This window comes from Culicoides brevitarsis, chromosome 1 (genome assembly GCF_036172545.1).
Source record: "Culicoides brevitarsis isolate CSIRO-B50_1 chromosome 1, AGI_CSIRO_Cbre_v1, whole genome shotgun sequence".
NCBI classification, from domain to species: domain Eukaryota; kingdom Metazoa; phylum Arthropoda; class Insecta; order Diptera; family Ceratopogonidae; genus Culicoides; species Culicoides brevitarsis.
In genome coordinates this window covers 41428362-41550257 of record NC_087085.1, presented here as the reverse complement: position 1 = coordinate 41550257, position 121896 = coordinate 41428362, and the positions used below count along the sequence as shown (strand labels likewise).

Below are 121896 nucleotides of genomic sequence, written 5' to 3'. Positions count from 1 at the left end.
ATAATAATTAAAATAAAATAATTCTATGAATTTTATTATTTTTTTTTAATTAAGAAAAAAAAAAAAAAAAAAAATATTTTTTAAAATAATTTTTCCTATTAATTTTTTTAATATTATTTTTTTAATTTAAAATAAATATTCAAATTACTTTTGACAAAAAATTCAATTTAAAATTAAAATAAAATGCAACAAACTCAATAAAACGAACCATCTTTGGATTATTTCTCTTTCCAACTCCTTTTGAATGGCTTCTTTTAAAACTTTTGCGTACCAATTACTGAAAACTAAAACTAAAATGACATTTCCAACATATTTTGCCATCGAACTAAACGACATTTTATTAACAAACAAGCAAGCCATAACCGGATTACAATATTATTGTCTTACAACGCCCTAATTTTAAGAATATAAAACGACAAATTTTCTGTAATAATGTCACTTTGTTGTATTTACATGCCTATGAATATGACGACGACGATGTCTTTCGAGTGTATTTTCGCACATACCAGCTTCTTGACACAAACCATCCATCTGCGAGTGTTATCTCTCCGCGCGCTGTACGGCACACGACACTCATACGGAGCTTTTCGAGGGAGAATCTCCTCAACCATGGAATATTTTTCGCATGCGATGGTGCCGCAACTCGCATACAGCTGTGAGTTCATTGATCTCACGAGTAATGCATAAAAAAGGATTCGCCGTACGTTCGTGCAAACTGCATTTATTTTGTTAAATTGTTGAAACGATTTCTTGCGAAAAAAAATTTTTACGGGGAAAATACTTTCACGTGCAGGTTTTTTTTTGCAAATAGAACAAAAAATTGACAACAATGGATTTTCAATAAAAAAATTTATTTGAATTTAACATGTGATTGCCATGCAGCAGCCATTCGTGCCGAGCTCTCTGTTGATGGAGAATTAATTGAAATTGTGGATGACAGTTGAAAATGCCAGCGCGCAACTAAGCAGAAAAAAACCGGATATTAAAATATGCAACTCATTCGCACATTCACACACACACAGAACCGGGCGATTAGTAACTGTTTGAACATTTTAAGATATCCGTCGATCATCAATGTAAAACGTGTTGCGGTGACTTGTTGAAAAAAAATTTTTTTTTGATAAAATTCTTGATTTCATCAACAAGAACGACAAGCAATTTCCAACATGCCACAAAAACCGATGTTGTGTGTGTGTTAAACTGTTTCAATCCAACAACAACAAAAAAAAATGTAGATCGTAACTGTCGCATCAAGAGACATTTTTTAGTCCATACATTTCATTCCATTGAATTGTTTTTTTTTTATTTAGGCTTTTTCGAATTAAATTAAAAATTTTGATAATAAAAATGTTTTTAAAAATTAATTTTATTATTAAAAATATTTTATTTTATTTTATTTAAAAAAAAATTAATATTTAACTAGAATTTTTAATATTTAACCAAAAAAAAAAAAATAATTTATAAAAATTTTTAATAATTTTAATAAAAATATTAAAAGTATTAATTTAAAAATTATAAAATTTTTAAAATTCATACTTTTTTTAGTTAAAAAAAATTAAAAAAAAATTTTTGAAAATTTTTTATTTTTATTTAAATTTATTTATATAATTTATTTGTTTGATCCTAAAAAAATAATAATGAAATTAAAATAAATTATATAAAAAATTAAAAATCAAAGTATTTTAAAATTTTATTAAAAACAAAATAAAAAGATTTCAAAAATAATTTCAAATATTTTATTATAATAATTTATATTTTTTTATTGTTAATTTAAATTATTTTATTAATTAAAAAATTTAAATTAATTATTTAAAAATTAAATAAAATAAAATATAAAAATTGAGAAAAAATTTAAAGTTTTTTACGGTTTTTGAGCTTAAAAATTTTTTTAAAAACTATTTCATTTTTAAAAAAGTAAATAATTTTAAAAATAAGAAAATTAATTAATTTATTTTTTTATTATAAATTAATTTATTTCATATAAAAATGAGATTTTTTTTTTCCAATTTATATTTTTAAATTTTTTTTCAATTGAAATTTAGCATAAAAAAACAAAAAATTAAAATTTGGAGAAATTTTTAAATAAAAATTTTCTTTAATTTATTTTTTTTTATTTTATTGAAATTTATTTTTTCAAAATTTTTAAAAAATTTTATGTATCTTAATAAAATTTATTTTAATTATTTTTTAAAATGTATTATTTTTTTTGTTTAATTTATTTATTTAATGAAAAAATTAAAACTTTAAATTTAATAAAAATTTACTATTTAAATTAAAAAAAATAATTATTTTTGTACAAATCTAATTTATTTTTTTTGTTTAAATTTAATTTTAATCATAAATATAAACTAAAAAAAAATATAATATTTTTTTTAAATTTTTTGGTAAAATAAATAATAATTTAATTATATTTTTTTTTCGAAAATTAAAAATTATTAAATTTTTGATTAATTTTTAAAAGTTTAATTTTATAAAAAAATAATATTATAAAATTATATAAAAAAATTAAATAAAATTAAAATAAAAATCAAATTAATTAAAATTAAAAAAAAAAATAAATAAATAAATTTTTTACCATAAGATATTTTAAAATTTTTAATTTTTTTTAAAGAATTTTTTAATTTTTTTTTCAACCAAATTTTTTTTTCCTCAAACTGGGCATCACACAAAACTTTTTTTTATTTCAATTCGGACCTACCTTACATTTATATCAAAATCACAGTCACCGTTCTATCCGACTGACTCCCCAAACGAATGTTCCTTATACCTCTTCTCTCTTTATACACGTGGCATTGCGCTTGTGAAAATTGTGTCATACTGCCACATATTTATTTCCTTGCTTGTTTGGCAACACATTTCCCAAACTCTCAATATTGTGCATGACGGCATGGAATCGCATGGCGAGTGAAAAGTATTTAATTGAAGAGTTTTTATAATAACAATATGTTACGTTTTTTTCGTGTCGTACAATTGTCGGGACGAAAAAAAATTTTTTTTTTTTTTTTCAGTAGAGAACTGCTTTGTTACTTGTGTGACAATATGACATGAAGATGAGATTATTTATGGTTAGCTGTAAATTAAAATATATGCAAAAGAATGCAGGAAGAGATTTTTTTTCGCGTGTATGTTTTATGCAAATATTTGCACCGCACATGCTAAAAAAAAATTTTTTTTTATGGAAATGAATTTTTTTCCGGTTTTTAAGCCAATTTTAGAATTTTAATGACTATTTTTATGGAAATTAGACGAAGCCGTTATTTTTTTTAAAAAAATTTCTCTGTATGTGAAAGTGAGTTCCGTGAGTGCCTGAGTGACGACAAAAAAAAATGTGAGATGAGAAAAGTTCATCTTTCGCAATGGAAATGATAACTTTTTGGAAAGTCTATTTAATTTCATTTTACGTTCGTGTCATTCACGTCGTCGTCGTTGCGAAAGAATTTTCCCACAGAAGCTCCGTATAGGGGACACTCCCTGTTATACGGGACACTGCATGTACGTGCCGGCGCCGTTTGTGCATCGACAGAGTGCCAAATTCCTTGACTGCGCGTTGAAATGCTGCAGACCTGCGCAGTTGCGCGCAGCCACCGATCTCCCTTACAACTGTACTCCAGTTGCCTTTGAGCCCGCGGATTGATGAAATCGCTCGACCATTTGTTACGATAAAAACGAGTTGTTGTCATATTTCAACAAAAATACAAAAAAGCTAAAATAAAATTAAAAAATTAATCAGAGAAATCGGAAAGAGATAAATTTTGAAAAAAATTCCGCAGAGAGAAAGATTTCACTTGAAGAAGAATTGCAGGAAACACGCGAGTTTTTGTAACACGGGATTTGTTGTGTGTGTGCATTTTCAACAAAGTACGGAAACACGAAAAAAGAATTTGTTCTCGCAGCCGACAAGGCAAGGCAGGCAAATTTTTCACATCTCCGTGCTCCCCAATATTCTGCAGATACGCCAAATCCGAGCAGAATTAAGGAATAAATTCGATATTTTTTACGAAAATTCATTTTGTGGAGAAAAAGTGACGAAAAAAAATTTTTTTAAAAAAATAAATTAAATAAAAAAAGGAGGAAAATATCATGCCAGATATAAAATAAAGTCAAAAAGTATGGAAAATAGTACTTACTTGTGTGTGGTGTGTGTATATCATGTGCACAATAATATGTGAGAAAAATTGGGAGATATAAGCACAAGTATCCCGAGCATAGATATCTAACGCTGTACGTCGCAACTCGCAGCGCAAGGGAGTTTTATATGTATATTACACACGAAAAGTGGTAGTGCAGTACACACAAATACATTTATATACCTATATATACATTTTGGTAGTCACACAGCAGCAGGAGCAGCAGAAAACAAGGCATTTGAATGGGAAAAGGGAAAAAAGTGATTAGTGTATGCCGATATTTAACACAATAAAGTTGCTCCACAGTTGTTTCTACATTTCTCTATAAACAACAATTTCTAATTATAATTATCATCATCATTTCTACACACACATACATAAATATTATTATTAAAAAAAATGTAAATATATAAAAAAAAAATAAAACACACAAAAAACTGTACATTTATTATTACATGAAACTAATAAAAATTCCATACGCAAAAAATAATAATAAATAATAAAAAACAACAAAAATAATAATAATAATAAATAACTATTTGCTGGCTACAACTCCTTCATATATATATATAACATATATATTATTACATTACAAATTCGCTACAAAAACAAAAACACATCTTTATTACATATTCAAAACTGAACACGAATCAATCAAATAAAAAAAAACAGATAAAACAATAAAATGAATAATTAAAAAAAATATTCAGAACAAGAAACATAACAAAATACACTAATAAATAAAAAATGGCATCTAAAAGAATTTTACGGTATGTAAATAAATAAGTTTTGTGCAAAAAAAAAATATTAAAAATAAAAAATAAAAAAAAAAATATTTTTTATTAAATTGGAAAAATTTAAACAAAAAAAAAATAATTTGTGTAAAAACTTACAAAATAATAATAAAATAAAATATATTATTAATATTAATAATAAATAAAAAAAAATTGAATGTGATAATCTTACTCATATAAAATTAAAAAAAAATATTTCATAAATAAAAAATAACCTTAACCCCCAAATTAATTAAAATAATTATTAAAACATAGTTAAACTAAATATTCCCAAAAAATATAAATAATAAATAAAACGTTATAAAATAACCTTTTGTGAAGTGTTTCAATCCATATTGGAAGATAAAATAAATTTACAATTAATAAAAATAATAAAAAAAAATTAGTCAATAATTTGTGAAAAAAAAAAAAATTAAATTGTGAAGGACTGAAACATTAAATATATAAAGGATTTTCCAGATATTCAACAAAATTTGGAAATGTAAGTATATTCATAAATTTATTAAATATTTAAATAATAATAATAATAAAAAGATGATTGCCCTCCCGTTTTTGGCACCGTTACGTTTCATATTTGAAAAAAGTCGTAAAATTATTACAAATTATAGATTTTATCAAAAATAATTTTAAAAATAGCGCCCCAGCGTCAAACAGGCGTTTATATTTAATATTATCATAATATATATATTATGACTGCAAATGTGTCTGACGACGTTTTACTCGATTTTTTCATCTACTTTCTGAATTTTGTGTCACATGCAAGAATTTTTGTGACGATGACGACGACGATGTCGACAAATAAATGAATGAAAACGTTCTTATTTGTGATTATAAATACAATTCATGTTATATATATATGTATAAAAATATACGCACAAGCTGTCGTCCCTTTTTATATACTTTTTTTTGCTCTGCTTTGCCTGGGAATTTCAGGCTGTTCAGCTGTCTGTGAGCGAATCGTGTGTATCAAAGTATCGGAGAAATAATGAAGTAGAAGAAAATATTTCTAATAGAAAAATATCTTGCTACAAAAGTTTATGTCTCTGTCTAGAATTTAATTCAATAAACTCTTGTGCTCGTTTATCTTTTTTTCTATTTTTTTTCTTTGTTTTATTTACTCAACATGACATATCGAGACATATTTTCGATCAATTTCAAGTTAGGGTATTTTGGCATAAGATTATTTCTCTTTCAACCGCATTTCAAAGAAATGGATTTATGTTGCTTTGATATTATTATGGAAATCTTGAGATCTGATAGCTTAAAATAAATAAAAAAATAATATATTTTAAAATAAATTCTAAAGAAAAAATATTTAAATAAAATTTGAAAAAAATAATATACTCGTTAAAATAATTTCAAAATATTTTTTCATAATCTTATTTTTAATATTTTGAAATTATTTATTTTAACGAGTATTTTTTTTTACTCGAATTTAATTGATATTGAATTTTGATGAAAAAAAAAATAATGATTAATTTCTTAAAAAAATATTTATTTAATTTTTTTTTTAATAATTTTAATACCTATTTTTTTAATAATATTATTTTTTTTAATAATAATAATAACAAATAATTCCAAAATATTATTTAAAAAACTAATAATATAAAAAAAATAAATTTTTAAATTTTATTATTTTAATAAAGGAATAATAAATTTCTAAAAAAATTATTAAATTTAACAATATTTTTTGAATAATAATATATTTTTTTATTATTTAAAATTATTTTTTTTTTATAAATAATTTTTTAAATAAATTCGTTAAAATATTTTTTTACAAAAATATAAATATTAGAAAATTAAAAATTTAAACAAAAAATTAAAAATTATTTAATTTTAAAACATTATTTTAAAGAATTAATTTTTTTATTGGATAATTAATTAATTTAATTTAGTTTTAAAAAAAATAACTTTTGGTATAAAATATGAATTATATCTAAAAAAAAGTTTTTTGACCAAAAAGCATAAATCTAAAACTCATGAAAAATCAAGAAAATAAAAAAATTAATTATAAAATTAAATTAAATTAAATAATTAAAATTTAAAATAAATTTCTAAATAAAAAATAAAAATATTAGAAAAAAATTTTTTTTTTCATATATCAATTAAAATATTTTTTAATAAATAAAGAGGATAAAAAAATCAAAACATTTCTAAAAATAAATATTAATATTTTTTTTTCATATTTCTATAAAAAAATTAACTTTGGAAAATTTATTAATTTTTTTCCATTCTAAACAGAAATCTGGATCTCAAGTACCATCGATTCAATTTATTGCTATGATGAGAGAAAAAAATCTAGATCAAATATTATTAGCTTGTTTAACTTTTCAATGAAGAGGAATGAATGAAGAACACTTCTTCGACGAAGATGAGAGACGAGAGAAGTTTAACTCGTTCATGCATAAAAAATGAACTTGAACAGTTTACCCGCAATCTGTAAACAAAATCTTATTATAATATAATACAATATTTAATCATTAATCTAACTAGGTGATGACATTGATGATGATAATGATGCATAAAGGTATACCATTCGACGACGAGCGACGAAGACCGAAGTCCCACACACAAAGAAAGAGGAAAAATTGATACTTCCTGTGTGTGTCGCCTGCTGTGCCTTTTAATATGGGTCGCACGACGACATCATTCACAAGTGTCTACTTATCTCCGCTCTTTTCTCTTTCTGTCTCTTCGCCGATGCTGTTGATGATGATGACGATGAACGACGACAATTTCGACGACAAAAGAAAATATTAACCCCTTGAATGTGATTTGATATTTTATGTGAAAACCCTTTACGATCTGAATGATGTCATCGTAAGTGACGCTTTTTTTGCCTCTCGTTCTACCGCTCGCCATTATTTTCTCATCAAACTCTTAAAAATTGTCAAGAGACTTCTCTTTCGCTAAAATTGCGATTTGTTTTTTCATATTTTTTTTTTGTTTATTTTTTCTCATATGCGAGTTTATCGGTAGAAAATATTGGTTTGCCTCTATGATACTTTATAATATTTATTTTTATTCCAATTTTTTTTGACCAATAAAAATTTTTTGACTTTTGCCACAGATATGAGTCGACCATTTCGGTCAAATTATAACTGAGTCGAAAGAGAAAAAAAATTGCGCGATGCCAAAATAGACAAAAATTTCGCTGATACTATTGAATTTCAATATGTTAAATTTTATGTCGCATTGTGGCAAAGTCGTATGCCATTTTATTTATAATGTTTGTCTTTTTTTTCGTCCTGTAATGCATCCACAAACAAAAGTACACATACAGAGAACGCATCGATAAACAACATTCATTGCATTTCATTTGTGTGAATACCGCAGCGCGCATCACAGACTGACACAACAACAACAACAACGAGAAATATTTTGTGATATTATCAGGAGAATTGCCGCTCACAATGGCACATGCAGATGAGATATTAAATGATTAAAATGAATGAAATAGCATGTCCTGCTGTTTGTTCGTTTAATGTTTGATGAATGCGAGCGAGCGGGATCAATAAAATTGCCGAATTGGGACTGTTTAAGGGGATGTAATATGTCTTTCTGTCGGGAATGACGTGGGCGTTGATAATAGTCAAAAGTGCGGTTTTATTGACTTGTTTTGTTTTTTTTTAAGAATTGAAGATTTTTTTAAAGAAAAATTTTTGATTTTTTTAAATATTTTTTTTTAAATTTGTTTTTAAAATTTTTAATTTTTAAAAAATTTGAATATAAGAAATTTATTCAATTATATTTATAAAAAAAATTATTGAAAAATTTTTTTTTTATTTTGATTTTTTTTCTTCTATTTCCTTTATTTTCATTACAAATTTTTTTTATTTAAATTTAATTTTTTTATACTTTTATTATTTTTTTATTTCTTGTTAAATTATTTTTTTTTTTAATTTTAACACATAGATTAATTTAATATTTTAATATGATTTAAGGCAAAATATAATTTTTAAATGTCTGAATTTATTTACTTTTTTTTTGTAATTTTGAAAATTTAATTTCTTATTTCTTATTAAAAATTTTTATTTTTTTGTATTTAAATTTAAAATTATTTTTCTTTAAAAATTTTAAATTTAAGCTAAAAAGTAAAATTATTTTATTTAATTTTTAAAATTTATTTTTTTAAAAAAAAAAATGTTTTAATATTTTTATTTTCACAAATTTTAAATTTAACAAAATTTTATTTAATAAAATTAAAAATAATTTCATGAAATTTTTAATTAAAAATAAAATTTTATTTAATTTTAAAAATTAAAAAATATTTTTATTTATAATTATTTAAATAAAAATAATAAAAAATTAAAAATAAAAAAAAAAAAAAAAAAATATTTGCTTGAATTTTTATTTAATAATTTAATAAATTTAAAAAATATATTTTTTATTTATTTTAAAAATATGAAAATTATTTATTTAAAATTTCATGATAATTTTTAAAATATTACAATAAAAATACAAATTTTATTAAAATAATTTTAATGAATAAATAAAATTAAAAAAATAAATAAATTTTTTAAAACATTTTTTAAAAGTTTATTTAAATTATTTTTTTATTTAAAAAAAAAATTATATTTGTGGAAAATTACTGACACGCCTCTGCACAATTTTTTCAGACACTCAAAAAGAACACTTAAACTCTACGAATAAAAAAATATCACATTTCTCCCAAAAAATTTATTAAATTTTTTCGTTTTGTAACGAATTCCATCGTAATCGTTTATTACCTCGTCGTTGTCTCGCATTTCATCACCTCCAACACAGAGAGAGCGAGAGAAAAATTCTGTGCGATGATGAAAATTTCACAAAATAAAAAAACAAAACAGGAACAAAAAAATGTATATAGATCTGTAACACTAATACCCAAGTCATGTCAGCTTACTCTTGCAAAAGTGTCAATCAAAAAAAAAAAAAAAGAAGCGATTTTTATCATTCTCCATGCTGTTTTTGCCGCTACCGTTACTATTCCTCCGTTGGCAGAATGCTGTCACAATACTTCCGCTTCTCACATTTCAATGCCGATCTATCCGATGTTTTATTAGTTGTGTTGGAGGAAGTCGGAATGCAATTCACTTTTTTTTTGTTCGTCTGTGTACCGAGAAAGCGACTGCGGAGTGTGAAAAAGGTAATAAAATTTACCAATTTCCTTATTTTATTTTTTTCTCGCCCCGTTCAGTGTGTCTGTCTACTCGAAAGTCGTTACGACGAAGGGACAACGAATTAATTTGATACACAAACAAACGGCACGAGAGACGAAACGAAGCGAGAAATAAAAATAAGAGAACATAAAGGTCCATCAGCGAAGTAAAAAAAAAAATAAAAGTTGAATGAATGAAAAAAAAAGTGTCGTGACTTTTATTGTTTGTCGAAAAATGATTGTTTGTGCGACTTTTCTTTTATTACTGGCACGACTTTTGATGGCCAAAGCACTCGAAGTAATAAAAGAAATAAATCAAGTTCAAGTTGCATGGAGAAAAATTTGCCTTCGCCGAAGAAGAAGAGATTATTATTGCGACGAGATGAAGATAAAAAAAAGAAAAATAAGAATTCAAAAGTAATTGTAATTTATTCGATTTGATCATAAAAATTTATTCATTCGAGCACCAATTCCGGTGCTTCGAATATTTTTTTTTCTGCAAATTCATCCAGCATTCATAACGTCAATGTCCTCATCCTCTGCGAGGAAAAAAAAAAGTAAAGAGGAAATCAAAAGAAAACAGGAAAAGAGATGATTTGGAAATAAAAATATATAAAAAACGGCATCATCATGAAAGGAACAGCACATCTGAATGACTCGCGCGCGCACAGTCAGTTTGTTCCCTCTTTGTCTGTGTGTGTTTATTTTATTTTTCTTTTTTTTTTCGTTGTACTGATAGAAAGCAGACAGGTATTGATTGTCTTCTTCTTCTTTCATTTGCCACTTTTTGTTGTTGTTGTTGTTGTTATTTTTCGGCAGGAAAGAAAAACGTGAAAATAAATGCCGTACAAAAGTTCTCATTTATAATCCTCAATAAAGGCAGGTACTAAACTAACTTGTCATAAACGTAAAAAAAAAGAGACGAAAAAAGAAGAAGAAAAAAAAATACGAAATGAATATAAGAAGAAAATAAATAATTCAATTTATCTGCTGCTTAGATCAATGATGATATTATATATCATTATAGATTTTTTCTCACGTTTTCTCTTCTGTGACTTCGTTTTTTGAAGGTGTTATCATGAAATGGTGAAAGGTGTTGGGAAAGGAAGAGCTTTAGCGTATTTTTTGATTTTTTTAAATTTTTTGGGACTTTTTTGTGTTATTGATTATTTTATTTACTTAATTTTGATTTTGATTTTTAATTTAATTAATAATTTTTTTTAAATTAATTTTTAATAATTTTATTTATAAAATTTATAATTAATTTAATTTTAATTTAAATTTTAATTTTATTTTTTTATTTCATTTATTTACATAAATATTTTTAATTTTATAGCAAAATTTTATTTTTTTTTTTAATTTTATTATTTATCCATAAAAAAATACAATTCAAACCTCAAAATATTTTTTAAATAATAATAATGTAATTTATCTTCAATAATTATTTTTATTATTTAATTTAATTTGAATGGTTTAATTTTTTTTTATTTTTATTAATTTATTTTTAAATTAATATTTTCAAATTTTATATAAAAATAAAAATTTAAAGCAATATAAAATATTTAAAATAAAATTTTATATTTCCTAATTTTTTTTATTTATTTTAAATCCAATTTTATTTTATTTTTTTAATAATATCAGAAATAATATTAATATGTCTTTTTTTAAAAATTCTAATTTTTAATAATTTTTGAATTAAATATTATTTTTTTTTATTTTACAAAAAAAATAATTAAATTAAATTAATTTTTTTTTTAAATTATTTATTTTTTTTAAATTAAATTATTTTATTATAATTTTTGTAATTAATTTAATTTTATTATTTTTTTTATTTTTTTTAATTATTAATATTTTTTTTATTTTTTAATTGTATTTTTTTGTAATAAATGTTTTAATTAACTTTTATTTTAATTAATTTTTTAAAATTTATATTATTATTTTTTTAATTTGATCATTATTATTTTTTTATTATATTTATTTATAATTTTTATTTTATTTATTTTTTAAATTATATTTTTCGCTACAAAAAAAAATTATAAGACAGACACAAAATAAAAAATTTTTCAAAATTTCTTTTAAAATGCTCTTACCAAAAATGACGAATGTGAAAAATTTTGCTTTGATCTTCATTTTTTTTTTTTTTTTTTTTTTGATAAACTCTCGCGCCTAATCCACAGAGATAAAAGTGAATTTTCGCGCAAATTTTCCTCACGAATAATTATCATCATCGCAAATTGCGTCATTGTTTTTTTTTCTCGGCGCTGAACAACACAAAGATGAAGAAGAGCCGAATATTGAATTTCACATGTAGAGCAAACTCATCAAATATCATAAAATATTCAAGTAGTTATCGAATTGCAAAGTTTTAGTCGTTTGAAAATTAATTCCATTGTTTTGCGAGGTGCGATAAGTTTTCAATGAAATTCGATTTGAATGTAGAATTTTTATTTTTTCAATTGATTCGTTCGAGCGAAAATGATTTCTTCCATAAAGTTTTCAATTTAGAAATATTTTATGGATTATCGAGAGATATTTCGGTGAAATTAACACGAATTGACCGAGGCATGATGTAACAACATTCGAAATAATCATAAATAATTTATGTTTAATCCAATAAATTTATTAACCTCAAACATATTTGGACAGTGGTTTCCCATCTAAATTCCCATAAATTAACCTCTGCAACTATTTATTTGTGCCTGTAAGTGAATTGATCCGTGTCATTTATCACATTTTTCTGATATTTCGTTGAAATTTGCGCATTGCCTGCAAAAACAGAAATAAAATAATAAATTATCATCCGGTAATGGTGCCTCTTCGACGAAAGAAGGAAATTAGTAATTATTTTATTTGATCCATTTTTCATTTGAACACCCTTAATTAAGTTAATACGCTGCCTCATTGCAGTCTCTTGTCGTTCTTCCTTCTGAAAATACCATCTCGCGTACAAAAGCCATAAATAAATTTCAATATTAACATCATTTCGTCGGAGCCGTGCGAAAATGAGCCGGACAAGAGTGTGTGTCAACGAAATTTATCGCAATAAAATTTAATAAGTGTATTTGACACATTCCATGTCGTCCACGTGATGTAATGAAGATTGATTAAATCATTTATTTTACATGTTTTTGCCAAACCCGAGAGACTCGGAGGAATTATTATGGATGGATCAACTTTTTGGCGCGAAAAAATTGGCGCGCAAAAAATGGCGGGAAAAAAACTGTTGCACTTGAACATTATTTTTTTTTTCGAAAATAATTAATGTCCTTCCGATACTACGAGAAAAAAACTCATAATTTTTCGATGGTAGCAGGTGTTGTTGTTCATTTTAATGCCAACGAAAATTTTTGATGATTTATTATTGACTTTCATTCCAAGTAATTTTACTTTATTTTTTGGCGAAACGACGAGAAAAAAAAAGTTTCAATAATCTCGGGAATTAGGGAACGCGTTCTGTCCCAAAGATGGGGAGAAATAAATCTTGCCAACAAATAAATAACAAATTTATTATTAATCCACAACAAAACGAACGCAACTTCTTTAATTCCATTTACTTTTTTTTTTGCTTTCTTTGCTGAACGAAGCACAACTGCTGTAACTATAAAACTACCGAAAAACCGTAAAATTGTAAATAAAACTACATTCGTTTTTATGGGTACCATCATGACAGAAACCATCTTTGCGTCTTTTTACAATGCCTATTAATTAAAAGTCCCACAATTTTCTTCAAACGCCAGCAACAGAAAAGCAACAAAAGCGAGCGAAACATTACAAACGAGCCCAAATTAACTCTTGGTAAAGCAATTCTGCTTCTGGCATACGTGAAAATGTGATTTCTCTGTACTTGTGTGCTGCTGATATGGGGAAAAATAAAGTAAATAATTAACTAAGTCGTCGTCGTTCGTCTCATGTTTTTGGTTTCTTTCACATGAATTTTATGGCAGAGATAAGGCAAATGTGTGCGTCGAAGCCATAAAACTCATTCATGAAAGTAAAATTTTAATAGTCTGTGCCCAGAAAGTTTCAGTGACGAGATAGCGAGTCTCACGTACTTTTGGTTAACCAATGAGACCAGATTTTTATTGCTCTTTGATCGGTTTTCTATTTATCGTTATCTAGTTGGAACGTTTTGTGATTTAAAATTTATTTTATTTTGAAAAAAAAAAATTTTTTTAATAGTTTTAGCGAAAAATGGTAAAATTTAGATAATTTTTTAAATATATTTAAAATTATTTTTAAATTTTAATTTTTTTTTAAATTTTTTTTTTTTTTTTATTTAATTTTTTTTTACACAATTTTAAAATAATTTCTTGATTTAAAAAAAATCTAAATTTAAAAATAAATAATTTTATTTCGATTTCAATTATTATTGATTAATAAAAAAAATTAATATTCAATACTTTTATTTATAAAGAATAAAAAAAATAATTTAGAATTTTTTGTTTTTGTTTTTAAGAAAATTTAAATTTTAGTTCAAAAAATATTTAATTATGTTTAAAAATTTAAAATAATAATTTTTAATGGAAAAATCCGCCAACCATTAAGAAAATATAGAAAAAAAAAAAAATGAATTTCTTTTATTATAAATTTTAATTAAAATTTTTAATTTTTTTGTTTCTTTTATTTTTATTAATTTCATTAAATTAAAATTTTGTTACTAATTTTTGAATTTATTCGTAATATAGTAATATTTAATTCAAAAAATATTTTTTTTACATTATCATTGTAAAAGAAATATTTATTTATTTAATTTCAACTTGTTTATTATTAATTTTAATTTAATTCAAATAAAATTATTAAAATAAAAAAATATTTTAAAACAAAATATTATTATAAACAAAAAATATTAAATTATTATTTTTTTAAATTATTTTAAATTAATTTGATTTAAATTTTAATGAATTAATTTTTATAATTTAATTTTAAAAAATTATTTTTTTTTTGTATTATAATTTTTATAATTTTTTTTATACTTTATAAGAAAAAAATAAACTAAATCATATTTTTTTTAATATTTATTTCATTTGAAACATGTCATGTAAAAAATTATCGCTAACCTTATCATCGAAATATCGTAAAATAAAATTTACAACCGTCAGACATTCGTGAAATTTAATTTATTGTTATTTCAACGTAATTTATTGTTATTTTTGTCAAGTGTCTGTCGTTCTGTCTGACGAACGTCGTCAACCTCGTCGCCATTTAATTTGTTTATTTTTTGCATTGGAAAAACCTCATTTTCGTTGATGACGTTTCTAAGAATTTTTTGCACAAAAAACCCCATTTTTCCCGCAACGCAAACAAATTTTCGCACGCTGCAGCTGCCTCGAGTGCACTGCAAACAATTTTACATTAAAATGACGTTAAAATTACTCCAACGAACCACTGTTGAAATGTTTATATGAAAAATAACCTTATCTGTTCCTGACATTCAACTTTAGTAGTCATATTATATATTTAATCAGCGCATAATTATACAAAACAATTTTCATTGCTGCACACGGAGTGACTGAATGAGTGCAACACACCATGAACGCTTACTAATAATATTGACATAAATTACAGGGATTTAAATTGTGTTTAATTAATTTGAATAAAATGATTTTTGTTCGAGTTGAATGCGCGAATGTACAAACGATGCAGATAAAAAAGGCGATTCAAGAGCGCTTGTGACGTGGGAATAACGTGTGAAATGATATTTTTGACATCTGTGCCTCCGTTTCGTCGATCATAATGCAATAAATTAAGGGTACCCGCAAAAGCCATTAGCTTGGCAGGACGATGCAAAAAACAACAACTTTTGTGCAGTTTTGTTTAATTGTTACAGAACGTGCGATTGTGGTTGTACGATTAGAGTAATTAACAAGTAAATGCGCATGTTTTATACTACAATTACGGCAAATTATCTCTCGCTCACGACTGACACATAAATTTGCAAGTGATACTATCGGAACATTTTTTTATTATTTTTTAAATTTAATGGGCAGTCATTATTTGATAAAATCTCAAAAATTAACATATTTTTAAAAAATTATTTAAAAAATCAAAAATTTTAAAAAAATAATTATTAAATTTTATTAAAATATTTTATTTAATTAATTATTTTATTTTTTCAATAATTTTAATTTTTTAAAAATATTTTTATTTTATTTTTTAATTATTATTTATTTAATAATAAATTAGTTTTTTTTAATTTAATTTTTTTTTATTAATTAATTTATTTTTTTTTTTTCATTGATTAATTTATGTTTTTTAATTAATTTGATTGAAAAAAAAATAATTTTTATTTAAATTAATTTTTTTTAATATTTTATATTTTTAAAATAATTCTTATTTAATTAAAAATTTAAAAAAATATATTTTTTAAAATTTTAATATTTTTTTTTTAATTATTGAAATTAATTAAATTATTAAAATAATTCATAAATGTAATTTAATAAAATGAAAATTATTATAAAAAAATAAAAAATTATTCAAAATAATTAATTATTTTTTTTCTCTTGTATTTTCAGCATCTTGACGATCAGATAACTCAGACGACGACATGTTTTAATGGCATACACGTTGTTGTCAATAGGAACAGGAGCCACATATGGGCTCGTTATCGTTGGTGATGCGGGCTAGCAGTTAATTTAACTCACAAATTGAACTCAAAACTCATAAACTTACAGAAAAAAAGTGTTGTAGTGTTTTTTATAAATAAAAATCTAAAGAATTGATAATTTAATAAGAAAAAAAAATATTAATTAGTGTAATTTTTAACAAAAAAAAATAAATAAATAATTAAATAGAGCTAAATTTTAGCTCTTTTTAACAAGCCAGAAAAAAGTCATAAACGTGAATCATTCCAACATCAAAAGGGTCACGCCGTGGAAACTTGAAGCAATTTGCAGATAATAATAAATAATAACAAGAAAAAAAGAGAAGCGAAGAAGAGAAAAAGTGCGAAAAGCCGTTACAAACATTTCTTCGAAAATCATCAATTTTTGATCAAGGGGCGCCCTATCAAGGTGCCAAGGGTGCCGCCTTCGTTGTATCGAAGGAGGCTCCGTAGAGGCGCTAGGCTGCCATTTGCAGGCGATGCACCGATTTGCAGATCGACCGTAAGTACAATTTATTTTTTTTATTTTATTTTAATGAAAAATCGCACAAAAGAGACCATTTTTCGCTCGAAACCTTTTTTTTCGTGATATTTTTTATCAATTTAAAACACAAAAAAATGAAACATTTATTTTTACAACAAAAACCGTTTTAAAAATAATTAAAATCGATTTGTTGTATCTTTAATCCATATCTCTCCATAGGCAACGTGCACGAGAATCCCCTGGGCGAATCCTTTAAAAAAAAAAAAGAATTTTCTTCCGTCATATAAACGAAACTTTTACCAACAAACAACCGAATGTTGTAGTACACACAAATTCAATTACAGATTTATGAAATTATTTTAGGAACAATTTCCTCTTTCGGCATGTGAAATGTACGTTCGCCAAGCTCTTTATTTAATAACGTCAATATCCTTCTGCTGCCCGCATGTTATAATAAAGATATGTGAGTTGAACATATTTAAGTGCACTGACCAGACAACGTCCTGCTACGATTCACTCTGATAGTTTTTATTCTGTTTATAGTTGCGGGACAAAAAGAAGGAGTTGCAGGATTTTTTTTATTTAAAGGGGAAATTAATGGAGAAAAAATATATCCAACTGTTCAAAAAATTTATATAAAAAGGACTTTTTTTGTATGTTATTTATTGTGCTTTAAATGAAGTCTTTAGTTTTGTCTCGTTTTGTTTTAAAAATTGACTGATGATGGCGCTTTGTTCGTTTTCGAAATTACTTTTCAAATTTTCGAAAATTCGAAAGTACAAAGAATCGAAGATAGTTTTAATTTTTCGAAGTTCGAAAAATTAATTTTTATTCGAAAATTTTTTAAAATATTTTTTCGAAATTATAATTGAAAAGTTTTAAAATTTTTAAAAATTGTAAAAAATAAAAATTAATTCTAATTTGAAAATTATTTATAAGAATTTTCGAAAATTATAAAAAAAATTGAAAATAAAAATTAATTCTAATTCGAAAGTTATTTATAAGAATTTTCGAAATTATTGTTAAATAATTTACAAATTTTCGAAAATTATAAAAAAAAAATTCGAAAATAAAAATTTTTTTCTTATTCGAAAAATTTTTAAAAGACTTTTCAAAATTATTGCTGAACAGAAAATTGTAATAAAATAAAAATTTTCGAAAATTGTCATAAAATAAAAATTTTTGAAAATTGTAATAAAATAAAATTATTTGAAAATTGTAATAAAATAAAAATTTTCGAAAATATTAATAAAAATAAAAATTGTCGAAAATTTATATTCGAAAAACTTATAAAATCCTTTTTAAAATTATTTAAATAATTTTTTCTAATTTCGAAAATTCAAATTTTCGAATACAGAATTTCTACTTTAATATTTTCTCTCAATTCACATTTATTTATTTATTTTTCCGAATAAAATGATTTGACCTAAAAAAAAAATAAACAATACCCAACTCCATAAAATTATGACGGAACAAAATTAATCATTCATCATCTTTTATTGGCCAACAATTCCAACAATGACGTCATCAATTCCATGAAAGCCGAATGATTTCATCTTTTTTTTGTGTTGTTTCTCTCATTTCGAACTAAATATAAAGAAAACATATTTATTTGTTCTTTTCTTATATTTCTTTCGTATTTTTTTTAACATATTACAAAGTACCAAGTCAATAGTCATCATACAATTGCTCTTATTACAACGAAAAAAAAATCTGTTGTATTTGTAATAAAATAACAAACACTCGCCAGCCATCGCTTCCATTTACCGAAAAAAAAAACAAGTGTATTTGTTCTTCTTTGCTTTCCACGGTCTTTCTGTGTCGTCGCAGGAAATTGGAAAAGAAAGAAGAAAACGTTATTTGTATATTATTATTACTTTACATTTTATTTGTTGGTTCCTTTCATAACCTCCAATTCTTTGTTCTCTGTCGTCGACGTCGTCGTCGTTGTCGGCGCTTCTTGACGAAAAATGCGCACACACACACATTTATTTGAGTTGGCAGCAAAAGCATAAACATTCTTCTTTTATGTCACTTTTTTGCTCTCATCTCGAGCATATGAGCGTGTAACAACAAATAAAATGCCTCTATACTTCATTTAATGCAAAGACATTTATATTGTTTGACAAAAATCTGTGCCAAATTGGTTATAGTAGTACAATATCTTTGCCTGTTGGCGCCGCAATGGCTCCCTCTTCCTTTTGTGTGTCGTCGCATGTGTGTGTGTCTTTTGCCATATTTATGTGGCATTTTAGTCGCATGCCGTATTTTCTCATTTCTAAAAGCAAATTCATTTTAATATCTGACGCATACGTTAAAATTATTAATTTTTCACATTTATCAGGAATTTCAAGTAGACGAGGAAATTGCTTTAATTCGAAAGCATTTTGTGGCAACTTTAACAAAAAAAATATATAGACCATCAACGCACAACGGGACATCAAATTCAAAAGGATACAACACGAACCATACATCATTTTTTCTGACAGCTCCGCTATATACTCGTAACATTATTACTAACACATAACGTTACATTGTAATATATATAATATCAATTTTAATACACAATCATCATCATCATCGTCGTCGTCATATCAAATACATAGCGACACTCTTTTTTTTCTGCACCCCATTTAGTCACACATGCATCGCCATATCTCGCATATTATTACTACTACAGAAAATCATAAAAAAGGAGGAAAAAGACGAGCTGCAGCAAAATTCGTTTGCGTGTGTGAATCATAACAATAAAAAACTGGGGTATCTCTTTGCTGTATTTATATAAAAATATTATTAACAAGAGCCGATGGAGTGTTAGAAGCCATACAAGCTTCATTTTGGCGAATAAAATTCAAGTCGCAGGCTTCGTCGGTTGGTCTGATAATAATAATAATAATAAAATGAAAGGGGTGTAATATGTTCTTTTTTATATTTATTATTTACATTTTATTTACCTTCAACATTATTCTGATATGTGCAAATTTTTTATGTATTTTTCTTTCTGCCTTTTATTCTCAGAAGCACAATAAAAAATGTCTAATGAGCACTTTTAACGCACAATCTAACTCGAGGCTGCTCTACTGTTCCTGATGCGGTGCGTTACTTTGTGATATTGTAACATTTTATTATTGCAAATATGGAGATGCGATGGGCAGTGACGTAGATTTTAAAGGGGGACAAGTTTAAAAAAAAATTATTTAAAAAAAATAGTTTTGAATATAGTTTAAATATTAAAAGAGATTTAATTTAATATTATTTATAAATTTTTAAAATTAACTTAATTTAATTAATTTGAAAAAAAATTGTTTCTGAAGTGTTAAATAATTTCAAGTTCAAAACTAAATTAAAATTAAAATTGAATGTGAAACTAAATATGAAGAATTTGAATCGAAGAATTTGAAGTGAAAAATCTTAATTCAACATGCTACTGCTTTATATCTTCATGAAAAAAAATAAAAACAAATACTGTAAGTTCATTAAAAGACTTTTAGTCGATAGAATGACATCTTTTTCAAATATAAGGACTTACGAAAAATTGATTTAACGAACTATCAACCAAACAAAATGATACTCAATGGATTTCATAAAATACTGAACAGAAAATAATATGCCGATCAAAGACTTGAATGAAGATCATTGGAGATACGTTGCAATTATATAACAAACATCCGTATTTATCTGTACTTGAAATATGGGAAGCCGAAGACGAATTATCAGTAGAAAGTCAAAAAGAAGTCTGAATATTTTAAAATGAAATATAATAAGCCGTAAATGCTTAAATGGTCTAAAATCCTTAAGTAAAGTTGAAAAAGATACAATTAAAAAAATTTCTTTGTAATAACTGTAGAAGTAAACTGAACAAGAAATAACCGTTCAAAAAATTTGAACTCATCCGAGTAACATTTTAAGAATTTTTTTTAATGTAAAAGTCACAAATTCGATGATTGCTCCTCACTTTGAGAGAGACATCAGATATTAAAAGACGTAAGTCCTCCGTTCGACAAACTATCAATCCATATTTATATTACTTCTCCTTCACAATTTTTATTTTTTGAAGATTCTATACGATTTTTTATTGTTCTCGTAAATATATTAAAATAAACAAAATTAAATATTAATTTTTAAAAAATTTTAAAATAGTTATTAAAAATGAATTTAAATAATTTTTAATTTATTAAAAACGAAAAATATTTTGTGAAATAAGTTCTTATAAAATCTCATTATTAAAATTTTTTTAATCTCTCGTCTCGAATTCTCTTATCATTAAAGACTCCCTCTCAGTATGTGACGCCGCTGTCTTTTCTATAAACTAAACATAAATAAATTTAAATAAAAACGACGACGAGCAACGAGAGATCATTAGTGAGATTTTTCATTTGTTTTATGTTTTTCTAAATGAAATGAATGAACAGCTCTGATGCTTGTTTAGACGAAAAAAAAAAGTTATTGCCTCGTTGATAACAATAATGGCACTCATGACGACGTCGTCGACAACCATTCCAAATGATCATTCAGTGCGCGCGTGTGATTGGAATGCTGTTTGAATATTCTGCATAACTCGACATCATCATCAGCTTTCGTTGTTGTTGTTTTTTTTTTTGTTGTTGTTGTCGTTCTAATATAATAACAAATATATCGTGTTGATTGTTTGTGCGGTGTACTGCCTGTTTATGAAGTCCGCAGGGATGTTTCATCAATTGTCTGGGAATTTATTGTGTGTTATATATTAATATATTTACTTTCGTGACACTTTATAGATTTTATGGGATTTTCAAATGTCTGGGTATTTTTGCGTACTAACCTAACAACATTTTTTTTCTTCTTCTATTTTTTTTTTGCGACTATTGGTCTAGAAAAATGTCGCACACAAACATAACATGAAATCAATTGAACCGTAAACTAATTTCAGATTCAAACAAACAAAAATTATTTTATTGGCAGTTTTTTTAAAAGGCAGAAAAAAGAAAAAAAACGAGCAAAGAAGAGATTTGGCAAACACACATTGAAACATTTTATCTCGGCTTTCCAGCAGCGTCTCTTTCTAATTTTATTTTTTCTTAGAAATTATCTTGTTTGTGTGTTTGTAATTTTTTTTCTTTAAAGAAAAGCAAGTTACATCACTTGCGCAAATAATAAAATCATAGTGACATGACGACGTTATCAGTGCTTATTTGACTGTGATGAAAAAAAAACTTTTTTTCTCCATGTTTACCGAAAAAAAAATTTTTAATGTTTGCCTTTTTCGTCGTTGTCGACAAGTTTTATGTTTATCTTTCTCATGTAAATATATTAAAATATAATTTCTGCTCGTTGCAAGTCGCCCGCCAGCGAAGGGAAACGACCGGTCTTTTGATGTTTCGTTGTCAGAGCAAAAAAAAAAGGAAAATTTTTATTATCCAACTTTTCAATTCTAGGTCGTTTTTTGCACATTAACTTGCCTTTTTATGTTCTTAATTTGTCTGTTTTTCGCATCTCCGGCTATTATCGTTATTCTTCTTGCCATATCGTATGATTATTTATTTGACAAAACTTTTGTTATTATTACTGTTTTAAGCAGCAGTTTTTCTCGCATTTATCTCTCGTTCGAGTTTGTGTGCGTCACCGCATTGAATAAACAACATATAACAAGACATCGTTTCCTTTAAAAAAAATTGTGAGAGAACCTATTTTTGCTTGAGGCTGAAACAAAAAGGGAAAATGTTTTGTTTTAAAAAAATGATTTTTTTAGATTTCTTTTATTTTTTAAAATTATTGAAAAATTTTAACGGAAATTTTTTTGAATTAAAATTCACTATTTTTTTTTATTAAATTTGTAAAAAAATAATTAAAATTAATTTATAAAAAAATTATAATAAAAAATAATTATTTAAAAAAAATTTATTCCCTAATTTTTTTTAAAAAAATTTAATTTAAAAAAAAAATAAAGAAATAAAAAAAATAAAAAAAAAATAATCAACAAAAAAATTTAAATTAAAATATTTGACAATTTTTTTAAAAACATTTTTTTTAAATTAAATTAAAATCAATAAAATACATATGTATTTAAATAATTTTAAAAATAATTTAAATAAATTTTTTAAAATTGATAAAAATTAAATTTATATAAATAAATATTTTTATCTTCTGACTTAAATTAAAATTAATTAATTTTTTTTTTAAATAAAATTAATTTTACAAATAAAAATTAAAAAAAAATAAGAATTAGTTTAAAAAAAATTATTATTTTGAAAAAAAATTAAAAAAAATTAATTTAATTTTTAAAAAATTTTTTTTTTGAAAATTAAAAAAATTAAAAATTTGATAATAAATTAAATTAAATAAAATAATTTAGTTAAAAATAAATTTAAATTTTTTATATTTTAATTATTAATTAAAATTCAAATAATTGAAAAATTTTTTAAAAATAAAATTATTTTTTTACAAAGAAAAATTTAAAAAACATTAAAAATAAAAAAAAATAAAACATTTTCTCTCATCGCATCCGCCTAAATGAATAAAAATATGTCGCCATTAGCGCACAAAGTTCTGGATAAATTAAAAATTCTTTGTTCTAATGTCTCTTTAATTATTCACAGTTTTCATTTTTCGCCTATATATTTTGTGCAATTTTGTGACATATCAGGTCATCAACCCCTTTTTGCTTGACTGTAAAAATTTATCGAATTAGCAATGAATATCAGCACCGATGAAAATGATGATCGAATTATGTTAAATAAGTCACGTTGAATAATTTGATTCGATTTATTGAATTGCAAAAAGTCATTCGACTGAGGATAATGTTTGTCGTCCTGCCCGAGATGCACACATTTATTCATGAGGAGACTGAAAAAAAAAGAAAAAAACTTTTTAAAAAAAGTTACTTTTAGTCAATAAATATCAAAAATGGAGCCGAGCGACAGTCATCTGCCAAAAACAAACACATTCACAATTAATAACGTTAAACGAGGAAAATTTCGAGCGAGTGTCATGCAGTACTATAAAAACAAATTGCCATGTTCAAGTGTGTTTACTTGAAGCGGCAACATTATTACCTGTGTGTGTGTGTGTGTGTTGCGGAAATAATTTTAAAAAAATGCCATAATTTTGTTTCAATCGGCAGTGTTCAATCTCCTCTTTTCGCTCTCGCCAAAACACGCAGCGAGGATGATTTTTCATATTTTTTTGTGTTTTTTCGTCTGTGTGCGAGTAAAATTACCAAAGCAAGAGGCATGCTTCAGCCACAATGTTTTATTTTGGAGCCAGAAACAACAACAACACTTCGCCAACACACACACACACATGACACAAATTCGCTAGCAGGCACAATGACTGCTGATATTTTGATTTTAACGCAAGCGCAAACTTACGCAGCATCATCAACAATGCATAAAGATTCCTCTCGCGCGGTACGCTGTGTAAGTGCCATGTCGAATATGGTACTCCGAGGAGTAAAGTGCGTGAACACACACACCGAGACACGCATCACAGAACACTTGAACTCGCCTCTGCTTATGTTTCATGGCCTGGCACGTAACAAACATGCTTTTGTTGAATGGGGAGTACAGCGTCGTCGAACAACAACAACAACAACCGACACTTTGAATTTAAATGGTGCGTTAAAGAAAGGTAAAAAAAATGTTGTTCTTGTTATTTTTTTTCGAGGTATGATGTTGTTGCTGCTACTCGCCCTTTTCCAGAGGGAATCAGATGCGAAGCGGAATTTAAACAAGCTTCTATAATGAATCACATTTTTTTTTTGAATCAGATTCCATGGAAAATTGTCTTTGGAGGCAGGCAGGTACGCGGCATGATATATTGAATGCTCGCCATTATTTTTCATGATTTTAGGCTTTAACCTGACAGCGAATTTTTTCGCGTGATGATGATGATGATCGTCATTTTGTTGAACATTCAATCACCATAAAAATTGACACAGATATGATTTTTTGTCGCGTTTTATGATAGGAATAGAAATTTGTTGTTCGTGGATTTAAAATTTTGTTTTCTTTAAATATGAAATTTTATTTTTAGAATTTAAAGTTATTTTGGTTATTTATTTTTTTTTTTTTGTAATTTTTAAAAATAAAATTTTAATTCAAATTAATTATTTTTTTTTTTAAATTTACAAAAACTAATAATTTAGCAATAAGATAAATATTTAAAATTATGAATTAAAAAAAAATCAAATTTAAAAAAAATAGTTAAAAATTTTTAATTTAATTAAAAATTTCTCAAATTTTTATTTCTATTTTTTTAATTTAAAATTATTTTTTTTATATTTTTTATTTTTTTATTTTTAATATTATTATAATATATTTTTTTTAATTTTTTTTATAAAAATTTATTTTTTTTTTAAATTTTTAATTTAAAAATATTTTAAATTTAATCAAATTTTTTAATTTTTTTAAAATTAAAATTAATCTTAAATTTTTTTAAAAAAAAAATATTTTCTTTTAAAATTTTTAATTTAATTTGAAAATTTTTTAATTTTAAATTTAAAAATTAATTTTTTTGAATTTTATTTAACAACTTAATTTTTTTAATTTAAAATTTTTAAATTTAATTTAATTTATTTCTCAAAATTATAAAAAAATATATGATAAAATTTTTAAACATATTTTGAATAAAAATTTCTTCTAAACTTTTTTAAAATAAAACTTTAATTATTTTAATTTTTTTTTAATTTTCAAAAAATGTATAATTCTTACAGTCAAAATCTCTTATATTTTTTTTAAAAGTTTTTTTAAGAAATTTAATTCTATATTAAAAATATTTTCCATAAATTAATTTAAAAATTATTTTTTTAATAAAAAAAAAAGATTGACACGTGTCATATTTTTTTTTTATTAAAAATCCTTTTAAAAGTAATACAAAGTAAAAATTTTCCATAAATCCTTGGATTTTCTGCATGAAATGACTCTCATCCGTAATTTGCTATTACAAAAAATGAGCCAGTTCCACGAATTTCGTTTCTCAAAAAACACCTTTGCGTGTCTACAAAAAATTTCTGTGAGACAAACACAAGAACGAAAACAACATCATGATTATAATAATAATAATAAACAGCAGAATGAGTCTTCATCTACATATTCCAGGTTAAAATTGTCTTCATTTTTTTTTCTCTTTTTCTAACGGAGAAAAATTTCTTTTTTCTTCGCCCATTCTCGTCTCTTTCGTTTTCTTGTTCAAACAACAATAACAACAAACAACGCCGCTGCGTTACGTTCCCACTTTTTTTAAGCTTTTCTTTATTTTTTATTGCTTTTGACTCGAGCACAGCCTCCTTTTGGCGTAGCTACAGATTCCGGAGAAAAACAGGATGTGATCTCATACATTCATAATCAAGGTGCGTTTTGCGCTCATGCAAGAGAGCAAAAAAAAATATGTGTAAGAAACTCTAAAAGGAAATTAAATTCATTCATTAAATATAAAGTTGTCACATCTCTTGAGTGAACGCGTTGTGCCCATCCAGATGAAAGTTCTGCGTGTCGTCGTCGTCTTACACACAAAGCAGCATTGTTATACTTAATTTACTCTATTTACCGATGAAAACGTGCATTTCTCCAGAAAATTAGAATATAAAAATGCGGAGCGAAAAAGAAGGAGCAAGACGACAACGACAAGGGAAGAATTGTAAATAAAAGTTAAATAAGAATGGAAAAGTAAGTAAATGAAAGGAATATATTTAGGAAGCATGCCAGCAGTTTGAATGAATTTACACACACACATACAAAGAAAGAAAGAAAGGAAAAAAATGAAGGAAAACGAGGAAGAAAAAATTGTGAATCCGAGTGGAAATTCTGCAAGAAAAATTTACATAACCTACTTTGGTTCGTTTTTTTTTCGTAATCTGTCAGTCAGTGATGGATGTAAATTTTTTGAAATTCATTTAAAATTTGCTTGGTTTGAATTAATTGGAAAAGACTGAAATATTTTCATAAAAAAAATTAATTTAATGGAAAAAAATATTCGACATTAAATTTTTGACTAAATTTAATTATTTTTTAAAAATATTAATTAATTTTTTTCTAAAAAAAATAAAAAATAAAAAAAATTATATGGTTATATTTTTAAAAATATTTTGATTTAAAATTTCACCTGAAAATTAAATTTTAATTTAAATAAATTTAAAAATTAATATTTTTAATTTTCTAAAATCTTTAGTTAAATTTAAAAATAATAAAGTTCTTTTTAAATAATTTACTTATTTAAAATTATTAATTTATATTAAAATTATTAACTTTTTTAAAATTAATAAAAAATTAAAAAATTAAAATTAAATAAAAAAAATTACTTATAAAAAAAAATTTTTAAATAAAAGAAAAAAATAAATAAAATAAAGAAAAATAAAATTTTTGTCGAATAATTTTTTAAATTTTCGTTAATTTCCATTGAACTTCAGAATTGTTAAAAAAAAATATTAAATATGCTAAAATTCTTACAAATACTTTTTTTCAATTTATAATTATATTTTTTTTTTATTTATTTAATTTTTTTTTATTTTTTATTTTTTTTTTAATTTTTTAAATTTATTTTTTTATTTATTTAATTTTTTTTATGAATTTAAAGAAAATTTCTCCAATATGACAAATTTTTCTTTTACGAGTTAATAAGTTGTTGCCGAATAACTTTTAAGCTCGTTAAACTGCTCATTTTCCATCAAAACATCAAAATCCTTTTAAACATCAATTCCGAAAGAGAAACAAACATTTGTTTCATTTTTTGTTTATTCTCTCCGTGTACTCACGAAACCCATTTAGATTTTATTTTTTCCGATATATCTGTTTGTTATCGCAAATTTTATAGACTCTCTGTGTCTTATCATAATAAAATCAAATGACTTTTCAAAAAGTTTCTCTTTTTTCTCGTCATATCTTTACGACTTTCGATAATGTCTTTCATTCATTCATACTTTTATTGTTATTCTATCTATCTTCTATATCATTCTCTCTGTGTTTATTTGTTTGCTTTTTCTTTACAAAAAAAAAAAAAAATCCCTGAAAAGCGTTTTCATGTAGAAACGACAACTCTAACACGTCTAAATGTGTTTTTTCTCCCGCTTCGCAATTCCATGCATGATTATAATTATTACTGATTTTTAACATTTAACATGAACGTTACGAGCGCGGTGCTATTGTTTGCGTGATTCGCGTGTTTCATCTTTTTTTTCCTTTTTCTTTGTGGCAAAACGCGTGAATAGCTTTTTCATGTTGATTGTTATCGTGGTTAGTAGGTGATTTGCCGTTATCTCCGAGGAACATCTTTAAGATGATGATGATGTTGTTCAGGAAAATCAGGAGTTTGTGGATTTTTTTTATTTTTGTGAAAAATTTGATTTTTGCTATGAGAGAAAAATATTTAAGATTTCAGATATTTTTTTATTTTTTATTAAAGCTAAAAAAGTAAGCTAAAATATAAATTATAAATTATTTTTTAATAAAGATAAAACTTTTTGAAAAAAAAAATAAAAAATTAAAATTTAATTAAATTTTAATTAATTTTAATTTAATTCATTAATTTTTATTTAATATTTTTTATAAAAAAATAGAGATAAAAAATATTAAAATTTTTAAAAATATTAAAAAAATTATTTTAAATAAATAAAATAAATAAATACAATTTTTTTATTTAAAAAAAATCAAATTGTGATTTAATTCGAGGATTAAATTAAAAAATTAATTAAAAAAAAACTGAATTAAATTAAATAAAAAAAAAATAAAATAATAAAAATAAAAAATTTAAATTTTGAAGAATAAATTTTAATAAAAAAATTTTTTTTTTAATTATTTGAACTTCTTTTTTTGAAAAAAATGTAAAAAATTTTTTAATTTTTTTTAAGAAAAAAAATATTTTAAAAATATTAAAACTTTAAATTTCATGCTTTAAAAAAATTTTTAAAATAATTTTTCGAATGTTTTTTAACGATATAAATTATTTTTATTTTAAATATTAAAAATTGATTGAATTTGAACTGAATTTTTAAATTTTTTATATATAAAATTTATTTTTATAAAATAAAAAAAAAATATTTTAACCAACTTACCTTTAAATTGTTTCCCCATAAAAAGGTTTAAAACCTCTAAATTAGTTGCCTTTTTCTGAAGAACCGATCCTAAAACTGTCGCAACATGTCATCGCAGCCAACCAAAAATCCTTAATAAACTGTCAATCTGTCCTCTAACACCGCCTTTATGTCATTCAAATTTGTCCCAGTTTATCAATTGCACGTACGACGTGATGTTCTCTCTTTTATTTCCATTTATTATTATGATTATTATTAGGAATCTTGCATTACTTGTCATGTTCATACATGCCTTCTTCCTCTTATTTTTTCCTCATTTTCGTCTCAAAAATTGCCCTGCACGGTAAAAAAAATATAAAAAAAAATAATAAATGTTGTCAGGATAAACATCACGATGTAATGTAATGTGTTTGAGATAAAAAAAAATGAAAAAAAAAATAAGAAAACGAGTCATAAAAGGTGAGGTGAGTGAATGCGATAAGACAATATAAAAATAATAATGATCTTGAAGCTAGATGATGATAAAATGATGTAAATGTGTGTCTTCTTTTTTTTTTGCAGTAAAGTGATAAGTCTTGCGGCGACAAGTTTCAGTAGTTGTTGCGATGAAACATGAAAGAATAATAAAAATAGGTCGAATTATCGAATTACTTCTTTTCTCGTCGTCGGTCGAAGCAAGAAGAAAAAGTGGCAATAAAGTTGATCTGAACAAGAGATACGATTCGACCGACGGCAATATTTAATAATTATAACCAAGATAAAACTGTCTGAGCTCCATTTTAAAAGTTTCTCCTCGTCCGCCATTGGTTCAGGACTTTTGAACATAAGTCGATATTTTATTATCGCAAGACACCATCGATGGCGTAAATCCCTGAAATTATTGCATCCGAGCAAAATTTATCTCTCTAATGGACATTTTCACTTAACATTTTCTTTCCTCGAGAAATGGAGACGCCTTGTAATTAATTGTGACATTCAACCCAGCATCACAATTTTAATGCCGCACGACATCCAGACACTTTTCCACAGAAATTTATCTCGGCAGATCGCATTCAATTCAACCTTGCGTGAAATGTGCCGCCGTCGTTCGTCGTAATGCAGTGCTAAATTATCTTTTTCTAAGTGTGACAAATAAATATTCTCGACTTGCCTTATAATAATTAAGCAGCATGGCACGACAACAACAAGCAACGTGCGAAATATTCTTTGAAAATAAAATTATGTCTGTTATGCAAATTTTCGATGCAGTTGTTCGGTTCTATTGGATACGAAATTGTTTGAAATTATGAAAAAATATATTTTTGAAGGAAATAATTTTGTCATGATTTTTTTTTGGTAGTTTCGATAAAATTTTGTCTAATTAAGATGCAACTTTGTTAAAACTATGTAGTTGTTGAGGCATCAGGATCGAACGAATGTAGAAAAAGATTATTTTTTGATGTTAAATGAAATTGCTTTCACTGTGTTTTTACTCCGAAAAGCGAAAAAGAGTTAAATTCACATATCAAGTAATTTAATATCAGATTAAAGAAAATTAAAAAAATAAAAGATTCAAAAAAATTTAATAAAATTGAATTTAATTTTGATAAAAAATTAAATAATTAATTTAATTTAATTTAATAAAATATAATTACTTAAAAAAATAATAAATAAATGATAATAATATAAAATAAATAAATATTTAAAAAAAATAAACAAAAATAATAATAATAATAAAATAAATAAAAATAAAAAAATTTTAAATTTTTATTATATTTTAATTTTTAATAAAAAAAATTATATTTATATTTTACAAATTTATATATTTTTTTTTTGATTTTATTTTATTTCTAAATATTTATTATATTTGAAAAAATTTTTATTGCAAATTTAATTTAAAAATTATTTTTAAATTTATTTAAAAAATTTTTTTGAATCAAATTTTTTATTGTAAAAATACATTTAACAAATTATTTTTTTAATTTTAATTAATTAATTTTAATTTATTATTTAATTTTTTTAAATATATATTTTTTTAAAAATAAAAATTAAAAAAAAAAAATAAAATTTTTTTTTTTAATTTTTTAAAACAAATTTTTAGAGAAAAATAAATTATTTTATTATTTAATTTCAAATAAAAATTTAAAAAATCCCATTTTCCATCTCCCGGGCACCATCATAAACAACATCATCATTGTTGATAAAATTGTTGGCAACAAATTCAACTGCACACGAGACGAGTTGACATCATATTCTTCGCTTCCATTCCGAGAAAAAAGCTGCAGTGCATTTTAAATGTGTGTGAAATTTACAGAGAAATTTACAAAACTTCAGCATAAATAATAATAATAATAATCATCATGTATGTTTTCCGCTTTATTCAGTCTCTGTCTCTCTCTCGTACGAGCGAATTGAGTCACACATGTGGATGTAAATAAAGATTGCTGCCGAGTAACACGTATTTACCGCAAGAGTATACAATTTATCTTCTTAAATGATATATGAGACTTCAGATGTAAAACATTTTTGCCTTTTTAATTGAATTTATGTCTTCTCCTCCTTCGCGTTCTCTCTCATTTTCTCAATGGGAACGCTCTCTTCGTCATGTTACGAAAAAAAAAATTTTTTTTTTTTGAACATTTCCCACTTCAAGTAAAATGAGTTAAAATAATATATCATACATGTTTTTCTTCGAAGAGAAGATTTATATTTGGCAAAAGCTGCTGCAGTGAAAGAAAATAATACAATTTGTACTTGTCTATGCGGTTTCATGATAAATTCGTATCTCTAATTACAGGCATGGCTGAGTGATGCTTTCAGATAATTTTTGCAACAAAAAACATTTTTTTTTTGTTTTAGTTTTTCGAGAAAATTTCGTTAAAATACCGAACATGGAGCAAAAGTTTAAATTTTAGAATAACATGAGTTGTTTTAAAAGTTTATCGTGTCGTTTTATGAAATTTGTGGAATTAGTCGGAGCGACAATGGAGACGCCTTGTTAGTTTTTCGCAACAAAACTAGAACAACATTTGATATTTTTATTTATTTTGCAGCGATAAAATCTCTAGACGACTAATTTAATAACTTAAACAAGCGATTTATTTGTCTTTTCTGCTGCTATTTGCTCAGTAGATTGCTCATGTGTTACATTTTTCATGCCAATAATAATTTTCTCTCTAAAAAGCGAAGACTTGATAACGTCACGTAAAATACAAAAAAGGTCTTGAAAAATTGTAAAATTTAAGCGAACTTTATTTCTTTTGTGTTGGAGGAGACATGAAAAGGTGAAACATTTTGCGGTACGACGTTTAAATAAATAATAATGTGTTGTGTCTATTCATTTGTATTGACAAAACAATGCAAGTAATGATATCTTTTGGAAACATTTATGTGCGCTTTTGTTGTCGTCGCTCGTTTCGTGTGCAATATGTGCAGGGAGAAAGGTGTGCATCTGTGCATTAAAAGCATTATTACTGTCAAAATACGTTGTTTCAGCATCGACGACGACGATTGCATGGGCTTTTGTTCAACGAACAGACACTTTGTTCCCCATGGAATTGTCTCTGTTAGTTTTTTTTAACGCATTTTATAAAAAAAAATATGAAAAAAAGTGCAAAATTGGTCACGTGGTTAATTTTTTTTTAAATGTGCATTGGGTTGAAACATTTTGTATGAAAAAAATTAATATGTTCATTGTGCTATTAACTAAATTTCTTTAAAATAAATTTAAAAAATGTTAAAAATTTTCATTAAAAGTTAAATTTAAAAAAAATTAAATTAAGAATATTTAAAAATGTCAATTAGGTCAAAAATTTGAAATTTGCATTGGGCAAAAAATATTAATTTAAATTTGGATCAAAATCTTAGATTCGTAAGACTTTAAAATTTCTTTTGGGTCAAAATAAAAAAAATAGTAAGAAATTTTTTTTTGTTAATTTATATAGTTTATAATTTATAATTTATATATAGTTTAAAAATAGAAAATGTGCATTGGGACATAAATTTGAAATATATTTTAATAAAAAAAATAGTTAAAATTTAGTTTAAAAAAATTAAAAGTCTAAAGTTTTAAAAATTTTTATTAGGTCGAATTAAAAAAATGAATGTAAATTAAAATTGAAAATTTGCATTGGGAAAAAATTAAAATTGTAACTGGGTCAAAAATTTAAAAATTATTATAAATAATAATTCACAGAAAATAATTCGAATTAAAAAAAATGTCATTCAATCAAAAAGATCGTAAATGAGGTTGAGAAATTTTAAAATATGCATTGGGTTAAAAATTTCGAATGTGCATAAGGAAAAAAATTTTAAATGCAAATTGATCAAAAATTTGAAATGTAGAAAATTGGGAAAGTCATTTAAAATTGTGCATTGGGTCCATTTTTTTTTTCAAATATAAATAAAATATAAAAATTTAACTTTAAATTTAATTTAAAAAATAAAATTCGGTCTCAAGATAATTTTGAAATTTTTTGGGTCAAATTTATAAAAATTTCATTGAGCATAAAATTAAATTGTGCATTGGGTCAAAATTTTCGAAAATTTTATTGAGTTTATAGAATTGTACATTGGCCAAAAAAAATCAAAATGGATCTAAATAAAAAACGTTAACGAAAACTTTCAACCAACTTTACGAAGCAAATTAGAGTTTAGAACTTTAGCAAAAAATCCAATCGAAAGAAAAAAAAAGTTTTTTCTTTCTTAACGTTGTTGTCATTTGCTGTTGTAGTAGTATCATATCAGTTCTTGTCGCATTTATTGACACTTGAAAAGAAAAAAATTCCTATTTTTTCAAATGCAACAAAGAAATCGACAAGAACGAAGAAAGAAAAAAAGAAAAAAAAACGGAATTGAAGCATCAAAATAATCTTATTTCGTGTATGACTTCAATTTCTCTACAATTTTTATGCATTCGCATATAAAATAAAGTTTCGTGCCATCATAACAAAAGTTTTTTTTCTCTGTCTCTCTATCGCAGACATTTTTCGTATATATTGGAAATATTGTCGAGGGAATCACACACAACCCTTTTTCTCCTATATCTGAGTATAATAATAATCATTATTGATCATTGTTATGCACAAGTTGGATTGTCTTGTGTGTGTGAGGCAGGTACGATAGCAATTTACGATGAAGGAGACACCTGCATGAATTTAAACAAGTACGATTCACCATATTGTGTGTGATTTTTTTTCGAACAATGCAATGGAAAAATGGGGCTTCGAGACGGAATAATATCATAAAATATCGAATAGAAATCAGTGAAGTCGAAACGAAACGTATAGATAACTAACTATGCACTCGTAATATTTGCCATTTTATGATATGAAACGTGAACGAAAAAAAAATTGACTTACTTCAACTTTTTCGGAGCGATCATGCAGAAAAACTAATATCGGAATAATTGAACGACTTACAAGACGACGAAAAAAAAAATGATAAATTTCGTACAAATTGTAGGTCAAACGAATGAAAGACGAGCAAAAAAAAACCGCACCCTTGACTAATGACCCTAAAGATCCTCCTCATTTCTCGTTCTTTGTCTTCTTTTGTCAACAAGAAATAAAATTGACATCACTCAAAAAAAAGGCGGCAAAGAGGAAACCCCAAATAAAATGGGACGACGACGCAAATGATTGAAAAATGTCACCAAGCACGTCGCAAATTCCCGTAAATGGACCAAAAATTAGTCGAATTCTGAGTGGATATCGATGTTTTACTCAAAAAAAAAATAAGGAAAAAGTACTTCAGCTTAAATGGCGTCCATTTCGGGATAAGAAGAACACAAAAAAAAATTTTTTTTGAGAGATTTCCCCATACACACATGTCATGCATCAATTTTATTTCAATCAATTTGATTGAGGAGCTTATCCGGTTTCGCATGTCCTTTTTTATTCTCATCTCTCGGCATTTTCTCTCGGTCCGTCTTTTTTATGATGGATTTGAATAAAATGTTTGAAACACGACGATTGGCTTTTATGTGCTCTCGTACACAATTGCGGTATGGCTCCAATAATATATTAATAATAAAAATATGGTAATAACATTTTTCATCCATCTGCTTTTTTTATACTTCTTCATTTTTTTTTTTTGTCAAATGGCATAATAACATGTGCTCGAAAATTTTACGAGAGTTTTGGGGAAATATTTAAATGAAAGTTACTTAGTTAAATGAAAAATATTTAGCGCACCAGAGGGAATATGGCAACCGGAGAATGAGATGAAAATAGCTTGTCATTTAAATAATTCTTCTTTTTTTTCGTCTTGGTAAGCGAAAATTTTGTCCTTCAATTTCTCTTTGTCACACAGGGTTAAAAGCCATTAAACTTGTTGTTTTTCCTGAATGTGACACGTTACAAAATGTTGTCTTAAAATAATTTTTTAAGAAAAAAAATATTTTCATTTGAATTTTATTGAAAGGTACTAAAAAGTAAAAAATATTTTAATTTTCTTTAATCTTTAAAATTAAAAACAAAAATTCTAATATTTTTATTTAAATAATAAAAAATGTCATTTCAATTTAATTAAATTAATTCAAGTTAATTCGAATCAATTAAAAATTCATAAAATTAATTTTAATATAATAATTAATTTATTTTTTATTTAAATGTTTTTTTTTATTAATATTTATTTATTTTATTTTATTTATTTATTTTTATTAATATTCTTAAGGTTTCGAATTCGAAGTTTTTAATTTTTTTTTATATTTTGAGGATTTAAAAAAAAAAATTATAAATTTATTTTGTAGATTTTTTCAATAGTTTTAAAAGAAATAAAATTTTTTATAATATTTTTTTTAACTATTAAGTTTAATTATTATTAAATTTTTAACAAAAACAATTATTTTTTTTTTAAATAAAATATTTTAAATAAATATTTCAAAAATTCGAAACAAATATAAATTAAAAAAAAATCTTTAAAAAATCAAATTTAAAAAAAATAATAATTATTAAAAAATTCATAATAAATTCTAAAATTTAAAATATTTAGAAAATTTAATTCAAATTTTAATGAAAAAAAAATTGTATGAATTTGGAATTTTAAAAATTTTTTAATTTTAATAAAAATATGTTTTTGATTTTTAAAAATTTTTAATAATTAATGAATAATTTTAATAATTTGAATAAATAAAAAATTAAATAAATAAAAATTTTAAATCCTCAAAAAATTAAAAAAAACTTCAAAATCTGTTTCATAAAAAATTGCAAATGTTCTCAATTTAATTCTTTATAATTATAAATAAATAAATTATATTAAATTATTTTTATTTTTTATTAATTTTTAAAAATAAAATTTTATTAAAAAATAAATAAAAAATTTGAAAAAAATATTTCGAAACAAAATAAAAATATTTAAAAATAATAATCAACAAGTAACAAAATGTGACATAAAAACTTTTAAAAGTAAATTTCAACAAAAATCACACAAAAAAGTATTTTTATCCTTTTTCCTTACTGCTTCTTAAAAGCCGAATATATTTGTCTTGCAAGATGAAAAAAGATTCTAACCACAAGTCGACGTGGCGAAACAAAAATAAATCATTTTTCTTTTACACATCACTGCTAGCAAGTCATTACGTGCGTCCATGCGCGAAAAAAGTAATATATCCAAAAAATTTTCCCTTTTTTAAAATAATGTTACCCAGTTAAACACTTATTTGCATGATAATGGACTCTTTTTGTGCTTTTTCTAAAAAAAAAAAAATATTTTTCTGAAAAATTAACAATAAATATTTTTTTTCTATTTATTTTTAGGTGAGTATCAATCATTAATGTGTTTCTTCAGCAATGACGTCAAATTTGCTTTTGTTGTGTGGCAAAAAAGAAACAGCGCTCCGAGCGATCATCAATAAAATGGTTTGTACGACGCCAAAATTTTATTTAGATTCAAATGAGATGTTTGTATAGCGAAAACCTTTCTTTTTGTGCGTCGACAATTTTCGGGCGTATAAATTACACGCAAACACGGTGCCCTTGAGAATTTCGCAAGAACTCGACGAAGAATGTAAATTGAATTAAAATTTTGTGTGTGTGTGTGAAACAAAAAAAAAGTCGTATTTCTCGGAAAAGCCTTCGTGATTTTTCACGGGTTTATTTTTCCACAATAAACATTTTTGCCGATGGGCTTTCAATTAAAAGTGACGCAAATTGATTTTAGCCTCAATCGTCGTGTGACTCAATAAAAATCTGTCTCTACGACGACGACGTGATGCCAACATCTGTTGCGAAAAATATTTTAATAAATTTTTTCGCATCTGCAAAAAAAAAGGTACCGGGCGTTCCCATAATAAATAATTACTCTGATGCCATTCAATCATTCCGAAAAATTAGCGAAGGTCGTTACAGCGCGTCGTTAATTTATTGAAATTAAAATAAACTGAAAGACATTAAATGGGAAAAAATTTCCCTTCTCATTTTTTTTCTTGCCTTTTTTTTTGTTTGCGGAGAAAAATTGTCTGCCGCACTCTCACAAATATTTATTTTGTTTTGTATTTAATCTTCATTTTTTTATATTCTTTTTTTTTCGGTGCCTCCCAATTACTTGCGCGTTCATGAGAGACAAAACGGAGAGGAGCTGTTGAAGCAAACAAAGTGTTACGATTATTTACTAATTATGCAAATTTTTCTTCTTTTGCCGCTCGAATGAGCAACGTTTCCGCGTCTTTTTTGACACGCGTGAATTTTTTTTTCTAAATAAACAAAAAAAAAAGGCAAAAAATAGAAATTGAGCCGCATTTTAAAATTTATTATTTTTTTTTTCTGTCATATTTTTTATTTCCAGTTGAGGAAATTTTCGATTTTTTCACACTAAAATTTTTTTTTATAAAAAACGACAAGGATTTGTTGATTTTTATCTCTTTTCGAGACGATGCGATGCGACAAACATAAAAAAAATTTTAAGGGATCCCATTTTCCGCATTCTTTAATTGAAATAAATATTGAAATAAGCCATACTTAATAATAACACGAGTGGTTGGTTACTCGTGCGACGTAAAAAAAGGCGACATTTTTTTTTGTAACTTTTAAGATAAAATCAATATTTATAAAAAAAACCTGAGAACTTTCTCTTTCGTTTTTTTTTTGTTCTGTTTTTCTTCACTTTTTTTCATCTGTTCCCTGTCGTGTGTGTTGTGGACAATAAATTCCATTTTTTTCTGTCTTTTGAGACCAGATGCCTCCTTTTTTCACTTTCGTTTCAAAGTGAAGCCAAAAAAAAAATTAATTCAATGGTTCATAATAATCATAAAAAAAAGTTCATCCTCTGTCTCTTTTTTTGTGTTTTTTACCGGAATTCATTAAAATTTTTCATAATTAAATTAAACAGGGATTGATTAAGGAAGGAAAGTTAGTCAATCATGTCCGAAACAAAAGGTTCTCTTGACTTACCTTGCCCAATCGCATCACAGGTAATCCTTTTGTAAGAAAATTTTAAAGAAGGTTACCGACAAAAAGAGTGAAATTTCTCGGAAAATTATAATAATCGAACGTCAATTTCTCTCGAAAAATGTATTAAATAAGTCATAAAATCATTAAACATGTTTTTTTTTTGCCTTCTTCTCGTACTTTCTCGAAAGAGCATGCTTCATGAAATTCCTTGTTAACATGTACGATGTGTGTGGCACGCATATATATGTGAAAGACATTATTTTGTGTGTTCAATCAACCTTTTAAAAGGAAAACGAAAATTATTGTTATTATTATTGCTTTTCTACGCACACATGAAATTTTCTACTTTACTCATTCTTGTATAAAATTAAAGGAATTTACCTTTTTAGGCAGTCAGCCAGGTACTTTTTGTCAGAAGGAATGTTGAATTAGTGAGAAAAGTCGATTTGAGTATGAGTTTTTTTAAAAGCGAATAAAAATTTAAATTATTTTTCGAAAATCGTTGAAAATTAAAAAAAAAATTAAAAATTAATTTAATTTTTTTTTTTAATTAAAATAATTAATTAAATAAAACGTAAAAAATTAAATTAAATTTTAATAAAAAAAAATTAAAACAAATTGTTTGAATACAAAAAATAAAAATTAAATCGAAATAATTATTTAAATTAATTTTAATTTTGATAAAATTCAATAAAATAATAAAAATAAATTTGAAATAAAAATAAATTAATTGCATAAAATATAAAAAACTTAATTCAATTTTATTTTACTCAAAAAAAACATTTTAATTTATTTAAGATTCCGTCAGATTTTTTAAAATAAATTTTAAATATTTTTTTTTAAATTTAAAATTAATTTTACATTTTTTTAAAAATAACAAATAATTATTAAAAATTTTCAAAATAAAATTTTTTATTCGAATTTTTTTTCTTTAAAAAGTCAAAATAATTAAAACTATTATAAAATTATATTTTTTTCAAATATAAAATTTTAACAAAAAAAAAAAAAGAATAAACAAAATAATAAAAAAATATTTTTTTCAATAAAATTTTAATTTGACTTTAAAATAATTTTTTTTAAATGAAATAAAATTAATTATAAAAATAAAAATTAAATTTACTTTAAAAGATGTCCAAAAATAATTTCTAAAAATATTTTTTTTCGAAATTTATTTAAAATAATTATTTTTTTTATTTTTTAAAAAAAAAAATTTTTGTTGAAAAAAAAAATTTGAAATTTTAAAATTTTTTTTAAATTTAACTTTAAAAAAAAAAAAATTTCAAAGTAATAATTATTTTTTTTACAAAACTAATTAAAAGAAATAAAAAAATGATAAAATTATTTCAAAAACAATAATAAAATTTATTTAAAAAAAAAATATTTTTTTAAAATAAAATTTTATAAATTTAATAAATTATTTAAATTTTATAAATGAAGAATTAATTTTTTATAAAATATTTTTTTTAAATAAAACTCAAAAAGACAAATAAGAAAATAAAAACCAATGTAGAACATTTCCCACACACACAACCTTAAAAAAAATGTGCAAAGGTCTATTTTCATGACTTTGAATACATTTATCGACATTTATTCGAGTGTTTCCTTAAATAAATAAATAAAAAGGAGAGAAAATTTCTGAGGTAAAAGGCAACTTTATGAAATTAACTAATTGTGAAATATTTTGATAAAAGATCTCCTTATTGATAAGTCATGTTCGTCTTATATTCTTGAGAAAAAAAGTTTATTTTTTTCGTAATATAATAAACTACCAGACAAGTAATCTCTCGCTCGTCGTACAAACAACACGAATAATAAACAAACATAAAAATGAAAAGAAACGCAATGATCCGTGCCCTGTTTTAGCTTTCCTTTTTCCTCTTTTTTTTTTGCTGCGTGCTATTCATCATGCAGTGCTGGACACGCACACAGAGACAAAACACTCACCAATAAAAGGGTTACTTTTATCCGGTGTTTGTTTCTATGGCGACGACGACGACGACGACGTTCCTCCTCAGACTGCCTGTGAAATTATTTTTCCGTATCGTAAAATAAATGATGTATGCGATACACATATTTTGCTGATGTACCTTTTAAAAACATGAGTGTTGCATGTTCATCAGCAGCAAAAAAAAAATACGAAAATTGGAGCACGCCGAAAATCCCGTCTACTGCAGCACGCACAACGAATTCGGGAAAGAAGCACATAAAATATACAAGAAGAATCTCATTTTTATATATTCAAAATGAAATAAAAAAAAAAGTAATGCGCATATGTAGAGCATTGTAAGAAAAAGAAGAAGACGCCTCACACACACACCAACTTTATTGCCATGTTTTTCACAACTGGATGCCACATTTGCATAATTTTTGATAAGAAAAAGCAGCTTTTTTTTTGTAGGTCGTCGCTTCGTCATCATCGTCGTCGTCATATATATTGAAAATGCAAATAAATTTTATCGATATTTTTATATAATACGGAACATAAGTCGGCTTTTTGATGCAAAAAAGTACTTTTTTTTATTGAACTTATTGGACAAAGGCAGATAATAATTTTACGGAAGTCCGAAAAAGTTTCCCTTTTTTATCGTTTTTAGAATTAAATGAGGTCAAATAAATTTTTTATAAAAAAAATTAAATTTAAATTTCGTCAACCAGGCATCTCCATTAGTAATTTAATACTTTAATAATCTTTCCGCCAGCTCAGTTGTTGCGAGAATTTTCGTTAATAAGCTCGTGCGAGATCATGTTTCACACACATGATTTACGGGAGATCTGGGGAAATGTGATACATTAAAGTCTCCCTTAACGAGTTAATTTAAGGCAATGAGGTCAAAAGCAAGCGGAGTCATTAAATGTAACGACATTTGACAACTTGAGACAAGGAGAGAAGAGACAAGAAGAAAAAAAATTCTGCTTATCCAAGCACGATAATGAACTAATTTCAATCGATGTGATTGCTTGACAAATCTCCTAAATTTGATTGTTCTTTGTTGTCTCCATCGCAAGATAATAGACTGGAACTGGTTCAGACGAAAATGAGAAAGAGTCGGATAGGGGAGTGAAAAAAAAATTGAATTAGCAAAAAAAAAATTTGATGGGGTATATTTTGATAAAAAAAATTATTTTTTATAAAAAATATTTTTTTTATTTATTTATTAAAATTAAATTATTTTAATTAATATTAATTTTTAATAAAATATTTTTATAAAAATTTAATTTATAAAAAAAACAATTTTTTAATTTTTAAATTTGAAAATTTTTTAATTTAATTAAATTTATTTTATAATATTTTAATAAAAATTTTAAACAATTTTTTATGAAAATTAATTTATTAAATTATTAAAAAAATTTTCAAAAATGTTAATTTTTTATTTATTTTTGAAACATTCATTTTATTTTAAAAAAAACTAAATTTTAGAATTTAATTTTAAAAGAAGAATTATATAAAATTATAATTTATTTAATTAAATAAAAAAAAAAAAAAATAAAATTTCCGAAAATAATTTTTTTTTATTAATTAAAAAAAAATTAATTAATTAATTTTATAAATAAATGACTAAAAAAAAGAATTAATTAAGACAAAAATTTAAAAAATAATTATTTAAAATTTATTTCATTCGAAAAATTTAAATTTAATTTATTTGAAAAATTTTGAAATTAAAAAATAAATTAAAAATAATTAATTTTATTTTATTTAACTTTGAAAATTTAAATTTTATTTATCTAAAAAAATTTGAATTTTTAAAACAAAAAATTTTAATTAAATAATTTTATTAATATTAAAATAATTAATTAACAAATAAATAAATTAATTTATAAGTAAATTAAAATATTAATAATTTAAATTTAAAATTTATTTTTTTAAATATTAAATTTATAAAAAAAAATAATAATTAAATAGAAAGAGTCCCAAAAACAATTTAGAACATGTGTCATAACCCCAAAAAAACTAAAATGTGTGAATGAGAATAAGAAGTCTTGTCAGTCAGTGGCAATAAGACGAAAATTAGTATGCATAAGCAAGGCAACTTTATTTCTTTATTTATTTTGTTTGCGTCGCATACACTCGCTCGTGATGATGGTAGATTTTAGTCGCAAACACTCATACACACAGAACCCATAACAAGTAACAAAGTCCCATGTGTGGAATTACGGGGGGTAATCATAGTCTGAAAATAATTCACATCACAACATTAGCAGCCAGGCAGCAGCAGCAGCAGAAACTCGTTGTTGTCCAACGAACAATGAACAATGAAGTAGCGGAGCGCGCACACATGGAAAAATCTTCTTGCATGACTTCAATTAAATCTTTTATCCATTTTATTTTTGCCTTACCGAGTGTGTGTGTGTTTGTGTCGTTTTATATTTATTTTACACCATGTATTTAATATCTGCTTAGCTTACTGAAACATGAGACACGAAAAAACATCGCACAGCACAGCTTTTAAAAGCAAGGCAAATAAAAAAGTACAAGGCAAATATAATGAAATAAATATAAAAGTTTAGATTTTTCTTTGTGTTTCTACGAGCGTGTGCGGATGTACGAAAAATTCATGTTTTTCTTTCATTTTTTTCCTTCTTTCTTTTTAATTCCCGGGAAAGAGTTTATGTTTGTTTATTTAATTGTGACAGATTTGTTTTTCTGCTTTTGCAAATAATTTTATTGGAAGAAAATACTTGAGTTGTAAATAAGAATTTTATTCTTTTATGAAAAAAAATTGTAAACAACGACAATAATGTAAAATTTGTTTCAAAAAAAATTAAAAGTAGCAAGTTTTGTAACATGACACATGTTAAAAGACTTTTTTTTTTTTGTTAATTCTTATCGATTTTTTAAAATAAGAAAAATTTTGGTAGATAATTGTTTTAAAAGCAGAAAAAATATTAATATTTTTAAATATTTAAAAAAAATTAAAGTGAAAAAAAAAATTTTTTTAATTTATAATTTATTATAATTCAATTAAATTAAATAATAGAAAGAAAATAAATAATTTTAATTTTTATAAAATTAATTTTTATACCAATTCAGTGACTTGAATTTTAATCTAATTTAAGTAAAAAAAAAATTAAATTAAATAAAAATAATTTTTTTTCTTTATTTAAAATTAATAATTCTGCCAAATAAATTAAAAATTTAATTTAAATATACTTTTTAATATATTTTTTTAAATTAAATTTATTTTTAATATAAATTTTGATACAAATAATAGTTTTCGTTATTGTTTATTTATTTTCTTTTAGGTAATTTATTCAAATTTTTTTTAATAATTTTAATAATAATTTTTTAAAAGTCTTATAAATATAATTTTTAAAAATAATTAATTAAAATTTCAGTCTTTTAAAATTTATTTTTTATAATTTTTTTTTTAAATTTAATTTTTGTTGAATTTTTGAAATTAAAATTCTTAAGCACTTCTGAATTTAAAAATTATGAATTAATTATTTTTATTTATTTTTTGAATTAATTTTTTTTATATAATTTTTAAAATTTAAATGTAATTAATTTAAATAATATATTTTTTTTAAAATAAACTTTTTTAAAAAAATTAAATAAAAATATTTAAGAAAAATTTTTTTCTAAATAAATTTCGATCACGTTCACCAAATTTATTCATTTCATCTGCCTTATTATCAAACAAAAGTTTCTACTTTGATCTGGCACGCCTTTGACATAATTAATCGAAATTAATTAATTTTAGTTAAATCGCAACAAATAATTATGTCGCTTCTCCAATTAATCATAAAAAAAAGTAAAAACTTGTCTCAGATGTTAATATTTCCTCGAACGAATTTTTGACAACTTTTCCGCGCAGATCATTTAAAAAGGGATTTTCAACATAATAATAATAAAAATGCAAAAGGATAAATCAATGACAAGTTTTTCCCTTTTTTTGTGTTGTTTACGGCTTTTTAAACGCTTTATTACACCGAATGATTAATTATTTCGTGCTATCCAAGGGGACACCTTTCACATTATTTAAAAAGATGTTTTTGCTCGAACTTTACGACCTTTTGTCATGCGGCTTTGTGAGTTGAATGCGAATCAATATCTCCTCACTATTAATAATCAATATCGACCTACGTCAAAAAAAGTTTTTTTTTATTGTTGAGACCTCAAGAAAATTAAAATTTGATTTACCTAAAAAAAAAAAGAGAAAATCTTCCCATTTCCTTTTTTTTTTGTTAAAAAGAATCCTAATTTTTCTATCCTTAGTTTTGTTCGACCTTTGTCCTTCTTTACTCACGCGCATAACTGGTTATCTTTGGCAATCCTTTTTCCTCCTTCTCCCAAAAACTCCCAAACTAAATTGAAAAAAGTATAAAACAAAAGTTTTTTTCTTGCGTATCGTAATCAAGACGAGTTCACGAGAGTGACGTAAGAAACCGAGAAAGAACAAAAAAAAAAATAAGAAAAGAAAATCATCATTTCCATCAACAACATCAACAAATTGCTTGATTATTGTGGTTATTTATTAGATTTTCTTCCATGTTTTCGTCGTGCTTCGTCGTCGTGCGGCGTCATTCTCATTATCATCCTAATATATTCCAATAATGAGTGCCGAAATGTATGAATAAAGTTCAAGCAACCACTTATAACAATCAAAATTAGTTGCACATGACTAACGAATATGGTTTCCAAGAAAAAAAAAAGAGAAATGAATATCGAGAAACCTTTTCATCCATTTATTAATGGCTCATCAAATTAGCAAAGTTTGATCGTTAAACGTATACACATGAGACGAAAAATCATCTTTTGTTAAATTTTTGGGGTTTTTCAGGTAAGAAAATTTATTAAAGTCTGTTTTGGGTGAAGAAATTTTTCACAGACAGACGTTAAAAGGATTGAAAATCGAATTTTTCGTGGTTGAAATGAATATTTATGAATCAAAAGCACTTGACGTTCGTATCGGTAGACAAGGACACTTGAAGACATGTTAAAAGTTATTGTTTGTTATGAATACTAAATAAATGATGAAAATTATTGATACTGAATATTTGGGTAGAGATTTTTTTATTTATTTCAAGATTTATTTGTTTTTGTGAAATTGAAAAAAATTAATTTTTTTATATTTTTAAATTTTAATATAAAAAAAATTATTAAAATTTTTAAAATTTATTCTTATGAAATTCCAACTTTTCAAAATTTCCTAAATTTAATTTTAATATAAAAATATTTTCAAAAATATTTTTTTCACAAATATTATGCCAGTATAAAACAAAAGTTTTTTTTCTTTGCGTATTTTCAAGACTTCCACAAAACGTAAAAAAAATATATTAAAATTAAAAAATAAAAATTTTAAAAAATCATTTTAAAATTTCTAAAAATTTATTTTCAAAGAATTTAAAAGATTGAAAAAAAAAATAAAAATTATAAATTTTAAAAATGAAGAAATATTTATTAAATATTAATTAAAAATTCATTTTTTTTGTTAATTTTTTAAATAAAAAAAATAAAAAAAAAATTAATTGTGTTATTTTAGTAAATTTTAAAATTCATCAAAGAAAAGAAAAAAATTAAAAAAAAATTATTTTTTCTAAAAAATTTGTTAATAATTTTTTTTTCTTGACAAAAAATACTAATAGAAACTTCAAATTTTAACAAAATTTTTTTTTTTAATAAAAGAAAAAAAATTAAAATTGTAAAAAAATTAAAATTTTTTTTTAATTATTTTGAAAATTTTTAAAAAATATTTAAATAAATAAATTAAAAAATAAAAAAAAAAATATAAAAAAATAAATTTAAAAAAAAAAAAAAAATAAATTTATTTTTTTTTATTAATTTATTATTTTTAAAAAAATTTTAAATTTTAATATTTAATTTTTTCGCAAATATTTCACAAAACACGAAATTTCAATTAAGAAATTTTAAATTCACTTCATTTCTATTCAAACGCCGTAAACAAATATTATGATAATAACAGATGAAAAAGTAAAAAAAATACCCTTTTCACACATAAACGCAAGAAAAACAAAACTTAAGAGCGAGATATGTATTTTGCAGATTAAACAATTATTGTTATTATTATTTCAAACAATGTCGATATATAAATTTCTCACACACACGAAGAGCAGCTTAATGTTCTAATCCCCACGTGTGTTTCGGCGTATTGTGTTTGTGTTTTCCTAAAATCAGCTCAATAAGTTAAAGTTGATGTCTATTTCATTAACATTTCAAGCTAACACTTATTATGCTCGTCGTCTCCATCTTCAGGAGAAACAAACAGAAAATTCATAAACAAACACGCGCATAACACGGAGAACGTTGAGATGCTCGATGACGACGATGATGAGGCAGCAGTAGCAGAATAAGCGTAATAAATGTATTTATAAGCTCACAATACACAAAAGTTTTTGATATAATACTATTAAGTCATCTTGAATTATGGGTTGTCATCAAAGTTCATGATTTCATCACACACACACACACAACTCGCAAAACATTTCTACATGTGAATTCTAAAACAACTGGAAATTGCGGGAAAATCAAAAATAAAAAAATATTTTTTTTATTAATTTTTAAATAATTTAAATTAAAAATAAATATTAATTTAAAATTCAAATTATAAAAAATTAAAATTTATTTAAAAATTTGTTTATAATAAAAAAAAAAATAAAATTAAATTAAATTAAACAATTAAAAACTAAAAAAAAAATAAAATAAAATTATTTGTACAAAAATTCATTTTTCAATTTTTTTTTTTAATATTTTGGAATAAAAAAAATTAATAGAAAAAAAAAAAATTTATTTTTCAATCAATTAATAAATAATAAAATAAAATTAATTAAAAAAAAATTAAATTTGAAACTAAAAAAATTAAAATTTGAAAAAAAAATCTAAAAAAATATTTAAAAAAATTTTAATAATAAAAATTTTTAAATAAAATAAAATTAAATTAAATTAAAAAAAAAATTAAATAAATAAATAAATTTTAAATTTTTTAAATTAAAAAATTATTTTTATAAAAATTTAAAAAAAAAAATCCAAAAAATTTTAATTTAATAAAAAAAAAAATAAAAAATAAAAAATTATTTTAAAAAATTTCAATTAAAATAATTTTAAAAATTTAAATTAATTAAAAATAAATTAGAATTTGAATTTTTAATAAAAAATTCATGAAAAAATTAAAAAATAAAATAAATAAATTATTTATTTGAAATTTCCCGCAACTTCCGAAGCAAGAAAACAACACAGATTAATTTGAAATGCCTCAGTACCCTTTTTGTGCGTATTCATGACAATACATTAGTATAAATGTATTAATATAATAATCATGCTTATACACGCACTGATGACACTTGATTTGTAATAATGTTATATGTGGAAAACGGAAAAAGTTAAATCACGACAAGAGGGAGGTGTTATTTGACGTTTTGATGCTCCTTTCGCATGTGTGCGGTTCGTGTGTGTGTGTGTGTCTCAACCGCCGTCGTACCCGCGCATAATTAGGTTAAATTTTATTGCTTCCGGAAATTCTGTCTGATTAAAATTCCTGCTACTATTATTTATGCGAAAAAAAAGGATGAACGGACGACGAAGGAAAAAAAAAGAAAATTATTCAAGCACGAACACGATTGTTTTATTATTATTATTAACGCGCGAAATATTTTTTTTTTCGGGGGGAAAAAGAACAAAGACCATAAAAATGTTTCGCAGAGAACGAGGTTTTGGTAAAGACAGAAGAAGAAGAGAAAAGGGATCAAATATCGATGTCACTCACACACACAGATGAAACAACCAAAAATACAGAAAAAAGTGCGTTTAAAATCGTCGGATATAAAATCGGTGTTGCGTGGATGTTTTTCAGGCAGGCAGGCGACCACTCAACCATGTTTTATACCACGTTGTAAAATAATTTGTTTGATTTATTGGCGAGCAACAGCCCTTTTATCTGATTTTTTTCTCTGCAAGTTGAATTTTTTTTGCAAAAGATTAAAATTGGTGAATATTTTTCAAGAGTTTTTAGCTGATGAATGGAAGTTTTTTGATATTTTGAGTATGAAAAGTACTTGAGATCTTGAAAAAATAACGAAAAATTGTATATTTTTGAAGAGCTTAATCGACAAAAGATTAAAAAATTGAATTTTTAAAGAGAAATAAAAAAAAACGAAATAATAAATCAATAAATAACTTCAAAAATATACAATTTTTCGTTATTTTTCAAGATCTTTTCATGTTGTAAATGTCAAAAAATTTGCAAAAAAAAAATATAAGATTCAAAAATATAATTTTTATCAAAACTAATTTAATAAAAAAAATAAATTAATTATTAAATTTAATAATTTTTAAATAATAATTAATTAATTATTGAAAAATAAATTAAATTTTAATTCAAAAAATTAAAAAAAAAATAAATTTAAATTCAAACTAAAATTAAATTAAAAATTAATTTAAATTAAAAATTAAAAAAATTTAAAATTAATTAAAAATTAATTTTTTAAATTTAAATTTAATTTATTAAATAAATAAATTAAATTAAAAATAAATTAAAATAAATAATAAATTTATTTAATTATTTATTTATTTAATAAATTAAATTATTTATTTAATTAAATTAAATTTATTTTTTTTAGAATCATCAAAATTTTCATAAGAAAAATAATTTTACCTTAAAATCGCATTTGCATGAATACCAATTTCCACAAATCCGTATCATCAATTCAGATCAATAAATTAATTTTCCGCCATTTAAAATCTCTTATCATCTCCATTGTCAGACCAGAAAAGCTTTTAGTCAAAAGTTTCTTGTGTGCACTTTTCTAATCGCTAAATAAATTAGTCCGCTATATGTGTGTGTGTTTCGGAAAGTTTCGTTAAAAGCCACACCGTTGAAGTTTCATGCCACAATGCCTTCATTTATGCTCTTCTCTTCAGCTACAAACAATAAGAGCATAACAACAACAACAACAAAAATCCAATCTAGTTTATTATTCTAGGAATTTTATATATCTTGCATTTTAGTAACAAACATGCATGCAACGTTAAGAGCTCATACTGCGTGCGCGTTGCTTGTGTGAGTCTCGAGTTGTAAAAGTTTATATAATTGTTTTGAATTATTAATGATATGTAAGTGAAGTTTTTAATACACTTGAGTAAGAATTATGGTCGAAGGAAAGGTGTGTGTTTATGTCTCTCTCTTTTTCCTTCTCGTCCTGTCTTTGAGGAAAATTTAATGAGGATTTAAATTTTGATGAGAGATGTTTTCTCTTTGTTGTAGATCCTCAATTCAATTTTCATAATCTCACAATGGGACAAAAATTCTCATATGCATCAAAAGAAAATTAAGAGAAAAAAGCAAAATGTGCATTGGGGCAAAAAATTAAAATGTTCAATAGGTCGAAAATTTGCAACAAAATTGCATGAAACATCAATTCAAAATTTACATTAGGCAAAAAATCCAAATTTCGCATTTGGCATTTAACCCAATTGACAATTTCAAGTCCAAAATGTGCATTGGGTCAATGAAAATTTTTCACAAAGTTTTTTCTATTAAAAATTTTAAATTCATAGTTTTAGAATTTTTTTTAAATTAAAAATAAAAAAAAAAATTAAAATGTTCAATGGGGCAAAAATTTTTTAAAATTTGCATTGGGCTCAAATTTTTATTTCTCAATGAGCAAAAATTCTTTCTCTTTAAAATGTTAAATTGAATAATTCTAAATGTGAAATAATTCTCAAAATTTCTCAACTTTACAAGTTCAAATAAAAATTTGCACTAGAACGAAAAATTAATATGTAACTTGAGTCAAAATATCTATTGGGACCAAAAAATCAATAAAAATTTGCATTGGGCAAAAATTTAAAATGCCCAAAAAAATAAAAAAATCCATAATTTATGTTTTTGAATTGAAAATGTGCATTAGGGCGAATAACAAAAATAATCAAAAGGTTAGAAAATTAAAAATTTGCGATCGGCATAAATTTAAAATGTGCATTGGGTCAAAATTTAAAATAAAAAATTTCATCGGGTAAAATTTTCTTTAAAAATTGAAATTAAAAATACAAAAAAATTGGAGTTCAATGGCAAAAATTTTTTTGAAAATTTACATTGGGTATAAAAAATCCGTGAATAAATTAAAAATGTGCATTGGGTCTTAAAACAACTCAATTTTAATTAAAGTTCATATTAATTTTTCTTATCCCAGTTGACATTTCAAAACAAAATGTCAATCCCTGCACAAAAACCGCATTTTTGCTCGGAAACGTGGCACGAAAAAAAGGTAAAAGTGATTTTCATAAAAGAAACATGTATCTCTTAAACATGCGAAAAAGATGAGACTAAAATATGTACTTGAAGGAAATAGCGGCAGTGTCATATATAATTCCGCATGACGAGAACGACGACGACGACGCGATGTAAAAAAAAAATATACGATCTTTATATGACAGTAAAAAAACAGTTTTTACAGCTTCGCCGCTTTGCATTTTCGCTCGCAAAAATGTATTTAAAGTGTAGTTCCATTTAAACAAACACATTTCCTGCCTTGCGTTGCGTGCTTCGTGGTGTGTATGTCACATCCTCATTCGTTATCTTTATTGTGAGTGATACATGCCTAGTCGCTCTCGTCGCACTCTCGTCGTAATGATCATGCGAGAGGAAGCAGGCAACGAAGTGCCATTTACAAACATTGAACGAGGAAATATTTTTTTTTTTGTGTTTGTGGAACATAAAAAAAAGACGAAGAAAAAAAAAACGACGACGAAGAGGAAAAGCACGTGATACAATTTAACCATTATCACGTATGTTACCCCCTTAATGCTATTTTGGATTCAGTCAAAGACGAAAAAAAAGAGTTTTCCGAGCATCTCGAGTCAAGATGATGTATTTATGGTTGATGGATAACGAAACCGAGGAATGACAATTTTTTATGATGTTTTTCATCTTTTTCTTCTTCATGTTAACGTCGAAATGCGTAATTTTTTGGACATTCATTAGAAAGAAAAAAAATTGAAATAAAACAAAAACAAGAAAATTCTTCGGAAAAAAAATAATCCTATTTGAGTTTGTTTTCAAACCAAACAATAAATATTTTGAATGGTTCTGTAAAATAAAATAAAATACGCATTTTTCGAAAAAAAAAATATTCACAGACACAGCATGAAACAAGAGAAGAATTATTATTATTATTCATTTTTTCTTGTTTTTTTATCGCATTATTTTTTTTTTGTTATTTCTCGTAGAAAAGACGATTACTTGGCACGCGGTGAAATAAGAAATTGGCAGACAGGAATTTTCAATTTTTTTGTTAAAGGTGAACGGCACGCGTTTTGACCCTCAAAACATGTGTTTGAGACTTTTCTCGAGCAACGACACTTTTTATTATAAGATGACATCATATGACAAAAAAAAACATTGTTCAGCATCCTTAAAACCATTTAGGCATTAAAACGTGTCCCTTTTTTGTCCTTACATTGCGAAAACAAGCGTGTGTGTGTGTGTTTGTATAAATTTTTTAGCATATTGACATAATCCTTTTATTTTTATACATGTTTAAACAAGAAGTGTGTCTGTGGAGAAATATATACGAAAAAAAAAAGAAATATATCGACACTTTTCTTTCCCTTTTTCCTTTTTATATTGCCATTACCTTATCGTCTGCTACACAAACGCACTTAAATACGCATGAAAAGACCGAAAAATTGAGAAATAGTTGACGGAATGGATTTGGAACGATTAACTTTGACGGATTTTGAGTGAAGTTTTCAATCAACCGAAGGTTTTTTTTTTATTTATTTTAAATTTTAGAAATTTTTTTGAATTTTTTTTAAATATTTTTAATTTATTTAATTTAAAAAAAAAGAATAAATTTAAAAAATTATAAAATTTAAAAACAAATATTTTTAAAATTTCCGATATTTTTTAAAGTTTAAAATATTTTTTTAAAAAATATTAAAAATATTTTTTTAAGAATTTTGAATTGCATTTTTGATTAAATATTTAAAAAATTTTCAAACACATTTCCAAATATTTTTATTTTTTTTTTTAGAATTTTTGAAATATTAAAAATTTTCCAACAAAATGAAAACAAAAAAAATAAAAAATTTAAACATTCTTAAATGTTTTTTTTTTTTATTTTTTTGAAATTTTTCAACATATTAAAAAATATAAAATTAAAATATTAAATATTAAAAAATATGAAAATTTAAAAAAAAAAATAATAAAAAATTGTTAATTTTGGTTGACTTATTAATTAATTTAATAAAATAAAATAAAAAACAAATTTCATAAATAAAATAAAATTTATAAACTTAAAAACGAATAAATTTAAAATAAATAAAAAAATAAATTTGAAATAAAATAAAATAAATAATAAAAAAAATATTTAAAAATTATTAAATTATTTAAAAATTATTAAAAAATATTTAAATATTTAAATTTAAATATTTAAAATAAATTTTAAAAAATTAAATTTAAAAAATAAAAATAAATAAATAAATTTAAATTAAATAATTAATTAAATAAATTTAATTAATTCAACTGTTTTGTATTTTCCAAAATTTTCAATTTTTTTTTTTTGTAAGAAAAAATTAAACATTTTACAGAAAGACAAGTTCTCTGTCAAAAACTTATTTTTTTTTCACAAAATGCGAAAAAAAAACAAATGAATAAATTTGACATAAACTGAAGAGAAAACGGAAAAAAGTGATGATTGTAATGATCGAAATTGTCTTCTTCAAGCTTTTCTCTTCACTTTTATCTCATAATCTTTATTTGGCAGTGTAATCGATTTCTCTGCCATTCTCTTGCACAATAAACAAACACAAAACGAAAAGACTCGATTGTCAATAGACACCTTCGAAGATATTAATCCCTCTTCTGTATTGTTATTGAAAACGGAGACTCGCAAGGCTTTTGTCGCATTGCCGCATAATTTTTCATTCTCCATAACACAAATAATAATATTAATCAAGCAAAAGGGAAAAAGATATTTGTTTGCACTTACTTCAACGCGTCGTCGTCGTCTTCGTCGTCACATGTTTTTTTCTCTCTCTTCAGTGCGACGTGCAAAAATATTCTTTTATCATAACATTGTCATGCATGGCCGATACTTGTGCGTGTTTATCATCTCATTTCACATATGGTGCTTTTAAACATTTATTAGGCAGGCGAAATTTTTCCTCTCGTCTCGCAAATGCGAAAAAAATGGATGCGTGGGTTGTTGCGTCATAATTGATTAGATTCTAATCACTCATCTGCGCGCGGAGGGAGACACGATGCAGCAACAAGTCATTACTCGTGTCGCTCATTCATCATCGTTCCTGCCTAAGCCGTCATCCCGGGTGCGGAGGCAAAATAAACTGCGTACTATTTGTCATCGTCAAACAATCAAATTTCAATTTAGGGCTTCTTCTATTATCCGGAGCGCGTGCACACACACACAAATTGATGATATGTTCTTACAAGACACTGAATAAAATATAGCAACTTCTACTACTACTTCTGCCGAAATGTGTCCCATAAGTAAATAAATCTAATGTTGACATTGATCTGTATTGTATTTTGGATGTCACTTCTTTGGTAGGACGATTTTTTTTCTCCCTCTCTCTCTCGCTCTTTCACACACGCAGAAAAAATGCGATAATAAAAAAACGAAGCAATGTTGCGTGGTTCGGTATATCAAAAAACGATATAAATGTTGATCGTTTTGCGTAAATAATAAAAAAAAATACGTACAAGAAATGGTGTTAGAATCAGGGCTTAAAATATATTTGATTTGATCTTTAAAAAAATTTATATTGAAATAAAATTTTAAAAAATGTAAAAAAATTGATTTTCATCTTTATAATTTTCTTTTTTTATTTTTATTCAAAATTAAAATTTTAATCTTAAAAACTAAAAAATTTTTAAAAAAAATTATTTTTTTTTATTTTAATAAATTTCATTTAAAAATAATTTTTTTTTATTAATTACATTTTTATTAATTTTAAAAATTTTTTTTAAAAATAATTTTATTTTATTTAATATTTTTTTTTATTTTAAAAGAATATTTTCATTTAAAATTAAGTAATTTTAATTTTTATTATTTAATTAATTTTTATTTTTTTTTATTAACATTTTTTAATAAATAATTTTTATTTGTTTAAAAAAAATATTTTAAATTTAAATTAAAATTAATTTTTTTAATATTATTTTTACAATTGATTAAATTTAATAATTGATATTTATTTTTAATTTTTTTAAATTATTTTTTTATTATTTTTAACATTTTTTATAAAACTTTATTTCCAAATAATTCAATTTTTATTTTTTTTAATTAAATTGTTTCATTTGAAAATAATTAATTTCAAATTGATTTGCAAAATATTTAAAAAAAAATAAATATAAATTTTTAATTTTAAATAAATAATTAAATTTAAAATTAAATAAATTTAATTAAAAAATAACTTAAAATTAGTTTTAAACAAATTTTTATAAGAAAAAAAAATTGTAAAAATTAAATTTAAAAAAAAAAATCAGTAATTTTCAAATTTCAATTTAAAATTTTTTTTTCTCCCTGTTTAGAATTATATTTGTTCCATAAATCAGTTTAGAAGATCCGCCTTTTTTCATTTTATATATATTTTTTTTACATTATTATGCATGACGGTTGTCTCGTGTCGTAAAAGTTGCGAGAGAAATGACATGTTTTTGAATTATTGCCTGAGCTGCATGCCTAAATTTATTCAATATTTGCATCTATCGGACATTGGAAGCGAGAAACTTTGTTGACATTCGCCAAACAAACGAAAAAAAAAATCTCCATTTATCAACTAATTTATAGCGCCGTGTGCCAATATTGAAGTAAAACCTGCTATAATTCACTTACAAGTTGCGAATAAAAAAAAAATTTCCTCCCTCTTTTGATATAAATTTACGACGAGCGAGGGTATAAAGGCAGGCGCTTTAATTACATTCATCTAATATTTCCGCTTCATCTATGTCGTGAGTGGACTAATTTATTTATTATATGGAGGTACGTTGCGAACGACGACAGCAGCGACGAATAAAGGCTTTTACAACATCATTATATTTCATTTTACTGAAGGATTAATTTATTTCAAAAACGTACTCGATGCAATATATGCGCGTTGCAGGCAGCAACTTTAGCAGCATCATGTAATATAATATGCGAGCAATATAAAATAGGATTCTTTGTTCGGGAATATTTGCATAAAATTCGAGAAGGAATTGCATTTGCAAGGAAATAATTTTGACGATCATTAATTTTTTTTTCAAGTAATTTGAGTCATTCAAAATGTTCATTAACGAGGAAGTGTTTAAAATGATTTTTTTTGTTGTCGAAATATATTTCAATAGAAATTGAATATCATTTTATTTTTGAATAAAAAATTATTTTCTCAAAATAATTTAAAGTTAAAAATTTTTCGTATTTAAAAAAAAATAATTTAGCTGTCGAAAAATTTTCACAAAAAAAAAAATTTTTTAAAATTTAATTCATAAGGAATTAATTTAAAATCGTAAAAAATTTATAAAATAAAAAATTATTAAATTAAAAAAAATATTTATTTTTATTTTTATTTTAATTTATTAAAATTTAAAAAAAATATTAAATTTGCATTTTCTTAATTAATAATATTTTTTTTCAAATAAATAAATGATAATTAAATAAAAAAAATTAAAACTTTTCAACTAAAAAATAAATTAAGTAAATTTTTAATAAAAAAAAATTAAAAAAAATTTTTTTTTGAGATTTTTGACAAACTTGAAGAATGTGATAATTTTTTCGATTTTTGTCGTTTTTTTAATAAATAAAAAAAATATTTTTAAATTTTGATAAATATTAAATGCTTTGTTTGAATAATTAAAAAAATGTTAAAAAAATTTATATTATTTTAATTAAAAAAATTATAAAAATATTATCAAAAAATTTATTAAAAAAATTAAAATAAATTAAAAATATAAAATAATTGATTTTTAGTTAACTAATTAAATAAATTTAAATAAAATAATTTTTAAAAAATATTTTTAATTAATTTTTTTTATTTTTTTTTCTTTAAAAACTACTCCATCCTAATAAAATAATTATTCTAAAGAAAAAAAATATTTTTCTATTCATCAAAAAAAAAAGAGAAAAATAATAATCTTCAGAGTCCTGCTTTCAGCGATGCGAATGATTATTAATAGAAACATTATTTATTATCTACTTTCTGATAAACTTCCCTACTTTTCTTGCATCGCACGGAAAAGTACCATCCATCTCCACATTCTTTTCAATCTATTTCGTCTAACAATGAATCATGATCGTTTATCATCAGATATCCAATAAATAAACACACTGTAGAGAGAGAGAGAGAAAAAAAGCGTAATTTATTCACCAAAAATGTCCTGTCCGCCGTTTGTTGTTACGTGAATGAATTTTTCTACAGCAACAAAGGCAACCAAAACATTTCGCGCGGATAATAAATTGAATTAATCAAATTTACAATACGGATTACATTTGCACGTTGGCGCGGCATGCAAGCAATTTTAAGTTTTTTTTGTGTTTGACGTCAACTCTCCGCGTATGGCGGACCATTATTCGACAAACTGCTCTTAATTCGTCATTTTGTACTGCGAAACTAATGAATTTGAACAGATAATACGATCAACATTCAGGCACGTTTATGTAATTTATCAATTTTAAATTATATACATATTGTTCAAAATTTCCATCCGTGGCACGCGTTCCGCGAAATAAAGGCATATAATTAAATTTTTGTGTGCCCGTATCGCGCGTTGGATTTGCCAAAAATATTTTTCGAGACGAAACAATTTTTCGTCGTCGTCGTCGCGCGAAAAATATAAAAAATTTGCTGTAGACATGAATTATTGCAGACATTTTTAAATATGTCTTACGCCCTCCTTTCGACCAAAATCCATGCAGGACCAACGTGAAAAAAAAAGTCGGTTGTGTGTCAGGTGTGAAAATACGAAAAAAAAACCGACGAAAAAATGCCATCATGCCAAGAATGAGAGATGCCCATAATTCATGTTGCTTATTTTTTTTATGTTTCGTTCGAGATAACAGAGAGAAAAGACCTGTTTTGAAGATTTGCCACACACATAACAAACTTGGATAGCGCTTGGATGAAGAAGGTAAAAAAAATATCTGTCTTTGCAAAAGTTTCAAGGTCCCATTTTTTTTCGTGGCTGCTTGATATATGTCTCGTGTTGGAGAAATGAAGTATAAGGGCGACGGCATGTACGAGTGAGAAGCTAAATAAGAGCCAGAAACCACAATTTATCTCTTTCGGAGCGTCGTGATGATGAGTGAACAAGAGCAGCTACTGATGCATGTAGGCGCCAAATATTAGCTTAATATGGAGATTAATTTGGTGATAAAGACAAGGCAATGAGAGCGAGGACATAAAAAAATATAAAATGTCGTGTGAGATGAAAATATTTAATTTTTACATGTTAAAGGATGAAATTTAGTATTTTTTAAGATTTTTTTTGAAAAATCATTTTTATTTTTTTTTTGTGAGATTTTAGTAAAATACCAGACGTTTTCACAAAACGTTGAAGTGTTAAATTAACATCAAAAAAGGTTAATTTAAATTTTTTATCATTTTTATTTTTTTAAAAAATCATTTTTGAATTTTTTGTGCTCAATTTATAACTCAGAAGCTAAAAATGATTTATTAAAAAATAAATTAAATTCTTCATGAAATAAAATTTTATTAAGAGAGGCTAAAATGGCCCTAAAAGGAGTTATTTTAATACCAAAAGAATTATTTTTTTTTATTTTTTTTAAAAAAAAAAATTTGTACCTATTATTTTTATTTTTTTATCAATTAATTTAACTCTTTATAATAAAAAAAATAACTTTTTAAGTTTATTATTTTTAAAAAATAATTATAAAAATTACAAGAATTTAAATTTATTCTCAAAAAGTTATTTCAATATGAAATTTAATTTTAGCAAAATTAAAAATATTTTAAATAAAAAAAAAAATTGAAAACTTAAATTTTTCATATTTTTAATTTTTCAAAATCTTTTTAAACATTTTTTTTATTATTGTAAATATTTATTTTTTAAATATTTTTTGTTTTAAATTAATTTTTTTTAAAAATTTTTTTTTAAATATTTTTAGAAAAAAATTAAAAAAAAACAAAAATTTAAAAAAAAATTTTAAAAATTAAAAAAAAAAATGAAATAAAATTCTAAAAATTTTTTTAAAAATTAAATGGGGGGGGCAAATTAAAAAATAAAAGTTTTGAAATACTATTCCATACAAAATGACAAAATTTTAACAAAAATTTTTGAAAAATAATTTTTAGGAAATATTTTTATAATTATTCCATAAAAATTTTAAAAAAATTAAAAAAAATAAAAAAAAAAAAAAAAAAAAAATTTAAAAAAAAATTTAAAAAAAATTTTAAAAATTTTAAAAAAATTTTACTCTTATTACAATTTCTAATTTATTTATTAAAAAAAAATTTTTTTAATTTTTTTTTTATATCACTCACAAATCTGACAATCCAAATTAATTTTATAAAAAAATATTTTTAAAATTAAATTTATTTTTATAAAAATTAAATTTTTAAAAAAAAATTTAAAAAAAAATAAAATTTTCTAAAATTTATCTTGTGAAAACGCCTGATTTTCAACTAAAAATCTCTTTGCAAAGCAATTCCTTTCATTTTAAAGCAATTCTAAAAGTAAAACATAATAAAATAAAAATCATGCAAGCATAAAGAAGGAAGACTTGAAATAAAAACAAAAGAAGAAGAAAACTAATATTTTGCATCGAGAAAAATGCTTAGAGCATATTTTATTACATCGAATGGAAAATAAACAATATTTGTTAGATTTTATTCTCGAAAACACAAACACACACACACAAAAATACGTTATGAATAAAGTTTATTTTTAACAAAAGAATTTGATTGAATATCATACTTTTATAGCTTTCTCTAATTTTTTTTTTTTTATTTGTTCCAATTGCAAAAATTTCATCTTCAGGCGACACGAGCTCAATTGCATCCGAAATGGGTCAACATTGGAACAACAAACGACGTCCCAATGAGAAATCAATTGCTTCTTTATGACTCTGGCAACCTTGTGACACATGAAGGTTTATGCCTTCCTTCAAAATCTATTATCATATTTTAGCATTTTTATCAATGTCTCTCCTCCTATTGAACTCGAGCAAAGAAAGGATTCATTGTTCCATGTGTCTCTTGTGTAAAAAAACGAAAAAAATGCAATCAATAATCTAGAATATTATTTTACTCCTTCGTCTTGTGCTTCCTTTTAGTGCATTTACTTGACTCCGAGACCGAAGAAGGCAACAAAAGTGCATTTCCAGTAAATGTCACAAGCAAATAATCACGTATCGCATATTTTATAAATGTTTTTTGCTCATTGTTGGTCTCGAAAATTCTAAAAAAAAAATGAATGGAACAGAATTGAGTGCATCCTTTGTTGTTCCTTTGGCTGGCTTTCTTTTTATTATTATCATTTATTTTTATTATGTGAGCTTTTATGGGCCAAAGTTGATATTTTTTTTGGTGTGAAAATGCTTTTGTTACAATTTTCTTTCTTTTCTCGTCGCAGACGTCTTTTGTGTTGTTGTGTGGTTGCATTTCGCTGTAAATTTCATTTTCTTCTTTATTTCTGAAAAAAAATGAAAAAGAAAATGTCTTCCGTTAAAATGTTCGTTGAAGTGAAAAAATATAAAGATCAACATTTTTTTTGCATTTTTTTTGTCTTTTTCTCTCCCTCATTCCTGACATAAATATTTTTCAAAGATGATCCCCGAGGCATTGCTAATTAGCAAGACTTTATGTTGATATCAAGAGGGACAAAAAATAAACATCATGTTTAACTGTTGCTCTTTTTCCGTTTTTCTCTCTCTCTGTGTGCCTATGTGTGTTTGTGATAAACGTTCGTTGTTTGCAAAATACCGAGAAAATTTTATTCATCAGTAAAATATGATAAACATTTTGTGAAAGAAGACCAAAGGTATTACGCCTCGAAGGTATTTTTCTCAATTTTTGCTTCTCTTGTGTTCTTTTTTTTTTTTTTGCTCTCTGTGCTTGAGCAATTTTTTTCTGTACATCATCCATTATTATTATGAAATGTGTTTACAAAACGAGCATCAAATCTTTTGAAATACGATAACTCTGGGATCTGAATGTTTCTGAACGTCTTTCTTCATGTTTGATATTTCGCTTTAAAAATGAAAATAATCAATATTTTTTATGAATTTTGTTTTTTAAAAAAAAGCGCGCCATTTTTTAAAGATCCAATATGGCGGAAAATATTGAATTGGCAACTGGGTTATGAAAAAATGTAAACAAAAAAATTATACCCAGTTGACAATTTAAAAGTAAATGTCAATTTTTTTTTATATTTAAAGAAAAATTCATTTTGAATCTCAAAATATCTCGAAGATTTTAAAAATTAAAAAAAAAATAAATTATGCTTTGGGAATATAATACAAAAAAAAATTATCCCAATGCACATTTTAAAATTTAACTTCAAAATATGAAATTTTTTAGGAATTATCAAAATTTTATTTCTAATTTCTTTTTCAGAAATCTTTTTTAAAACTATCAAAATTTGCATTGGGTTGTAATATTATACAAATGAAAAAAATTACCCCAATGCACAATTTGAAAATTTTATCTAAAATAATGAATTTTTAGTACAAAATTTTTAATCGAAAAAAAACTTATAAAAGAAAATAAAAAAAATGCTATATAAATAAAAAAAATTCTCTTTAATGTATTGAAAAAAAATTTGCATCGGGCTTTTAAATCAATAAATTTTTTCCCAATGCACATAATTTTGTAATTTTATCTGAAATTTTTAATTTTTATATGAGATTTTATGAAAAATTTAAAAAATTATTATTTAATGTTTTTTAATTGATTAAATTAAGCATTCAAACTTATTAAAATTATCCCAATGCAAATTTTTAAAATTCATATAAAATTTTTAAAGCTTCCTTTACAAAGAAAAATCTATTTAAAAGCAAACCTCTTTAAGAAACTATTAAATTCTGAAGAAATTTCCGATATTCAAGAGACACTCCAACAAAAAGAAAAGTTCATCAAAGTACCCAAACTACTTTTCTTCCGTTTCAAGGAATTTTCCTTGAGAGCACAGTTAATTCCAATTTGACTAATCTAATTTGCCAGTCATTCTTCCTCTATCATCGCAGATGTTTGTATTTTGTTAACATAAATTTTCCAACTGAAAACTTGACCAATCCTTTCATTCATCCAAGAGAGAGGGAAAAAAATTCTTTCAAGTCATTTTTAATTTTATATATTGAAGTCTTTCAATGCTTTTCTTTATATTTATTTTTTTTCTACTAAAGAGAAAAAAAACCAAGAGCAGATATAAAGAGATGGATAAAAGGTGCATATGTTAAAAGCGACCTTAATAGAAAAAAAAGTTTTTTTTTACCTTTTACGCTCTATTTTGTACTGCTTAGGCAACTACTAATCATATTTATTTATTTTTTTCCCTTGCAAGGTATTTTCCCTCTATTTCAATATAAATGATAATGTTTGCTGGCTTGTTTGTTCATTTTGTGTATGAAACTGGCGGTAAACATTATAACTAACGATAACCAGAAACCCTTCGTTTTTTTCTGCGTTCTTCTTTCGTTCGCCATTTTTATGTTTATCCCAAATAGTAAAGTCGCTCAAAAAAAAAAAATATACAAAGAAGGACATGCATGGCATGGAATTTTAATAGGCATGTCGTTTATTCGTTAACTTTTTACTACTCCATGTGTGGGCCTCATGCATGCCACTTTTTTATCGACTGTAAAAGCGCACAAAAGAAATTTTTTGATAAACTGTAAATAGGATGTCTCTACTTTATTTGAGTGTATGCGTGTGTGTGAGTGTGTTTGGAATTTGATAAAAATGGATAAAAATTTAATAATGGAACATGAGAAAATGCATGCAGCTTTTGAAAAGACACGAAATTGCAAGAAAAATATTTCATCATGCAAACGAGAGTTACGGACTTTAAATCGCTCGAGGCGTGGTGCATTTTGTATTGAAAAATGTTTTGAGCTATTGAGCAAAAATGTGTGTAACTATTTTGCACAAAAGGAATTTTCCTTCTCATCATCGTCGTCTAAGTAATCCATCCTTGCTTTTGCTCAAGAAGACTTTTCAGTGAATTTAATTTTTTACCGTATTTCGGAGAAAAAATAAAGTATTATGATGAATTTGTTATTCGATGATGATGAAAATAAATATTTTTTTTGTTATTTGGTCACGTGGTTAAAAATTTTGAATTTTCAATAACTTCTGAATAATTAATCCAAAATTATTTATGGAAGATTTTAGAATTTTTGTGAAAGAAATAAAAAAATTTAGAAATAAAAAATTTAAAAAATAAATAAAATTTAGAAATAAAAAACAAAAAACAAAAAAAATAAACAAAATTTAAAATTTGCATCAGGTCAAAATTTTTCAAAAAATTATTTAAAAAATATTAATAAAAAAATTAAATAAAAATAAATTAAAAAAAAATAAATTTTGAACGTAATTTTATTATGAAAAAAATCAAAATTGCGCATTGGGCTTTCTAAAATTAAAATATAAAATTTATAAAATATTTTTTTTTTATAAACCGGACTTCAGCTTTTGCTAAAAAATTAAAAAAAAAAAATAATTATTTAATTTTTTAAAATATTAACTGAGGTAAAAATATAATTTTAAAATTTGAATTGGAATGAGAATATCAAAATACGCATTGGGTCATAATTTTAAAAAGCCCAATGTGTATTTCAAAATATTTACAAATTTTAAATTTTCATGTTTTCAATACAATTTTAAATGAAAATTTAAAATTTGTAAATATTTTGAAATACACATTGGGATTTTTAAAATTTTGACCCAATGCGTATTTTGAAAAATTCTCATTTAAAAATTTCAAAATGTGCATTGGTCATTTTTTTCTCGTAACGAAAACTTTCTGTAAAAAATTTGTAAGTCAAGATTAAACTCAAAAACGAGTCCTTGCACGTACAAAAAATCCCTCATTTTCGCTAATGCCTTTATTGTGTCATGCTTATTGTTTCTCACCACAACAAAGTTGTTCTCGCTGTCATAATAACTTTTTTCTCTGTGTGTCTGACTCCAAACGAAACGAAAAAAAAAACGTTGACAAAATAATAAAATATAAAAGGAATCCACAAAAGCAAGAGAAAAAAATTAATATTAATAAACTTTACCCCTTAATCTTCATTTACGTTTTTCGCACCATGCCGCGTTACAGTCTTTGCCGCACACACACACTCCTAAAAATATGAAATAAAACAAAAGCAATGTTAATTCGTATTGTTTTATTTAATGCTGAAAGCTTTACTCCCGCTCCCGTTCGCTCGCTTTGTGGATGGATGAAAAAAAAGTCAGTTGAGTGAGTATAATAACCACCATCAGCCATCTCATCAACATTATCTTATTTTTTATACGAGGCGTATTATGTTTCATTTTGTGTGTGTGTGTGCCTCGACGAGCGACGACGGTGTTTGAAGTTCTATGGGATTAACCTACTCCGCTGTACAACATTACATTACTGCTGGCTTAAAAACTTATTCAAGCCGCAGTGTTTTTTTTTTGTTCGTTTTGTGTTTTGTACCTCGCGCGCGCTCGTGAAGTCAGACACATTACTTGCGCTTTGAAAAATATTTGATAATAAAGCACAGAGTGAGTGTTGCTGACTGATGTATGACTGACACTTTGACTCGCTCTCGCAGGAGTACACACTTACATTATTAATACATATTTTTATGAGGGCACCGAAAGAGAGTGACGAGATTAATAACATAACACTCTTCTTTATGCACGGAATGGGGTTTGTTGTTGCAATAACTGGATACTTTTTAAACATTCTAATTTCTAATTTAAGTTTAAATTAATTTTCAAAAAAAAAATTTAAAATTTATTTATTCATATATTAATTTAATTAAATTCTTAATTAATTATTTATTTTAAAAAAAATATTATAATTTAATATTTAAATTAATTTAATTTTTAAAAAATTTTTTAAAAATTTTAAATAATTAAAAAATAAATAATTTAATTAAAATTAAATAATAAAAAAAAAAATCATTTTTTGAAATTTCGAAATTTATTTTAATATTTTTAATTTTTAAAATAATAAACAAAAAAAAATTAAAAATTTATTTAATAATAATTTTAATGAAAATAATATTTAAAAACTATTCTAATTTACGGAATTTTGGAATTTTGTTTTAATTAAAAAATTTTAAATTTTTTTAAAAGAATAAATATTTAAAAATTTATTTTATTGAATAGGAAAATATTTAATTATTTTATTTTTTTTTTAAATATTTAATAATTTTTAATTTTTATTATTTTTTTTTAAATAAAATTAGATAAATAATTAGTAAAAATTAATTTTTTTTAAATTTTTATTTTATTAAAAAAAAAAATAAAAAAAATTATTTAAATTTTATAAAATAATAATTTTTTTATAATTTAATCAAAAAATTATTAAACTTAACGATGTAAAGAAAATTAATTTTATAATTTGAGAAAAATATTTAAATAAATAATAAAAATTAAAATTATTAGAAATTCTATAATATTTTAATTTTATTAATTTTAAATTAAAAATTAATTAAATAAAATAATAATTTTTATAAATAATATCTAAATTTAAAAATAAAATAATTAAAAATTCAAGAAAAAAATAAATGTTCAAAAAATATTTTTAGTATGTTAAGACAAATACAAAATTTTCAAGTTATCGCAACCCTCAAACATTTTCTGAGTTAAGAACAGCAATTTGTGTATCATGCTGCGTGTCGCTCGGATGGAGTGAATGGATGTAATTAACACCGACTCTTTTATGACAATTTTTATAATAATAATAATAATATTTGCACACGTATTATTACACTTTTTGTGTGGCTCGCTTGACCGACAGGGTGTTACGGAGCGACGGAAAAAAAAAGAAATTACATTAACTTGGCCACTTGATGAACAAAAGGTTGCTTGCACGCAACTACGGGACATGAATAAAACACATTTATTGTATAATTTTATCATCATTTTCAATTGTGTGTCAAGTGAGAGTGTGTGGTCGGATTTTTTTTTCTACATTTCACGCAACCAACTTGCGATAACAATAACAGGGTAAAAAGGAGGACCCGTTGTTAATGTTTGTCAGACGATAAAGTATTTAAAAGCATCCTCCCCTTCTCGCACTCGCCGCCGTATATTTATTTTTATTCACTTAATTCCAAATTTATTTAATTCAGGTCGGTTGCGCGTTAAAGATTATACACACACAAAAACTTTTTTTTTCGTGCGAGCGAGATGATCCGTGAAAATTTGATGACTTCTCAAGTGAGGTGACAAAATGGTACGAAAACGGAAGTAACAAGCCTCATGGATGGTCATGCAAAATAAATTTTGTTTTTTCCCCTCATCCAGAAGTGTTTTTTTGTGGTTCGGGATACTTTTTTATGTTTTCATATATTTTGTGTCATTATTATACTTATTTGATTTGACACGGATAAACGTCCAGGGAATTGTTTGTCAAACTTTGTCCTTTTAATGTTGAGCTTTTTTGTGTAGTTTTTTGTGTTTGCTAAAAGAAGTGATTTTGATTGACGCAAAACAAATTTTATGTCAAAAGTTTACAAATTGTTGGGGTTTTCATGATGTTTAATTTTTCAAAGCTTAAAGCCTTCAACAGCAGAAAAATCATGTAATGTGAATTAAAAACTATTACAATTTAAAAATTTGAGTTTTTGAATAAACTTTTATAATTATTTGAAATTTTAAAAAATAAATAGCAAACATGAAAAAAATTTGATTTTTTTTTTTAATAAAATGCATTTATTTGGTAAAATTAATTTTTAACATTTTGTATTAATTAAAAAATATATTTTAAAGAAAACTAGTTATAACAAAATTATTTTATTTTAATTTATTTTAAATATTTATTAATTTTATTTATTTTTTCATGAGTATTTATTTTATTTTAATTTATTTTATTTTTTCATGAGTAGTTTAGAAAAAAAAATATTTTCAATTTCATTTATTTATTAATATTACTTTATAACCAAATTTCTAAATTAAAAAAAAATCCATTTAAAAAAATATTTAAAAATAAAAGATTTAAAAATAATAAAATTAGCTTTTTAATTTTTTAAGAAATTTAAAAAAATATTTTTAATTTAATTTTAAATTTTATTTATTAAATTTTTCCATTTATTTCTTTATATTATTTATCATTAAAGATATAAAAACTTTTTTAAAAAAATTAATTAAAAGTATCTAAATAAATAATTTATAATACAAAATTGAAAAATTTTATTTATTTTTTAAAATTTTTTAATAATTTTAATTTTTTTTAAATTTAATTTTTTTAATTTTAAATTTGAAAATTACAATTTTTTTAATTTTGAATTATAAATTTTAATTTTTTAAAAATTGTAAAATTAAAATTAAAAAAAAATTCAAATTATTAAAAAAATTTGAAAAATAAACAAATCAAAATTTAAAATAAAAAAATAAATTTATTTATTTAAATTAAATTTAAATTAAATAAATAAAAAGAAATTTAAAAAAAATTACAATAAAAATAAATATCAAAATTTTTTCTTGCAGTCTGGGATTTTCGAAATAAAAATTAATTTTTCATTTCCAACAATTTAAAAAATTTTTATAACAACATTAACACCTTGACGACGACATTCACCTGTTCCTCGCCATTTAAAAAGCCATCTTTGTCAAATACACCGCCATTAATCACGAAACATAATAAAGAAAATTTCTTTATTTGGTTAAAGAAGAAGAAAAAACTGACGGGTTACTACTAAAATGAAGTAGGTTGCAAAAAAAAAAGAGGAAAAAAAAATCATAAGAGACTCATAAATTTCAGTCATTATTATTAATCTGCCTTATCCATGCACACACACTTACATAAATATATAACAACAAATAATTTGCGCGCAATGAATTTTAATCAGTTCAATTTATTGTGTATAAAAATTCTTTTTTTTTCTCGCGAATAATCTGTCAGTCGCTTTTTTTTGCTTGTCTCAGCGGGACGTCATTCATGGGAGGATGTTATTGACCCGTATTAATTTTTTTTTTTTTTTAACGAAAAAGACAATGAAAATATTTTTCTTTTTAATCGAATTTAACATTGACCCTCGTAATTAACTTGAAGTGAAGTCATGACTCGGGAGAAAAAAAAACTTTTTTTTTGTGGAATAATTTTTTTTTTTTTTTTTTTTTTGGGAAAAATATATTTTATTGCTATGAAAATGACTTGCATAATTTTGTAATCATGGTGATGAATGAGAATTTTGTTAATTTTGTTTTCTTTTATCATCCGTTTATTTTATTTTTTTTCTGTGTTTGTGGATATTTATTGTCAGTATTAGCTCAATAATAGCGATTTCCCCTCAAAATGTTTCATTTTGCTGCGACGATGATATACGAAGAAGCCAAGAACCCTCGACGATTAATCCTGTTTTATGACAAATTCTTAGAAGATTAAATGCTTAATATTCTTTTTCTTTTATTTTATTCTTTTTTTTACTTTTCTCGAGTAAAAATGAACGTGAGCGGAGTCATGGAAGAGAAAAAAGAATAAATAAAGATCATTAACTTCAGCTTCGTTGTATTTAAAATGGAGAAATATTCCAGAAGTAGTTAAAATTGTACAAAAGAAAGTTTTATTCAACAACATTTCCCGCATATTAAGAGACTTAGGAGGCATAAAAACCATCCTTATTGATTTTTAATGAAGTCCAGTATTTTTTTACAAGTTTTTCTCTGAAGACAATTGTTCCCTATTTTATATTTTTTGTGTTAATTCGACTTTTTTTTAACTTTTTCTCTCGTTTAATGGACAAAAAGACATATTTTGTCACGTGATACGAATTTCTAATATTCTCACATTTTATTTCAGGAAGAAAAAAAAATTTACATGAGGAAGTGAATTGCTAAAATTCCCTTCGAACTGAGTTAAATATCTAAAATGAAAAAAAAAATCCAGAAAAAAATCATTTTTTATGTTCAATAAAATTCCATTTCGACTTTCTGAAGCGAATATAATATTTTTTGTTGTGCACACACACATAAAAGCCATAAAATACCGACAACAGTGACAACAAAAATATTAAGCAGTGTGCCATAGTACATCAGAAAATGGCTTGGAAAAGTTCAATGACTATCCATTTAAAAATAAATTTAAAGCTTATAGATTTGTGTGTGTTCGAGTGTATGAACGAGGAAAACAAAAAAAAATAGTCGAAAGTCGGCGGTGACATAAATCATGAGTCACATTTATTTTTTTCTACATTTTTTTTTTTTTTGAACTTCAGATGGAAATTGTTACCCATGTCGACTTGTAAAGTCATAATAAATCCAGAGAATGAACAAAAATAATGGCTTTATGGGCCCCCTTATGGATAATAATCGATTTATTCCGTGAATGGCGGCCTTAAAAAACAATTTTTAGCTAAAAAAAACAAAGTACGTGTGCGATGCCGGATTTTTTATTTGTTCCAGATAATAGAGAAAAAAGTGTCTGTGAATCAAAAATTATTATATTTTTTATTTTATATTGATTTTTATCTCAATTATTTTTGCTGTGTGATGTTATTTATCGCTTTATTTTTTTGTGAACTTAATATTTTTTTTTGTATGCTTTTTATTAAAGTTTATTTTTTATATTTTTGAGCTTATGAAAATTTTCTAAAAATTTTTTTTATTCAAAAATAATTTTAATAAAAAATTTTAAAAAATTATTTAATTCAAAATTTATTTAAATTAAATTTAATTTTTTTAAAATTCCCAAAAAAATTTAAAATTCGACAAAAAATACATAAATATTCAAAAGTCAAAATTAAAGCAATTTTTATTTTAATTTTTAAATATTTTTATCATTTAAAATATTTAATGATTTTTTATATAAAAATATTTTTTGAAAAAAATAACAAGGCGTCTCCATTTTATACCGCATTTCATAGAAAAAATGCGGTAATTTTAAATAATTTTTTTTTTAAATAAAAAAATTAATTAAATTAATTTAAAAATCAAATTTAATTAAAAATTTAAAAAAAAAATTAAAATTAATTAAAAATTAAATTAAATTAAATAAATCTTAATAAAATAGATAAAATAAAAAATAAATTAAATTGAAAAATATTAAATATTTTAATTTTTTTATTTAATTTATTTTTTTTATTTTAGAACAAATTTAATAATTGACAAAAAAAATCAGAAAATATTAAATTAAAAAAAAAAAAAATTTTAATATTTTTTAAAATAAATTTTAAAATAGTAATTTAACTGAATTTATAATGATTATGTATTTAATTACTTTTTTTAAATTTAATTCATTAACTAATTAATTTAAATAAATTTTTTAAGAATATTTAATTAAAGATTTAATTTAAAGAAAATAAAATTCTTAAAAAAACTTTTTATTAAAAAAAAATAAATAAAATTAGCAACACGAGAAAATCTTTCCAAATAAAAAATATTCCCAAATAACATATTTTTTCTCCACAAAAAAAATAATTTATTACTTTTATTAACTCGCACAATTTTCTTGATGACTACCTGCCTATCCAGCATGACAAGCGAAATCTTTGGTCAACAAACTTGTCATAAACTCCTTTCTTTTGAGTAAACAAGAGACTGTTGTTGTCGTCGTCGTCGACACTGAAGGAAACATAAGAAGGTGTAAGAAGAAGCTCATTATGTTTCTTTCACGTGTCGTTTCTCCGACAACACACACACACATAAAGAATAGAAAAAAGGAAAGAAAAAGAAAGTTATGAAAAATTTATCCGTGTCATTAGAGCAGCATTTTTCTCGTGATTGTACGTGAATTTGTGTGTGTGGCAATGAATCGCATGCTATTCGTGTTTTGAGCAAAATATTTACGTTACGTGTTTGTTGTTCCTTCGAAAAAAAAAGGATTTTGTCGTGTTTTTAAGTTTCCTGTCGTTTTTTGCTCGTCTTGCGCTTCATTTGGAAAAAAGTTCCTTTTGTACTCCTTTTTATCATCATTTCATTACATAATAATACCTTCCTTAATTCATTTTTAATCTCAACAAAACATTTAAATTAATTTACGACTTTTGCGTCCTTGAAGTCAAAACAAACAAATTGTTTTAATTTTCCGTTTTGTTTCTTTTTTTCTCGCTCGCTCGACGTTAAATGGCGCATTACTTGGAGAAAAATTTACACGAGCCCTGCCAAGTTAAGAGATGAAACTTAATCATGATCTTCTCCGCCTTCGTCGTTCTTGTTTCATTTTTTTTTCTTTCATTTGAATGTCACAAGTCGCCAGAAAGAAATAAACCAGACAATATGACGATTTCACAGTGACATTTCTCCGAAAAAAAAAATAAATAAATAAAATATCATCAGTGTATCATTTCATCAAGCAACACAAAAAAAAAAAATAGGAATATGCAGATCAAGAAGAAAAAAACAAAAAAAAAATGAGAGACAATGATTTTCTAAGCTTTTTACGACAAACACAGGAATTCTCGTTGATATTTGGAGCTGCGTTGCTTTGTATATTTCTGCCACGACGACGACATAAATAGAATTTTTCTGTTAGATTTTTTTCCTCCGCTCATATATTTGTCGCACATAAACCCGATGTCAAGCTATTTCCCATGTACTTAATGATATTACATTCCACATGTCTTGTCTTGTGTGTGTCTCTCTCTCATTCTGCAGTGATGCCATTCAGCTTGTAGCTGGCAAGAAAGGAAAAACCTCATATTGTCCCGCATAATAGTAGTAAACTTTTCGTAAAACAATTTCCATTTAAATGTTAGTGCCGCCTTTTTGTGTGTGTCGTTGCTCCATAAAAAGCAGTGATATGTTAAAAATAGTTTTGTTTAACCGATTAAATTGTGGACAAGTATTAAATAAAGTACGAGGCGTCTCCATTTTTTACCGCATTTCACGAAAAAAATGCGGTTATTTTTTAAAAAAAATATTTTTTCATTAATTTTTTATGAAAATAATTTTTAAAAGTAGGAAAATAATTAAAAGACATTAAAAAGTTAAAATTCCAGATTTCTTTAATATTATTTTGAACTTAAACAAGTCCTAAAAATTCATTTTTTTGTAAAAAAAATATAAGCTTTTTATTAAATTTTAAACAAGGCGTCTCCATTTTTTACCATATTTCAAATAAAAATGTAATTATCTTATTTTTTGTTAATTTTATTTAATTTTGAAAAAAATTTCAGAGGTCAAGAAAATTTAAAAGCTTTAAAAGTTTATTTTAAAATAAAAAAAAATCAATAAAAAAACTAAAATACGTCTCAAAAAAAATTTTTTTTTATAATAAAAAATTTAAAAAATAATTAAAATAAATTTTAAAAAACAAGGCGTCTCCATTTCTTACCACATTTCATAGAAAAAATGCGGTAATGTAATATAAAATTTATTAAAAATAAAATTAAATTTTAAAATAAATAAAATTAAAGTTTTAATAAAATTTAAAGTTCATGAAAATTTTTCCATACATTTTATTTAAGTTTAAATTTTTTCCTAAAATAAAACTTTTATAAAATTTCTAAAAATAAGAAAATCCATACAACAAGAGACAAGTAACATGACACCGACACAATTATTAATGCCAAATATAATTTCATTTCATTAAATTTTGAAATCGAATCTCAATTAAAGACGATTGCAAGTAGTAGCAAAGCAAAAGCACAAGACAAGAATAACAAAATGTTCCAGAAAATTAAAACGACCAACTGTAAATGTAGTCTAACATGGCAACTTAAATGTTGAGGATATCTTTTTGCCTTTTTGCATAATAAATTTAATTTAATTTCGGATTCAGTCACTGAAAATATTTCTACATGCGAAGCGATTTCCACAGAAATTCGTACTGCCGACAAAGGCACAAAGAAAAATGGAGAGAGAGAGAGAGAAAAATGAAATGCTATGATTATAAATTGTTGGTACGAATTATACGAATCTTTGACAATTTTCTATTTATTATCATCACAGAGTAATTCTATATTTAATTAAAGTGACATCATTATTTTGTTTGAAGAACTTATTTTTTTGAGAGTTCATTTACAGATTTTTTATTTTTTTTTCTCGTTAATGGGAGGAGGATAGAGTTCATTAGAGCTGTGATTTCGTAATAATTGAAAGTTAAACATTTGACATTAATCTGACAGCGAAATAATTGTGATAAATTTTAACTGGCTCGAGAGTTTGCAATCTGCTCTGTTCACTTTTTCAGTCGAGCAGCATGATTTTTGCTGGAATTTGAAATAATTTAAATGCAACCAAGTGTGAAGAAAATGGAGCGCGCACGTCTCTAACAGAGAAACACACACAGAGGCAGCTTATTTTAAAGTTTTGTATAATTATAAAATGAAACTTCCACACCATTTAATGATAATAATCTTAGCTGCTGCCATTTTTCACAAGAGTTCCGTCCCACTTTTCGCATCAAATGTGAAAAAATATGTATGTAGGAAGTTCCCAGCAGAATTTTAAAACATTTTTTTCTGCAGAAAAAATGTAATTTAACGTTTTTGTAGCTCATTTGGAGATAAAGTGCATTAAAGGTTGCTTCTTCGTTTCCGTCAAACTCTCACACTTGATTGAGACAAAATATTTTCTTTTGTACAATTTATTGCAAGGCACCTGTGTTTTACTGCCATTCACCTTTAATTTTGCAGAAAACTTTCTAAACTAGTGCCAAGCACGTGCTAATCTGTAAATCTCTCGCACACACACACAAACACACAAAACGGTAGGTATAAAAGTTCTCCTGAAAAGCAAAACTTAAGCCAATAAATTATCGTGTCAGTTTAATGCAAAAATTTATACGATGTACGAACGAGGGATTTAAGGGCATGAATTTCATGGCATTTAAAACATGGGGTCAATGTGCTTTCTTGTGTGTCTTTTTGTTTGTTTTTTGGCAATATGAGGATATTCCAAATTTATTTTAAAAATTTTTCTTTAAAAAATTTTTAAAAGAAAATTTTAATTAGAAAAATTTAAAAAAAATTAATTAGAAAATTAAAAAAAATTAATTAATTTAAAAATAATTTTTAATTTAATTAAACATTTTTTAAAATTAATTTAAAATAGTTTTTAATTTATATATTTATTATTTAAACATTTAAACATTTAATATTTAAAAAAGATTTTGAATTAATTTAAAAAAAAATAAAAAATATTTTTTTGTTATTTTAAAAATATTTAAAAATGAATAAATTTTAAAATAATTCTTAAAATAATATTAACTAAGAAAATAAAAAATTAAAAAATATTTTTAAATTAATTAAAAAAAAAAAAATAAATTAATTTAAAAATAATTTTGAAATTATTTTAATTTTTTTTTAATTGATTTTTTTTTAAATTTAAAATTAATTTAATTGAATTCAAATTTTTATTTAAATAATTTACAAATGTTTTTAAAGCAGTAATATACATTTTTTTAAAAATTATTTATTAATTAATTTTAAAATGAAAAATAAAATAAAATTTTTAAATAAATTTTTAAATCAAAAAAAAAAATATTAAATTATAAAATTAAAAAAAAATACTAAACAATTTTGAAAAATTTGTTAAAATTTTATTTTTAATTATGCAAAAAATTTTAAAAAAAGTTAAAAAACTGATTTTTTACTTTTAAAATAAAAATAAATTTGTAGTGTCCTAATTACACATTTTAAGCTGCAGTCAATCAAGAAAATCGTTTCAGGAAATCATTTCAAGTGGTCGTTTTCGATGCGATTTTAATGCCGCATGCACAGAAAGTTACTTATTTACAGCTGCCCGCCATTCCATGCACATTATATACTATTATTGTGGTTTTCCGTGTACATCCATTTTTGCTCAGACGCGCAAAAAAAAACTACATTTTATGTCGTGAACATGCCTGTGAAAATACTGCGCGCGTTGTGTATTCGCAATAAAATGGCAATAGAAAGTGCAGTTAAACGTAAATTGCTTTTACCGCGTGCACTCCATTATAGCGAGTTCACAATAAACATCAGTTTTGTTGCTATTCAACACAGAAATTTAATGTATATTGTGGCAGTGGTTAATCATGAAAAGGGGTTATAACTCATCATCATAATTCAAAACCATTCAATCATTCAGTCAAAAATGGATTTCAAAGCCAGAAAAAGACCTAAAAGGGATTAAATTTTCATTTCATTCAATCTACGGTATGGACCCCCTTTGGGCGTTTTTATTTTTTTTTTATTTTCTATTCAAATTCATTTCATATGTTGTTAACTCTGACAACAATAAAACTTCATAAAAAAAATTATGTGTGAAAAAATCCAAATATAAAGGATGAAAACGAGTACAGAAGAGGAGAATGGAAATATGTTTATTGACACAAAACCTTTGGGATCAATAAATATTCACAAGTAAATTTTGTCGACTAACACGATGTTTGAGACAGTTTCGGAGAATAAATATAAAGAAATGAACCGGATGTCATGTTAAGTTCAAGTTTCACATTTTTTGTGACGTTTTAAGTGACTTTTTATAAAAAGATTGAAATCCTTAAGATTTTTTTAAAAAAATATTTTTAAATATTTTTAATTTTTTTTTTATTTATTTTAATTTTTAAAAATTTTTAATTTAATTTTAAATATTTTTATTTATATTTTTTTTTAATAATTTATTTTATTTTTAATTTTAATTTTAAATAAAAATTATTTAAAATAAAAAGTAATTTTATTTAAAATTTAATTTATTTAAATTTATTTATGAACTTTTTATTAAATAAAAATTTAATAATTTATTTTTATTTTAATTTTTTATAAAAAAAATTATTTAAATAAAAAATAAATAAAAAAAAATTTAAAAATTTTTATAAAATTTAATTAATTTAAATTAATTTATTTTTTTGACAAACATTTTTTTTAATAAAATTAAAAAAAAATAAAATAATAAAATTAAAAATAAAAAATTTCGTATTAAATTAAATTAAATAAAAATAAATAAAAATTAAAAATTTTGGTAAAATTGGAATGCACCAAATATTAAAAATAAATAATTTAAATTAAATAAATAAAAATAAAAAAAAATAAATAAAATAAAATTTAATTAAATTAAAAATTTAAATTATTATTTATTTAATTTATTTTTTGTAAATCTGAATTTAAAAAAAATAAATATAAAAAAAATTAAAAAATGTCAATTCAAAAATTAACCGTTAAAAATTTGAAAATCGCCTTTTCGTTAATTCAAAAAAAAAAACAATTTTTAAAAAAATAAAAACATCAACAAATTAATGAAAAATAATTGTTGCTACTCACTCTGAAAATAATTGCCATTTTATCAATTTCCTCCAATTTTTTTACGTTAAAATCAACTGTCACGACGTCATATCAATTGTCTTATTATTGGACCAAATGAATCAATGTCGTGTCATGTGATTGTCATCCGCATATCGATACACAATTTACATGTTAAATTGTTTCAGCGACGATAAATTGAGCGAGATGTATAATTAAAGGTGTGTTGTTACAAAAGCGCAAGAATTGATGGGCAGGCTTTCCGGAATTGATGAAAAGCAATTATTTAGAAGCACTTTTTGAGGTTAATTGCGGTAATTAGTATTTCAAGCGGTAATTTATATTCATTTGCGAATCGACGAGATTTTCTTCTTCGAAACGAAGAAATGCGTTGCTTATCGACTTCGCTCGTACCAACAATAAATTCAACTGTCATCGTTTGAAAATCGTCTCTCTGCCATATTCCCCACTGTTTTCATTATAATGGCTTATCCTTTTTAGGCTTTTTCAGTATCACTTAAGCATTCTACACACACAAAAGTGTTCCTTCTGCAAAAAAAGCATTAAAAGATAAAATGTCTCCATTCAGCAGGGTTTTTGGCTTTATTTATAATTTAGAATGGAACATGAATTCTATTATTTTGCCTCGAATTCTTGAAAATTTTCTCCTTTGACTCAACTCTGTGGAGATTAACTTCAAAGCAGCCCGAAAATAAACTTTTGTCGTGATAATGTCGTGCCTCGTTGTTCGAAATTTGTATTTCATTATTTGCTAAATGTGTGTGAAATACGGAGGAAAAAGAGATAAATGAAGTTTTGTTATCAAATTAAAATCAAGAAATATTATAGTTATAACAATAATACTACATTTAAATACGTGTGTAAGTACCTGTTTTGGCACATTACGGAGCTCCGTTTTCACTCGAATCGGTTCAGTCGTGTGCGAGGATGTGTTTAAAAGATAAAAACATTACTTTTGTACGAAAACATTCGCCGCATACCGAAAAAAGGGGTAGAAATGGAAAATTTTTCCTTTGACTCGGAATGTATGAAGAAAATCCCCTTGCTTTATATCGATTGTATTGTCTGATTACACACTTTTTTGTCTTTTTCTCTCTCTTTCTTTCTTTTTATGAGCAAAAAATGGGAGAAAGCGACATAGTTGTTATTATTTACACATAATAAAAAAGCATGAAAGACATTATAAATGCGGTTGATTTTACATACAATTTTTTTTCAATCGCGTTTTGAAGAAAAATATGCGATATTTTACAATAAATTGCTTCTGTCTGTTTAAATTTTGAAAATTTTTAATTTTTGTCCCAATGCACATTTTTCAAATAAAAAAAAAATTTTTTTTTGACCCAATACAAATTTTAATAATTCAAAAATAAATAATTTGCTAAATTTTGTTAATTTTTATAAAATATGCATTGGGACAAAATTTATAAAAAAATTTCAATAAATTTTAAACCCAATGCACAATATATAATTTTTTCTGACCCAATGCATTATTTGAATAAATTAATAATTTTTAATTTGCTAAAATTTGTTGATTTTATTAATTTTTATTAAATGTGCATTGGGTCAAAAATTTAATTACTGAAATTAAGCTTAAAATTCAATTAAAAATTTTTGACCCAATGCACAATAATTTTTAACAGTTTACCACGTGATTAAAATATCATAAAAAATTTGTTCAAAAGGATAATTTTAATAAATTATGCAATAGGTCAATAATCAAAAATGTGCATTGGGACAAAAATTTATTTGAAAAATCAATTAAATGCCAAAAAAACAAATTTTTAACCTAATGCAAATTTTTTATAATTTTTTTGACCCAATGCAAAATTTATTTTAAAAATAAAAAAAAATTAACCCAAAGCAACTTTTTTAATATTTTTATTCGTAAAATAAATTTTGCATCGGGTCAAAAAAAAATTATAAAAAATGTGCATTGGGTCAAAAATTTGTTAAAAAAACTTGATTTAAGAAAATATTTTTTTTACAAATTTTTGACCCAATGCATAGTTATATTTTTAAAAAATAACAAATTATGCATCAGATTAAAAAAAAATAAAATGTGCATTGGGATGAAAATTCATAATTTTTAAAACGCATCAAAAATTTGCATTGGGTCAAAATGCGATATTATCCTTTTTCAACGAAAATTTTCAACTTTTTTTTCTTTTCTTTCTTCTTCGTTGGCAAACGACAAACTGTTCACGCGAGTGTGCCAAAACTCACGAATCCGACTCACGAACAGATTGTATTGAATATTGTTTCGCCAGAAGCGATATTTTATCAACAACGCATGATGATGTAAGTAAGCTCGCGCTCCGTAGCTCTGTGTCTCTAAAGGATACAATATCGCATTCGTTATTGAAAAAAAGGGAGCATAATTTTGAGACTGAGTGTGTATTTTGTATAAACAAATCGTATTTTTTTTTGTCTTTTCTCTTTTTCTTCTTTTTTTTTGTATTTTCAATATGGTGGCTTTTTGACTTGTGGCTGTGTTGCTTGTTCATTTTCCATTATTATTGATATTATATTTTTTCTTCTTCGTTTTTTTTTTTGTTAGTCGACAAACTAGACTAGATTTCTACTGGTTGGAGAGTGCTTTCTCTCTTATTTATCTTATCGTTTTTATTTTAATATTCTTGTCATACCGGAGTGTATTAATATCGGAGTAGGCTAGAAAAACCCGTATTTTATTGCTGGAGGCGTGTTTTTCGGTTTTATTTAGTATTCCAGATCGTTCATCGAAAGTGTTGTTGTTAATAATGTGGTTTTGCGCGTACATCTCACACACAAGGCAGGAGCAGAATTTTTAATGGGTCATCGTAAAAACTGATTTCTGTGGGATTACAATGTACAATTTTTTTCCTCCTTACGTTTTTCGATATCCGGCGAGGCGAGAGAAAGGATTATTTAAATAAACTTCGGGATGACCGAAACTTTTGCCTTTAGCCAAATAATAATAATAAAATAAAACTTTTACCTCATAAAATTAACAAAACACAATTTTTTGGTGTTTCAAAACTAAATAAATAAATAGAAATTGACGTCAATCCAATCTTATTTAATTTTTCTCAAGATGCTGCATGAGATGTAATTTTCATCGTTATTTGCTGTTTTATTTTTCGTCTCTTTTTACTTTTTTGATAAGACACCCGAATAGATGTTGACTGAGAGGAGAAAACTAAAAGGAAGATTTTTTCTCAACATCGCTATCTGGAGAAAACTTTAATTAATTCAAAAAGTTTGCCACTTATTCAAACTTGAAAACTTAATTTTTAGTAAAATAGTTTGAATAAATCTGTTTTCTTGATGGCATGATGGCACATTATGTTAACAAACATATTTACTTTTGTGTACAAAGTCACAAACAAAATTTGAGATGCAAAAGTTTTTTTTTTTATTTTTGTGAAATGATCAGCTTAACCGCATTTTTTGGTTGGAATTAATTTTTATTGATGAAAATTTGATTTTCAAATTAATTGAAGAAATTTTTTTAAAGGGAAAAATTTTAACGGTAATTTTTTGAATTGACATTTAAAAATTTTTACAATTTTTCTTTAAATTTTTGTTTAATTCTACTAAAAAAAATCAGAAAGTTTAAAAATATTTGCTTAAAATCATTATTTAAGTAAAGTATGAAGCATTTTTATTATGAGGAGTATTAAAATGTGAAAATTTGTAAATGTCAATTTAAAAAAATGACCGTTAAAATAATGAAAAAAATTATTAAAAATTACAAATTAGATTTTCTTGAAATAATGAAACTTATTTAATTGAAAAAAAAAATAAAAAAAAATTAAAAAAAAATAAATTTTAAAAAAAAAAAAATTAAATTAAATTAAAAAAAAAAAAAAAAAAAAAAAATAAATTAAATTAAAAAAAAAATTAAAATTAAAAAAAAATTTAAAATTAAAAAAAAATTAAAAAAATTATCTTGAATTTTTTCAAATTTTCACATTTTAGTACTCCTCATAATAAAAATTCTTTCAAATAACTGACAGACAATTGAAATACCGGAAGTTATTCAAAAATACGAAGAAAATGTAATTAAATTTCTATACAAATTAAATGTTTAGAGACAGTTACTACGTGAAACATGAAGTAAACTCTCACATGTGACAATTAATTCATTTACATCTCTTTCACTCAAAAATAATTCAAAAACTTTCAGAAACTTCCCCATCAAGCAAACTGTTAAGGAAAATATAATAATTATCATCACTATTCAAACATCATCAGATTCAATTCCGAAAACTTTGTGACAACATTTGCGAACATTCAAAGATAAATGTTTTCTCTATCATTAAATTTCAGTCACACGCGCGCTGTCACATGTCGTCGTCGTCATCGTCGTCGCTCAATATGATGTTAAGTATCCCAACAATTAACGTGTGTGACATGCAGAAATGTACCCAGAAGTAGAAAAACAATTGAAAATTGCAAAGTTTTACATTTGCTCTGCCATTAAATCTCCGGCAATAAAAACACAGATGAGCAAACACTCGGCTGTAAACTTACCTGCTTGCACATTGATTCGAAAAATGGAAATCAAGCGAAAGAGAGAGGAAACCAAAAATATCTGTCGAGTGTATCGGCATCTCGGGCGGAAAAACAGGCATGTTAAAAGGATTTACAAGTCCTTACGTTGTCTCGTTGCTGCTCCTCGTCGAATGGATGAGTATTGAATAAAATAAATACGGGAGACAAAATATCAAGTTGCAAAACAAGAAAATTTATGTCAAATCAGGGATGGGTTCAGGAGAAAATTTTTGAAAAAGGGCAATAATTAAAAAAAATTATTTTAATTTGAAAAATTAAAAAAAAATATTTAATTTGCATTAAATTAAATTCAATTAATTTTTTTGAGTCGAGAAAAATTAAATTAAATTCAATTTTAATTTTTTTAATTTTTTTAGTTTTATTTTAAATTTATTTTAATTTAATTTTTTTTTTTTTTTATTTAAAAAAAATTTTAAAATTTTAATTTATTAAAAAAAATTAATTTTTTTTTTAAATTTTTTTTTATTTAATTTATTTAAAAATTTTTTTAATTTATTTAACTTTAAAAAAAAAATTTTTTAATTTATTTAAAATTTTTTTTATTTAAAAAAATCAATTTTTAAAAAATTTTTTTATTTAAAATTAAATTTTAAATTAAATTAAAGAAAAATAATTAAAATTTTATTTTAATAATTAAAAAATTAATTAAAATTTAATTTTAATTTTTTTTTTAATTTAATTTAAATAAAAATTTTTGCAAAATTTAAAAAAATAAATTTATTTTAAATACTCAATTATAAAAAATTTAATTTAAAAAAAAAATTAAAAAAATTCTTTAACATAAAATTCGACATTCCCGCCCCTGTGTGAAATCATGTGCGGTTAGAGATGAAATGAAAATTTGCGCTTGAAGATAAATTGGTACAAATTAAAAGTGACAAGCGGTCCAATATATATTCAAAATAAAACAAATTAAAACCGGAAGTTCACCTTTCATTTGATAAAGTCTCTATCAAACGAACAAAAAGAGGAAGAAGAGAAAATGAAAAACTTTTTGTGTTAATGAAGTTCCGTAGGTATCTCTCTCTCAATGATGACGATGAACAAATAGGACAACAACAAAAAAATATGATTGAAATTACTTGTCGAGAATGTCTTCTTGTTTTAATTACAAAAACACTGATCCATCTAATTTATATTTAAATTTTGCTCTCTCTGCATAAACTCTGCTGTAAGAAAAAAAAAAAAGATAAAAGATTTAATATTAACAAGCACGGAAGACAAGACAAGACAAAGAAAGATAGGAAATCACAGTTCAGTGAAGTTGAGATAAAAGTTGACATGCCTCCTTCGTTTTCTCTTTAATTTCTTTCTTTCGTACATTCTGATTTTGAAGGCGCAGCGATATGATCTGTTATCTTCCTCTTTTTAGTATTTTCTTTTTTTTTGTCTGTGTGTGTGTGCCACGTCGAGAAAACAATATAAAACTAATTTTACGGATTATGTAAGAGGTCATGCCCGCATGAATTTAAATTTTATGACTAAAGTAGAGGAACGATTTATTTTACATTTTTCATGCGGCTTCTTCTTCGCATTTTTTGCGGTGTCTATGTGAGCGCGCCTGTCTGTCCTGTGCATTATTATTATTTTTTTGAGAATAAAAAGATAGAAAGATTTTATTTTTTTTTTATTCTTTGCCTACCACAATTGATAATAACAACGAAGAGGTTGTGTGTGTTGTTGTCATGTGAAATTGAGAAAAATATTATCTCCGGTCTTTCATTTTATTTCACTTTTTTTTTCATTTTTTATTGTAAAAGATTTTTTTTTATTTTTAATCATTTTTGATGTTTATTCGATTATTTTTTAAGAAATTTTAAAGAAAAAATAGAAATTTTACTGAAAAAATTTTTTTTCAAAATAAATTCTTAAATTTAAATAAAATTAATTTAAAAAAAAATAAATTAAAATTTTAATTAAAAAAAATTTTATTAATTTAAGAAAAATAATTATTTTAATAATTTTTAAATTAAATTTAATAATAATAGAAAAATTAAACTTAATTAAATTTTATATAAAATTAAAATTAATTTTTATAATCTTAATTTTTTTTATGTTTATTAATTTATTTATTTTTTTTAAGTTTAAAGTAAATTAATTTTAATTTTAAATTTAAAAAAAAATTTATAAAAAAATTTTTAATAAAAATTCAATTTAATTTTTTTTATTATATAATTTATTTGAATATTAATTTAATTTAGTTTAATTTTTTAAAAAAATAATTTAATTTTAAAATAAATTATTTTTAAAAATATTTTTTTTTATTTTTTTTTTAAATTTAATTTAAAAAAAATAATTAATTTCAAAAAAAAAAATAAATATAGGTACAGCTTTTGCAGTTAAAATGATAATTTTTATTACATTTTTTTAAAATTTATAAAAATTAAAATAAATATAATTTAAAAAAATCAACCAGAAAAAAATTAATTAAAAAATAAGTCCGTCCCATATTTACACAAAAAACTTCTCTAATCTCCTTTTTAACTATCATTTAAAATAAATATTTGATCTGTTTCTCATGATAATATAGAGCAAAAAAAAATCCTGGCTAAAAACGAACCTGAAATAATATTTTTCTTGTCGCACACTGACGATTTTCTCGAACGATCTGCATATTATGTACACACAATTTTCCCATCATTTTGCGGCGAACATTCATGAAGCTTCTTCGTTACCTCATCGTTTTTCTCCTCATTCAAGTGACCGAAGTGAGATAATTAAATTTCATATAAAAATGCACAAGAACACAAAAAAAAGCTGAAAGGAAAGAAAGAGGAGCGCTAAATTTCTGTGTGGGTAGAAAAAATTAAATCGACATTTTATTGATGATCATCGAACATGACAATGCTTCAAAAAAAAAAAAAGAAAAGAAAAAAATTAATGCGATAACGGTGATACTTAAATATTTGCGTTAACCGCCATCATTGGTGCCAATATAAATATAATGAGCTGTGAATAAATTATCTACAAAATTGAAAAATACCTCGATGAATGAGAATGATGACGTTGTTGATGTTGACGCTTTAAATCTAACAAAAAAATCTAAATTTTCTCTTTTTTTTATCTCTTTTCAGGGGTGGACCTGGCCTAAGATGGGGAGCGTGCTGTTCACGGCTTTGTTCATAGCGTTGCATTTTGCCACCGGCCTGGCCAACCCAGATTCAAAACGTTTATATGACGACCTATTGAGCAATTACAACCGTTTGATTCGGCCCGTGGGCAATAATTCTGATCGTTTAACTGTGAAAATGGGCTTGAAACTTTCGCAAATTATTGATATTGTGAGTATAAGCATGTTTGCGAAATTTATTTATGCAAATTGAAAACACGAGCCATTTAATCGGAACCTTGAGCAACACGAACACACACAGATAAACACAAATCAACAGACAGAATTACACACGATGAAGTGAAAAAAAAGGAGATAAGATGATTGGAAATAAAATACTTAAGGAGAAATGAAAATATTATCCTTACCCTGACATACGATTTTGAATTGTGAAAAATTTGTGTTTCGCAATTTAATTTTTTAAAAGTTTTTTTTTTATTTTCAAAAAAAAAAATATTTTTTAAATTTTTAATTAATTTCGAGCTTTAAAATTTTTATTTTTTTTAATATATTTTCCCTTATTTTGAAACAAAAAATTAAATATAAAAAAAAAATATTTTACTCAAAAGAAATTAAATTTCTTTAATTTATTTTTAAAAAAAGTTCTAATATTCATAATTTTTTATTTATTAAAATTTAATCGATTTAATAAAAAAAATAATTACCTAATTTAAATTTAAATTTTCATATGAGCTTAAAAAAATTAAATAAATAAAATTTTTATTTTTAAAATTAATTTATTTTTTTTTAATTTCTTAAATTAAAATTTTATTAAAAAAAATTAAAATAATTATTAAATTTAAAAAATAATTAAATTTAAAAAAAAAAATAATTATAAATCTCTTTTTTTTTATTTTAAAAATTTAAATTAAAAAAAATAAAATTGCAAAAAAAATTCAAAATATTTTTTTTTTCATGTAAAGCAAAACACGAATTTCTCACACTTTAGAGAAAAACATAGATTGTTTTTCTTTTTCTGTCATTCAAATCAATTTTTCGGGGTGCAAATCCTTATCATTTTGTGATTTATTGCCATGACACGAAAATATTCACAATAATTCGCCAAATGTTTTTTTCGACACGATTTTTTTTACAAATATGAGGGCATGGCGCAATCTTTTGCTTACTCATCCCATTTTTTTCCTTGATTTTTTCTCTCTCCAATTCTTTGAAGGAACAATCTTGCTTGTAAATAAAAATTAAAAACTTTGTAAGATTTCACAGAACTTCTTTTACAACTTTTATGCTGCTACGAATGGCACAAAATGTTGCTCGCATCAAAAACACACAAACCGGAAAAACTCCTTCAACTTTTCTTTTTTTCTACTATTTTATGTTATTTCCCGTATTTTTTTCCTTTTCTTCTCATCAAAAAAGACAAAAATAAAACTTGGAGAAACTGCAACGTAAAAGTTGCTACGCGCCGCCCTCATACTCTTCTTGTCCTTTACACTTAGAGGAAAAATTGCTAAAACTATATTATTATTATCCTTGTCGCTTTTACGGGAACGACATCAACAACAACACCGACAACATTTCGTGTCATTCAGAAAATAATGATGTAAATGTGTAAGAAACTCTGCTGTAAAATGTCGTCATTTTGTCATTATAACAATATCCATAACATAACATTTAATGTCATTCGTGTTTGTTTGTTTATTTTAGTTTTTTTTTCAACATGCACTTACTTTTTACAAAAAACTTGCATTTTTCTTTTACCCTCATACGAAGACAACAACTACTTATATTTAAATGACATCCATACGAACTCAAACAAAAAGTGTCTTGAATTAGCGAGTTAATTCGATTGTGGTATAAGTTTGAAAAAAAAAAAATAAAAAAAATTTAAAAAAAAATTATGAAAATTTTTAAAAATAAAAATATTTTTTTTAAGAAAACAAAAATTAAATAAATTAATGAAATTTAATAAAAAAAATTATTAAATTTAAAAATTTGTAAAATTTAAAAACATTAAATTATATTTTACATTTATTTTAATTATTTTTAATTTGAAGATTTATTCAAAATTTATAAAAGCAAATTTTATTTATTTTTTTTTTTTTTTGGTTATTAAATTTAGAGGAATTTAATAATTTTAGTTAAATAATATTTATTAAAAAATATCTTTGACAATTTATTGAGCAAAATATGAATTGATTTTTCTTAAAAAAAACAAAAAATAATAATTAAAAAAAATTAATTAAATTAAAATTATTATTTAAAAATTATTTTATTCAAAAAATCAATTATACATAAATAATATTATTAATTTTTAATTTACATAAATTTAATAATTAAAATAAAAAAAATATAAAAATTATTAAATTATTTAATATTAATATTTAATAATTAATATTTTAGCTTCGCTTTTATTTTATGCAAAGTAATTAAAATTATATATTTTACCTTTTAATGTTTAAATTATTAATAATAAAATTCTTAAAAATATAAAGTTAGATTTTTTGAAGAAAAAAAAATTGAAAATTTAATTTTTTATATTTTATTTTAAAATTTTATTATTTTAAATATTTTTCATTATTTATTTATTTTTATTTTATTTTAATTTTTTTTATATATTTTTTTTTTTTTTTGAAATAAATTATAATGAAATGTTAGGAATTATAAAAAAAATTATAGAACTTTTCAGAAAAAAATTTATAAGATGTCCCAAAAAAATGTATGTATCACATTTAGAACATACCCAACATAAAATAGACAATTTGCCTTATAAATACGCCACAGCAACTCAAGGCATGCCATTATTACTGCACAAGAAAAAAAATTGTGAAATTCCATGTGAGAGTGTGTGACGACGACAACGACAACAATATAATGCAGACCGAAGAAAAAGTAGCAAAAGTTATTTTAAATTTCCGTTTTTGTTAAATTAAAAAACACAAACGACGACTGCAGCGAACGATATCGTGGTGCATAAAACGAGGGAGAAAAGCACACACAGAGAAAAAAAGTATTTATATTAGAACGACTCTGCCATGCAACAACAACAACAACAATTATAATAAAAAATAGTAAAGTTTCCGTATTTTTGCAGATTTTTGTGTGTTTGTGTGTTTTATACATGGCACACATAAAATAAGGTTAAAACTTTTAACTGCTGGTATTTTGGATTATAATAGTTTATTTTGTGTGTGGATTTAAGTGGCAGTGTTTGTAAACCTCGAGTCCATGGGTTTTCTCCTACAAAACGTTACGTACGAAAATTATACACGCCGTTAAAATGTAAATGAAAAAATATTTCAAGAGTTTTATATTTTGATTTATGTACGTACCTCGTACGTTCGGATGAATTCTCCGAAGGACCCAAAACAACTACTAAAAAAGGTACAACTTCAAAAAATATTATTTGCAGACGCATTTTTAACATAAAACATTTCTTGAGAGGATTGGCTAAAATTTATTTTTTTCGTTTGTTTGTTTGAAAAAAAAAAATATTTTGCTCCCCCGAAAATTCTTCAAATTAGCATTCTAGACAACAGGAGAATTTTCGTTCGTATTTTTATTTGAATTCGGTGTTGCTGAGCATAATAATGCACTTTTCGGAGAAATCGAGCAACTCATTTACGAATTCGAATAATGATGAGCGTGAGTGTTGATGATGTCTTAAACGCCCATATCTTTTAAAAGTTTAAGCAGAAGATTATTTTCTTAAAGAATTTTTCGTGAAATTCGATTTGAGCGCTTTTTAATTTTTTTTTTCAATTTTTTTTTAATTTTTTTTTAATTAATAAAATTATTTGATTATATTTTATTATTTTTTTAAATTTATTTACTTTAATTTTTTTTTAAATAAAATTCAAACATTTTGATTTTTTAAATTTTAATTAAAAAAATACAAATATAAAATTTGATAAAAAAAAATTAAACTTAATATTTTTTAAAATTAATTTAAATATAAATTCAATTTGAAATTTTCACAAAAAAAAATTATTAATAAATGAAAAAATAAATTGTAAAGAATAAAATACTTTTAGCGTAATAATAAATTTTTAAAAAAATAAAATATTTAGCAAAATAAAAAAATTTAAAAAAAAAATTAAATAAATTTAAAAAATTATGTTTAACCTTTTTAAAATTATTTTATTATATTATTCCTTTATTTATTTTTTCAAAGATTAATAAATTTATTAATTTTTCGTTCAATTTTTAAATATTGTTTTACCTAAAAAATATTTAAATTATTAAAAAAAATATATATATTATTGAAAAAAAATAAAAATTCTTAAAAAATAAATTTTAATAAAAATTCTTAAATTTTATATAATTTTATATATTTAGTAAAATTTATTAATTATTATTTTAGATTAAAATAATTTTTGCAAATATTTAATTAAATATTTTTAATAGATTAACTTATTTATATTTTTTAATAAAATATTTATTTTACTAAATTTATTTAGTTTTATTTTTTTAACATACCTATACTTTAATATACCTATTATTGAATTAATTATTTATAAAATTATTTTCAAAAAATGTAGAAAATATTTTTTTAATAATTTTTTTATTAAAAGAAAAAATATAAATTTATGAAAATCCCACATTTTCCCATCAAAAACTCTTTTTAAACGAAAAATAAGTACAAGACGAGTAGGAGAGAAGAAGAAAATTTCAAAGTCATTTCCTTTATTTGCTATCTTAGGTTTGATCTATTTATTTTCATTATCGCCAAGCGTCTTTTGAAATGCGAAAATATCACACCTACTCCAAGAAAGAGAAATAAAAAGCGATCTTTTTGAATGCAAATATTATCACTTGCTGAAAATCTAATATTTTTTGTGCTTTATACAAATAAATAAACGAGATTTCTTTCACATATCATTTGCTTAATTTACGCCTCCTCCCCATAATACACACACACATAAACAACCACATAGAAAGTGTTTTTTCGCTTTTTTTCGAGCATATGGTGCCATGTTGAATCCTTTTTTCTATTTTTTTTTTCTTCTTTCTGGATAAACCAAAAATGTGTCGATTCCTTGTGATTTTCGTTTTTTGTACAAATATTTTCCGAGTTTTATTTATTTAAGTTGTCGTTGCGAATGGGAGAAATTATTTTGTATGAATAGACATTTTAGATAACTTTTATTATCATACAGTCAGCAATAATTGTCTTTTATTTATTGTTCCAAGAGAAGTTTCAATTTTATTATTTTTTTTCATTTATTTTTTCTGGGTTACTTAATATATTAAGAAGACAAAATGCGCGCCGTCTGTTATCAATTTGTAATAAAAAACGCCTAATTTTTGGTTTTGTAATATAATAAATGGGATATCTCTCGAGTTACGATGCGGACAAATTTTTATAGCTTTTTTTCAGCGATTATTGCAAAGTCATTAAGAAATTTTATTTTAGCGGTTTAGAGGAAAAAACAAGTGAAATTCAATTAAATTACGCAAAATCCGCCGAAAAATTAGGTAATCTCATTGCGTAAAATGCTTTTTAACCGCTTACGCGCGTTAATATTTTAAATTGAATTTTACACTTTTTTTGATGGATTTTCCACAAAGCACATTATTTATTGTTTCAAGAGATAAACAACGAGCGACTGGAGCGCGCAAGTATAGGCAAACAAAGGAAAATCATAAAATTTTATAATCTCTACTCCTCTCGTCATTATGTCGTTGTCGTCATCCCCGGCGATTACTGTGCCGAATAATGCAGTCTGTGTGGAGACAAAAACAAAATAAATAAACAGAAGACGAAAAAAAAAGAAAAGAAAAAAAAAGTGTCTTTGTGTTGTGTATCTGTCTCGTTACTCAATCTAAATAAAAGCACTTACAGTTACTTGTCGTATCAAGAATAATAAATTTTAATGGACCAAAAGTTCTTTTCCAGCCCGAAAAATGCCAAGCCATTGTAAAATTATTATTTTTCTTTCTTCTTCTCTATTTTCTGTTTTTTTTTTCTTTTTTTTTTGTATTCCAAAATCTGTTACACATTTTCGTCATCATCATCAACATTTTTCTGTCAAAAAAGTATCGTGCACTAAAATAAAATAAAATAAGAGAGAGAGAGAGGCGAAATTATTGTTATTATTATGAAAATTAAATGTAATAATAAGATTGATGTGAAATGCTGAGTGAACAGTAAACAGTTTTTTTTTCTTTCATTTTTTTTTTTGACAAAATGCTCAATTAGTTTGGCATGAAACGCCTCCCATATATTTTTTGATGTTTATTTTGGAGTATGCAAGATTTATTATTTTTTATTTGTTAGAAGACGAGAAATTGAATATCCTGTTTTTAATTAATTATTTACATAAAAAAAATAAAACATTAATAAATGCTCAAGGAAAATGGCTCGAAAAATAAAATTTGATGAAAAAAATTTATTTAAATTTAAAAAATAATTTTTATTAAATTAATTTAAACATAATTTTATTTAAATTAATTTAATTTTATATAAACTTATTTTATTAATGTTATATGATTTTATATATTAAATTATATTTTTTTTAATTATTTTATGAATTATCATATTTAAATAAAATTTAAATTAAATTTATCATATTTAATTAAATTATTTTAAAAAATATTTTTTTTAATTTAAAAATTAAAATTAAATTTAAATTTAAAAAAAAAATTTATTTTTAAATAAATATTCAATTTAAATTGTAAATTAAAAAAATATTTAATTAATTTTATATTAATAAAATTAGAAATTTAAATTAATTAATTTTTTTTATTAAAATTAATTTAAAAGATTAAAATCAATTAAAATAAAAAAAAAAAATTACTTTTTTTTATTAAATTTAAATAATTTAAATTTTAATTTAAGTTATTTTTAATTTTAATTAATTTAAATTAATTTTTAATTTTAATTAAATAATTTTATTAATTTAAATTAATATATTATTAAAATTACAAAAATTAAATTTAAAAAAAATTAAAATCAATTTAAATTAATAATTAAAAATTTAAATTTAAATTAATATTTTAAATATTTAAATTAATTAACCAAAAATATTTTTCTTTTTTTTACAGAACTTAAAAAATCAAATCATGACAACGAATGTGTGGGTAGAACAGGTAAGTCCTTAATTTTTATTAAATTATTTCATTACCAATTTATTCATTATTATTATATTAAGAAAAAAAGGGCACATCCCAAAAAAAAAAAAGTTAAAAATAAACATAAAATATTTTTAGATTTTTTTTTTACGATTTTTTTGGCTGCTTTAAGAAAATTAAAGCCATATTATAAATTTACTGTACAATTTAAAAATAAACAAAAATTTTCAAGAATTCATATTGAGTCAATAATATGATAAACGACATAAAATTGGTAATTGAGTTCGTGGTAAACATAAATATTATTTTTGTATAAATTTGATTTCCAAAGAAGTTTTTCTCACTTTTGCTTGAAACGAAGGTATTTTAAGCTGCTGTCAATTTTCCATTAAAGTTTGATGTTGAACAACTTTTCTTAATATTTTTCTCAGAAATTTTTGATAACTTTATTTATTTATTTTTTTTATTATTTTATTTTTGGTGAAAATATTTAAATACTTTTTCGTCTGTTCTCACAAAAAAAAAAGTTTACGGTTGACAAATCCCAAACTAACTAGTTTTTCACACTCCAGAGTATACGCCTCATGTTTCGTGAAGCCAAGCGAAGCCAATCACTTTTTTTGCCATTAATTCCCATTGCTCCGATGCCTCTGCACAAAACACAATTTTCTTTGTTGTCGGATCAAAGGCAACTTTCACAATCACATTTCCCTCGAAAAATGTTTGTTTGTGTTCGTAACTTTTATTTTTTCGAGCGACAACACAACATTTGCTCTCTTTTGGGGTCGGGCAAAAAAAAACAAAAAAAAAAATAATCAGAACTCGGATGAAATTTATGTTTTAGTCCATCATGCTAGAATAACTCTTAATTGTACAAAATGTGATGTGCAACAATGCGTTTCAAATTTCCTTGTGAGAATTTATCTTAAAATATATATATATATTTAATAATAATGCGCAAGGTTATATGTGGGTTACGTGCATGATGGAGACTCGACATAAGAAAAGTATTATTTGTCTGATATTGTTCGTTTTGACATTATTGTGGGTCGGTAGTTGTTTCATTTATTGTGTTTCAATATGCTTAACACTTCAGACTCAAATTACTCGTTCTCTCACTCTTTCTATATATTGCTCCCACAACTTGCCTGATGATTGTTGTACGATTGTTAGAATAAGTATGATTAATGCTTTTATCAGTGTTGTACAAGTTGACAGAGGAATTGACATACTTTGACATAACAATATATATTTATTTCATGATGGAGAGCTTTTGTGGGGGCCTTGAAAGGAAGGAAGTATTAAGTAATTTTATATTTTATTTTATTTATTTTTTATTATAATTTTTTTTCATGATTTTATAAAAATATTTTTTTTAATGAAAAAAAATATATTTTAAAAATAAATAAATAATAAAAAAAAAATATTTTTATCAAATATTAAATTAAAAATTAAATTCTTGATAGTAAAATTATTGCTTGTAAAAAAAAATAAATAAATAAATATTCAAATTTGAAAAAAATATTTAAATTATAAATTAATATATTATAAAATATTTTTAAATAATTTTCAAACTTAAAGTTAATTTTTCAAAATTTTAATTTTAATTTTAAATAATAATTTACTGTATTAAATATATATTTAATGCAAATTTTTTATTTTTTATAAATAAATTTTTAATAAATTTAAAAAAATAATAAAATATTATAATATTAAAAATAATAATAAAAGTCAATTAAAAAATAATTAATTATTTTTTTTTATTTTTAAATTAAAAAATAAATTAAATTAAATTAAAAATTTAATATTAAAAAATCGAAAGATGTTAAAAATGACACTTAACTTTATGATTAATTTTTCATAAATAAATGTATAATGGGGTGTAATTATTTATAAAATTAAAAAATTATTATAAATATTTTTTTAATTATTTATTTTATTTTATTTATTTATTTTTTTTTTAATTTTGCAATAGAAATTTTATGTTTAAACATATTTAAATTTAAAAAAATTAAATTAAATTAAATAATTAAATTAATTAATATTTATTTTTTTGAATTGATTTATTTAAATTTATTAAATATTTTTAATTTAAATATTTTGACAAAATTAATCATTTTTTTAATAATTTCTTATTTTCATTTTAAAGTATTTAATAATGTCTAAAAAATTTCTTAAACATAAAATTTCATAAAACTTTATTTTTCCAAAATTTATTAAATAACTTCACAAGGTTATCAGATGTTCAAATCACCCATTCCCGCGAAAAATTCTCGCGAACAAAAAAAAAAGAGAAGAACATGACATTAACCATTCGCAGCTATAACTTCCTTTTATCAAGTAAAATATTCATTGCAATTTATAATATTATACATTTGGGAATGATAAATTTAATTTTAAATAAATTTACTGGTTTCTTACACACTCGCACACATAAAAGCGTTTCACGTATTATTATCTTCTTTTTCTCTCGTCGCTTTTTCTAAGAAAAAGTAGATAGAGTGCTTTTTCATTGTTTCTTGCCTTTCGGCGTATCGGCAAAAGAAACACAAATTCAATTACTGCGTGTGCGTTGTCTTTTTGTTGTAATTCGATGACAGTTTTTTTTCTTCTTGAATAGATAAATTTAAAACATTTAGACCTTTAAAAGTTGTTCATTTCAATTTAATGTTTAATAAATTATGGGAGTGTGTGAGAAAGAAAAAAATTATTCACAAGGGTTGCAATTTAACGCGCGGTAATTTTATTTACACGCACTTTTCAAAAGAAAATGTTTGAAGAAGAAAAAAAGGAAGAAATGGGATGTGCCCCTAATTCAATGTAATGCACCATTAAGTCGACACTTATCTCAACCATTTGCCCGCAACTTGCATTTATTTTTTTCTCGGAATAAAATCTTTTTTTTTCTTTCCTTTTTATTCTCGCGTGCAAAATAGGAGTGGAATGATTACAAACTAAAATGGAATCCAGATGATTATGGCGGAGTTGACACACTGCATGTACCATCAGAACATATATGGCTTCCAGATATTGTATTATATAACAAGTAAGTACCGCATTTTTTTTCTCCCTTTTTTTAAAGTTAAGTACGTCAAATGAGATTAAATGCGAAAAAAAATGACAAACTGCGATCTCCTTTAAACATCAACAGTAAACATAATCACGGAAAAATTAAAAATTAAATAAGGATAAAATAAATGAGTTAACAATGACTTGTCCAGTTTCACTCTTTTTCCCACTTATATTCATCCGCCTCGTTCTCCTGCTTCGTCGTCGTTCTTTACTTTTATTTATTCATCTGCATGTAAATAACAAACAAAACGAGTCACAGATGGATAATTACATTTGTTGTGCCTTCATTGGACTTGCGAAGTACGACGATAATAATGCAACTTGACTCGTGAATTAGCGTTTGAAGTGACTTCTTTTGTCACGTAGAACGGATTTTTTAAAATAAATATGGGGAAATTTTAAAATGTGCATTGGGCTAAAATTTTTTTTTGCATTGGGTCAAAATAAAATTTAAAATATGCATTGGGCTAAAAAATAAAAATTAAATAAAATAAATTGTATTTTTTTTTGGAAATTTTTAATTTTAAAATTTTTAAAATATGCATTGGGTCAAAAAAAATTAAAAATTTTTTCATCAGGAAATTTTCAAATATTTGAAAATTTTATCAATGTGCATTGGGTCACAAACAAAAAAAAAAATTGTAAATATTTAAATTTAAAATACTTTTTTAAATGATAACAATTAAAAATATGCATTGGGCTAATTTTTTTAAATTTTTTAAATTTGATACATTAAAAAAAAAATTTAAAAATGTTCAAAATTCGAAATATTCAAAATAGAATAAAATTTTTAAATGTGCATTGGGTCATAAAAATTTTGAAAAATTTTGAATTTTTATAAGCTTTTGGGCAAAAAATTAAATTTTTATTAAAATAAAAGTTAAAAATATATATTCAAAAGTCACGTGGTTAAAAAATATAAAAATTTCATAAGAGTGAAGTTTACAATGTGCATTGGGATGAAAATTAAAATTATACTTTGGGATGATAATTTAAAATATGTATTGCTAAAAAAAATTAAATTTGCATTGGGCAAAAATTCAAAATATCCATCTATGAGTCACGTGGTTTGAAATCAAAAAATGGAGACGCCTTGTAAATGCTAAAAAAATAAAATCAGGAAAACTTTGTAAAAATTAAAAGACGATGGCGTTGCACGATAATGATGATAAGAAAGCGACCAAGACGAAGTAGAGGAAGAAGTAAAAAATTGTTTTAATAATAATCAACTGTATAATGTGTGATTTATGAAGTAGAGAGCGAGAGGCACGAAGACGAAGACGAAGTTGCGCTATGTGCTAAAGTGTCTCTCCCATGTAATTAATTGCAAACCATTTTATATCCTCTTATCCCATGGCATAAAATCTCGTGTACACTGCAAAAATTATACTCGTTTCATCAACATTTTGTGTGTCGTCGTTGTTTAATGACAGAGCGAGGAGAGTGTTGAACATAGAGTAATAAAAAAAAGAAAGAAAAGAAACGAACTAACTAACTCTCCCGCGCGCACTCACAGACAAAAGGAACACTTTTTTGATATTACCCTAGTCAAGTCCATGCTGGCGGTCGTTCAAGGAGAAAATTTTCATGAAAATAAATATCACTCTCTGTGAGTTGACGCTAACTGATACTGACATTTTATTCATCAGTGTATAATGAAATTGACCTAATTCCGTTTTTATTTTTATTTTATTTTATTTAATGTTTTAACATTAATATAAAAGAAGACGACTCGAGCTTAAAATAATAATAACAATAATAATGAAAATAAAAATGGGAGACGCAAAACCGAAGACGGGGGAGGAGAAGCGAAGTGAGTGCGAAAGGGACCATTTCTCGGTTAAAATAAATGAATAAGAGATTAAAGTGCTCAAGTTGGTAAATTACATTTTTTTAGTTGTACGATTCATATGAATGCAATTTTATGTCGTATCAGATTTTAATGGGCAACTTTTTGTCGGCAACAAGATTTTTTTTTCTTTTTCCTTCGATGTAATTCGAGAAATTTACCCTTTATCGTGAAAAGTTTCTGGAAAATTTTCTATCAAAGGAAGTTTAATAAAACTTTTGATTAGCTTTTGTCTCTTTTTCCTCTGTCCCCCTCCCCCTTCGACGCAACTTCAAAGCTACATACGGATATTGAGACATCCAGAACAGACAATTTTAATGAAAATTTATTAGAGCATGATGACGGTGTACGACCGTGTTCTTTAAAAATGTCGGAATTAAGTTACTTTAAATTACATGCAAATTAGATTGCACTTCCAAGGATTTCAAATTCGATCATTAGGCATGCAGTAACTTAAAGGGATAAAACGGAGACAAAATGAAAACCAGTAATTATCATTTTGAACAAAACCACTTACTTACTTACTTGTTTCGCTGTCGATATACCGCAGGAAATTATTATGTGCGTATACGTTTAATAGACATGAGCGACACAGCAACCTCGAAACAATGAATATTCATTTCACTTAATTGATGTAATGTAATTGATACAGCGAATCCTAAAACAATATTATGCGAATTAATTTTGGAGCAAGAAAAAATGTAACCTTATTATTATTAAATGATGATGAATGAAGTGTGTTGCCTCCGTGTGTTTTAATAGGGAGTTTTCATGCTTTTTTAATAAGCTTTAAAAATTTAAAGGTACTTACATGGTTGAATTTTAGCAATTCAGGACATTTATTTTATTTTTTTATGAAAATTAGAATTATTTTTAAATTTAAATTAAATTAAAAATTTAATAAAAAATTAAAATTAAAAAAATAATTATTTATTAAATATTAATTAAATTAAAAATTAAATTATAATTAATTTTTTAAATTTATAAACTTGAATTTTTGCTAAAATTTTAGAGAGAAAAATTAAATTTTTAACAAAAATAAATTATCGATAATTTTATGTTAAAAATTAAATTTAAAAAAAATAAAAAAAAAAAATTTTAAAAAAAATTAATATTTTATTAAAATTAAAAAAAAATAATAAAATAAATGAATTCATAAAAACAATCTTAAAAATAATTTTAAAAATTAATAATAAAAATATTTAAATTAATTTATCAATTAATATTTAATTTTAGAAAATTCTTAAAAAAATATAAATTTTATTTTTTCTTAATTTGGGAGAAAAAAATATAAATATTAAATATAACTCAATATTTCAATGAAATTTTAAGTCAGTTTTAAATAAAGAAGAATTTTACTTAAAAAATTTTATAAAACATTTATAACTTCAAATTTAAATTTAATTAAAATTTTTGATTAAAATTAAATATTTTTGAACAAATTTAAAAATAAAAAAAATAAATAAAAAATTAAAATAAATTTAAAAAATATATATTTTTAAAAATATATTAAAATATTAAATTAATTTGAAAAAATGAAAATCATTAATTTTTAATTATTTTCTTTATTTATTTATTCCTATAAAAATTAATTATTTGATTCATAAAATCTTCAAAAAAGCAAAAATAAACCTAAATAATTTTTTAACTTAATTTTTCATTCTCGTAAAATATTTCTTGAACAAAAATTGACACAAAAGTGCACCAACGACAACAATAAATCGGGTGCAAATTCTTCAACATTAACTCATTTATTTATTCCTTCACACTATTTTCTCCGTCTTTTCTTCATAAATATCGTGACAATGACAAGCAATGACAAAATATTCAAAATAAAATATTACTCCGCAACGTTATCTCAACTTTTTCTCTCTTCTCCCGCTCTTTTTTGCAGCGCTGATGGAAATTATGAAGTGACAATAATGACAAAAGCAATTTTACATCATACGGGTAAAGTAATATGGAAGCCACCTGCCATCTACAAGTCATTTTGTGAAATTGATGTGGAATATTTTCCCTTCGATGAACAAACGTGCTTTATGAAATTCGGTTCATGGACATATGATGGTTACATGGTAAGTTTAAATTTTATTATTTTTTTGTTGTTTTTTTCATGAAAAATCGAAACAAAAGTATCTCTTTGTTTGTTGGTTACAAATTTAAGTGAAAATCAAGGGTTTTCCAATGAATTGATTGTTATAAAATTCATTTACTTTTTTTTTGTAAAATAAATAACCAAAAAATAGAAATTGTTGGGGAATTGTTTGAAAAGTGAACAAAACGCAAAATTTTTCTTCGTAATTAAACCTTGGGGGGATTTTTGACTGGATGACGCTAAAAAATAAACATTAAACAATGATCAGTTGTTTTTGCTTATTTTTTCGGTGAACCAGAAAATTTAATTTGATTGAAAAATTGATACTTTTGTAACTTTTCTTAAAATTTTTTAATTGGAGTTAAATTGTAAATTTATTTAAAGTCATTGTAAAATATTTTTTTTTTTAATTTATCTTCATTTATTAAAAATTATTTTAAAATATAAATTTTAAAAATTATTCATGAAAAAGGAGATTTATTTTTAATTTAATTTCTTTAAATATTTTTTAAATCAAATTCTATATAAATTTTACTAAAATTATCAAAATTTATTAGAATAAAATTAAAGATTATTTTTTTTAATGTTTGTATGTTTTTTTAATGAATTTTTAATTAAAAATTTTCATTCAATAAAAATGCATTAAAATTTTTTTTATTAAAAATTTATTCTATTCATTAAAAAAAATAATTAGAAAAATTTTCATGAGAAGAACATTTAATTTATTTTATTAAATTTAATTAAAAATTTAAAATTTAAAATTTTTTTTAAATAATTTATTTAATTATTTATTTATTAATTATTTTAAAAAATAATTTAATTTAAATAATATTTTTATTAAATAATTTAATTCCAATATTTAATTTAATTTAATTAATATTAAATAAATTTCAATTAAAAAAATTATTTTAAATTTAAAATTTTTTTAAATAAAAATTTTTTAAATTATATATAAAATAATTTCATTGAAAATAATTTTTTTTAAATTTATTGAAAATTTTATTATGTAAAAAAAATAAATTTTTCATGAAAATTAAATTATTCAAAATTAATGTTTTCAAAGAAAAAATTTTTTTTATCGACAATTTTTTTTTAATAAAATAAATATTTAATGATTAATGATAATTTTTTTCGTTCGCAGGTTGACTTACGTCACTTACTACAGTCTCCCGACTCCGATACCATTGAGGTCGGTATCGATCTTCAGGATTATTATATATCAGTTGAATGGGATATTATGAAGGTGCCTGCCGTTAGAAATGAAAAATTTTATAGTTGTTGTGAAGAACCATATCCGGATATAATATTTAATATAACGATAAGGAGAAAAACATTATTTTATACAGTTAATTTGATAATCCCGTGCGTGGGAATTTCCTTTTTATCCGTGCTCGTATTTTATTTGCCAAGTGAATCGGGCGAAAAGATATCATTGTGCATCAGTATTTTGCTATCGTTGACTGTGTTTTTTCTTTTGTTAACCGAAATAATTCCGGCAACATCATTAACAGTACCGTTATTAGGAAAATATTTATTGTTCACCATGATACTAGTTACATTATCGGTAGTTGTTACGATCGCCGTGTTGAACGTTAATTTTAGGTGAGTTTTGTTTGACAAATATTTATCGCTCCCATCATCATCGATTTCTGAATACTTAATCTGTTTATTTATTTGTCCTCTTTGTTAAACGCTTTTCCAACATATCAATAACCGATTTGTTTACGCATGACATGCCATGAATGCATTTTTGTTTACCGACCGACCTAACAGACGATTTAATCAATTTCGCTGACCCTCTGTTTGTTTTTTTCTCTCGTCGTCGTGACACAAAAGCCTTTAATTGGGTGCAAAAATTAATTTTTATTTGTTTTTGTCGCTCGCAGATCGCCCGTTACGCACAAAATGGCACCGTGGGTGCAACGAGTCTTTATCGACATTTTGCCTAAAATTTTATGCATCGAACGACCCAAAAAGGACGATGATGAAACTGAGCAGCATCAACAACAGCGTGATGTTGTTCTCACCGATGTTAACGTATTTCAAGTGCCGCCCGATGTAGATAAATATGGTTTTTGTGGGAACCGTTATAGTACGGACTATGATATACCCGGTGAGTAAAAATTTGTATTTTTATTTTTTTTTCGACAATTCGACTGTTGGAGGTATAAAATATTAAGTAAGATAAATAATGATATTCCACGGAGAATCACTATTTATGTATTCCAGATGAAATTTCATTTAATTTTAATACAATTCCCCTGATGCAAAAGATACACATTTTAGCTAGGTAAAAATTTTTAAGCACATTCCTCGAAAAAATTAAAATAAAATAAACGCTTTATTGAGTTTTTTTTTTGTTGAATCGCCTTTTTCATGTTGAATGAATTCTTTACTTAAAAATTATTTTTTAAAAAAATAAATAAATAAAAATAATTTTTTAAACAATTAAAAAATAAAAAAAAATCATCAAATTAAAATAAATTTTTAAATTTTAAATTTAAATTAAAAAAAAATATAAAATTAACAAAAACCTAAAGAGTTACTTCGAAGAAAAATAAAAAAATTAACAAATAATTTATTAATAAATAAATAAATAATTCTATAAATAATTTAAAAAAAAAATAAATAATAATTTTCAAAATAATTAATTAAATATAAATAATTTTTATTAAAAAATATAAAATAAATAATTATATTTTTAATATTTTTTTTAAGTTTTATAAAAAGAATAATTTAAAAAAAATAAAAAAATAAAAAAAAAATATTTTAAAAATTATTTATTTACCGTTATCCATTCAAAATAAAATTATTATTTTTTTTAGAAACAAATTAAATTAATTAATTAAATTTTGCGTTTTCGATGTAAGGAGCCATTTAAAATTGTTAGCGAAAAAAATTTAAGTCAAAATGCTTTTATGAGGGCTCAATAATTTTTCAAAATTAAAATCAATTCTCCGTCTCAAGTATGAAATTTTGATGTTAGAAACAACTTTTGTTTTGGACTTTTTCTAAATTTTGCGTTTTCGATGTACAGGAGCCATTTAAAATAAATTAAAAATTAAATTTTAAATTATTTAAATTAAATAATTTATTTGACTCTTCTATATTTTATTATTTTAAATAAGTAAAAAAAAAATCTGGAAATGTTTTTAAATTAAACTAAAAATTAAAACAAATTTTAAAAAATATTAAATTTTTATTTTAAAATATATTATTTAAAATTAAATTAAAATTAATAATTATACACAATTTTCTCTTGAAAATTATTTTTTTTTATTTTTTTAATATTTTAAATTAAAAAAAAATACGCTCAAGTAATATTTTTCATCTTCGCCATTTTTTCCCACGTATTTTTTTTTCCTTTCAATGAAAAAAGTAAATATACTTTAAATAACATTGTTTGACTAAGGCACAATAATAATAAAATATGCAAAATTTTTCGAATGTATCTCTTTTATATTCATTTTTCTTCTTCTTCGTCTTTTTCTTCGTATATTTTCTTCGGAGAATTGTTGTCGTTATTATTTATTTATATATGGATTTTTGGACAAACAATACATAAAAACACACACAAGCCTCCGCCTCTGAAGACGACAAACAATCATCAGTTACGACAATTGTTTTCGTTTTCATCTCAAGTCGTCTCTCGATAATCTTTCACATATTCTCCGAAGGCACCGCTCGCTTCTAAATATAGACCGCAATAGCGAAAAAAGCGAAAAACAATATCATTATTTGATTAAATTTGTGTTTCAAGGATGCGTTATAGACAGACACGACAGTTCCCAAAACAAAAAAAAATCTATTAATTCGCCCACTTACTCATCCAAACACCGCAGCGAAATAAAAACAAACAACGAGAACGAGGTCAATATCAGAGAGATAACGTGAAAAAAGACGAAGAAATCACGAAAAAATGCCAAGTAAATGATATTTGAGGCTATTATTTTACCACGATGAAGACGATGGTCCGACAGCAGCACTATAACGAAATGACAAAGGAAACCTCTCCTTCTTTAATAATAAAAGAAATGTCGGATATTTCAATATTATTACTTCTCGACGACTCCTTTTCCCTTGTTTTTTGCCGCTGCCTCGTTGACAAGACCGTCTAATGTTACACTTTGTTGTTGTTGATGTCTCGTTATTGGAACTCTTGAGAAGCAAAAAAAAAATTGGAAATGAAGAAAAAAATAAAATAAAAAGGAAAGATAATAATATTTTGTCCTTTGATCTATATTTCTTGGACACCGGTCTCTTTCATCGTCATCGTTATTGATCCTTATTTAAATTTCCGTCCCTCTTAAAAATTAAATCCCGAGGAAGGAGCAAAAAAATGTAACCACAACAAATATGATAATGTCGAATTTTTCGACCGAATTGTATTACGCTACATTTAAGAGCATTATGAGACGATTTATCGAGACTCACCGGCGTAATTTTTGGATGTTTTTGTCATTTTTCTTACAGAGGTTTAATCAAATACGGGTGTTTTTTTTTTAATAAAAAAAAATTACAGTGCGACGAATTTTGTAAATTATTAAAAAAAATTTTTTTTTTTTTTCATGAATTACTCTCAAAATATTTTTTTTTAAATATTTTAAAAATTATTTTAATTAAAAAATAAATTTTCAAAAATAAAAAAAAATATTCAAATTTTACAGTGCAAAAAATTTTCGAGTTATTCCAAAAATTTTCATTTATTAATCTTAAAATATTTTTTAATATTTTTTTTTAAATATTTATCATAATATTTTTTTATAAAATTCTTAAAAAACACAAAAAAAATATTTATCTTAAATTTTAAATTTTAAATAATTTTAATTAATTTGTAAATTTAATTTTAAATATTTTTGATACTTTTTGTTAAGAAATCTCCAAAAATCTGTTATTATTTTATGAATATTTTTTTTTTTTTTTTTGATTTTTAAATAATTTAAAATTATTTAATTCAAAATATATAAAAATAAGGTTTTAAAACAAATTTAATAAAAATAATAAAAAAAATTAAATTTATTATTTATTATTTTAATATTTATTAAAAAAATAAATTTAAAAATAATTTTAAAAAAATAATTAAATTAAAAAATAATTTTCATTTCGAAATAATAAATTAATTATAATAAAAAAAATAATTAAAATTAATTAAAAAAAAAAAACTATTTTTTGAAACAAGTAAATTTTATAAAAAACATTAAATGAATCTTCAATAATTTTTAAAAATATTATCATCCAAAAAATATTTAAAAATAATAGAAAAAAAAATATTTTTTTAAATTTATAAAAAAAAATATATAATGGGGAAATTTGTTGCACAGTGAAAATATAATTTTTGGAGACAAAAAATAAAAGAAAAGTATAAAAAGATGAAAAACCACGGAAATTATGATCTTCATAATCATTTACATTCCAACAAAGCAAAAAATATAAAATTTCATATAAAAAAGATTTTTAACACGAAATTTCTCCTTTTCTTTCTATTTTCAGCACTGCCATCACGTTTTGATATAGCGCCGTCGTCAGGGGGTGTACACCCAAATTTTTGTAGCGAATCTCCATTACCAGCACTGCCAATATCGAGTGGAGATGATGACTTATTTAGTCCTCCGGGACATCACAATCACAATGGTGATCTTAGTCCGACGGATTGTTGCGGCGACATTAGCCCGACATTCGAGAAGCCAATACTTAGAGACTACGAGAAAACAATTGAAGCGTCAAGATTTGTTGCGCAACATGTAAAAAATAAGGATAAATTTGAAAACGTAAGTAGATTTTTTTTAATAACTTGACTTGACTTTGAGTTTTTCTGCAAATATTTGTTTGTGATTTTTCGTTAAAAAGCAAACGAGAAATCATTTCAAATCCATTTTCGAGTAACATCAGTTGAATATCCAATTACTTCGATGACATTACGATTAAATTTAGAAACCAGGCGACACACTCAATGAACATCTCTTTGACATAAACCTGATCGGCACAGAAATTTCTCTCTGACATGCACCTAAAAGAGGAAGAAAAAAATTTAAAAGACAGCGACGACGAAGTACACACAAAAGTAAAATAAATTTGTCGAAATCTCGATAAAAACTTTTTATTTTTTACTCATGTTCTTTTCGTACGTTCGGAATGCGGATTTTTTTTTCGACTAATAACGAACGCTACTTGGAGTGGTTTAAAGATATGAAGGCGAGCACATCTCGACGCTTTTTTTCAGATTTGTGTGAGAAATTTTTTTTTCGTAATCTAAAAATTTAAGCAAAATTTTAATTTTTTCTTCTAAATTTTTATTTTATATCGTAAATTTTTTATTTTATAATTTTTTTTCAAAATATTTAAGATTTTTGAAAAATTATTATAATTACAATTTTAAATGAATTAAAAAAAATTTAGATAAAAATTCTTGCAAGAAAAGGAAAATTTAATTGAAAAGTGATTTTTTAAAAAATTTCCAAATAAAAAAATTAAATTTTAATTTAATAAAAAAAAAACACTATTGAATAAATTTATATTTGAAGAATCAAACATTTTTTAAAAAATAATATCGAAATTAATAATAAATTTATAAAATTTAAAAAAAAAAATAATTTTAATAATTTTTTATTTAAAAAATATATTTAAAATTTTTAATTTATTTTATTCAGTTTAATTCATATTAAAAATTAAATAAAAGTTAAAATTTTAATATAAAATTAAAATAAAAAATAATTTAATAAAATAAATATTAATAAATTAAATAAAAAAAATTGTCAAAAACTAAAATAAAATTAATTAAAAAATTATTTAAACTAATTTATTTTTATAATTTATTTATTTGAAAAATAATTATTTATTATTAAATAAAAATCGAAAAGAAAAAAATATTATTTAAAAAAAAATAATTTAAAATTAATTAAAATTTCTAATTAATTTAATTAAATTAAATTTAAATTAACAATTTTTTTAAAAATTAATTTAAAAATTAAATTAAATTAAATTTTTTTTCGCAAAATATTTTTTCGCCACGAAACACGATTTTTTCACACGTTAACACTCCACGATCGAGTAACACGAGAACGTCGAATACGAAGCCTATTAAAAAAATATTTCACTAAACTTTTTCCGACATACACATGATGTGTGTGTGTGTGTGCCTGCGCTCAATTCAAATGTAAAAGTTTTCGTTTTAATATTTTTTTTCTTTTCTCTCCCTTCTTTCATATCACAAAAACAAACTTTAGCATGGCATGGCAGTTACAAGGATTAAAAATGTTTTACGATTCCTTCTATTTCTCTTTTTCTTGTGCCTTCAAAAAAATGAATGTGGACTATTATTACTTTGTTTTGTGCTCGAAAGTTGAAAGTTTGACTTTTGTGTCCAAGTAACTTTGCTATGCGGGTCTATTTTATCAAAAGGCAAAAAACTTCCGTTTACTTCATATCAACATGACACCCCTGCTCAAAAGTTGCCTTGCTCGAAAATGAATGAAAACGAATTTCTGAAGAAATATATGAAGAGAATTGCAGTCATAAAAGAAGCAAAAAAAAATGTCTGTTGGAATTCAATATGGTAGAAGTTATAATTTTATGATTTTTTTTTTTTTTTTTTTTTTTTTGAATGTGACGCAGAAAGAAATTGCATCGGGATGAAAGTTTTCTTGACATGTTTATCACTTATTTTTGTCATTTTCTGATATTTTATCACATTAGTCGCCATTACCTCACATTTCGTTCAGACAAAAAAAAATTCAAGTGATAAAAATGCATTTCATTGACGGAAAATTTTACAGCCACTCTGGAGGAATTTTTGCTGAATTCTCGCAATAAAACTTTTATTTACATTTTTCCGACCTCCGAATGCAAGAATCATCAATCAAATATTTATTACTTTTCCAATTCCATAAATGAAACTGTTTGAAATGTCAATAAACGACATGAAGCCACAAACTCTATTTATCTAGATCGAACTTTGCATTTGTAGCGACATCGAGATGATTTTAATAAATATTTGTAGTTTATGACATACATTTCAGGCGTTTCGGTTTTTGCCATTGTTGTCTCGAGTCAATCGAATGATGGCATAACAAATTTATTGTCACTGCGTAGTCGGCTCGTTTGAAGCAGAGAAACAAAGAAATTTGCATAGCTGAACAAAAAGTGTACGGAGAACAATTGCTTCGTTCGATAACGAGGAGCGCACTCATGCAAAAGTTTTTCGGGTTTTAGGATGATGCCAAACTTTTCTTGTGCCGAGTGTAATAAAATGACACACACACACACACACACACAAAGAACCGAAAGTTAAAATGGCAAAAATTTCTCTTTCTCACATACAAAATGTGCTTTGTAGGGTTGCCATTTATTAAAAAAAAATTAAATTAAAATTGAAAAAAAAAATTAAAATTAAAAATTAAAACAAATTAAATTTAAATCAAAATTAATTATTTGAAAAAAAATAATTTAAAAAATTTATAATTATATTTAATAAAAAATTTTAAAATTTGTAAATTTTAGTCAAAAAATAAAATAAAAAATAAATACAATTTTTATTTTTTTTAATTTTTAAGAACTTTTAATTTTATTTTTAATTTATTAGATTTTTATGATTTTTTTTAGATTAAAATTTCTTTTACTTAAATTAAAATATTTTTTAAAAATTAAATATTAAAAAAATAATTTATTATAAAACAGATTTAAAGTCATAAATATAAAAAATTATCATGGAAAATTTTAAATATTTTTTTTAAGCTTTTAAAATAATATCTTCAAAAAAAAGTAATAAAATTAAATTAAAAAAAAATAATAATAAAGGACAAAAAAAATTAATTAATAATTTTTAATAATAATTTTCTTAATAACTTTTTTTATTATTAAAAGCTCAACAATTTTAATGACAATCAAAGTAAAATTTAAATTAAATTTTTATTTGATTTTATTTTTTTTTTATTTTAATTTTAATTTAAGATTTTAAATTAAGTTCCAAAATTAATAATTCTTTTATTTAAGTAAAAAATAAAATAAAAAATATTTTTAACTACTTTTATAAAGACAAAAAATTTCTAACATTTTCTTAATAAAAAATTTAATTGAATTTACTCAATTTATTTTTTTTTATAAATTCAGAATTTTTTACGTATTTTCATATTTTCAAGCTTCAAAAGTCATTAAATGGGCTCTCAAAATAAAAATTACGTATTTTTTACGTATTTTATATTTTATTTATTTAGTTTCAAGCTTGAGAACCATCCAAAACACATCCAAAAGCATTTTCCGTAATTTTTGATGAATTTCAAGCTTAAAAATTATCAAATAATTTTTTAAAATAAAATTGACGAATTTTTTACGTATTTTTATATTTTCAAGCCTAATTATTTTTTAAAAATTTTAAGAAATTTTAGATGTAAAAATTTAAATATAATTTCTTTATAACTTTCTAAAAAATCTCCTTCTGAAAATATTTTTTCTCTTAATCTAAAACAAAAAAATGGCAAACCTACTAACAACACAAGTGACAATCAGTGATGCATTACATGCATATGACAGCAAAAATAAGCCTCATGCAAGTTGAAGAGAATCCCCGGCTCAATTTATTTATCGTCGTCGTCGTCTCGTCCCGTATACGGCACGGAAAAACTTTATCCTTGCATGTATCGCTCACACATATGCTAAACTCCTGCCATTATATTGTTAAACAAATACCCCCTGGAATCAAGTGTTTATGAATGCAGTCGCAGGGAGTCATCGTCGTGTGTGTGCTGAAAGTTTTAACCAAAAAATATTCCAGCTCACAAAACATGCCTCGTCGCACACATGCGAGAAAAAGCCTCAGAAACAAAAATAGTTTAGCAAAATTTTTCATACAATGTGGTTTCGCTCTCGGGCAAAAAAAAAATTTTTTGTTTCACGAAATTAGATGAATTCAGCAAATTATGGAAAATATAATACTAAATTATAATTTTGTTCATTTCCAAACCAAATTCCACAAAAAAAAATACAATTTTCCCTTGTTGACACATTTATTTTTCAAATATTTGCATTAAACCTGTATTTGACATGGAGACGCCCTGTACCTTTCATAATTTTCAGCTATTTATTAAAATAATCTAACCCTCATCTCTCGCCTCATCATGTCTAAAAATAGACAAAAACGGTAAATTTGGCAAATCCTGAGGGAGATTTCACAAAAAAAAATAAAATGTTGGCACGTTCGAAAAAAAATATTCATTTTCGTCTCGATATGTTTTTTTTTGGCATGTCAACTGAAGGAAAGTCAATACACATGTTCAAATTTTCATATATGAAAAGTAGATTAGAACACATCGACATGTCGGACAAAAAAAAACAAATCGTTCGTCGTGGTCCTCATGGGAGATGTTACATTGGTCATTTGATTCAATATGCATGAAAACAATCTATTACTTTTTTTTTGTTTGTTTGTTGTCCGTATTTTTGATCATTTTTTTTTTAACAAGTGATCAAAGTTTATGTATTTGACAAGAAAATTGAAAATTTGTTTGTGGTCATTTTTTATTTTTTTGTAGATACGTACAACTTTCCATTTAACGAAACTGAAACTGAAATAACAAATAAAAAGGTTTGAGTAAAATTTTTAAAATGTACATTGGGTAAAAAATTTTCAAATGTACATTGGGTAAAAAAATTTTCAAATGTACATTGGGTTAAAAAATTTTCAAATGTACATTGGGTAAAAAAATTTTCAAATGTACATTGGGTAAAAAATTTTCAAATGTACATTGGGTAAAAAATTTTCAAATGTACATTGGGTAAAATTTTTCAAATGTACATTGGGTAAAAATTTTCAAATGTACATTGGGTAAAACTTTTCAAATGTACATTGGGTAAAAATTTTCAAATGTACATTGGGTAAAATTTTTTAAATGTACATTGGGTTAAAAAATTTTCAAATGTATATTGGGTAAAAAAATTTTCAAATGTATATTGGGTTAAAAAATTTTCAAATGTATATTGGGTAAAAAAATTTTCAAATGTACATTGGATAAAAATTTTCAAATGTACATTGGGTCAAAAAATTTTCAAATGTACATTGGGTAAAACTTTTCAAATGTACATTGGGTCAAAAAATTTTCAAATGTACATTGGGTAAAAAATTTCAAATGTACATTGGGTAAAAAAATTTAAATGTACATTGGGTAAAAAAATTTCAAATGTACATTGGGTAAAAAAATTTTCAAATGTACATTGGGTAAAAATTTTCAAATGTACATTGGGTAAAAAATTTTCAAATGTGCATTGGGGCAATTATTTAAAAATGTCAGTAAAAAATTAATTTATTAAAATTTAAAAAATAAAAACATGCTATACAGAAAATGATTCCTTAAACGGGAAGTTGTACGTAATGAAATTTTTGTTTTTTTTTTTATTTTTAATTAAAACAAATATTTGCAGATTAATTTTTTCGATGAAAATTAAACAAGGAAAAAATTGTTCAAACAAGATAAGAACTCGCGTAACAATAAATTTTAATGTAAAAATTAATAATTAATATTTTTTTTTATTAATTTTCAGGTGGAAGAAGACTGGAAATATGTAGCATTGGTTATAGATCGTCTATTTTTATGGTTATTCACACTTTTATGTATATCAGGTACCATAATAATTATTTTCCAAGCACCTAGCTTATATGATACAAATGAGCCAATAGATATACATTATTCGAAAATTGCAAAGAAAAAATTGGAATTACTCAAAATGGGTAGCGAAACCTTATAGCAATCACCCGGGTTCGCTTCCAGTATATGGAATTGGTTCATAAACTGGTTTCGAACCCTCATATTACCCGAAGAGGATAATATTAGCATTAATAGGAATAACAAATAGCAGCAGGTGAACGTAGGCATCAATTTTACACAATTAATAAGCGACATTTTTAATCGTTACTTCACACATAGTTATGATGATAATAATGATAATGTAATAATTAACAATAACAATGAGGAAGATGGTGCAAACAATAATGCAACTTTAACACTATTATAATAAAATACACCGCATACTACACAAAAACATGAAAAAAAATTTTTCGGGGGCAAATATCTGTTCCTCGCTCCTTTTTGAAAATGAGAAAAAAAAACGACAAAAAGACAAAATAATAATATAATATTTATTTTTTGATGCAAATATAAATGAAACATAAATTTATATAATGAAAATGTAGATAAACGAACGGAAATTATAAACACACTTTTTTATTAATATTAAAATATTTAAAAAAAAAATATTAATAAAAAAATGACTACTTAGATAACAAAAAAAAATATATATACTGAAAACTGTAGGAATTTAAAAATCATGTACATTAAATACAAAAAAATAACGAAACACAAAAAATTGTGTGAATTGAAATTTTTTGGAAAAATACTTTTTTGCAATTGTTTAAAAAAAATTGTTTTAAATCAATGTGAATTGTAAAAAGCTAATTTTTGTATATATTTGTAGATTTTTTAAAACGTTTCAAATCATTCATATTTATTATTAAAAAAAATAATAAAATATATGAAATAAATGATGATGCAAAAATAATAAGGAAGAATAGGTTGAATTAATTTTTTCAATGAAAAAATTATTATAAAAAAAATAAATAATTGAACATGTACATGAAAACTTCGCAATTATATGGCATACCAATTTATTGATAAGGATCTAGCATAATTCATTATTTAAGTAAAAAAAAATGGGGAAAACGTATTTAGCATTTGATAGTAAGTTAATATAACATAATAATAATAATTATAATTAAAAACGCGAAATTAATAATAAATTGTTAATGATTATATATAAAATATATAAACTACGGCTTGAATGGAGGTTAAATTGATGAAACAGGCTGCGGCGTATTTGTTGAGTTAATTTAGGTTATTTATTAAAAAAAAAAATTGTCAGTTTCACCTCCATTCAGCAAAAATAAATTAAACTTTTAATAACATAAATAATATATATAAAATTGTATAGACACATGACACATAATTAATGAAAAGCTTTATATATAAAACGAATAAATATATATATTGATGACTTGTAACAACAACAACAACAACAAACTGACACAAAGAATGAATGCAAAAAATATTCAATTAAAGTCCTTGTATGTTATAAAAAAAATATTCCTTCTGCTGCAAACAACATGCATTTAATATTTAATTAATAACAAAAGAATTCTGCCATTAATATAAAAATAAAATATATCGAGAATAAACAAAAAAAAAATGCTAAAACATATTTAAAGCAACAACAACAACGCATCGGAAGCAGACATTAAATTAAATTAAAAATAAGAGCAAATTTTGAGCGCACCGAAAACCGACCGGCACAAAAATACACAAACACACACACAATAGAAAATAATAATAAAATTTTCATGAATTAATGTGAATGAATAAAAAACACACGAAACGCGGAGAAAAGAGAAAAAAATCCCATAAATTTACTTTTTACATTTAAAAAATGCATGTGAATGATAAAACATTGATTGTCTGTACAACATATATATATTTAAAAAAAAACAACATTTTGATTGTCCAATACACTGCCTAGCATATAGATTAACATTACATATACTACTAACATACATTTAATGATAACACACACAAAAAAATAACGGAAAATCATTTTACACACACGCACATGATCAAATTTTAATATTAATTGAATGAACAAATGTAGAAAAGAGAAGAAAGGGTTGCTACTAAAAAAAAAATACAACAAATGGTCATGAATTTTTAAAATTGATTGAAGCGTTAAGTGCTGTACCTACCGATGTTTTGCCGTTACAACTGCAGGCAATTGCGTAACAAATGTGAGTGAAAAAAATTAATAAAATAAAATAAAAATGATGATGATTACGGATGGTATTTTTTTTTCTGCAATATTATGTATGTGAAAAAATACATTTAAAAAATTTCGCACCATGAAACTTTTTTTTTTAATATTCTCTATGGTTCTCTAAATTTGTTGCTTTTGTGTAAAAGTGACTAATGAAGTGTTCAGAAAAATTTTTTAAAAATATTTTTTTAATTTTCTTATGAAGAAAAATGCGAATTTGGGTTTGAGGAGTACGAATTTGTGAAATGAGGAGTATAAAAATGAGAAAATTTGTATGTTGAAGGAAATTTTAACAGGATCAGCTGATCAGATAACCTTTAAGGTTATGAGAAATCAGATTTTTTGAAGTGAGGAGTACAAAAACGTTAAAAGTAAAAATTTGACGGAAAAAATCGAAAGAAAATCTTTCAAATGATACATTTTATGCTATGAGGAGTACAAAATTGTGAAATTTTGATAATTAAAATTTAAAAATTTTCCACAAAAAAACTTCTCTTAATTATTTAAAATCCAAAAATCATGTTTTTGAATCATAAAGAGTACGAAAATGTAAAATAAATAAATTATGAGGTGTACTAAAATGTGAAAAATTTAAAATCTGAAGGAGTAAGAAAATGTGAAAAATTAAAATTTTAAATCTGAAGGAGTAAGAAAATGTGAAAAAAAATAAAATTTTTTTCTAGAAGAGTAAAATTTGAAATGTAGAGGAGTAAAAAAATGTAAAAAATTAAAATTTGTAATCTGGAGGAGTAAGAAAATGTGAAAGATTAAAATTTGAAATCTGGAGGAGTAAAAAATGTAAAAAAAATTAAAATTTGAAATCTGAAGGAGTAAGAAAATGTGAAAGAGCAAAATTTGAAATCTAGAGGAGTACGAAATTGTGAAAAAAATTTTAAATTTTATATCTAAAAATTCAAAATGCGATTAAATTATTCCTTTCAACTCAAAATTTCATTCAAAAAATTTTTTTCTGCATAAATTTAATTAAAAATAGTGTCAAATGAATTGTGGTTGAAAAAAAACTCAAATATTAACTAAAAAAATTTCCTCCCATTTTTTTTCATAACATTTAAAAAATTCCCGTGCAACGTGCAAAAAAATTAGGTCATGATGATGGATGCAATTTGTTCAAATGAAGGTTGTGTTGATGAAGCACTCCAGACAAACAGCACAACAAAAAAAGTTTTTAATTCAGTGAAAATTGAAGTAATTAAAAAACAATCATCATCAACAACAACAATATATTGTATATTGAATAATTGACCGTCCAACGAAAAAAAAAAACTGTTCACAATAAATAATTTATCATTCAGAAAATTTTTCAATGGAAACGTCTGGTTTAAATTTATCATAAAATAACAAAATTTTATTGTTACCCGAAAACTACATGATATAATAAATTAAGCATCATTTAACATGTCAGTAGCAGCCCAACGTATTTTTGTCATTCTATTAAATGTTTCATGTGCTCTGTGTGTGTAACATGAATTTTACTGCGTGTACAACATTAAACAGATTTGCAATAGAACACAAAACTAATAATCTTCAAACTATTGTTATTATTATAGTTAATAAACAACATAATGATAATGATAAAATGGAAATAATGTTAGAAAAAAAAGTTTTTACCCTCGTGCACCGAACTGCAAAAAAAATATATAATATAAATAAATAGTACTGAAGTGTCTTAATTACAGGAAATAGTAAAAATATAAAAAAAAATAGCAAATTCTGTACTGTAGAGCAAAAAAATAACGTTAAATTAATATATATGATAAAAAAATACTTTACGTGAAATTTGCTATTCCTAAAAAAAAATTAAAAAAAAAAACATATTTCTTTACTCGAGCGAGGTGATATAATAATCGGATTCTGGACAACCAAGCAGATATCGCCCGCAAGGCTTAACAACAGTGTATCTTAATGAGCTTTATTATTTATAATTTTTTTTTCCAGACAACCATTATTATTGTATAATAATACTAACAAAAAGTGCAAAAAGTTGCTCGGTTTACTTCTATTATTATAAATTTTTATTATTATGAAAAATGTGAACCCCCATACTTACAAGGAAGTACTCAGCCAGATAACGTTTATCATTAATTTTTTACTTTCATACAAAAAAAAGGTAACTCTTGTGAAAAAAAAAATTATAAACAACGCACCAAGTTTAAATCCTATGTGAGATTTTTTTAAAGTTTTTTTTTTGAGTCATATTTGAAATAAAAAAAAATATAATGATAATAAAGCACATTCAGTCGTTCATTATGTTAAAACAAAAAACCCACTCACGTCATGCGAAAAAAAAACAATGGATGCAATTTCATGCAATTCATGTACAACAAGAGCATTCATCACCCCTAACGACGACTGGTTTTTTATTCAGCTTTTATTTATCCACAAAAAAAAATTTTTTACAGGAAATTGCGGGAAATTTTGAAATAAAAAATAAAATATTTATTTTATTTTAGTTTTTAAATTATGACAATTTAAAAAAAATTAAATTAAATAAAAAAAATTAATTAATAAATTAAAATTTAATTTAATTTTTTTTATAATTAAATATTTTTTTAAAATTTTAATTTATTTAAATTAAGTTTAAAAAAAACATTTTTTTTATTTTTAATTTTTTTTAAAAATAAAAATGATTGAAAATTATAATTAAATTAATAAAAAAAATAAATATTTTATTTTTTTTAATATAAATATTTTTAAAAAATTAAATTAATCTTAAATAAATTATTATTTCATTTTTTAATTAAAATTTTAAGAAAAATAAAACGAAAAAAAAATAAAATAATAAAAAATAGAACATTTTATTTTTTTCAAAATTTCCCGCATCTCCCAGAAAATAATAATGATGCAGCAGAAATATTACAAAAAAAATATTTTATATACAAATATTTTTTTTATTTTTTTGATGATTGTTAATGTTATTTCTTGTGTATTTTTTAATTTTTAATTATTTTATAAAATTATCGTAATTAACAAAGTAAAAAAAGAACAATCTCGATTATAATTAATATTTCTATCTTCTTACTTCACAAGAGTTAACGAAGCAAAACAATTAAAAATGCACTGGCTTTTTATGTTCAAAAGGAAAAAAAAATAAAATAATTAAAAAATAGAGGAAAAAAAAGTAAAGATAACAAAGAAAGTAAACAATATACGTAACAACATGCATCCTATATATATCCAATCTGTGAGTAAAAAAGTATAACATAGAGAAAAAAATATATCAGGCGAAAACAAAAGGCACAACAATGTAATAGAAGAAGATCAATATAGTACGGACATAATGAAGATAAAAAAAACAAGAGCAACAATTAATTAACTTTGTACTACTTAAACATATATAATACAATACATCATTATTATATCATTTCCTTTTATTTTTTTTTTCAAGCTTTAATTTATATAAAAAAAAATAAATTAAATAAAATACCGGGAGATCTTTAATTCATTAACTTTATTTTTAATTTAATGCTGACAATCAATAAAAAAAGAGAAAAAAATCAGACAAATATACTTGACAATTTGCAATAAAATAAAATAAAATGAAACTAACAATTTTGCTATCAATGATTGGTTGTGCTTTTCTAAAATATTTAAAAAAAAAAATCACAGAAAAAAATAGAGGGAAACGAAAGCACTTATTAAATGACACAATTGCACTATTATTAATTATTATTTTTTTTATTAAATTTTTCCTATACAATTTTCCTATATAAATTTTTATATTATTAAAAAAATATATAATAATAATATAAAAGACACTCCATAATTTTAAGATGATATTTGTGCATAAAAAACAAAACAAAATAAAGTGTAAGGCGTAACTGTATCTAACTCATAAGTAAGTCAACCAAACACGACGCGACGGCGATTAGATAAAAAAATAAATGTATATAAATTTAAAAAAATAATTAATTAATTAAGTCTTATGTACAATATTTTTCTTGTGAGAAACCAAAAATAAACAAGGAATAGTTGCGGCTCTAAAAAGTTTAACAAAATTTTTACGTAGCCAAAAAATATAAAATTAAGGTTAATTAAGGATTAAGATTAAATATGGACAAACGTAAAAATTTTTATATGAACGTAAGGATCTTAAGTCAACTTTAAGTTACAGATTTTCTTAAGAAATTCAAATTTTGTACTGAAATCCGTTCGAAATTTAAGAAATATGAGATTTTTATCTCGATTTGAGCATTTATGAACGGATTTTATTTTCTTTAAAAAAAATTTCTAACTTAAGTTGACTTAAGACTTACGTTCATATACAAATTAACAGTTCCTTAAATTTTATTTTTTTACACAAAAAAAAATACAACAAATATTTTTTTAGTTAATAAAACTTTAAAATTATTGAATTTTACGAGAAAACATTTGTGTCACCGCAAAAATTTGACCACACTTGTCACATTAAATAAAGTGGTCTGAAATTTTTCGGTGTGTGTATCGAGAGTGTTTTGCGGAATGTATGTAAGTTTTTAATGTGGGTACGAAAGTTGATGTTATGGTCTCATAAAAATCATCCTAAAAAAAACAAGAGAGAGCAACATTTATTATTAGTAGACAACAGCATGCAAACTTATTTTCTATTTTCATGTGTCTCCTGTGTCAGCCATAGACGAGAATATAAATCTGGTTACAACATGCACATTTATTGTCATGTTCATTCATATTTTATTTATAACGTATATCGACACAAACGGGAATCAATGTAACGCTATGGCATCGAGCGAGGTAGAGGAAAGAAGAAAAGAAAGAAAATCCATCTTCTGCTGTATCTGACAAGCATTGAATTTATATACAAATTTTATATATTTATAGATGTTTGGTGATTTTGCAGTTGCATGCATAAATATGGAAATCACACAGGTCAAGGCAGTAAAATTCATATTAAACAAAAATTTATGGCATGTATAAAAGTTTAAGATTCTACTTCTTTGTTACTCTCACATATCGATGATGTCAGTCAGAGATGGAAAATAAGATTTTTTTAAGATATATTTTTTTCTAAAATTAATTTATTAAATTTAAAAAAAAAATCAAAAATTATAATTTAAATAAAAAAATAATTTTTATAATAAAAATTAATTAAAATTTAAATAAAAATTTTAATATTTTTTTTATTATAAATAAATTATCTTAAAAAATTTTTTTAAATTTAAAAAAAAATTATAAATTTATTTTTTAATTATAATTAATTAAAAATAATAATTTAATTAATATTTAATTAAATTAATAATTTATATTAAAAATAAAATTAATTATGTTTGAAATACAACATATTTTTTTAAATTAATTTATTATAAATAAATTTATATCAATTTATTATAAATATTTAAAAAAAATAAAAGAAATTGATAAATTAATTAAAATAATAAAAAAAAAAATAAAATTTTAAATTTTTTTCAAAAAAAAAATTTTTAATTCAATTTGATAATTTTTAAATAAAAATTAAATTTAATTTAAAAAATTTTAAATTAATTAAATTATTAATTAATTAATAATTAAATAATCAAATTAATTAAATTTAAATAAATTAATTAAATTTTAAAATAATATAATTTTATTTTTTTTTTTAATTTCTTGTGAACCTTTATTAATTTTCACTCTCTTTTCCCATCACCGATGAGAACAATCAGCTGGGAATTCAATGTGAGACAAAACATTTATGAGATGCTCGAGACAAACTTTGAAGTAAAAATAACAATCTTCATTAAAAACATATATGGCTTGGGGAGATGATTGGATAAGTTGTTGATTAAAAAACAAAAATTTCGTACCCACATTGAGAAAAACCCCATTGGAACAAAACTACGTGCATAATTTAATTTCTTTAAAATTCTAATTTAGCAAACGTTTACAAAAGAATTTATAGGTGAATAAATGCACAAAATGATCTATAAAATCTTGATGAATTGCAGACGCTTTTTGTACAGACGATATAAACTTTAAGATGGAATGTATAACTTTCGTATTATACATTACCGAAGATTATGTATAAATTTTTTAGATAAAATTTCAAATTTTCTGAAGGAATTTACGGAATAATGGAATTTTTAAGTAATTCTCAAGTGTACAGGAAATTTTCTTTTTTTTTTGTAAATAAAAAACCTTAGCAAGTAAGTTAGAGTTAGGAAACCTGTAAATATCATGAGAAAAACATTTGAATGCAAGAACAACAACAAAAACATTTGCAACAAGACATTTCATCCGTAAAAAGTATGAAAATGTATGTTGCAAAATTAATTATAATTAAAATAATCGTTTTACTATTAAAATTAATAAAAAAAAAATAATTTTAACTATTCTATATATATTTAAAAAAATATATATATATATATTTGTATAACGTTTCCTTATTAAATTAAAATTCATGCTATTTGTAACATATTTAACACAAAATATTGATAGGTTATTCACTTTCACGTGTACATGCACGCAAAAGTGGTGAAAAGTTAACATATTTTATACGGAAAAATTATTATGATTCATAAATAAAATATATTGTTGTTTCCGAACTGCAATATTTCTTCATTTAAGAATCAAATATAAAAAAAAATTTGTTCCGTATAAAATTATTAAATGTAAGATTTTTAAGAAAATTTAACAAATAAACATATAGAAAAGTATTTTTTATTAAAAAAAAAATCGTTAATATTAATAATGATATATATAAATGTAATAGAAAGTGTGAAAATTCAGCATTTTTTAAAAATGTGTTAATTTTGTTGTGATAATTCGCTTGTAAAAAAATTAATTTAAAAAAAATAAATCAGTTCCTATCTCGCTATCATAAAATTCCAATATTAATATTTTTTTTAATATTTATATAAATTTTTAAATCTCCATGTTTAAAAAAAAATAAAATAATTTAAAAAAATATATTTTAATTTAAAAATATTATTAAAAAATTTTCAAATAAAAAAAAATCACGTAGATATGTAAAAAAAACTTAATTAATTATTAATTAAACAAGCAAAAAAAAAAGAAAACATTTAAAAACTTTAAAAAAATATTATGAACATTGCATGGCATGACCCTGATTTCAAATCGAGTGTCTTCCAATCACTACTGGTCGTGTATGATTATTGAAAAAAAATCACAAAAAAAAAGGATGAAAAATCATTTTGCATTCAAATTAATCATATATAATTATAATTATAAAGTAAAAAGTAAACATATATATTTTTGACCCAACTCACAAAAAAAAACATTTCCTCCTCAATTTATTTACGGATTCATAGAATGGCAACATCAACAAAAAATTACTTAAAAATCCACAAAGCAACCACTTAATTATTAAAATATTTTTTGAAAATAATTTCCCCCGTTTTTTAATATTTTCAAGGTAAAAGCGCGTGAGTGTATTAAACATGCGTGTAATTGTGTACACAATAAAATAAATTAAATTCTTCTTGTCAACTATGGAATGCTTTTAATCTGACGTAAATTATATAAGGTATGAAACGCACACACACACACACGACATTAATCAAAGAACAGACTTTTATGTATACATGAATTATAAACAAACAAACAACAACAAAAAAAAATTCCGAGCAAAAAATCCTTACACCTTCTAGGCATTATTTAGATGGCAGCTACAACATATATACATTAGTATTATTAAAAGCAATATGCTAATATAGGTTGTGTGATCTCGACGAGAGAGCTCGAGTTTGTTGATTTTGTTTATGATGATAATGATGATGATGTGGAAAATATGCGTCTGTAGATTTTTCACATACACACACGCGTGTTTGTGTCGTCATATAAGCTTAGCTATTTCGGAAGAAACTTTTTATTTATTTTTTTTGTGTATTTTTATTTTTCGGGAGAGGTATGTTTATGAATTATTTCTCGACATTTATTCAAGCATACGTACCTACCATCGGAAAATTCATGCAAAATTTTAAAGATGAGTTGTTTTGTAGAACGATGGCGGCAGTGTCGTACATAAATTTTATTTTTTGCGTTCTTTTGGTTCCTGCTATCCATCAAAGCGAGTATTTTTCGTGCGCTGAAAACATAAAAATTTTGAAATATTATTATGAAGAATTCCTGTGGAAAATTTCTTCGTAAATACTTTAAACATAAATTATAATGTTTAAAAATAAACAAACAATTGATTTTTTTAAATTAAAAAAAAAATAAAAAAAAAAAATAAAATTTTTCAATATTAATAATTTAATGAAAATTTAAATTAATTAAATAAATAAAATTAAATAAATTAAATTAAATAAAAAAATTTTAAATTTTTAATTTAAAATTAAAATTCAATTTAATTTAATTTAATTTTATTTAAATTAATTTAAATAATTAAAATTTTTTAAATGAATAATTCTTTAATGTTTTAATAAATTAATTTTAATATTATTTAATTAAAAAATAATTAAAATTTAATATTAAATTTTAAAATAAAAATTTAAAATTGTTAATTTATTAATTAAATTTTTAATAATAATTAAATAAATTAATTTAAAATAATTATTTTTTTTTATTTTTTAATAAAATAAAAAATTTCTCTTGAATAAATTCAAAAATTTTTTTAAAATAATTAAAATATTTTCATAATAATTATTAACTAAAAAATTAAATTAATTTTTAAAATAAAAATTTTAATTTAATTTAATTATAATAAATTATTAATTAAAATATTTTTTTTTAATTTTTTTAAAATAATTCTTTGATTTTTTTAATAACAATAATAATTACTTATACATTTTTCGTGAATAAAGTAAATATAAAAAAAATTGGAACGCCTTTGAACAATTCACGAATCACTTGAAAATTACGTCATGTCGTCAATAATTTTCGAGTTGTGCGTTTTATGATGTAATTATGTGTGAAAAATTGAGTATACTTATCAGAATGTGTTCATTTTTTTTATAAATCTTTTTTTTATTTATCGTGATTTCATAAAAAAAAAGTATATAATAAAAAAAACATGATTGATAATATTTTTTTCTGCAAAATAATGTTACGTTTTTTTCCTATTTGAAATGATATATGATTCGAAAAGGGGGAAAAATAATAATATAATAAAAAAAAATCACTGAAGGATTGCGTTGCGTAATGAAAATTTAATCAATTGTTGGTTATTTCAATCGAAATTTTTATTTAATTTTCATAAATTTGCATTCGAGTGAAATTTTATTTTTTTTACACCAATAAATATTTAAATTTTCATTTATTTTTTTTGTATTGTATTAATATCCTTTGAGAGCAATTTTTAAACACTTTAGCTCAATATAATTGTTCTGTTCGCGAGAATTCTATTTAATTATATTTTGTAACACTTTTTTTTTATTTAATAAAAAATATGAACTTTGTTAATTATGATAATTAATAATAAACAAAAAAAAAGTTTAAACTCAAAAATTGTTTTCAATTCGTTTCAATGTTGCCATGGGCGAAACCACAAATGTGCCGATATTTTAAATGGTTAGCAAATTTTGACGAGTTATTCATATTCTAATTCGATTATTATTATTATATGAATAAACTAGTTGAAGCACGCTCGCAAAAGTTATAGACTTGTGTAAATTTGTAGTTTTATAAAATAATAAAAAAAAAATTAAATGATAAATAGGAAAAGTTGTTAAAATTATTCGAAGAGCGAAGGAAAAACAAAGTCGATTCTAAACATTGTAAATACGAAAAAAAAAATAGGAAAATATAAAAATAAAATATTTAATTAATTTAGGGGATTTTTCTTTTAAATAAATTTTCTAAAAATATCTTCTTAAAAAAAAATTAAAAGTTGGCTTTCAGGAGCTTCAATTTTCTAAAAAAAATAATTTTTAATTTTAAAAACTTAATAAGGTTGTTAAAAAAAATATTAAAGAATTTTTGGATTTTTCGTAATTTTCGGCGAAATTCCATCAAAAACTTTTTTACAATGACTTTTTATACGAAATCCCGAAAATTACGAAAAATTAAAAAAACGCGGGTTTCAATTAATAATTTTCCAGGGTTTCGAATGATAATAGGCCGTAACTTGTATTAAAGAAAAAAAATATATAATTATAAGTAGGTAATTGTAAAAATGTTAAAAAATTATAAAAATAATTAAATATTAAAAATAATATCCCCACAACTGTGGTTTGAGTAACATTCGAGCGAATCTTAAACAAAATTTGAGTTTAAACAAAAATTATTATTTAAAACAAGTCAAATCCGTCCAATTTAAATAATTCTTCTTAATTATTTATTTATTTATCTAACTTAAATGATTACTAAATAATTTCTTAAAAAAATAGACAGACTCAATTTAAACTAAAAAAAAATATTTTCAATTCGTAGAGGAAAAAAAATAAATGTTCACTCAGATGTAAAAACAATTATAAAGTTTTTTTCTCGTATGTTTGTCCATATAATGATACTGTCTGCACTTTATAAAAAATAACAAAAAAATAAGGCTTAGCTCACACACAAAAAAACTCATACCCCCCAAACAATATTGCAACATTCAATTTCAGTTCAGCAGAAACTATTTTTCATTTGTGTTCAAA

At 23.3% G+C, this 121896-nt stretch overlaps 1 protein-coding gene across 1 annotated transcript; it reads left to right on the top strand.

The window, feature by feature from the left end:
• The first annotated feature begins 5348 nt into the window (after positions 1-5348).
• LOC134827703 (acetylcholine receptor subunit alpha-like 1) lies at positions 5349-109682 on the top strand. The gene is made up of 10 exons (XM_063840468.1): positions 5349-5402; positions 16574-17164; positions 83443-83649; positions 90483-90527; positions 93446-93555; positions 97325-97505; positions 98667-99127; positions 99412-99638; positions 103016-103293; positions 109055-109682. The coding sequence occupies exons 3-10, from the start codon at positions 83461-83463 to the stop codon at positions 109256-109258; spliced, it is 1695 nt and encodes a 564-aa protein (XP_063696538.1). The 5' UTR covers positions 5349-5402; positions 16574-17164; positions 83443-83460; the 3' UTR covers positions 109259-109682.
• Positions 109683-121896: the final 12214 nt, after the last annotated feature.

Coding starts and splice junctions, on each gene's coding strand:
- LOC134827703 (XM_063840468.1), top strand. CDS start 83,461: ATGGGGAGCGTGCTGTTCACGGCTTTGTTCATAGCGTTGCATTTTGCC. Junction 97,506..98,666: donor GGACATATGATGGTTACATG/GTAAGTTTAAAT, acceptor TTTCGTTCGCAG/GTTGACTTACGTCACTTACT. Junction 103,294..109,054: donor ATAAGGATAAATTTGAAAAC/GTAAGTAGATTT, acceptor ATTAATTTTCAG/GTGGAAGAAGACTGGAAATA.